We start from the raw sequence: 121,380 nt of genomic DNA, 5'->3' as shown, positions 1-121,380 counted from the left end.
TCAAAATTCTCCGTCATCTTGGTGACGTGGCAAGTACGTTAATCGTACCAATGTGATACCCAGACTCTAGTATTGCTATCATTGAAGTACTTCCGTCAATTTTTTTCAAAATTCTCCGTCATCTTGGTGACGTGGCAAGTACGTGAGGCCCACAAAGAGGGTTAAAAGACAAAATTAACCCCATCTGAGAGGAACAATGTTTTTCCCCCCCCTTTACCTTGAGAAAGACATCCAACAATTCTAATTTTGGCGCCAATTTTCCCTCCATACTCCTTAATTTGTGTCTCTTATCTAAACTAAAGAACTACCGCCAATCAGTCGACCACAATCTGATAAAACCTAGATCAATCTCATTTTCTATTTTTACCCTAGCACTTGTTAAACTAACAGAATAAATATAGAAAATTATATGGAACATCTCATTTCCACAATCTCATAAGAATATAGAAACACATAACTTAACGAAATTCAAATACATGTGTTAAGTACCATTAGTTGCCACCTTTTATGTTGATTTGCCATGATTTTTGCTTGTAAGAACTAATGGTACTTAAACATGTAGTTGAATTTAGTTAAGTTATGTGTTTCTATATTCTTATGAGATTGTGGAAATGAGATGTTCCATATAATTTTCTATATTTATTTGTTAGTTTAACAAGTGCTAGGGTAAAAATAGAAAATGAGATTGATCTAGGTTTTATCAGATTGTGGTTGACTGCTTGGCGGTAGTTCTCTAGTTTAGATAAGAGACACAAATTAAGGAGTAGGGAGGGAAAATTGGGGCCAAAATTGGAATTATTGGGTGTCTTTCTCAAGGTAAAGGGCCGGAAAAACGTTATTTCTCTCAGATGGGGTTAATTTTATCTTTTAACCCTCTTTGTGGGCCTCACGTACTTGCCACGTCACCAAGATGACGGAGAAGTTGAAAAAAAAACTGCGGAAGTACTTCAATGATAGCAATACTAGAGTCTGGGTATCACATTGGTACGATTAAGAGTTGGGGTATCACATTGGTAGGTACACCAGAATTGATGGACTGTTGGTGAAAAAAACTCTTTGCATTAATATTTTACAACTAATATCTATTTATGTAAGACTTTACCAAATACTAGGGCCGTGGTTTCAATCTCGCACAGAGCCTCTAAATATCTTAAGACGGCTCTTTGTAGATGTAGGGTGTTTCATCGAAAATTAAATGAAAAAATAACTGTAGGGTGAAACGAGCACTTACAGCAGTGCAGGCACAACTGGAGAGCGAGATCATCAAGTAGCTGCTCACATAGTGATCCACGATATAACGTATGAACAATGGCATTATTGCTGTTGCGCCACTGTAGACGTTGACGATGGCTGCAGCTTGTGTAATATCGTACTTCCATTCACTATTCAAGTATGTGATCATTATGCTCATGGCATAACCAGTGAATAAATCCGTCGACGACAGAACTACAATATATTGAAAATCCAGCAAAATTTAAATAAGAGAACCAAATGTACCATAGTAATGAAATTTTTAAAAAGGAGCCGTTCTTAATGCTCGAGTCTCAACAAAAAAAAAGTCGATCTGCACTAGATGTTCTAACTTTCAACCATTCATTAGTTTCATTTGATTTTGTACCCCCCCCCTGTACATGTCAAGTTTCATCAATATGAGTAAGTACTAGCAAATTTGCCTCCTGTTATTAAAAAAAAGTTGATATGCACTAGCTGTTTTAACTTTCAACCATTCATTAGTTCATTTGATTTTCTACCCCCTATACATGTTGAGTTTCGTCAACATGAGTACGTACTAGCAAATTTGTCGAACTTCTCTTATCTGTCCACATTCTAAATGAGTAACTACATATAGTAGTTTGTTTTACTAAAAATAGATACCAAATAACGTGGCATCTTGCCTGGCATGTACGGTATAATTTTCAGCATATTAAATATCTTCAATTTTTTTCCTCTAAAAAAATTAGCTTAAAATGTAATAATATTACTAATAAAAAACACCTTTCTTATCGAAGTAGAGTGGACTGATCATCAATTTTTTTAAACCGTGCATTTTGAATTTTAGATTGCTATTAACTCTGTTTACTTGCTCCTTCAAATTTTCTCGTATTAGAGACAATATATTATATGAATACAAAGATGGGCAAAGAAGAAAGTGATTTGTGTAAATTCCAATTGGAATGAATGTCTGAGCACTTGTGGCTTCATGTATTGCTATTTGAGTAGCCATATATCAATCTGAAATTTGGATGTCAACAATCCAGATTTCCCGTAAAATTAACATATAAGAAGATTACATCAACCGATGAGGGAGCAACCTCAAATTTACTAAGTGTAGATCAAAAACGCAGATTGGGAGCTCCAGCAAAATGCTCTTTAACTATCAAATAAAACTGTAGAAACACATTTGCATCCTAATTGATTATTAAAGTATTCAAGTAATTCAACAATAAATCGGGTATATCTAATTTATTCATGAGGATTACGATAGTAGTTTGGTTAATTCATTAGGCTTATCTGCATAAGTTTTCATGATAAGAGTTTGATTTATTCATCGATCGCGATACCCTAGTAATCTAAACAAAAGACTCTTAATTTTTTTTGTTGATATTTATTTTAGATAAGAAAAATTAATATGAAGGCATGCTGGAAAATATTTGAGATTAAGGTAATGATGTGCCACATCATTTGGTATGTGAATTTTGTTGGAAAAAATGGTTGGAAAAACCATTTAAAACCAAATTTTAATTGATTAATTAAATTAAGTTAAACTTATAATTAATCAAAGATGAACATAGATTTGAGTTCTCCATAATGAGGGCTACAAGAACATATGTTTGGTTGTGTAATTTGGTTTGTGGGTGAATAAGAAATTGTCACTCAAAGATGACTACTTAGAATGAGGGAAAAGTATTTGTCCCACATTGGAAAAGAGAAGTGTTGAAAAGACTTTATATAGAATCCATTGTGTATGGATTGTAAAGTGTGTAAACCCCCTTATACCCTCTCGTGTGCGCGCAGGGGGGGGGTGCAAATCCTAGGTCGCAAGGGAAACTCGTGTATGCCCGTGCGACCTGCGGACACGAATGCAACACTGAATTCGGTTTTGACTTTTCAAATTCTCTTGACTGTTCAAATTCTTCTTGTAACAACTGAGTTATTGTGTGTTATGGAGAATTATAACAGAATTGAAATCAATGTTTGTACCATATGTAACTCATATATGTTATGATCTTTTGATTTCTATAACCGCCATCTTATTTATTGCTGATTGCAAATCCTCACAGTATAAATAGTCACCATCCTTTCATTGTAAAACAATCCCATTCGAAACACATTTCTCTCCCACTCTCAAAGTTCTTAGTTCTTCTCTTGTGATTCTTCTCTTGTGATAGATAGAGGTGCCTTTCGAGTTCGTTGAGGGTTCTAGTTAGTAGTGCAACTTTCTAGAATTGTTTAGTCGTTATATCCTGGGAGACAAGCGCCAAGCATCCTTGCACAGGTAGAGGAGGCGTAAACGTCTTAAGGACAGTGTGGTATCACACACGTCTCGACTTGTTCTTCCATCACAAATCGTTCGGTATTTTTGTTAAATTTCTTTTCGTGTTCTTCATTTCTGATTTATATTTATTTATAATTCAGCTTATTAAATTATATATGCAATATATCACTGTTTTTTACAACAAATTTTGTATAATTTTTTTGTGTCTTAAGCATTTTCCCTTCTAAATTAATGAATTGTGTCTTTCTTTAACTAGGATCAAACCATGGTTATATATTTCTTCTAATTTTAATTTCAACTCATTTTTGAATTGGACATTGAATGTGTGTTGCATACATGAGCCTCAATTGTACTCATGATCATTGGAATAATTATATGGATGGATGAAATCTATATGAACGTTATCAACAGTACTTAACTGTGCGCGTTGGCACCTTGCAGCAAGACCACAGCTAAGTTTTCAGGATGAAAAATAATTTGTGACTTGTCATTAATCGTCTATTTACTTAGCAGTTCCTCTCGATGACAAATTGAAACCAATTAATTTTTGTATTAAAAAAAAGAAATTGAAACCAGAACTAGAGCCAAAGTGACATAGCAAGCACTACTTAAGTCAAACTCCTCCCAAAACAATTCTCAGTGAAAAACAGTTGGATTAGAACATGTATATATATAATTTTTTTGTTGAAAGAAGAAAAAAAAACGTTGTTCAATGGTGTGGGTACCCAATAAATAGAGAAAAATATACGTGATCAAGTTGAAATTAAAATTACAAGAGTATTATTGAAATTTATATAGATAACTATGGTTTAATCCTAGTTAAGAAAAAACACATAACATTAATATAAAAAATAAACAAATAAAAGGTGGTCGGTTAATTTACTTTCTAAATATATCTCATGCATGATTCTCATCCTAAGACAAACGAACTCTTGAAGTCAATGAGATGTTGAGAGTCGAGGGTAGAATTGATCTAAAAAGCATTAATTTGAAAATTCCAACTTTAAAGTAGTACAACATATTGAGCGCACACTGGGAAATTTAGGAGGGTGTATTCAATCTAGATTTTAATTGATTCTAGTTGATTTCTTATATTCTATGGATTCCTGTAGTTTTGGAAAATTCCACGGATTGTTATAATTCTATATAGATTTCAACAGATTTTGTCGCATTATATTGACTAGATTTGTTTGGATTTCAATCGATTTTCTCATGTACATTTGAAATATAAGTGTCCTCAAAATTCTTGGGAGACATATCCACGACCTAGCATGTAGTGGTGAAACTAGACCATGTATGCGGATTAAAGAAGATAGTGAATTTCTCAGCCTCTCTTATTTTGAGAGACCGTAACATAATTTAAGGCATTCTCTTGATTGAAACAGAATATGAGACATTATTTGACTTATCTTCTTTGACTGAAGCTAATATGAGTATATGACTATGACATATATCAATTGGCAAAAATAGAACATAATATGAGGCATTATTCGACTTCTCTTCTTTAACTGTAAGCTAATATGAGTATATGACTAAGACATATATCAATTGGCAAAACTGAAAACACCCAATGCTAAATCATCATAGTTATAAACCAACAACTAAATTATAATATATAACAAATTCAAAATTGATATTTCCATTAGACCTAGAAAGTTAAATCAATTCCATTTGAATCAATTTCACAAACAAAACAAAACCCGATTGGTAAATCAATAGTAAAGAACCCTATAGAAAGATAGTTAAAAGAAAATCGATATATGCATAACCCAATTGAACTAATAACAAAGACAAATAAATAACAAGCTTTTGACCATAAATTTTGTCTTTAAAAAGATAGTGGTCGAATGAAGTAGATTTGGATACCCTATGATTGATAAAGCTTAAAGATGATAAAGTTATTGTGGGGGAACAAGGTCAGTGTATACTGTATACAGACTGTACTTAACTTGTGTGAGAGCCAAATTACCTGCGATTTTTGCCAACACCATCGTCCGTTTCATCAAAGATGATGCCATTTCTCTGTTGGTGTTGAGAGAGACAGAGAGACCAAAGTCAGCTTAAGCTTAATAGAGAATGAAAACCCAACTGAAGACCTTATTTATAGTCTAACTTGTAGACTTCGGAGAAACAGAGACATGGAGTAGACCATATGGATGATGACTAGGAATCTTCCAACGGCTTTCCTAAGCCGTGTTCAAAGTAGAAACTCTTAGGCCATGTTTGATTTAAGGAAGCACAGCCTTGGGAAAGGAAAATAGTTATTTTCCAGTGTTTGGAAGCAATTGAAAAGAAGCTGGAAGGGAAAATGGTTCCCAAGGATCTGGAAAATAAGAGGGAAACTGCTTCCACCCCTATGGAAAGAGTTTTCTACCCAGTTATTGATGTGATAGCAGAGTTTTTTGACCAAATTGTCCTCACTCAACTTTTTTATTTCTCTTTTTTATTGATGAAAAGTTGAGGATATTATTGACAAATTTTTATAAACTTATAATGATGTTTCCTTTCTCATACTATATTCCTGACATTTCCAATGCTTATGGAAAATCTCAAGAATTATTTTTATTTCCATGTCATTCCGGTAACCAATCGTGGCCTTAACACCTGTACGCGGGGAACGTGTTTGATCGGGTCGAAAATAAAACTTTTGCATCTATTGTAATGAACTAATATGCTTGAAAAATGGAAGAGATCGGCATCGCACGACCTGCAACTGTCCCCAGCAATGTTATATCCAGCTTTCTCATTTATGAGTCTATGACTTTTTTATTTGGTCTGATCTCGATTTTGAGTCCGTGACCTGCAACTCTCTTTCTCATTTATGAGTCAATTATATATGACATTTTTGACTGTAAAGCTCGCCCGCCGGATGGTTGTGGCAAGAGGGGTCGCTCTTCGCAAGCGCTATCCCAGATCGCGATGTTGGGCCTGGGACTAATCTCAGTCTTGGACAAGTTGAATTCGGCCCGGGCCTGGGGAGCTGGACCTGGTTTGTTCCTTAGGGCTAGTGTGTAGTTTTAAAATGTCGGACCATAATATTCTGTCGTAGTTATATGATGATTTATAGAATAAATAGTCTTGTACTATGTATTTGTCATGACTCCGAAATTTCGAGTATGAAACTCAAATTTCGAAGCTATGAAAACGCTAAAATAATTCCAAATAAATCGAATCATTTTAATGTCACAGCGGATCATTACTGAGTTCATAGTACAATTCAGTCAAATTGATTATTACAAACCAAATTTATAATTCAAGCATTATATCAAATAGAAATGTAAAAATCTTCTCAATCCTCACCACAAGATAAATGAAAACAACTTCAAAGTCTTCGGAGTTGTACGTTGATTTCCGTTAATCCACATCTGCGAAATTATTCCATACACCATCGAATAGGTGCACCGGGATTGTAAACACAAACTCGGTAAGCTATGCAGCTCATATGAGTAAAACAACAATATCACTCGCATATAAATGCAAAACAAAATACATAAAACATCAATCATAAATGCACTCATGAGTCATTAGACGGCCTATCTGGTTGTCAAATAATATGAAAATATATGTACTCATGAGAAATTTGGGCAACCCCTCTGTTTACCCCAAATACATTTATAATATGGGTACTCATGAGCGCTGGTACACCTCTGTTACCCCTCATGTTAGTACGCCGCCGACATTGGGTAACCACTTGCTACCCAATATCCAAAATATGGGTACTCATAAGCCGATAACTCATCTGTTACCTCTCATGCAGTACACCGGCAGACAGACTAGAGCTCTAACTGAATCGTAATTGTCGCCCGACCAAGGCTAAGTTCCGACATGCCAACACATCCGAAGACAGATCCACAGACCACAAAAACGTTTTGACATAACTCAAGTTAAAACCACGTACAAACAATCATCACATGAATTTTATACAAATCAATCGACATGCTCAAAATAAATAGATATCAACACTAAAATGAACTCATCCGCGAATGAAAATTACGACAGTATATAATATAGTAAACTATATATATGCACTTATTTACCATTTTTACACATACACAATCCACTATATCATATACATATCCTAGTTCATTCTATTAAATTTAGTGTAATCATGAATCTCCGTAATGGTAGATTCGTCACAGTGAGATTTTACTCACCTTATACTCCTGAGCGTAATTTCCACGATTCCGAAAGTGAATCATTTATTTGTTGTCTTGATCACCTAAAATAGATAAGAAGTGAATTTAGAATCGTTACGTAAAACCTTAAATGCCAAAACAATAATATTTTACTGTTAAGCAATTGCTGTTTTTTTACAAAATTAATGTTCATGTAGTTACTATTCGTGTATTACCGCACAAATACATATTAATTACGTATTTCTGTACGAGTACATACTATTTACGTATTTCTGTATATCCATTTACTATTCAATCGTATATACTGACTCAGTAAATAATAATGACTGATTTACCCTTCAGAAATTACTTTTACAATTAATGTACGTAATTTACATTTACATTTATCGTACGTAAAATAAATTCACATTTAATGTACGTAAATTCTTTTTACATTCACCGTACGTAAAAATAATTTTTACAAAAATTACTATTTGAAATCACTGCTCACGCGCCTCTCCTAAAATCAGCGCGTAGCTCGCCACCGCTGCCCCCAAACCCCTCCATTTCCTTTCCTCTTCCCCTCCTCGGCCCAAGGCCGCCCAATGCACTCATCACCTCCCCTCACGCGCCGCCCTAGGCGGCGGTACCTCCCTCCTCTCCTCCTCCTCCTCCGATCTTCCCCAAAATCCAACTAAAACAACCACAAACAATCACAATAATCACACTAAGCTAACCCTCACCTCGATCGAACCTTGGGACCATCGGATTGTCGCCGAAAAAGCTCGAGATGCCGGTGGATTTGAAGTTGAGCAGCGGCGGTGCGAAACGCGAATTTGATTGCCGATCTTATCGCAGGTGGCACCGGGGGCGAGGAGAGGTGATGGTGGTGGTGTCTTCGTGCCCTGGTTTCCCCAGCAACATGCTTGGATGGCAGAAGAATCGCGCGAGCCTCGGGTTGTGGTCCAATGGTCAGGCATTTAATGGGGAGTGTGAGTTTAGGCCAAGACCCCTTTCTTTGTCCGGTGAGGAAATTCTTGCAAAAATCAACAGTCACGAGTACCTTACCCTTAGCTTGCAAGAAAAGTTCAAGGTCCCATATAATCCGAATAACAGAGTATGCTGGACTAATAAGTGCATGTTTTGGAGGCTGCCTTATTGGAAATTTATTAGAGTGAGATATGCTTTTGATGTCATGCACATTGAAAGGAACGTATTTGACAACATCATTGGAACCACTCTTAGTATTGCAAGAAAGTCTAAAGACGGTCCAAAAGCTCGTGCGGCTTTAAAAAAAAGGGGTGTGCGGCAAAGTCAGTGGGAAAGGAGCAATGGACAACTTCCTCATGTGCCATTTCTGGTGAGGCCGGAATTTTTAACAGAGGTATTTGAATGGTTCCGTGATGTGAAGTACCCTCATGGATATGCTGGGAGTTTGAGGAGTAAGGTCAACGTACGTGAGAAAAATTTTCACGGGTTAAAGACCCATGATTGCCATGTAATGCTTCAACGCCTTCTCTCAATAGTTATTCGTGAGTACTTACCATTGAACGTCGTTAAGCCTTTAGTTGCACTGTGTAGATGGTTTCAAAAATTGTGTGCCAGAAAGTTGAGAAAGGAAGACGTCAGGCTAATGGAAGCTGAAATAGTCATGATTCTATGTAATTTAGAGATGATTTTCCCTCCACATTTCTTTACAACTATGGTTCACCTCATGGTTCACCTTCCAGAACAAGTGTTGCTAACCGGTCCTGTGCATTTTACCCGGATGTTTCCCATGGAACGGTATGGTGATAATTTAATATTTAATATGGATGTAATATTCTAAATATCTCATGCATCGTAACTGTACTAAATATTTTATTTTGCAGGCAACTTGGGACTTATAAAAAATCGGTTAACAATAGACGTTACCCAGAGGGTTGTATTTCTAAGCGTTATATTACTTGGGAGTCAGTGACGTACTGCAATTTATACATGGAGGGTGCAGAACCCTGGGAACAAAAAACCAGCACTAATGCATCCCGGTATGATATTTCTGTCTTTTCTTAACTCGTCCGTCTGGATCAGTATATCTCTCGTTCTAGGTTAACTGAACAAGAGGTTTTAAAGGCTCACTGGCAAGTTTTGCTCGAATGTAAAGAAGTGAAATACTACATGGTTCAACATGAAGAGCTATATACGTCAGCGCATCCAAACTCTGATGAGAAGTCACGTAGGATTGATTTTCATCCTTATTTCCTTGATTGGGTATGAAGATTAGGGTTTTTCCTTGATTTTTGCAAAATTTCACCTTCCCATCTACCTTACACTAATATTGTCAATCTTGTAGGTTGCGGACCTTGAAAGAGCAGGCAATGATTACTTAAAAGCAGAGGTAGTCAAATTGGCTAGAAGACCACAAGGACACAATATTTATTCAACGTGTTATGTGAACGGGGTCAAGTTTATATCATACTATAAAGACCGATACTTGCAGACCCAGAATTGTGGAGTAATGATAGAGACAGAAACTACCAATTACTATGAGATCCTTGAATATGTGCTCGAACTACTGTACACAGACAGAATGTCGGTTGTGTTGTTCAAGTGTAAGTGGTACGATACTGACCCTTATAAGAGTGACAGCACTAAGCTAGATCATGACTTGTTATCGGTGGATACAAACAGTAGTTGGTATGAGGATTCCCCTTTTTGTCTTGCGTCCACGGCAAGACAAGTGTTCTACGTAGATGATCCGAAGGCGGGAGAGGCTTGGAAGGTAGTTAATGTGATGTCACATAGGAATGTGTACGATGCTAGAACACTTGCAACACACGACGATGAGAGGCCTCCTATTGGGAATCAGGTTAGAGAACCCTATCAAGAGCCCGTCTTGGTATATAGTGGAGTTTTTGATCTTACCGTTGATCTTGATTGGTTTCAATCAACTGACGCTATTATACCGTGGTCGGTAAATGAAGAAGAAGAAGATGGATAAGAAGAAGAAGAAGAGGATGATGATGATAATGATTATTATTATTGATAATGTCTAACATATTAATATGTTTAATTTGAAGGTATTATTTTTTTTTGCAAATTGGCACGAAGAACATGTAAAAGTCATAAACTGATGCGATGACATTTATTCAATTTAAGTCACCTGAATGTTTGCTAGAAAAAATATTTTTTGCGAGAAAAAATATTTTTTGCTAGAAAAATTACTCAATTTTGGACAATTTCACTTCAGGCAACGAGGGTCGACAAAAGTCGTCACTAACTGAAATTGGGCGGCGGGCTGATTAGTTGCGCCAAAATTTTCACCAAATTTTGAAACACTCCTTAATGTATAGGTATAAAAGCCTGGGGGTATGATTATACCCTAATCTCACTTCAACGCCGCTCGATCAAAACTCACTCGGCCCCCTTTCGCAAAAAAAAAATCCTCACCCCCTAATCTCATACACCCCGACGCCGATCTCACCGCCCCTCCCCCTTCTCTCTCACCGCCATGCCTCCGATGTCAGCAAAACAGCGCCAACAACAGCTCCGGCGAGAAGCAGCCGCCTTAGCATCTCAGATGGCAACACCACCAGCCGACGCCGATCTCTCTTCTCCTCCACCTTCCAGCTCAGTCTCGCCTTCTCCTCCGCCGGGTCCCCCACTCCGCAACAACACCACCGCCCGATCTCTCTTTCCTCCGCCGGCTCCCCCAGTCCGTAACACCAGCACTGCCCAATCTATCTCTCCTCCACCTGCTCCCCCACTCCGCAACACTAGCACCGCCCAATCTATCTCTACTCCGCCTGCTCCCCCAATCTGCAACACCATCACCGTCGGCAGCTCTGGCACGTCCGGCGACGACCCTCTCAACGGACCCCCAGTATTTTCAATTCGGTGCAAGAAAAAACCCGGTCATCCCAATCTCTCTCTTCTGTTTCATTTACAGCTTGTTTATTACAGCTCATGGGATTATAGTTTCATAGTTTTATCTAGGGATTTGTTTGTTGACTTTGGGTGTATATGGTTTCTCGTCGTGTATCAATATTCCTGTGTATAGTGTATCAATATTAGTTTATCTGGAAAATTTGATGACATTGTTCTTGGGTTCGAATCCCTCAAAGATTACACTGTCAGTTTACAACTCTTGTAACTGATTTTGTAATCTTTAATCCAATTGAAATTGTATTCTGTATCTAAGTAAAATTAGTGTATGGTACTAGGTTTGTGTTTAAATGTTAACTATTTTGGTTGATATATGTTTGGTTGCTGAGTTTGATTGGAGTGGCAAATTCTCGTTCAATTCTGTAATAAGGAAACTGCACATTTGAGTTTCATGTCATATATCGGTAAATAAAAGGAAGTAGAAGTATGCAATGATATTTTGAAACTCCATTGTTTGATGTGTTCATAAACAAAAGTGGTTACTGTTATTTAAGCTTACCCATGAATATAGTGGTTACTGTTATTGGTTACAGATTGTTATGTGATTAGTAGAAAGCTCATCTGTCACTGTTATGTGTGCATAGTATGCTCATTAACTGTTATGTGTAGGAGTTGCAGTTCAGAAACATCGTACTGTGATTAGCAACAAGACGTCACAAATTGTAAAGGCCATTGGAGGACTCATCAAGCTTGAGTGGTCGGATTTCCACATCGGACCTCACACGAATCATAATCATAGCATCCTAGTCCGTGACATTGGCGCCGCTATCAAGACGCATGTGCCAATGCTAGCCTCCACATTCTATGAGCTCCAATCTGACTATCACAAGGACGCTGTTAAGCATTATTTACAAGTTAATGTGTTTGATTTTTTGATTTTATAAATTTTTCTGGGTTAATGAAATTAATGTCATAATGTGCAATTTTTTGGTGTGTTTGGCAGAACTACTACGATATACCAGCAAGTGACGAACAGATGTGGAATTGGATTGACGAAAAATCCAATTCGAGGTACAGCGATTGGAAATACAAGTGCCACAAACATTGGCAAAAACATTTGGAGACACACGGGGATGCTGTTCAGCTTGAATTCCTACACCGTCTGGAGCAGTGGGATTACTTGGTCCACAAAGAATTCCGAGACAGAGACAAAATGGTAAGCTATCTATTGGTGATTGGTTGTACATACATTTTTTAATTCAATTTATAATTAGAGCTGTTCTAACTCATATATATCTATATTTTCTATTTTTTGTTTCTTTTTAGATTGTAAGCGTCCAGAACAAGGAGAACCGAACCAAAAACCCTGAGCCGATCAACCACTGTTGTGGGTCAAAACCGCTCAGTTTTAGGGCAGAGGAGTACCTAATGCAGGGACATCCGGCCCCGCGCGCTCGTGCTGCAGTGGACGCTTACCTACCAAGCAAGCACGGGAGGGAAAAAGCGGTGAGTGTTTTATTGGCAACACTTGTGTTATTGTTTGATGAATTTTTGGTTGCTTGCTGGTTAAGCTTTTATTCTTTGCTTGCTTAAGAGTCTGTTTTTAGGAGAAAAAAAACTTAGACCAATAGAATACTGTGTTGCTTGCTGGTTTGCTTGAACATGAGTCTATTAATAGCAAACTAATAAGATACATCTTCTGCATATTAACCTATGAGTCTATAAATATAAAATATCTTCATATTTTTAACCCGTTCTACATTTTTAGCTTTGTGTTGCAATTTCTGTTCGAAGGAAAATTTGAAGAGGAAGCTTGATGACATAATTGAAGAAGGAGAGTCATACCCGGGTACTGTACACCAATTCACATTTGAGGAAGAATGTGATCTACTCGAAGACACCTGGGGACAGCGAAAAGGAACAACAGTTAGAGGTAACTGCTCATCTTATCTCTGATGCTATTGGACACACACTAATATATAGAATAACAAGGAGTGTGTACATGTTACAAAACCTGCTGTTGGAATTTGTAATCTAAATTATCAGCTTTCTCTACAAAACAAATTTGTACATGTTACAAAAATCTACTCCAACTAAATTAGTGCATACAGAAACAATAGTTCACTGAAATGCATACAACTCTTTTGCGTCTTTAATGAGTCACCAACAACATTATTAGTTATATGATCAGCTCTACTTTGTTTGGTATGAGTCAAAGTGTTAATCCGCTGATAAAGCCTGACAACCTCATGCAAACTGTGAACACACGGCTAAATATAGCATAATCACTCTGAAGCAACTTGTAGCTAGGAACATATGTGCCAATACCAAACAAGCCTATCAATACTACATTCCTGACATGAAAAGCGTTTCTTGTTTGTCCCATCAAGACACTTTCTTCTTCATTTTCTTTTGAGTTGTGTAGTTAATTCCCTCATTCATATTCGCTAACAGCAACTAAAGAATCACGAAACTTGCAGCCTTGCTTTTTTGTTTTGGTTCGAATGGATGTAATTTAACTGATCACCTATCTCTAAGAAGGTGAAGGAAGCCTTGATATATGATTTCAATCCTCTTTGTCACTTCATATTGTTATATTGCAGGCATGGGAGGAGGGGTCAAACGGGCGGCAAAGAGACGAGGAGGAGCACAGACCATCCTCAGTCACGAAGCTGAGGAGAGAAGCCGGAAGTTAGAGGAGAGAGCCCGGCAGACCGAGGAGAGCGCGCAGCAGGCTAAGGAAGTAGCAGCCCGAGCTGAAGAGGAAGTCAAGCAGGCTAAGGAGGCAGCTGCCCGAGCTGAAGACGAAGTCAAAAAGTCCAGGGAAGAAAATGAAGTCACGCAAAAGCGTCTTGAAGCGATGGAGGCATTCCAGCGAGAATATATGGCTGCACGACCCGGTAGTACTTGAGGTAGTTCACTAGCACTAATATTAGGGGAATGATGATGATGTTGCTTGAAGGAAATTAAGTGCGGTATGGCACTCTTTTGTTATCAATTTTTTTGTGCTTCAAACAACAAATTTCTTCTATAAACAACATTTGAAAGTTGATGTGTTTTTGTGGAATGGATTTCAGTTGTGTTATGCAAGTTTAGCAAGTCAAATGGTGTTCAGTAGCTTTTTTTTTCTTTTAAATCATATTCAGGCGACGGAAGCAAAGAATCCGTCACTTCAATATTAACTAGAAACAACGGAAGCCAAATTACGGCAACCACTACTTCGTCGCTATAAAACTGAAGCGACAAAACTATTTAGTCAAGAACCCATCGCTTGAATTTGGGCCACCAACATACCTGTCCGTCACTTCAGAATATGCCGTCGCTTCAAAACATAAAGGTCCATCGCTTAATTCTTAGGGGACGCATCTTATCTTCGTCGCCTGAATATATTGAAGTGAGCACTATTGAATAACTTGTCGCCTCAATGTTCTAGCCACGGTAATGAGGCGACCGCATTAAAGCGACCACTTTCCCGTCGCCCGAGACGTCAGGCGACCAGCTCGTGATTCAGGCCACCATTTCCCTCCATCACCTGAGTGTGTCTCTGGCGTAGTGTCAATTTACTCTTTCACTGGACTCATACCGTGGATATTGGGGTTTTTTTTTTCTCTCTAGCACTCTCTCCCTCACATCTATACCTAGGGTTAGGGTTTTATCGAAAAAACTACCTTGTTGTGTGGTGTCTAACTTCCCGTGGCTGCTCAGCTTGCCTCCATGACCGCTCGTTTAGCGTCGAAGCTCTCTCTCAACAACCATGATGAACCAGTTGATTTGGGCGACCTTCATTGCCCAGACAAAGGTTTTGTTGCGCGCCCTGATTTTACCTTGTTGGTCGTTTGAACACTGCTCGGCCCGTTGCTTTTGATTCCTTTACAGGCGCGGTTCGATCTATGTGGAGGGTCTCCGTCCCCGTGAAGGTTTTAGCGCGGGGATACCACTTTATGTTCACATTCTCTTCTGAAGGTGATCTCCTTCGCGTGAAGAAGGGAGGTCCTTGGAGCTTTCAACGAGCCATGATCATCATCAATGATTATGATGGCTTCTCAGACATTCAAGCAGTATCTCTGGACTTCGTGTGGATCTGAGTTGAAATTTACCATCTACCGGCGGCTAGTGGGGGAAACTATCGATCATGTGTTGCAGGTGGAGGAAGTGGCTCATGCGCGGGGGGTAGCTAGGGTTCGGCTTACCCTTTCCTTCAATGAACCGGTGCGGCTAGATCGGCACCTTCAAGTGTCGCCGACAACGGTGGTTTGCGTGACTTACAAGTTTGAGTGGCTAGTAGGACGGTGCCGCCTCTGCATGATGGTCAACCATTGCGGAGAGCTGTGCCCTATGTGCCCTAAAGAGTCAGAAGGTCAAGAGGGTTCTGGTTCGGTGCCGCCGGCTTCTACTAGGCTTATGTACTATCTATTGTAACTGTCTCCACTTGCTAGATTTTGATCAACCCCTCAGCTACATTTTCGTCTTGACACTCCAGTCTATCTTTTGACCAGCAGTCCCTTTTTCTGGCTTGATCAAGTCTGAATCGAAGGCAGGTAGTTTTCTGCATAAAATTCAAGACACAATAGGCGAATATACATAGGTTACAATTTGAGTGACAATTGCACCGACCAAACTCGTCAAATCTGAGTGTTTCCTTCGATCAATTTCAACATGGTTTGGGATCTTAAGTGACTTCCCTGTAAAAAAAAACACGGGAGATACAATCACCAACTGTAGAAATCCATAAGTTGCCTACACTACCAAATTAAACTTAACCCATTAGTTAATATAAGAACAAAAAACACAAACAAAATCATAAGACTATGGAAAATACAAAACTCTTGAAGCCACTGGCATTAGAATTAAGATACCATGAAGCTCTACTTCTGAAAAAATAAAAACCTGGTATATATAAAATTCATAAGCAGAAACTGAAAAACATGACACAAACACTGTTGCAAATCTTACCATACATGATAAATCCAGTCGCTAGTGAGCAACCATATTATCACAGCACCTAAGAACCCCGTGATATAAATTTAAATTAATCATCAAACAAATATCAAATGAAAATCCACAATCAAAATTTGAATAACACAAAATATGATTAACACCCACCGATCAACAGAAGAGGATGGCGTATGAAACTCATCAGCCCTTTCGCATAGCTGACTCGTTGGAGAGGTAGAAGAGGAGAAAGGGAGAGAGAGAAGAAGAAGAAGAAGAAGAATAAGCCATTCCAATCTCAAACTCTTATCGTATCGATGAGGCAGCTTCACCGCTTCTTGTAGTCCCAACTCGCTGTCTTTTTACTTTCCTGGCAGACTTCGGTCGACACATGTGTCAATCAATAAAGGAAACATACTGAGCCCAAAAAGAAGACACCATACAGAAGCCCACAAAGCCCAAGGCATGAACAATACCTAGAAGATATATAGTCAAGTGGCACAAATGTGAAAAACTCCCAAGTAGGGGCAAAATCCGGAAAAAATGTAATATGAAAAATTAAATTTAAAATTACATGAATTGTATTTAATGGTTAAAAAATACTAGTACTCATGATTATTTTGTGTATCGACTGATATATTCGAATAATAGTCACTTTCATGTATTTTTATTTATACTTATTTCCGGAAGTAAAATTAGAAATTATTCGTTATGTTTTAAATGATTATTATTTGCGCTTTTATTTGTAATTTAGTTAGTTTTAATAAGTGATTTTTGTTGGTTTCTTAAAAAATTAGTAGTTTTATATCGGTAGTTGTTGTATATTTAAGGAGTTATTAGACTAAAAATAATACAAGTTTAATTCTAGATTAGTGTTGTAGTATATTATTTCAAAAAAGAAAAATACAATTTTTTTTCAAATAATATATATATATTCACTAAACAATGTTGTTATGTATTTATGAAATTATTCATCAAAACAATAATAAAAAATAATTTTTGAGTCAGGACCCACATGTGCTGATATGCCACAAAAGCTAGCAATTTCGGACTATTTCTGGCACACTTTTGTGGCACATTAGCACAGTAGCCCATAAGTTGGAGACGAAGTGTGCCACATTGTGGGAATTGTGGCACAATAATCTATGGGTTGGAGATGACCTAAATATATCTACTATAATCGACTAGTGCTGGATATTATAACAATTACAAATAGCAACGACGAATTGACTTGTGTCCCAATACTAAAACTTCAAGAAATGCATATCATGCCATGTAACTTAGCCATGCCATCCAAATAGAATAAAAATCCAAAATGTACTGTAATGTTTAAAATACTTTTTTTTAGAAAAAAAAATATATATATTTGATCAGAAAAATATTACAATAAGAGAAGACTCGGTGGTAGAACTAGATTTCCCACACTCTGTCTTACCCAAAGTACAAAATCTCCCCGATATTTCCGATATATCATCCAATATCTCCCTTAAAAAAGATATATCTTAGGGGTGAATATCTTATTTTTTCCCGTATCTGCGATATTTCTCCGATATTTACGATATATCTGATATATCTTCGATATTTTAGAGAAATATCTAAAAAAATTCATTAAAAAAATTTAACTCAACTTGAGGATGTCTCGGATTCTATTTGACCTAGATTTTTTTTACTAATTAATCACCTCGAGGAATATAAAAAATAAGACTAATTTTGGAATTGATGTAAACAAAGTATTATCTGATGAAGTTAGAGACCCGGGAAATGATTTTGATAATACTAGTGTGTGGAGCAGTGTAGCAACTCCAGATAGTTCAGATAGTGATGATGATGGTGGTGGTGGTGGTGGTAATGGTGATGGTGATGGTAGTGGTGGAAGTCGACAAGGTGGTGTAGATACAAGGTTTGAATATGGACAATCTTATGTAGGTAGATGATTTGAGCAGTTTACTTGTGAAAAGTAATTTTGATCATGCTACCCAAGATGAGAATCATGGATCTAGAGCAGATGGTCATGGTGCACAATAACAAAATATGTGAGGGAGGAGGACAAGTGGAGCCATTGATGATCAAGTATTTCATCTGATGTTAGTTCAGTTGCCTTAAGTTTTGATTCTATCAGTTTAGGCACAGAGCACAGTGGGATGTCAAACGAATCACATGAAATCAACTATCAATATGGTCATTCTATTTACAATTATGGTCAGTTTGGAGACGTTTATGATCAATTATCGAGTTGGGTTCATCCTTACTATTCCCTTCTCGGAGAAACTGTTGGTAGCTCAAAAGAGATATAGAAAGGTTTGAATTTATTTATTATTGAATTACATACAAACAAAGACAATTATTAATTTTATCTAGTACCCAAAAGAGGCTTTAGGTGCTTGAAAAGATACATGTTGGTCAACAAAACTACAATACTCTGCCCAAGACATACGAGCCATATAGTACAAATTGTAAATTCGGAAGAGGAACGATATTTTTTTTTCTAATATCCGATATATCTCCTGATATCGATATTTTGAACCTTCTGATCAAAACTACTAGTCATAAGACTATCTCAAGAAGCAATAGACATGAGGCGAGAAGGTCCAATTCTGAACCAAACAAATCTGATTCCAGAAGTAGTTGATACCTACTCGCTGTCAATCTCAAAAAGAGAACCGCTCTAATAGCATCACATGCCAAAACCTCCGGCATATTTGCAGAGACAATCTCCCCATTACATTGACACTTAGAAAGAAGCGACATTTAGATAGTCCCTAGAAATGACATGCACCATAACTATGGCACACCCAATGACACGACCAACGCTCTACCTACTGACAAAACCTAACCCTCACTCAAGGAGGAGGGAGAAAAAAACCAATTAAAGACCTAAAAAATAAACAAAAGAAAAACAGACCTAGGCCAAAAGACACAAGTCCACCTAAACAACAACTAGCTAGCCCAACCTAGGCCTAGAAGAGCCTAGGCCCACCTCCATGGCCCTCCAAAGACCAACTGACTCAGAAATTAGCCCACAGGCCGCCGTCGCATTCTGGCCGCAAAAATCTCCACCCCACGTCGCCTCCAACGCCACCATCAAGCCACCACCCAGTCCCACAACAGATCTGGCTCGCCGCATATCAAGAATCCATCCAGCAAAAAAGATTTCCAAAAAAACAACCTGGGTTTGAGGAGCAACACATGCAGATCGACCCCTCCGCTCCCCATAATAAACCACACCATCGCCAGCACTGCTCGCCGACGGGACCAACTGATGACTCAAGAGCGACATCAAAGCATCACCATCAGACGAAGACCCTGCAAAACCAGAATTCGAAACAACAAGCCGACCAACCCCGGAGCAGCCACCCTCCATCGGACCACCACCAAACAAAGCCTCCCTTGCTCGGCCACCTATGGACCCAAGCACAACAATCGTCTGACGGCAACGTTAATGTTTAAATGTTTAAATAAGATTTTTTCCTCTAACCCAAGAGCGATCCGTTTTCCACGGAGCACCTAAGGGACTCTTTCCCGTATTATGAACATAGTTGTTCTTAATGTTTAAATGTTGAAAATACTTGTCCACATCAAACATGACACTGTACGTGACTATAAAACAACAATGTTTTCGTACATGACATAGGAAAAATGATGGTTTAAAATATCCTTTTTGATATTTCCGATATATCTACCAATATCACTTTTTTTTTTCAAATTACCGATATATTTAGGGGTAAATATCTTATTTTCTCTCGTATTTGCGATATTTCTCTGACAACATAAAATAACTTTGATATTTACGATATTTTCGATATATCTTCGATATTTTAGAGAAATATATGGACAATTTCTTCACTATAATTTGTTTTTTCTCAACTCGATGAAGTCTTTCCAGCTAGTTTAGATGATCATGATGATGGTCCGAAGATAGAAACTCTAAGCATGGTGCTGCTACGCAAACATAAATCTAATAACGAAATAATTCACACGTACATTATCAAAAGGCTAGGAGGACAACAATTTTGATTTTTCATCAGAAATAAGTAATGTATTCCCCATGCATAGTGTAATAGAATGGGAATTGATATTGGACACCATGGAAAGTTGACACGAAATTAATAAGAAAAGTAATTAATTGTTGAAACTTAAAAACGTGAGGCACCTTGATTAATTAAAATAATGTCGCCCAACGTCACTGATGACTTAAACAAAAATGGTTTGTGATTTGCCCTCGTTCGATGGGATCAAGAACAAAGATTTTTGTGTACGTTACCCTGGAAAAGTAAAGCCTTTTATCGATTGTCTGCACAGGATGGAAACATAGGCATGCATGGTTTACCGTTAAGAGTTAGTTAGCTTGCTGGGTGATCGTTCAAGTTCGAATCACCATTCGCTAACCAAGTCAGAGTCTGCTTATAAATCCAGAAAATAAACATATGCTGCTAATATTTGTATAGCTACAAGTATATATGCTGCTGCAGACATATGCTATGATTCTTTAATTAGTTTCATTTGAAAAAAGAGACGAAAAAGATTAATTTGAAGAATAAATTATTTTATACGTGCATGCATTCCTTTGTAATGTCTTGACGCTGCTGTAATTTATCTTGTGATTCTTGTCACTTTCATCTTCCACTTCAGACTTTAATTAATAGCAGTTGTATATTAATTAGTCAGATATATATATTAGACCCTAATTAGCTGGGTTAGCAAACATGTCATTAGATAACTTGGGTCCCAAGTATCACATTTTAGCAGCCCTCGTTTCTTTTTCTTTGATTTCTTGTTGATCTTCCATATATACGTACAAGTACTTGTGGCCAGAAGTAGTCTAAAGCAGGAACCAAATAAACCAACAGTAAGGAACCTTCTTCCTCAAGAACGTCCATGCCCCAAGGAGAAAAAAAGCAAATTAATCCATAACACCTTCAAAAAAGGATAAGAGAGAAACTATCATACTCTTTTGAATTGGGTAGAAAACAGATCGAGTACGTGACATGAACAATAATTTCCATTATTAATTTTATGCATGGTAGTAGCACGACATACGCAAGAGCATTCGTACGTTGGGGAGTTTATGACAAAGGTGATGACTGATGAGTGTGGCAAATTGACAGAGACACGCACCAATTTTTTTTTTTTGAAAGGATACACGCACCAATTTTTATTCTGTAGGGAAGATAATTTTCACCACTGCAATATTGCTTAGGTGATAGAGTTATCCTATTTTTAATAGAAAACATATGAGTTCTGTAAGACTCACTACATATAAACCTTTTGATGACATTTTCGGAGTTAAGCACGTACCGGCCGTAAATCTTGAAACAGGTTAATGGGCAATGAGAATTCTCTATTTGCAATGAGGTATTTCTTCCTTATTGTTTAGTTCGTTATAGAATGTTTTTCCACGATTTGAGTAGCATGTATGACTTTTCTCAACTATTTCGTTTTATTTTTCTCTTATCCACACTGCATATATGACATGGAATTAATATGTACCTCATATTATGCTTCCTGTTGGCTAATTTGAAGTTGACCAAGAAATTTCGCGATTTCGTGTTCGAAGAAAGATGTATAGCTAGCATTGTGAACCTTCCTACAAGAAACTGCTAGCAAAGAAAAGCTTAGACCAGGATTCTCACGATCCGTTTATTTACCTATCAGCTATTATTGATTTGTCGCCCTCAGTCGTTCGTTTGTGATCATGACCACCATTTTCCTTGCTAACTTACATAAACTAATGCAGTTATGTTTTAATCTCATACTTTATAAGAATGAATTGAAAGATGTATATATAGTATCCTCTGTTGACCAAAAAATATATATAGTATCCACTTAATTAAGTGGCTGTTATTTCACTTATTTGTTATCTGTTTTGGTCTCTCTTCATTAACTTACAGCATTTAAAGTGTATTACTAAGTATTAAACATATGACAAATCAATGACGGGGCAACATCGGCATTTTAAAACTGGACAAAAATCACGAAATGAAAACCAAAGTTCTGGTCGTGGCTGGTATTCTAGAAGCCTTGCTTGCCTTGGTATTTCCATTACTTTGACCTTTAATTAAAGTCATAGGCCAGTCAACTATTGTTTGTCTCACTATTCAAGCCACCAAACACAAGTTCAAAATCTGTAACACCCTCTATAGCTTTCTTTACCTCTAGCCTCAAACAACTACTAATCTCATTCTCTTGATATTATGGGTACTTTGATAGGGCATGTAATACCAGGCTTTGGGTTTGTATTAATTGGATTATGGCACCTTTTCAACCACATAAAGCTCCATATTCAACGTCCCAACTCCTACACAACACCAATATGGTTTCCCGCCTCCAAGTTCAAGTACTTGGAGCTCTTGTTGATCATCATAGGTTCATCAGCCTCTGTTGCCATGGAACTCTTCGTCGCCCCCGAGAAACACCAACCGTTTGACAACGACAGAACCATCCCTTCAAAACATCTCCACAACTTCGAGGACGCAACGATATCCATGACCTTCTTGGTCTACGCTTCCTTCGCTATCGTTCTCGACAAGTTAGCTCCTCGAGCTCGCCATGGTCTTACCCAAATCCTCGGAGCCATAGCCTTTGGTCAGCAACTACTACTTTTTCATCTTCAGTCTACTAACCACAACAGACCTGAGGGCCAGTACCACTTGCTTCTTCAGCTTGTTATTCTTGTCTCCTTTGTCCCAACCCTAATGAGACTTGGTTTCCCGAGGAGCTTCTTGATTAGCTTTGTGAGGTCACTCAGCATATTCTTCCAAAGTATCTGGCTTATGGTCATGGGGTTTATGCTTTGGACACCTGAGTTGAATAGTGGGTTCCTATATCATTTGGCTAAATTTCATGGACTCTCAAGAGATGACCCTAATCAACATCTTACTATGTTCCAGTTCAACTGTGAGACCATGTGCCCCAGAAGAGCTGATATTCAGATAGTGAAGATGAGAGTGTTTCCATATTCATCAGAGGATCGAGTTCAAAAGTGGTTGTTTGAGGTACCTGCTGGTCGTGTTACTTCATGGACAAAAATGGTGAATGCGTTTTTGTCGAAGTATTTTCACTCATGAAGAGTTACACACATCAGGAAGCAGATAACAGAAATCAAGTAAGGACTAGATGAGTCATTCTACAATTACTATGAGAGGTTCAAATCTCTTATAGCATCATGTCCAGCCCATGGGATTAGAGAAGGTATGTTGCTTCAGTTTTTCTATGAAGCATTGCTACAAATGGAAAGAGAGTTCCTTGATTCAGTTGCTGGTGGATCGTTTTTGGACAAGAGCAATGTAGTAGCAAATGATCTCTTGGAGAATAGAGCTATGAACAACCAACAATTTGGAATATCTGCTAGTTCCACATGGCAGGTACATGAGACCAACTCGAATTCAAGCTCTACTCTAGAGGACAAGGTTGATAAGTTGTCCAAGATGATGAGTCACTTCATGAAGACTAGTGGAGCTCAAGTTTGTGGAATCTGTACGGAGGGGAACCCTACTGATCAGTGTCCTCAACTTTCTTCTAGTGTAGGGTATGAGGAAGTCAATGCCCTTGGTTATCAAGGAAGTCAGAGTTACAATCAATTTTCGAATACCTACAACCCTGGCCTACGTGATCATCCAAACCTTCGGTGGTCCAATAATGAGAATGTACTAAGGCCAAATCAGAATGCTATGGAATTTGTGCCTCATCCGGTTAGTTTGTTTAGACCACAAGCTCCACTACTCAATGTTCCACCTCCAAACGTGGCTAGTTCTCCTAATTATGATGAGATGTAGCTGCTGGACAAAGTCAATTGAATAACGTGACTCAAACTTTGGTGGTGGGTTAACAAGCGAATAACAAAGACATTGCAGAGCTAAAAACGCATGTGGGCTAGGTAGTAGACATCATGGGCCATTTTTCTGAGTAAGGGAAGTTGCCAAGTGGTGTCATACGTAACCCAAAGAATGAACAAGCCTAAGCTATCATGACAAGGAGTGGACTTGAGCTAAAGGAGCGGCCTAGTGTTGCTAGGAAGACCCAAACGGCCCATGTTCTTAAGGAGGGTGTCGAGATGACTATGATGAATGACTTGGAGAAAGATCTAGCTACCTACAAGAAGTAGAGTGTGCTGATCCATGAAGCACACAAAGGTACAAATGCTAACTCAAATGAATTAGTTAAAACTAATCTTATTTCGTGTGTACCTTTCCCTTCTAGGTTTGCAAAAGCAAGAAGGATAAATCTGATGAGGATGTGTTGGAGGTCTTTAAGAAGGTGCAAGTTAACCTTCTATTAGTGGAGTGTATCAAGCAGATCCCAAATTATGCGAAATTTCTTAAAGAGCTTTGCACTTCAAGAAGACAAATTTAGGGAAGAGAAGGTAGTGAAGATGAATGAGACAGTTTCAACTGTCCTCCAAATGAAGCTACCTCCTAAGATGAAGGATCCATGAAGTTTTTATGTCCCATGTAAAATTGGTAACACATTATTTGATAATGTTATGCTTGATCTAGGTGCTTCGATAAATATCATGCCATATAATGTTTATCAATCACTAGGATTATGACATTTGAAAGATGATAATGTGATTATCCAATTAGCAGATCGATCTAACAAGGACCCTAAGGGGTTGAGGATGTCCTTGTGCAGGTCAATCACTTGATTTTTCCTGCAGATTTTTATGTGCTAGACATGGAGGTATCACCCTTGGAGACAACACCAATGCTTTTGGGGAGACTATTCATGAGGACTGCAAGGACATGCATCGATGTTGCAAATGGGAGTTTGACGATGAAGTTTGATGGAGATGTTATCAACTTCAACATTTTTGAGGCAATGAAGTACCCAGTTTTTGACCTTAACTCGTGTGTTTCTGTGGATGATTCTATTGCACAGGTTATGTCAGAGATGTTGGAAGCATAGCAATTAGCTATGGAGTAAGGGGTCGGATTTGACAAGCATGAGGACCGTGTCCCAAGAGAGGAGTGGGCTGATTTTGAGCCCAAAATTTTCGAAATAGTGAATGAGCTTGAAGCTAAACCATACAAAAGGTATCTTTTTTTCTTGTCAATTCTCATTTCCACTAATAAATTGTTACCATGTGTGGTACATGCCCCAAAGTTAGATTTGAAGGAGCTTCTAGATCATTTGAAGTATGTGTACCTTGGAAATGATGATACTCTACCAGTTATTGTGTCATCAACATTGAGTAAGCAGCAAGAAGTTATATTGATTGATGTGCTTAAGAGGAACATGACCGCTATTTGATGGACTTTGGCGGATATTAAGGGGATCATCCCTACAACTTGTGTTCATAGGATACTTTTGGAGGATGGCGCCAAACCTACATGTGATGATCAGAAGAGATTGCACCCACCAATGATGAAAATTGTGAAAGATGAGGTGATCAAGCTGCTTGATTGTGGAGTGGTCTATCTTATCTCAGACAGTCGGTGGATTTCACCAGTACCAATTGTACCGAAGAAGAGTGAGGTGACTATTGTGAAAAATGAAACGAATGAGTTGGTACCCCAGAGGTTGGTGACCGGTCATAGGATGTGCATTGATTATAGGAAGTTGAATGCTACAACACGCAAGGATCACATGTCTTTGCCGTTCATAGACTAGATGTTGGAGAGATTAGCTGGACACAAGTTCTCTTGTTTTCTAGATGGGTACAATGGGTACAACCAGATATGCATTCATCCGGAGGATCAGGAGAAGACGACATTTACATTTCCATTTCCATTTCCATTTCTATTAGGATGTCACCATTTAAATTGGTGTATGGGAATGCATGTCACCTTCCAGTGGAGTTAGAGCACAGAGCATGGTGGGCAGTGAAAAAGTTCAACATGAGCTTGGATGAAGCAGGTCTACATCGAAAGTTGCAGCTCAATGAGCTTGAGGAGATTAGGAATAAGGCTTACGATGCTTCGTGGATTTATAAGGAGAAAACCCGTGCTTACCATGACAAAATGATTAGAGGAAAGAAGTTCTAAGTAGGCCAGAAAGTTCTGTTATTCCATTCGAGGCTTATGTTGTTTCCAAGGAAACTTCGTTCGCGTTGGGTTGATCCATTTGTTGTTACTAACGTGTTTGCTCATGGTGCAGTTGAGATTCAAAGTGATACAACAGAGAAGACATTCAAGGTAAATGGGCATCGACTTAAGCCCTACTATGAGCCATTTGAGGAACACACGTATGAGGAGACAATTGTGAGAAATGCGTCTAACGAAGAATGAATATGAGAGAGTATAGGTTGTGAGACTATAAAACTCAAGCGTTGCATGGGAGGCAACTCATTTCAACCTTATTTGTGGAGGAGTCATCTACGGGAGTTTGAATTTTCTAATCATTTCACTCTTATGGTTGAATTGTATATGTGTTGATATGTGATCGTATTCAATGCTTGTGAATTACATTCTTACTATTGAGCTTACATTGAGGACAATTTAATTTTCTAAGTATGGGGTAGGGTTGCAAGATCATTTATTGTTTGTTTTTACTTTTATTTATTGGTTGTGTCATGATATAAAAGAAAAATCTGAAAAATGAATGAAAAAAAAGTTGTATTGCTTTATTGAGTCTTGGAATGCCCCTAAAGTCTAGGATGATTATGTCTCTAAATACATAGATGATGGTTTTGCATTCCACAAGAATTGAATTGTAAGTTTTATTGATGATGTGGATTTGGTATGAACATGTGAGATTTGGATTGATTGATTATGACATACATGTTTTGGTCAGTTTAAAGTCCATAAGAACCTGTGAGTTTTTAAGCCTATATATACTTTCTTCATGAGATGTAATATAAAATTTCATGGTTGTTCATGAACCTCACTATTCTTTGCATATTCAATAACTATGTGTCATAGCTTTTAATGGAATCTAGAATTTACTAGAACTCATTTTTATGATTATTGAAACTTTTAAGTCATAAAATGCTCTGATTTTGAAAAGGATTTATGAATAATTTCTAGGAATACCACCACTTTAGCCAAACATATGTGTCATGTTTGAGACCCCTTAGTTGAACCCCATTTGAGTCTACAATGAGCCTTTTTCTTCATCACCTATGTTATTTCCATGCTTAGTATAGTTACCTCTACCTTGTCCTATAGACTTGGTAGAATTCTTGTTGAGATGATGTTGTGATGATACACGAAATAAGTGTGGGGTGGAAGACATTTGAGAAAAAAAAAGAATCAACAAGCAAGCATTGCCGAGAAAAAAACAAGAAAAAGAAAAAAAAATGAATGATGAACTCGGCAAGAAAAGAAAAAAAATGATATGTTGTCTTTCATTTGTAATTTGGAGTTGAGTTATAATTGAATGTCTAAAAATTTTTACTTAACATTTTTCCATATTCAATTTGTGGTTAGAATGATGATTGTGCCCAATTTGTTATATTCGGCTCCTGATGGTGTGTGGTGTCATAAGGATGATGTTTATTCTGCTAAGTCTATAGGATTACCTTTGTGATTCCTTGATTTTCCATATTTTTAGCTAAGCCTAAACATTTACTTTATCTAATGATCCTAATGATTCTTAAAATGAGCAAATCTTGGTTTGTAGAGATGATCACAAGAGTTGAGCATATGGTTTTGGTCTATTTGTGCACTTAGTTGTTAAATGAGGTTTTCCTCTGTTATTCACAAAGTGCTTTCATTTTTTTTTAAATATGCAAGTTATTTAATGTCTTGATATCATTTCTCTTGCATACACTTGTATGTGAATGATAACCATGAATCTGAGTCAAAAGAAGAGAGTATGCCTTGTGAGGAGGATTGGATTGACTAAACATGTCTCGTATCTGACTTATTCATACTATGAAGCATGTTTATGAAACTTGGAATTATGTGGTTACATTCAAATGCTTAAAATTGAAAGCTATGTGTTTTGAGATTCTGAGGCAATCATTTAGGGGCAATAGTGTCTTATATAGTTTTGTTTTGCTAAGGGACTAGCAAAAGCCAAGTGTGGGGTAGTTGATAGGAGCACTTTGTGTGACGTTCTTAACATGTTTTTATCTCAATTTGTACTTTGCTTAGCCCTTATTGTTGTACTATTGAGTCATTGAGTCGTAGTAAAAGTCTTAGGCAGTATTGGATGCATATTGTGCTTACATGAGTTAAAAACGCATAATTGGTCTAGAGTCTTAGTTTGACTAGGAATTCTTGTTAGGTTTTGAGACTAATTATCTCTTACTTATGATTTTATTTTCTTATTTTCAGATTGAATTGGAGAGATAATTAAAAAAAAAAGAGGTGGAGCCAAGTCATGCAACAATTAAATAGAAGATGATTATTAAAGACATAAAACATGGCATGATTTAGGGAATAAAACCTAACATGACATGATTTAGGAGTATAAAACAAGACATGCTTTAGGAAATAAAACATGACATGATTTAGGGAGATAAAGCATGACATTATTATAGAAAGAAAGAGGCAAGTTCAAACCTTCCCTCTTTCCTCTATATATACATGGCTTCACCTCTCAAATAACATCACTTCTTATTTGCATTCAAGAGCCAAAACTCTACCAAAATACTACCTCAAACATTCTTCACCAAAACAGCAAGCCGTTCTCCCCCATATACCAATTGCATCTCCACCGAAATCACCATTGAAGACATACTTCCAAGGTTCCTACAACGTGTGATTCTCCCAACTCTTCTTTATGAGTTTGTTCGTTTGTGATTTTTTACAATAATTTGTCTATAAAGATTGTAGTATGATGTTTGTGTGAGATTATTGTTTTGTATTAAGATTCAAAATTTTCAGATTGTTTTATTGAATTTTTACTGAATTGATGGTTTCCTATAATTATTGAATTTGTATTTCTATTGTTGTGTTCTAATCATCTTTCTCATACTTTTAGATAATTTTCAGATATGTGCATATGAATTTAGTGCTTGGATACAGTCCCTAAGATTGTGTTTGAGTGCTAGATTCATCAACCATATTGACACAAATCGAATCATGCTCAAAGTAGGTTTGGTTTGTGTTGATTAAAAGTGATAAAAATTCTGGAAATTTTCATGTGAAACCATGGTGTGTGACGTCATACATGAAACATGTCTCAACAAAGATTTGGTGCTTAAATGTAATCTTGTTTGATTTCTACTCTAAACGTTATTGAATTCGATTCCATGCAAATTTAGATTAGGCCCTAAGTCAATCTAAATGTTAATTGAAATCTTGCATGATTAGATAATCTCCTAAGGCTCTAATTGTATTGGTGTCTAAAAAGTATGCAATTGGTCGAATTAGAATGCATGATAGGTTCGAACTTGTAATTATGTGATGTAATGGAAAATTTGGTTTAACTTTGTCAAAGAGAAGTCAGTCATATAAATAGTAATTTAGGATTTATTTTCATTAGTAGTTAATAATCAATCTAAAACCCCTCATTATTTGTTAACAATAAAAGTTTAGAATTCCCTTCAATTCTCCGGACTGAACGATTCATGCTTATTCTATACTAACGATGATGTTTTATAGGGTTTATCATAGACGTTTTAATTAACACTATCAATTTTAACTGCTCTGAATGCTCAAAATAATTATCATGAAAGATTTCCATGACGAACGAATGCTTGGCAGCTGGAAAACCAACCGATGGAGAATATATGAACACGAACCATTAATAACAATCTCTAATAAGATGTGATCTATTTTGTTTTAATTTTATAGAAAACAATGGTTTTTAACCTGCACATAATCTCCTAACAATACGTCATAGAAAGACTTGAGTGTTTCAATTAAAAAAAGAGAGACATAAGTGAAAATTGAATATAATTGCTTGAGGTTTATATACAGAAGCAACCAAAATTATATAATCATCAGTTCATCACCATCCATAGATTCATTGATCTGGACACTCCACCCTCTTGGTCTTTGTAAAACATGACTAGAGGTAAACTTTTGTGAAACCGTCATTGAACATGTAAGATGAGTTACCTAGACAATCTATTCAAACTTTTCCCAAATTAATTGTTTTCCTGGATTGGGATTTGGGAGTATTGCAATTTAAATACAGCTGATTCACAATGACAAACCCAATATACACAAAACCCAGGCGCACTAATTGATTCCATCGTACTCATTTTGTAATAAATCATTAGAAACCCCAATTTTTATAATCTATATCTTATCAAACCCTAGAAACATTCGACAAAATTCAAATTTTCTTAGAAGACTTACTTTCAAGGGGGTGGTCCAGACTCCCTAAAATTCCTCATTCTCTTCGTCTCTTTCTCCGCACAGACTGTGATCTCGGGGTTTCAAGTTTAAGTTTGTAAAGAATGTTGAGGTATTAGAGTTAAGGTATTAAATAGATGAAAATTTATCGATAAGGAGGTCTGAGACATCGAGACAGTGAAGGGAAATAGAGGTGTAGATCGAGCAGGGTTTAATTTTGAACAAGATGTGTTTGCCCTTTTTTGGCCGATGTGCTAGGCACATGACCTTTTTCACAGCTCCGTTAAAAAAATTGGACAGATGTATCACTTTGATCTCAAATTATAAATTCAGGTACCACATTGTTACGATTAACAATTTGGATACTGTATTGTCCGGTGCATGAGAGTTATGGCCCCAATGGTGCATTTTACTCTATAATATATAGCTGACTAGACTTTTCCAAGTCATATATGTTCTAATCTTGGGCACCATCAGTGTTAACCCGGGCGGTCCAATGCCTTTGAGAATATTTGGGGAGGGGGGTGTTGTTTCTGAATCAAATGAAGAAATTATGGGAAGGGAGAAAGGCGAGAGAGAAAAGAGAGGGGGAGATAAGGGTAAAAAATGAAAGCTAATGAAATAATATAATTTAATCAAAGTGAGAAACCACGTGTCACATGCGCAATAGTTCAGTGTCCAAACACCGAAAAAGCTGCCGGTGCATACAATCTGTTTCCCTATATTTAGTTATTACTGTCCTTTATTTGGATCAAACTAACAACGCATACCGTGCACATTCCGTTAGTAGACTATTGGGTGAAGGTCCACGGGTGGACTGAAGAATCTCGGACTAACAATGGCCAAAACTAGATAAAGGAGATTGGCCTACAAGATGTTGTCTCAACACACGAGTGACATTAAGAACAACTGAAGATCAATTCCAGATTGATGCCGGTCAACTGGGAATTGAAGCGATCGATATCAAGCTAGAACGAAACCAATCCGAATCTTTGATTGAGATCGATTAGGGCCTGATCCAAGTCGCTGCGCCTGGAGCTCCGATCGAGACGAGAATCAAAGCCTGGCCCAGGTTTAGATTGCTGCCCCAAAATGCGTGCTATTTCAATACCGGCGTCATGCTCTTGGTGAACCACACTATAATTCACGTCAAGAAGTAAACAAATAAATGTTTGGTCGTCAAGAGATATATATGTCCTGGCAACTTCGTGAACGTTTGTTAAAATCTCTATACAGGTTTTCATATAGATGACTTTTTAATGTTTTATGTGTTCGACATTTTGGGAAGGGAATAAGGTGCAAAACTGCTCTTGCTAATCTTGAAGCAAGTATGGTGGGAATGTTGGATTAACTTGCTCATAATTTTAAAATTTGTTAATTAATTAACATGCATGGCCTTTTTTTCATCGCGAGATTTTGGTTAATTAGGTCCCCTCTTGTCATTCATATTTTCTTTTTCTCTCAGTAAATATGAGTGTTCGAGAAATATTTCCTCTACATTCATCAAAAAACAATTTTGACTTCTGTTGCAAAATTTACAATTCTTGCATATATACTATATAGTTGACTAAACTTTTCCAAGTAATATTTTGATCTATTTTTATATTTAAAAAATTCATGTTTTTTTTTGTGTGGAATGGTCTCAAAACTTTGCAGGGATTGCATCAGTGGCGCGGAATAGTCTTGGAAATGTCATTGAGGGATACCATATCCATGTGTTTGGCTCCTACTCTGATCTATATATGCTGAAGCCTTGGCTTTGTGTTTAGGGGTTTTCGTCTACAATCATCTCAAAGTACTTCTCCCTACATCTGAATCATTTCTGTTTGAAATGAATTCTCCCCATCTTGTTGAACTTGGTGATGCTAGTAATATCTCATCAGACTGGTTGTTGGAACCGCTACTGTCTCTTCTTCGAGTTCATACAATTGATATTCCCTCTTCAAACTGGTCAGTGATTAGTCGTTCGGCTAATCAAGTGGCTATCTTTGGCGCTAGATTAGGTTTACAAAGGGATTGGCAGGGAAACTGGTATCATCACCCCCCTCCCCTGCTTTCTTCTGTTCTGTTGTTGGATTCTAGTTCTCAGTTAGTCTGAACCTTGTTTTTCTTTGTTTTATTGAATTATAACTTGTCATGTTCCAACCACTCCCCGAAAAATAAAATTGCCACAAAACATTAACCGATTCGTACGAGAACTTATTTTTCTAAACGAAAATTCTTTCATCAAACCCGTGAAACTTCACATGGACGTAGCATTATGATAGCTACATATTTAAATCAATATTAATTTTGACTAAATTTAACGTCTTCCATGAACGTTTTCTTGAAATAAAATGAAAAAAAAAAAGAACAGTAACTTTTATAAGAGATAATATAGGGGTAACTATTCACATTTTTCTCTCTCCTTTTCTTGTGTTCTCTGTTAAACAGCGACAAACGTAGCCCGTGGACCAAGTGTACCGATATTGTCCCAAAATAACCACCTCACAGGTGTTGGGTTTTAATCACAAAATGCCTCGGTACAATTGGTTATTATCCACTTACTTATAAGTTTTATTTTCTTTATCACTTCTTAGATGTTGGATCTCTCCTCTTCAACACGCCCCTCACGTGCAATCTAATTTTTAGATCTGCACGTTACAGATTAACATCCCACATACTGGGATAAAATAAACCAAGGTCCAGTAACTAACGACACTTGGTGACCATCCAATCGGAAACTCTCCGATTGCATGATAATGACACCCATCTTGGGCTTATACAAAGTGGCACCGCACTCGGGCCCATGACAGATTGGAGGCGCAATTGGAGAGGGACCCGCTCTGATACCATGTTAAACAGCGACAAGCGTGGCCCGTGGACCAAGTGTATCGATATTGTCCCAACTTAACCACCTCACAGGTGTTGAGTTTTAATCACAAAAAGTCTCGGTACAATTGGTTATTATCCACCCACTTATAAGTTTTATTTTTTTTGTCACTTCTTAGATGTGGGATCTCTCCTCTCCAACATTCTCTACTTCCCTTCCTTCTGTAAGTTACTATTCTTTCAACCCCAAACACTGATTCTCATCATAGAATGATTAAAATCCAATACCACACGCAATCAATCAATATAGACTAACACCACACAACTTCTTAGCTAGTCTCTACAGTAGGGGCGGCGGCAAGGGCTTCGACAACGACGAAGTCGTTGCTACAAGAACTTGAGATTTGGATGATGTAATTGGGAATTGGAATTGAGGGATTGAATGAGGTGGGGTTTGCTGAGTAATTTGGGGAAGGAGATATGAAGTTGGCCTTGTTACAGGCAACTTGAAGGAAAGGAAAAGAAGATTGAGCAGAGGTTGGAGTTTGGTTGGGTTTACAGGATGGAGCACTATGGTAATCTGTATTTAGTTATTTACTGCGCTTTATTTGGATCAAACTATCAGTGCGTGCAGTGCACGTTCCGTTAGTGGAGTGATAGGTGAAGGTCCACGGGGTGGACTGAAGAATCTCTGATTGTTAGTCCCAAGTAGTTTTGAATATCGTAGTAGGTAATGACAGATGTAGCAGAGGTCTATATGACCCTTTATATTTGTAGTGTAGCCTTCTTGTTTTGTCATCTATCAATATCAACAAACAACTTTCTTTCTTCATTTTTTACCCTTATCTCCCCCTCTCTTTTCTCTCTCGCCTTTCTCCCTTCCCATAATTTCTTCATTTGATTCAGAAACAACACCCCCCTCCCCAAATATTCTCAAAGGCATTGGACCGCCCGGGTTAACACTGATGGTGCCCAAGATTAGAACATATATGACTTGGAAAAGTCTAGTCAGCTATATATTATAGAGTAAAATGCACCATTGGTACCATAACTCTCATGCACCGGACAATACAGTATCCAAATTGTTAATAGTAACAATGTGGTACCTGAATTTATAATTTGAGATCAAAGTGATACATCTGTCCAATTTTTTTAACGGAGCTGTGAAAAAGGTCATGTGCCTAGCACATCGGCCAAAAAAGGGCAAACACATCTTGTTCAAAATTAAACCCTGCTCGATCTACACCTCTATTTCCCTTCATTGTCTCAATGTCTCAGACCTCCTTATCGATCAATTTTCATCTATTTAATACCTTAACTCTAATACCTCAACATTCTTTACAAACTTAAACTTGAAACCCCCATATCACAGTCTGTGCGGAGAAAGAGACGAAGACAATGAGGAATTTTAGGGAGTCTGGACCACCCCCTTGAAAGTAAGTCTTCTAAGAAAATTTGAATTTTGTCGAATGTTTCTAGGGTTTGATAGTAGAATAAGCTACAATCTTATATATTGAACTGAGTAATTACAAGGTATTTATAGCATTCTAAACTATCAATTATCAAGTATGAAACCAAAGATTTGTTTGTCAATTTATACGGCTAGGGATTTGGTTGGTGAGATTTGGTTGTTGTATGTTGACTCATGCTAACACTCCCCCTCAAGTTGGTGCATACACATCGACCATGCCCAACTTGCTAAGTGAGTCATAAAAAGCCTTTTTAGACACTCCTTTTGTGAGTATATCTGCAAGTTGATCTTCTGAAGGAACAAAATGAAAGCTAATGGTCTCAGCATCTAGCTTCTCCTTTATAAAGTGACGATCAACCTCCACATGCTTTGTACGATCATGTTGTACAAGATTCTGTGAAATATCAATAGCTGCCTTGTTGTCACAGTACAGCTGCATAGCACACTTAGGCTTAACACCCAAATCTTGTAGCAAATTTCTAAGCCATAACAACTCGCACACTCCCTGAGCCATACCTCTGTATTCTGCTTCAGCACTTGATCGAGCTACCACCTTTTGTTTCTTACTCTTCCAAGTAATAAGATTACCCCCAACAAAGGTAAAATACCCTGATGTGGATCTCCGATCTGTAATATTTCCAGCCCAGTCTGCATCTGTGAAACCACAAACCTCAATGATATTGTTGTGTTTAGAAAACATCACTCCTTTCCCTGGAGCTGACTTCAAGTACCTCAAAATCCTCACAACAGCATCCATGTGATCCATACTGGGATTATGCATGAACTGACTCACTACACTTACTGCATATGCAAGATCTGGTCTGGTATGTGATAAATAAATCAGGCGTCCAACTATCCTCTGATAACGAGTCTTGTCAGTAGGCATCTGATCTGGGTACTCTGCTAACCGATGGTTCTGCTCAATAGGAGTATCAATTGGAGTGCAATCCAACATACCTGTCTCTATTAGTAGATCAAGGATGTACTTTCTCTGACATAGATAGATACCATCACTTCCCCGGGCTACCTCAATGCCCAAGAAGTACTTGAGTGTTCCTAAGTCTTTCATCTCAAACTCTGTAGCTAGCTGCTTCTGTAATCTATCCATCTCAATAGTATCATTACCAGTAACTACCATATCGTCAACATATATAATTAGGGCTGTTACCTTCCCTTGTTGGTGTCAGAGAAATAATGTGTGGTCTGAATTACTCTGCTTGTAGCCAATTTTCTTCATGAATTGTGAAAATCTTCCAAACCAAGCACGAGGAGACTGTTTAAGACCATACAAAGACTTTCTTAATCTGCATACAAAGTTATCTGGAGAAGCTGCCACATATCCAGGAGGAAGATCCATATATACTTCTTCTATAAGTTCTCCATGAAGGAATGCATTCTTAACATCAAATTGTCTAAGTGACCAGTTTAAAGTAGCAGCAAAAGAGAGCAATACCCGAATAATGTTCATCTTTGCAACAGGTGCAAATGTCTCATCATAGTCTATGCCATATGTTTGGGTGAACCCTTTTGCTACTAGGTATGCTTTATACCGGCTTACTGACCCATCTGGATTATGTTTCACTGTAAACACCCAACGACATCCCACTGCCTTCTTGCCATGTGGTGGAGATACAAGCTCCCAAGTGTTGTTCTTCTGTAATGCTTCCATCTCTTCTTCCATCGCTTTTCTCCATTTTGGATCTCCCAATGCATCCTGCACTTTGTTAGGTATTGATACAGCAGAAATTTGATTCACAAATGATTCATATGACTTAGACAATCTTTTGGTAGACATAAAATTTGCCACAGGATACTTAGCTTTAGCCTGAAGGGTAGGTTCATATGTTTTTGTTGGCTGACCTCAAGTAGACCTATTTGGCAAGACATATTGTCTACTATTAGCTTCACTAGTATTAGCCCCTATAGAATGACTAACCTCAGATGAGTGATCTTCTGTACCAGGGGAACGTTGGTCAAGGGTATAAACAACAGTAGGGGAGGCAGGAGGGGCAGTTGTACTCTCAGCTTCTGGTACCTGAATCTCTGGAGTGACTACCAGAATCATCAGTAATCTCAACCGAACTTGTCACCATATCTCCTGGCTGACTTGTCTCCCCCTTTCCATGATACAGCTCTTCAAAATATGAAATCTCCCCCTGAAGGGCAGTATCAGAAGACGTGAAATAGCTCATGTCCTCAAAGAAAGTAACATCCATAGTGACATAATACTTTCTGGTAGGTGGATGATAGCACCTGTACCCTTTCTGATGCCCTCCGTATCCAACAAACACACATTTAACCGCTCGGGCATCCAACTTAGACCTCTGATGTTTTGGAAGATGGACAAAAGCAACACAACCAAAAACACGGGCGGGAAGATTATGAAAAGAGGGTAAGGAAACATGGGATGCAAGCACCTCATATGGAACTTTGCCTTCAAGGACACGAGATGGAAGACGATTAATGAGGTGAGCAGAAGTTATGACAGCATCACCCCAAAGGTATTTAGGCATATGGGCACTAAAGAGAATACACCGAGCCATTTCAAGTAAATGACGATTTTTTCTTTCGGAAACTCCATTCTGCTCAGGTGTGTAAGGACACGTTGTTTGATGAACAATGCCATGTGCGTTAAAGAACTCCTGAAAGACACGATTCACATATTCCCCCCCATTATCAGAACGAAATTTTTTTATTGTGGCATTATATTGTGTTTGGACAATGGTATATAAGGCTTGAAAAGCCGAAAAAACCTCATTTTTGGTTTTCAGAAGGACAATCCATGAAAGACGTGTGCAATCATCAATAAATGACACATAATACTGCATTCCCGAAACAGTAGACTCTTTGGAGGGTCCCCAAACATCAGAATGAATTAATTCAAAAGGAATGATACTTTTATTAGAAGTACTAGGGGAATAGGTAGACCGATGACTCTTGCCTAAAACACATGTTTCACAACGAAAAACTGACTCATCCACACCAATAAACAAAGTAGGCATGGATTTTTTCATTACACTAAATGAAGGATGCCCCAAGCGACGATGCCATAACCAAACTTCACTTAGCTTATCAGAAGTGGAGAGTAAAGCGATCCGGGACTGTGCCCCTGGTTTCTCTCCCGCATATGTCTGATCCAGATGAAACAATATGCCCCGTAGATACCCCCGACCAATTAACTCCCCGGTGAGAATATCCTGAAATATCACATACATGGGAAAAAATGTCACAGAGCACTTAGCTTCAGTGTTTAATTGTGGGACCGATATCAAATGATGAGATAAAGCAGGTACATATAACACATTGTGAAGCTTTATTGTGGGAGTAATACGAACTGATCCTTTCCCTAATACGGTGAATGCCTCACCATTAGCATTAGTAACATATGGTACTGGTGGAGGAGATAATATATTAAAATAAGATTTGTCATAAGTCATATGATCGGATGCACCAGAATCAATAATCCATGTATCAAAACCACCAAAGTGAGAAATATGTAAAGCCATACCAATCTTACCACGACCAGCTATTGATGCTGTGGGTGTTACTCCTCCTGCTGTATGATGATCGTGTCCAACTACACAATAAATATCTGGTTCCTGGATCAGTTGAATAGCTGCTTTTGCCTTAGGACGATAATTAGGCCTTTGAGGCCTAAGGTGTGGATACAACTTCCAACAGGTTGCACGAGCATGGTTCGTATCTTGACAATAAGAGCAAGGAGGGCATGGCTGATTCCCGAAGCCTGGTGGTGGTCCTCGGTGATGAAGTGAAGATGAAGTGGCCTGCTGAAGGGGCGGTGCTCAAGATCGAGCATGAATAGTAAGGCTGGAAACTTCAACTTGTGTCTGATGAAGGCTGTTCTGCTGAGATTCATCCTTACGGATATATGTGAAAGCTGTAGTTAAGCTAGGTGGCTCGATCTGGCAGAGCAATTCCCCTTTCGCATTGTTATGTTTAGTATCAAGACCTTTCAGAAAATGGTGAACTCGCTCAAGTTCCTTCTCACGTTGGTACCAAATAATATCCTCCTGATGTTTGATCATGCAAGGACGTTTCACATCAATCTCAGCCCAAATATTTCTTAGTTTGGTGAAATATTGCGCCACCGGTTATCCATCTTGTTGCATCGCCAAAGCGGTGCACATTAACTCATGAACCTGTATGAAATCAGAGTCATTAGTATATAAGCCTTCAAGTGTCAGCCATATTGCCTGCGCAGTGTCACATGCCTCCACCAAATCAATTATCTCTTCATTCATAGCTTTCCACAAGACGGACATCACAAGGCAATCACAAGGCCATCATCGTCGTCTCATTTAGTGTAGGCAATAATATCATCTGCACTATGAGCTTTAGTTATTCCGGTTACATGCCCCATCTTGTGCATGCCTCAAAGGTGAGCCGTCATAAGTCGCTTCCATTTGCGGTAATTGGTCCCATTGAGTTTAGTTCCCCCAAATGACCCACTATCAGAACTCTTGACAGATACCTCAAATTTCGGAACATCAGCTTCGTCTCCAGAACCCATTGAAAAAGAATATGAAATCCGAGTCGGGTCGGGTCGCAATCCGGGTCGGGTTGGAATCCGGGTCGGGTCACAATTGAATGCGGGCTGAGTTCAAAAACTTAATGCGGGCCGGGCTGAAATTAATTGCGGGCCGGGCTGAAATTGATTGCGGGCCGGGTCGAGGCTGGGTCGGACTGGGCAGATATAAGGACGGAGCGGAAGAAAAACGATGGAAGCAGAAGGAAGGAGGCGCTTCGTGTTGCGGCGGGCTTGGCCTGAGGGAGCGGTGCCGGGGTACGACGGCGACGAGGTCACGGTGGCGGTGAAAGGGGCGAGGCAGCAAGCAGCTTGCAGCGCCGGTAGGTATGGATCTTGATACGCCGGTGCTTGGTGAGGAGCGCTAGACGATGGCGACGTCGGAGGCGCGCGGAGGGCCGGGAGTCCGGTCGGTTTTAGATGAGGAGCACGACAGCGGGAGTTCGGTCGGGTTTAGATGAGGAGTACGGCAGTGGAGCAGCGGAGGAGCACGGCAGCGGAGGAGCACGGCAGCGGAGCAGTGGTGGAGAAAGCGGTGCCGAGCTTTGCCAAAAAAAGGTAAACAACAAAAAAACCCAGGAAAAAACAGAGCAATGCTCTGATACCAAGTAGAATAAGCTACAATCTTATATATTGAACTGAGTAATTACAAGGTATTTATAGCATTCTAAACTATCAATTATCAAGTATGAAACCAAAGATTTGTTTGTCAATTTATACGATTAGGGATTTGGTTGGTGAGATTTGGTTGTTGTATGTTGACTCATGCTAACATTGATAAGATATAGATTATAAAAAGTGGGGTTTCTAATGATTTATTACAAAATGAGTACGATTAGCATGATAAGATATAGATTATAAAAAGTGGGGTTTCTAATGATTTATTACAAAATGAGTACGATGGAATCGATTAGTGCGCCTGGGTTTTGTGTATATTGGGTTTGTCATTGTGAATCAGCTGTATTTAAATTGCAATACTTTGGGAAAAGTTTGAATAGATTGTATGGGTAACTCATCTTACATTTTCAATGACGGTTTCACAATAGTTTATCTCTAGTCATGTTTTACAAAGACCAAGAGGGTGGAGTGTCCAAGATCAATGAATCTATGGATGGTGATGAACTGATGATTATATAATTTTGGTTGCTTCTGTATATGAACCTCAAGCAAGTATATTCAATTTTCACTTATGTCTTTCTTTTCTTTTTTAATTGAAACACTCAAGTCTTTCTTTGACGTATTGATTAGGAGATTATGTGCAGGTTAAAAACCATTGTTTTCTAGAAAATTAAAACAAAATAGATCACATCTTATTAGAGATTGTTATTAATGGTTCGTGTTCATATATTCTGCATCTGTTGGTTTTGCAGCTGCCAAGCATTCGTTCGTCATGGAAATCTTTCATGATGGTTATTTCGAGCATTCAGAGCAGTCAAAATCTCACAACAATGCAAGCAACTCTCAACCTAGCCAAATTTCCTCTGATCTGGCATCATTTTAAAAAGTGTTGGATTTGTTTTTCTTGGTTCTTTTTTTGCTTTTCTGTTGCAGCAATTCAACACAAAATTTAGTGATGTTGTTTTAGATGTTAAATGCTGCTAGAGAAATGATGCAAGTTGTGCATCACGGAACAATTTTTATTATGATCTGCCATGGTATTTTGTGTATAAGAAGAACTTATGTGCTAATAGAATGGGTGTTTGGTTAAATTTGACATTGATGATGCAGGCAAGAAGTTTATGTAATTTGTGCTTATCTTTTTATTAAACTCCGATGAAAATGGTACCTAACCCATTATGGAGGGAGATTTGTGTGGCATGCATATTGTATTTTGGAGGGAAATTGTAGTCCAAGAATTATTAGAAATGACTAATGAGAGTCATTTCTATTGCTGGTAGAAGATGAGGGGTAATTTCTGGTAAATGTTTTTGCCCATGTGCTAGGCACATGACCTTTCACGGCGCCGTTAGGGAATTTGGACGAAGGTATCACTTTGTTCTCAAATTATAAGTTCATGTACGACATTGTTACTATTAAGAGTCTCGACACCATTTTGTCCGGTGCACAAGAGTTTAGGTATTAATGTTGCATTTTACTTTATAATATAGTCTTTAATTAGAGTGAAGGTTCATTTTAAAGTTATAGAGTAAAATTCTTTATTTAAGTCATTTTTCTGTCACATTTTCACATCTCTACCGTATATATTTTGGAACTTAATGTATAGATCACTCATGCAAAGTTTCATCTAATTTGATGTTTGTTAAGGTGAAAGTTGAAACATTACTCAATCACTAAATGAACTGGATTTGTTCAATCTAAACCATTCATGTATATCATGATTATGGAAGATCAAACAACTATCAAATTATATGAAATTTTACATGAGTGATCTATACATTATATTCTAAAATTTATACGGTGAAGATATGTAAATGTGACCGAAAAATGATTTAAATAAAGAATTTCACTTTGTAACTTCAAATTGAACATTCGCTTCGCTTTATATAGAGAATGCATATATAGGCCGGATCGAGAATAAACGTCCGTGAAATAGCTAAAATGCTGACGGAACACGTGTTAGCCATACAATTAAACACATTTTCATTTGGATCCCACCCCTATCTCCTCTTCTCATTTTATTGTCTATCTACCCAGATCCTCTCTCCTCTGTGTCTCAAACTCTCAATCTTAAACAAAAGCTTTTGATTCAAGATTAAATTTCTTGGTACTTATAATATGTCAAACAGAGTTGAGAAATATCTATCAAAATTGAAAACAAAATGGTTCCACAATAGTGACTAAATATTCGCAGCAAAATTGTTGCAACCAATTCAAATCGTACGGCCCTAAACAAAATCCAAACTTGAGAGAGAAACTCATTCAAAATTGACCCCCTTGCTTAACTCAAGACTTTGTGATCTCAGACCAACACTGTTACATGTTCCTCTCTCTCTCTCTCCAAAAACCGAATTACACAGTAAAAATGGGAACGGAAAAGTTTATGTCCGGTTTTAATCCCGTTTAGATTTAGAAAAACACATGGCAATTAGGAACTCCATGACTCTTTTCAACATCAATCTCCCATCTTTAGATTTTATTTTTTTCTAGTTAAATTTGGGGATTCCAATCACAAATCAAAAAAGGGAAAATTTATAACATTTGTAATAAGAAATTGAATCCTAAGGGAGATGGGTAAGGATCAAAGTCAATTCTAATCCAGTAATCTAATATGAATGAATGAGATAGAAATAAGGTAGGGAAAAAAAGCAAAAACAGAGCTTCTAAAGATCACTAATGTGTTTGTTCAGGGAACTAATTAATGATATAGAGGGGGAGTGATGGACGCATGAGCATCACATAATTAATCATGTAAAATGTCATCGTTCGTATAGATTAAGCATGGATCGTTCAGTCTGGGAAATTGAATGAAACTCTAAACTTTTAGTGTTAACAAATAATGAGGAGTTTGAGATTGATTATTAATTACTAAAATAAAACATAAATTACTATTTACATAATCGACTTCTTTTTACCAAACTAACCAAATTCACCAATGCACCACATAATTACAAGTTTGGTTCTATCATGCATTCTAATTCATCTGATTACATACTTTTAGACACCAATACAATTATAGCTTTAGGGGAATATCTAATCATACAAGATTTCTATTGACTTTTAGGCTGATTTAAGACCTCACCTAAATTGCATGCAATCAAGTTTAACAAGACATATAGTATAAATCAAACAAAATTACATTTAAGCACAAAATCTATGTTGGAGACATGCTTCACGGTGGCGTCACTCACCATGGGGTACATGTAAGTTTCCAGAATTTCCCACTTTAATTAACATAAACTGAACCTATTTATGGGCATGATTCGATTTGTGTCAATATGGATGATGAAGATAGCACTCAAATATAATCTTAGGGATTGCATTAAAGCACTAAATTCGTATGCACATATCTGAAAATTATCTAAGACCAAATAAAAGAAGAGTAGAACACAACAATAGAAATACAAACTTCAATAATTATAAGAACATAGATTCGGCATAGTTTCAAAAACATATCAAATACAATCTGAAAATTCTAAAACAAATACAAAACCAATACTTTCACATAAACAACAACTTACAATCTTCATAGACAAAGAATCGTAGATTAACACAAATAAACGAACTCATGGAGTTGAGTTGCGAGAATCACACGTTGTAGGAACCTTAGAGGTACGATTGCAATAGGTGAAACTTGGTGGAGATGATGATGGTTTTGGGGTGGACGGCTTAGCTGATTTGTGAGGGAAGTTTATTGTGGTGTTTTGATAGAGATTTGGCTTTTGAATGCTAAGGAGAAGTGATCATTTTTTTTGTATATCATGTGCTATTTATAGAAGAGTTTTGGCTCCTTAAATATTATAGCTTGAACTTTCTCTCCTAAATTTATTTCACTTATTTTTTTCATTGGTGGGTGCAATCTATTTTGATAAATTTCATTTTTTTTTCTCCTTTTTAGGTGTTTCATTCTTTTATCTCTTGCATTATCTCTTTTTATTCTCTTCATTTTTCTTTCTCCTCAATTTCTTTCACTTATTTTTGTCATTGGTGAGTGCAATATTCTTTGATAAATTCTTTCTTTTTCTCCTTTTTAGGTGTCTATTTCTCTCTCTCTTGCATTATCTTTTTTTACTCTTTTTCTTTTTCTCTCTTTTTTTCTTTCACTTATTTTTGTCATTGGTGGGTGCAATCTCCTTTATCAATTCATTATTCTTCCCATTTTTAGGTGTCTCTTTATTTCTTTATTTTCCTCATTTACTTGACTTTTCCTCTATTTTTTCCCTTCATTACACAATCTCATCTTTAAAAATCTGAAAATAATAAAAAACAAGAATAAAGACAAGATAATTCATATCAAAAGACCAAGTAAGTTACTATAAAAAGAGAGTAAAATTAGGAAAGTTACGGAATAAGCGTTTTAGTTCAAGTAGGACTTTCCTAAATAGTACGTTTCCCAGTCTAAAAATGACACCTAATACAAATAGGATTCTCAAATTATCACAAATGTTATAGAAATGTCAATTAATGAAGACTCATAATTTAACTAGGTTTCCTAGTTACACAAGGAATCCTACTCTAAATATGACTCTCGACAATTTATGTGTTTTTCAACATGTTTTAGGACCAAAATGCAACCAATGCCACCATAGACTCCTAACTCGACGAAATGACTAAATACTACAACAATAATAGCTAAGCAAAGTACAACTGGAAGTAAAACATGTTAAAAACGTCGCACAAAGTGCTTATATCAGGGAGAGAGTAAAAGCTTCTTATAATCCAGTAGAATCGATTATCCTCTTTCAATCTCGGTTGCCATGTATGAGTTTAAGGATCGAGTGTTTTACTTGGTGCATGTTTATGAGTTTAGAAAGAGATATGAGTGGACATAGGAGCAAAAGAAAGTTGACCCACGAGAAAATAAAATTGATGCTCTGCAGACACGTGTCCCGTCTGCACTTTTGTTAAGTAACGGGCGTCCGCCTCAAATCCTCTATCTATATATATAGTCCTTATTCAAAGTGAAGTTTCAATTGTAGCACACTTTTGGGTCAATTTGTTTTCCACCATTAGCGATTCAATATTTATGCTATTTAAGATCATCTATACAAAATTTCATCCAATTCAGACATCGTTAAAGTATTAAAATTAGATAAAATTAATGGACGAATTAAAATTGTTCAACGTGAACTGTTCGTGTTAATCTCAATTTTGAAAGTTCAAACTATTGTTAAATTGGATAAAACTTTGTAGAGATAATCTTGAATAACATACCTAAATATTTAATTACTTATAGTGAAAAAATTTAACCGAAAAGTGCGCCAAAATTGGAATCTCACTGTGTAATTTCAGAGTGAACGTTTACTCTGGATATGGACTATATATATATATATATATATATATATATATATATACACACAACCCTTCTTGGCTGCGAAGGGTATGCACCACTGTTTTTGTGTGGATTTCCATTTTTATACCACTTTTCGATCAAATTTCCTCATTTTCACCGTCTAGTATCTAGATAATATTGTGTATATCATCTGTTTAAATTTTCAGCAAATTTGGTAATCGCTAAAGCCCTCAAAATTCGACCGAAAAATAATTTAAAAATGAAAATCCGCACCAAAATCATTGGTGGGGACCTCCTTATTTGAGAATATATATATATATATATATATATATATATATATATATATATATATGAAAACCGCACGTGCGTTTACGTAAATATTTTTGGTTCCAATGCAAGAAATAGTAAAAGTTGGGCAAGTAAACTTGTTTCTACTTAAGCCATTGGATAATAAGTTAATAACTATGCAAATGTGGGTACAAACCTCCAGCTGCACACATTGATCATTTGGGTAAAAGGCGCATGGCAACGGGCAACAGGCAGCAGGCAATGAGAAGTGCATGAAAATCTGATTAATTAGGGTCACAAAAGTCTACCATTTGAAATATGATCTATGGTCAATTAGACATGTCATGATCATGCGCGTATATATGATCGCTATGCTGATTTGGGACCAAGTAGGATATGCAATGGGACCATTTATAACTTTATTTAACCGGCCATATCAAGATTTGAGTAAAAAATGAAATGAGATTCCAAATGATTTTAGACGTTTTTGATTTTGTGGTTTGAATGCATTAAAAAAGTCTAGCCTAGTAGGCTCCCAATTTTCAGTGACCACAATATATATCACAATCCATAGTCTTTTTTTCATTTCGCTCATTATATTATAATATTACAAAATAAATATAAAATCACAAATTTTGCATAATAAAAGAGCATGTGGCGCACATGAGCGCCATGCTTTATTGTAACTGAGTTCATCGATCTAAACGGATTTTACGTATTGTAAATTTATTAAGACAATGCTTAAGAGCATGAACACAGAACCTAGCCTAAGTTCCATACTAAATAATAAGAGGTCTTGTTTGAGTTCAAACTCATCCATCATTTTTTAAGCTTTTCTTCTCTATTATTAATTTGTTTCAGTTAGTTATATGTTTAGACGTCCATCTTTGCGATCTAATTACTTCATTCCAAAGGGTTTTGAGTTTGGATTTCTTGACTTTTGGTTCTTATCACCATTCCATTTTACAATCTATTTGTTCTGTTTTCTCGCATGACAACATGTTAGGTTAGAGATTTTGTAGGTCATAACTTATAAGCAGCGCATAACAAGAAAAAATTACTCATGAGTTTACACATACATATAGGTTTTGCATCAAGATGCAGTGAATGAGTAAACCCATGAATATGCATTACATAGGATTTGTCCATGGTAAACCCATGAATAGAATTTTCCCATTATATATATATCTCTCTCATTTGCTTGAAAATAAAGCGATGCAAAGCTGAGTCGGACCACCATTTCAGGCGCAACTTTCCCGATAATATGTTCCCCTTTGCTGCTTTGCAAATCTGCCTGAGGTCGATCACTATAATAAATTTAAAACCCTACTGTTCCCTTTTTCTTTATTCTTCTCCTCTCCCCCATGTTATTGTCCATGGTCGGTCGTACGTGTTACTTCTCCATTTGTCCAGCCAATATCCCCAACGAATCTTAACCATGAAAATGAAACTAACCTCACCGTCTTTGGAATTATCCCGATGGATCTGCAACCCTACATATGTACGTAAGTAAAGAAATGAAGAAGAAGATGAAAGCTACCTGAACCCAGAAAAAGGAAAAGTCATATAAACCCTTTACACCCTTATATAAATCATCTCAAGACATTCATCATAACCCAACATTCAAATTTTCAACGAGCTAGCTTGATTCTTCAGTATGGCCAGATACTACAACGACGGCTACTATTCTTACTGGGATTACTTCTCCATCCCTCTCCATCTTTGCTTCTTCATCTCCATCCTCTTCTTCATCTTGGGCTTCACCTGGTACATAAACTACGAGTCCATGTTCGAGGACATGATGGCTCAGGTCAAGCTCTTCCTCATGATCGTCCCCCTTATTCTCCTACTCGTCGTCCACTTCTTGTCAGGTGGCATGTCGTTTCTAGTGCCGTTGCCGGAGCAGGACTCTCTGCACAGAGCCGGAGGATCTCCTTGGGGCGTTGGATTAGTGCTTGTGTTCCTTTTGTTCATGATTTCTTACCAGTCTTCTTTCCATGAACGTTGGTTTCCCTTATACAGTAAGTAGACTGAGGTGAATAGGATCGAATTGCGGTGTTTGTGTAATATTATTCTCACTTATAGCTCTTTATGAAACTATGAATAGGCCAAATGGGTAATCTTTATGTAACGGGAATTTCTGTAATAGTGATTAAGAGAGTAGGCTTTTCTCTGTTCTTTTAGGCATACAAGACTAGTTACTTAACTACAGAGCCGCTTCTGTTTCGGGATTCTTAATTTCTATATATATGATCGATATATGTACGTTTTAACAGCGTACTTCTGTTTATGCATGTGTATCAGTGTATGTTTCTGTAAATACAAATCGATGTATATATGGTTCTTTCTTGCAGTATGATCGATTTAGGAACTCTTTCCAAGTCCCGTCAAATCCATTATTGCTTCATAACTTTTGCTAATTAATCACACTACTAATTTACTTTGCTTTACCTCAACTGAGTGATTAATATCAATGAAGAAAGTGAAGAAGCGATCAATTAAGGTCCGGCTCCTCTATTTCACACGCCATTAAAATTGTTAGGGAAATGAAAGTAGAAAATTTGTTCCAGTCGATCTTTTCCATCAATACAGTCTTAGAGCTTTGGTCTTTTTCTTTTTGTGGGTCTTTCATTCTTTTGGTCCTTCTCTATGATGATCTCATAGTAGACAGGAGTTTATATATGTGGCATCTTTGTATGGTTCAGAAAGTGCGCTTAATCCATGGATAATACGATAATGTAACTTATGGTGCATGGTGTTCCTAATCCTTACGCAAGCAGAAGTAGGCTTGTGTATAATCAGATATGAGATCAAATGAGAGTATCATGTTTTGGATCCATTTCTCAAAACGTTTAGCTTTGTTTGGAAATAGCCATGTGGTTCCAACTAAAGATTGCCAACATAATAAGAGGCATACCGGCCAGAATCAAAAACTGTAGCGAAGGAATTGCAAGACAGCTAGAGCTCCCCAAACGAAGTGGAACTTTCGTTGTCTACTTGCATGTCCACTTCTGTTTTAGGAGTACTTGCTAGAGTGACATATTGTCAAGTAATGTAAATGCCGATTTAAATGCGGAGGTTGGGTAAGACATTTCTACAAATTAGAACCACTCATAAAATTGTACGCAATTCTCATTGAATTCAAACTAGAGGTGTGGAATTTCATCTCAAATCCGATAGCAATAGAACCCGACCGAGTGCATAATCATAATGAACTGAATTTTCAGCGAGGCTAGTCCATACTATTTCAATTCATTTAAACTCATAAAAAGTAAGTAAATATAGTTTGAGCATGACTAGATCGCCCCTCCTCTTCTCCTAAAGAAGAAAGTGCAAGAGTACTCGTACGCTAGCAAATCATACTTTTAAGCAGTAACCTCCATATGTCACTTGAAAAAAGAATAAGATGATTCATTAGGGACTAAGTAAAGCTATATAATATACTTGACTGACTTGAGCACAATATCAAGTGCTGCTCTCAACACGTGTCAGAGGTGTCAGCAGCACGTGACTTTTGGCCACCAAAAGCAGGCCCACGAGAGCAGTACTGATGGTCAGGCCCCAACCCAAAGGTCCCTAAAACTTGTTACCAAACTCTATTAGCTTGCTGACTGCATCAATGAAAAGAGAATGATTTTCTGTTTCCAGAAGTTCTATAGTTATCCGAATATTGAAATTCTGGAGTTTTCTACTACTGCCTAGTTTTCCTAGCAGAAGCATCAAGCTGACGTTGAAAATTGACGAAGTTAATATTTGAGAAAATTAACCATGCATGATAATTTCCTGCCAATTTGAGAAAATTAACCAGGCTGTAATGGCCACTGTGTCCGATCTGCTACAACAGCCTCTAGCTCTAGCTACTATGTGAAAGTTTAAATACTGACTATATAACACCATTACACCAAGTTGAAGTATAATGGTAATAGGAATTATATAATATCTCAACTTCTTAGATAGAAGCAAACATTATGATATTCATACTTGCACTCAGAACAGAAAGACATTAAACTAGAAAAGAAGGCCAAGGAAAGAAGGCTGATAAGATATGAGAAAGAGAAGCAGTACTAGAACAAAGGCCACACCCCAAGGTGATCCCCCGGCTTTGTGGATAGCTCCCGGCTCAGACCCTGGAATCCCAATGTTGACCTGGCTGCCTGTGGAGAGCCAATGAACCACGATCACTAAAAGCAAAGGTGAAATCACTAGTAAGCGTTGCAGCAGCTCGGACACAGTGGCCATTACAGCGTCGTAAACAACATAACCTGCAAATACACAAATGAGCGCTGTAGTAGCAAGTAGGAGCCAGTTCTCCGTGAGATTGGAAAGGATATAACTTGATCTGGGAGCTGAAGCCATAAGGAACTGGTCTTAGTGCTGGGAGAGGTGAAGTTTGTGTGGGTGTGTATGATTGAAAAAATGCACAAGTAAATGGCCATATAAATGTCCCTCAGTTTGTTTTTAAGTTTGTGGGCTTGGCATATGGTACTAGGCAGCAGATAAATAATTGAGACTGTAGTTTTGCAACTTTTGTCCCATTCGCCAGTTTATAACAGAGAATAATTGCCAACCTAGTTGGATTGTAACCCTTCTCTCAAATCGACTGAGATACCCTATTCATAAATTTAACCCTACTCACTTCATAACTTAATATGATAATGCATAGAGGTGTCAGCGTCAAGAAACTTTTGGTGGGGAGCCAGTGGGATGCTTCACATGCCAGAAAATTGAAATGACCACATGGTATTAATCTACATACAGCAAAGTATCAAAAATGCACTATCAGATTCACCTAAAGCTGGTTCATTAGCAGCAGTGAATGACACATGTTAGGCAACCTGACAATGTCAAATTTATCAGAATCCATCATGACAGAAATAAACTAACGAGCAACTTTGTGCTCAAGAGGTACTGTGAACTACAAAAATGTATTGATAGTTCTCTGGGGGTAGATGATAGTGTGAAACTGGGGGATAAAATAAGCAAGAAGCATATTCTAAGATTTGCAAATCTCATTAGGCCTCATATCCCAGTTCATCATGAAATATCTATAATGAATATATATTTATGTATTCCGCCTAAAGGGAAGTTATCCATAACTCATAAGCTAAGCAATGGCAGGACTATATGATACGGATGGAAAAGAGAGTCACTTCAAGAGTTCAACTTCCATACAACAATAGCCATCAATGGAAACGAAAACACTAAGGAGAAGTGATTATCGAATATAAGGACATCTGATAGGCTAGAGTGAAGGCAATGCAATAAAAATTTATAAGGTATGAGAAAGGACATACTAGCACAATGCCCATTGGATGGGAATCACTAGAAGCCAGAGGAAAATTACCAGCACATGTTGCAGAAGCTTAGATGCTGTCAGAGTATCATAGTAGTACAAAATAGCTAAGAATCAGATAGCCATTGGGACTGAAACACAAAGAAGACAAAGTCATCATTCAACTCAAGTCATCTGCTACAATCAATATAACTGAGGGAGGCATGACAAACATACTTGTCCATGATGCTGTACAGGAGAATACATGCAACTTGTTGATGAAGAACTAGTACATGATTTTTGTGCAATAAGATTACTGTGACCTTCCATTACTTCTACCTAGCTTTAATGGTAACTGAGAGTTTAGACTCTGGAGACTTAATCCGCTAGAAGCAAAATCTTTGGTTAGTTGGAAGACAGGAAACATACTTACGGATTTCCAAAGGTCATTTCTTCCACTTTGCAGGCCCTGCATCCATAATCATTTGCAAAATCAAGATCCATATAAATGTACTCCTAATTGAAGTTTACATGGCCATCTGGCTAAATATAAGTTTAGATGTCCAACCTGAAGCTCCCATTTTCCAGGCTCTTTCCATACATTGCTCGAAGGAGAAATGATACAGCACCAAATTCATACGTTACTCCATTGAGCTTCTGACATCCGAATGTCAAATTTAGATGCTCTCTTAGTTTTATTATTTGTTACTTTCTAGAACAGTAGGGGTTACTCAGCTTTTAAACTATCTCCATAAAGACTACTACCCACCTCCACCCAACTGCACACAGGATCCTTTACCACACCCTTCTGATTCATGGACACTCGCATATCAGCAGCTTCACTCCAACAATTAGAGACGGATAATACATTAGCTGCAAGTACATAGTTAGCTCCAAGGTTAGACTCTGATATAAGGACTTTCCTGAAGTTATCATCTAAAGTAAAAACTACGTTGTGGTTCCTACAGGCACCCAAGAAACTCCGTAGTATAACTGAATTAGGATCCAGTGGCATAATTTTGATAATCCCATAATCTTCTTCAATCAGACCAGCTCTTCCAAGAAAATCTACTAAGCATCCTTACTGTTCCATTGTTGGTTCAATTATATGTTCTCACTATCTGATTGAAAAACTGTCAACCCTCATTAAGGGGGCGCAAATGGCTACAGGCTGACAAGATGGCAGAAAATGCCATGCTGTCCGGTACCAGTCCAGCTTGTTCCTGCAAGCAAACAACAAGGTAGCATTGTTTCCGACTGTGATCAACCAGACCACAAATCATAATAGTCCAACACTGCAAATTCATCATCGAATTAAATACACGGAAGGCTTTATCAACATGCCCACGCTTACAATACATCTCGATCAAGGCAGTGCCTAAACCCTAAACCCATCCATCTCAAAGGGATGGACTACAATGTAGCAATGTATCAACTTCCCTATGCTAATATTGTTTGGACAGGTACGAGTAGAAAGCAAGCTTACCAAAGTAACCGAGTTTGGTTTCTCATCAGCTAGCTTCATCTCTCGAAACAACCTCAACGCTTCCAACGGGCAGTTGCTGCAAACACACACAAGAAAAACAACATTCATAACAATGTACTAGGCTTTAGCTTCATTTCTGTAAAAATTCCTAACTTACATGTAATGCAAACAAGAACAAAAGCTTGACACTTTCATACCAAGCAACATATCCAGCAATCAAAGAGCTCCAAGAAACCACATCCCTCACAGGCATTTCATCAAACACCTTCCTCGCAACCACAACAGGGTAAGTAAAGTTGTGACTTTTAAGCCCAACTCTGTTCAGCTCAACGAAAAATCTAACCTTTTTAATCGGAACCGAGCTCTTTGCATAAACCCTAATCATCAAATTCCAAGCAAGAAACCGGAGGAGAAATCGGTAAATAACCAAACACCAATTTAGCCAACTCAGTTGAAATCGAGGTTGGTAGGTTTATATAACAGTAACAAATTCGGGGTTTTATGATTTGGTTATCTTGAGGAGATGAGCGGCTGAATTTGATCGGTGAATTAGGGTTTGAATTTGGCGGGAAACCATTGGGAGAAAGCTTCAAATGTGAAAAGGGTTTATATCAATTCCCAGAGTATTTCTGATATTTTAATCTGCAGTATGGAGCAAGTAGCAAAACGGCGTCGTATTGAAGAAGGAGGAGAAGAGTCAAAGCCTTTGTTTATAAACGCTCAGCTTCACTGTTCTGAAGTATCAGAAACAATGAAAGCTTCAGAGTCTGGGGCTTCGATGGCGTCTAGCAACAAAGAGGAGAAGAAGAAGAAGGTTACAAAGCCTCAATTCGTTCCGGCTAAAGATGATAGCAAGCCTGTGCTTCAAGACCCAGTAAAGTTTATACTCTTTTTTATCTCTGTAAATGTTAAAGGTTTGATTTTTAGGGTTTTGGGTTTTGATTTGTGAATTGGGTTTTGTGATAGATTTTGAGGTCGGATCCGATTGAGACTGAGGAAGCTGTGCTGAGGTTGCCTCCATTTTCGCTACGCTCAGGTCATCAGGAAGCTTGACATCACAGTGGGGTGAAATGCTATTACTTTTACTGCAGTTATTGGTTTTACTAGTTGAACGTCCAATGCCTTCAATGGGATTATGTGGCTCAAGATTTGATATTTTTAATGCAATGTGATTTTCATTTGTGGGCAATCTTTAGAGGGCATTGAATTAGTTTATGTGTAAGTTGATGAAAGTTGCAATGAAGGTCTGAGTTTTATCTGGAATCATGTGAAAACACATAGTTTGCTCAAATCATATAACTACTTTTGAGGATTCTGTGTAATGGAGGCTGGTGAATATCCAGCTGAGCAAGACTCAATTGCTTTCTTTGTGCATTTCAAGCAATGATTTAATTATCCGTTAAAAGAGCTTAGGACTTGATATGCCATAATGCTGTGAATATCTCTTGCTGTCATCTAGTTTAAGGTGCTAGATTAGTGAGTGCAGTGAGTTTCCTCCTATTTAGATTTGGTCTTTTTTTCAAGGGATTCTTGCCGGTTATTGTTTAAACTTAGGTGTTTGTAGGTGTTGCTTGTTAGTATTGCTTTTGCAGCTACTTCCTAGTACTCTTGGGAACTACGATGTAGGCAAACACTTGATGAGAAATCGTGAATTCCCTAGTGTTGAAGCTTGTATTTTGAACTTCTTGGAAGCTCGTTAGGTGGAAATCAACAAGTCTATAATTAGCAACACCAGGCCAGGACCCTCGCTGAATGTGGATATAGCCAAACTCAGCAATGTTGGAGTTGCAGCTGGAGGTGTTAATAAAAGTAGCAAGCATAGTGTTGAATTATAGGTACCTATAGGAACTCTTTGAGTTGTTGGGGTTTGTTACCAGTTAACCAAAATGTTGGCTTCTAATTTAGTCTCAAGTTGTCTTTGAGCTTCAGTATGTATTCCACCTCTTGGTTGAAGTGCACTCATTTCTATGATCTGATCAACTGAAAGTGGGAAGACTTATATCCTAGAGTTGCAGGTGTGCTTGCTGACAGTTAATGATTTTGGCCGGCATGGTGACTGGTCTAGCTTGCAGCATACAACACAATGAACACATCTACTGAGTACTTCAGCTGGTGTTGATCAGGATTCTAGAGATTGTATTAGACCCGTGTTACTTACCTTCCTTGTTCGGATCTTGCAGATACCTGGCTCAAAATCTTCCTGGGCTTAACTAGCAGCTAAATTACATTTTTTAGCTTGTTTGGATGTAGCTCAATTCTTACCATGTTCCTGAATCTTGGTAAACTAACTAAGCATTTGGACGATTATTTTCAGTTTGATACGCAATCTCAGTAGATAGAAGTGGTACTTGACTCAGTAAAACACAGATAGCAAAATCTTGAGGGTTTGCCAAACCCAGTATTTGGAAACTTGATGGGATGAAGGAGAGATAGTAATAGTGCAAGTGACTTGTCTGAACATTGGGAATGCTTGGACGATCAGGGAAAGTGTATGTATACTCCCAATGCTGATATGCAATTCAGGATTCTGGTGTTGTTGTTATCAAGACGACCAACTCCTTTCGACAGCATTCAAGCAGAGAAGGTGGCCGATTGAGTCCAATTATCAGTGCCAATGCAGCGATGGCGTATGAATTTGGAAAATGCGACTTCACCTCTCAATTATAACACCAAACCTCACTTATGCATGAGATACAAGACTGGCCAACAGATCCACAATCACAACCACATCTCTGTTCATCTCTCTCACTTCTTGTGTGCAAAGAAATGAATGTGTCCCCTGAGGTTCATTTTGATTTTTCTTGTCTGCCACGCTTGCCGGTTTCTTCTTGTTGCAGAACATCTCATCGGAACATGACTCTGAAAACTGCATGCAGTCTACTTGTCTTCATGAACCTGATGTATCATCATCCTCCTCCTTTCAATCCAAGGTTACATCTACAGTGAAATCGGATTTTAAGTTGGAATATAGGAGTCATCGCAGCACCGCCTAGGCGAAACCAAAGCCAACTTGATATCCTCTTGCTTAATTACTCATCTGAATCAAGTAGGGGTGAGAATCACAAAACGGGGAATTAATCTCAAGACCCTAAAATTCACCTCTGGAAAAACATAAAAAACATAAGACACCAGATGCAGAGTCCTCCTCGGGAAGGAGCTCGATAGTAACTATAGCGAGTGGTTCCAATTTCCTACTGAAGAAAGGAAACAGCAAGTAATCCAATCTTAAACTACCACGGACGGTCGTGGAAGGATTAGCAAAACGATCAGCAAAAGATCCTCATATTATGGGATTTGGACGCAACTCTTCATTTTCAAATGACTAATGCACCCTCCCATAGACTATTATGTCTGTACCCAGTAACACAGTTCTCATGCTCTAATTACACCAACATACATAGATGATACCTGAGTTGAAACAAAACGTCGCTGATATGGACTTTTGATGTTTGAGTTTGTAGTTAGAGGGTCTAATATATTTGACAATTAGATCTCTGCATAATACACATTTTATGATTCTTCTCTCAAGTCTAACGTATGCAACCATTAATTTAACATAAACTAAAGCCATAATAATCATATCGTCTCACATAATACAAACATGTAATCGTAGAGAAGTACGGCCGTTCAATGTTATCCGAGAAGTGCGATCTTTTAACTTAAACCTAAAACTTTTTGTTAAAAGAAAAAGTTGAGCATGTCAATTTGTGATGTTTTGAATCCACAATTTGAGGATACGATACATTACATAATTAGATCGTCCTACAACATAAACCACGAAAATTTAGATTCATTAACGTAAACATGATTTTTTAAATAAAAAGTTAATTATGTTGACTTACGATTTCTAAATTTTCTATGACGAAAATTAAACGCATTAAAAATAATTACATCGTTACTAGTACTAACCAACGATTCACCCTAAGATATGACGAATCCACCAGTCAGATAACCGCCATGCATGTGAACCAACACAAAACTCATGCACAAAATCACACCAATCAAACTGAAGAACACTGAGAAGGAACATTGAAAATCACTATAGAGAAAAATCACATCATAAATTCATAATTACATAACACTTAGAAAAATATCTCTAGTAGAACTACTGTAGAAGAAAGTTCAAAATATCACTAAAAAGCAAAGAGAAGAGGGTAGATGAGCCCCCCTTCCTAAATAACCAAAAGAAAATGAGATTGAAGAATTGGCCACTTGTCACCCCCACCACAACACCACACGGTCCACACCTTCTCTCTCTGTCTCTCTCTCTATTTTCCCGCATCCTCTTAACCCTAACCCCCAAATTTCCCAAATCTCCCACCACACAAACCCTAATTTCTCCCCCAATCGAACCCCAATCCGGCTCAATTGACCTCCGATTCGACGGATTCCATGAGAATAGAATGATCAGCACCGTCGCAATTCTTTTTATGGGTTTGAGCAATGCCGGAGCTTCGCAAAGGTGTCCGCCGCGGTCGTGCTAGGGTAGCTCACAAGCCGTCGGACTCTCCGCCGCCGCCGCCGCCGTCGAGGAGGACGCGTGCCGCTGTCGCGAGGGAGGCAGCTGTGGTGAGGCCGAGGACGAGGTCGGCCGTTAAGAAGTTGAAGGAGGAGGAGGAGGAGGAGCTGCCGGAGCCGGAGAAGGAGGTTGAGAAGGCGCCTGTGATTGTGATTTCGGAGAAGGAGGACTCCGATTCGGAGCCTGAAAAGGAAGAAGAAGAAGAACAAGCAGAAGAGGAAGAAGAAGAAGAAGAAGAGGAGGAGGCAGAAAAGGCAGCGATGGCTGACGATAGTGGCGGCCTGAGTGCTAATAAGGCTGCCGGACAAGAAGAAGAGGGCAGTACAGCGCCGTTTCCCGAAAAGGTATCCGTAAATTTTCGCCTTTTATTTTGTGTTTTTATGATGCATGTAGAATTTGATTTGTTTAGGTTATGGATTGCTGTACATTTATCTATTGATGCTTTCGGTTACGGAAATTGGTGTTTGAATTTATCAAAATAAAGGGAAAGAGATCATCTTTCAGTTTGTAATGTTTATTTGACTAATTTAGGTTCAAGTGGGCGGATCGCCGCAATATAAGGTGGAAAGGAAGCTGGGGAAAGGTGGTTTCGGTCAGGTGTTTGTTGGTCGTCGCGTTACAGGGGGGGTTGATCGGACAAGTGGTCCTGGTGCTATAGAGGTAAGTTTGATTTTTGCAAATTAGTTGTGTGCTTATATCATTTCCTTTGGAGATGTGTTTTTGATTTGTTTTTGCATATATCAGGTAGCACTGAAATTCGAGCACAGAAATAGTAAAGGCTGCAGCTATGGTCCTCCATATGAGTGGCAAGTTTACAAGTGAGTGTTTTCTTTCTCTTGAATTTTTTTTTTGGCATTTTTTTACTGCCACTGTTACATCTACGTGCAAATATGCAGTTACATATATCTTCACCAACATTGATTGTTACCTTTTTGTTTCACAGCACTCTTGGTGGTAGTCATGGAGTTCCCAGAGTACATTATAAAGGAAAGCAAGGGGACTATTATGTTATGGTATGATCGACTCGCCTATCTTCTGATTTAAAAATTGTTCTATCTTCTGTATGGACTTTCACTTACTGTTTCTATTTCTTATGTTGAAGTTTCTAATTTCTGTGGTTGCAGGTTATGGACATGCTGGGACCCAGTTTATGGGATGTATGGAATACTTCAGGGCAAGCGTGAGAACATTTTCCTGGATGTTCTATTATCACGATTATTGTTCACCCGTTTGCTGTTATTATAATATCTTGACCCATATCCACTCAAATATGAAATTTAGGATTGAGCTGAAAAACTTGTTTTGAACTCTCTGAAGCTTGCATGGAGAGGCTTTGCTGCTGTAAAGCTCTAGAAACCTGCATTCAGGGCATGCTTTTTTGGATGATCTTCCATTTTTTCGTTAGCGGGAATGTGTAATGATGATGGTGGTTTTACTGCCTTTTGGAGGATAGGATGCACATGCACATTTGGCTAGTGTTTACTTCTTTGCCTAGTCATGTTCTTTTCCACTTTATGAAGTTATTCTAGGCACGTTCTTACTAGCTGCATGGTTTTGTTTTTCAATATACTGCAATTTAGGACCTGTTCAATTATGCACATTGTCGCCTTATCTTTGTGTTCGTGTTAGCATAGGAGTTTAGGGTAATTTTATATGCATGATTGGTTTCAACCATTGTACATGCGAATGTTTCATTATTGTGCTCAGGTGCTATGCTGCATGAAACCAGTTACAATATTTCTGATCATGTTTGAATGTAATCAGGATGTCTGCAGAAATGGTAGCTTGTATAGCGGTTGAGTCATTATCAATTCTGGAGAAGATGCACTGTAGAGGGTATGTCAATATAGTCTCAGTTCATTTCAGCCTTTCTAGTATTGGTCTAAATTTTTGTCTATTAACGGCTTACCTTTTAAATTCTCCCTATTCACGTTTGGTTTTATCAGGTATGTGCATGGAGATGTAAAGCCAGAGAATTTTTTGCTTGGTCAGCCATCTACCGCTCAAGAGAAGAAGTTGTATCTTGTTGATCTTGGACTAGGTGAGCAAAATTTTTTTCAGCCTCTTCTGTCTACTTATAAAATCTACTTGCACACCTCAATGGTTTCTATTTTCACTTGATCTTGCAGCAACGAAGTGGAAAGATAGCTCAAGTGGGCTTCATGTTGATTATGATCAACGTCCTGATATGTTTAGGTAAGCTTATACCTGCCATTCCTGGTTTGTGGATTGCAATTGTAACCTCTCATCCTGAGCCCTAAATCTTTATTTTCTCCGTCTCATTTCCAGAGGAACTGTTCGGTATGCTAGTGTTCATGCTCACCTGGGAAGAACTGCTAGCAGACGAGATGACCTCGAATCACTTGCCTATACACTTATCTTTCTCCATCGAGGAAGGTTGCCATGGCAGGGCTATCAGGTATACAATATTCTAGTATTTGAGTCTTAGAAGTAATCTTAATTGCGTTAGCTAAACTATTTTTGCTCCTGTTTCAGGGTGATAACAAATCTTTTCTAGTTTGTAAAAAGAAGATGGCAACATCACCGGAAATGCTATGTTGTTTCTGCCCCGCAGCCCTTAGGCAATTTCTTGAGATTGTAGTGAACATGAAGTTTGATGAAGAGCCTAACTATTCAAAATTAATATCTCTGTTTGAGGGATTGATAGGCACAAATCCTGCTGTTAGGCCATTAAAAATTGATGGTGCTCAGAAGGTCAGTATGATGGAATATATAATCATAAATCAAATTTTTATGGGCTTCTTATCTTGTTTACAAATGCTTGCAGATCATTAGCCAGGTTGGTCAGAAACGGGGCAGATTGAATATTGAGGAAGATGATGATGGGCAGCCAAGGAAGAAGGTTCGGCTAGGGGTACCCGCTACACAATGGATATCAATTTACAATGCTCGGATGCCTATGAAACAGAGGTAGAATTCATTTTACATTGTACAATGTTTTCATTTTCCTTAAACTGATGGATATGCATTTAAAGTTTTGTACAAGAGTACCTGATCAGCCGTTTCGTACCTTCTGCTAAATAATTAGGTATCACTACAACGTCGCTGATGCAAGGTTGGCGCAACATGTGGAGAGAGGAATTGCAGACGGTCTGCTTATAAGTTGTGTGTCTTCGTGTTCTAATCTTTGGGCACTTATTATGGATGCTGGAACTGGTTTCTCAAACCAAGTTTATGAGCTTTCTCCCTTTTTCTTGCACAAGGTTGATCTCTTTGCATGTATATACTTGTACAAGATACTTTGCTCTTTAAGAAACTCTAGTTCGTTTTTGCAAATATCTGAGTCAGATTTGTTGTTGGGATTACAGGAATGGATCATGGAACAGTGGGAGAAGAATTATTACATTAGTTCCATTGCTGGTGCTAACAATGGGAGTTCCCTTGTGGTGATGTCTAAAGGTATGCTCTCTATTAAACAGCCTAATGATGAAAGTGCATGAACTATGCGGACATGTTTTTTGTAATGTTAGATTTCCTTTCTGACGACCTGACAACTGACTAATTTGGCATTCACATCAGTTCAATTCATTTTCAGCCACTAGATAATGGGACTCTAATCTAATTGTGCAGGAACCCAGTATACTCAACAGTCCTACAAGGTGAGTGATTCTTTCCCGTTCAAGTGGATAAACAAAAAGTGGAGGGAAGGTTTTCACGTGACTTCAATGGCAACTGCTGGGAGCCGGTGGGGTGTTGTTATGTCCCGGAATGCGGGCTTCAGTGATCAGGTGCCTATACTAATCTTTTTACAAGTTCTCAATAGGAATGTTAAATTGATCACACTCTCGGGCGGGGCATAAGTAATAAACATTGGGTTATAGAACTTCTGATAAAAAAGAGAGATCTTCATAAGGTATCTAGAGGTCAGAAATTTATTGTGGTCTCTATTACTACAACTGAAATTAAATTTAGTGATAGGTTGAGTTTGAGCAGAAATAGTTAAATTTAGTCTTACGTCTTCCTGTTTGACCCTTTTTTCCTACAAGTGAAGTTGGACTATAGCAAAGAGATGTTCTACTTTTTAAGTAATTAACACACTAGTGTTGTGTCCTCTCTCATTTGTCAATTGTTGCTTATCTTAGGTGGTGGAGCTGGATTTTCTCTATCCTAGTGAAGGCATCCACAGACGTTGGGACAATGGTTTCCGGATCACATCCACAGCTGCAACCTGGGACCAAGCGGCTCTTATATTGAGTGTTCCCAAGCGCAAACCTGGTGACGAAACACAGGAGACCCTGCGTACATCACAATTTCCTAGCACACATGTCAAGGTATAAATTTTGCAACCTAGATAATGCAGTTTCTGAAAGTGTACGACTTCCATACTTGTTTAATTTTTGAACACCTGTACATCATTGATTTCTGACCGAGTTGATCTTTGTCTTATGCACAGGAAAAATGGGCAAAGAATCTGTATCTTGCATGTTTGTGTTATGGACGCACTGTGTCTTAAACTCCGCTCAATTGCATGGTGTTTGCAAGTCAGGAATGCTCAGATGATGTTCAATGTAATTTCTTTTGGTCATTTGAGTCAATATTGTCTGTTAAGGAAAATTTGTTGTAGGAGAGGAGTTAGCTGCAGCAGCGCAGCAGAACTGAGTCGGTGGCTGACTCTGTTGTACCATAAGTGTAAGCCTTATTACTGGCTCTTTTTATTTTGAGATCACTCGCCAGTAATTATTAGTAAACTACATTATGCAGTGTAGTGCCATTTCATCAGTTTGCTTTTCTCACAATCGTGCAAAGATGTAATATTGCTAATAATGGCCATAATGTCACAGATTTGTTGCAAGTCATTTGCTGTTTTCTCACAATAGCTTAGATCACGGCTGATTGGAAGTAGGGAACTACAAATGTGCAGATTACGCCATTCCCCCCCCCCCCCCCAGAATCAAACTTTACCAGCTTAGAATTTGCATGATTCGCATGTTAAAATGAAATGCCTCATCACGTAGTGCTCGACTTCAACTTTGATTAGAGGTTCTCTCTGTATGGGGACAGATGCAAGCAGCCGGAGTCTTTTGGATAATCTCGTATTTGACTTCACCGAGCCACTGCCAAAAAATTTCGTCCCTCAAATTCTCACATCGTTAAAATGCTATGCTAACTGGCTGAACCGGGTATAGTCCCAGCAAGTGAAGTTCATTTTAGTGTACACTGCACTATCGATCAATATGCCACTTCACAAATCAGTCAACTAGACTGGCATACCATTGTGATATGAAGCACCACCAGATCCGACGTAAATTTTGCCAATAACATATTAGAAAAGACCAGTCGAGGTCAAAAATCGTTACTTTTTGAAGGAAAATCATAGGATTTTATATATCGTTACTTAAAATCAAAAAATGAAGCTGGGAAGCAAATAAAAAGTAGTATATATCTGGGGTCTAAAATGAATTTTGAGAATATGCAGGGACCAATGGAAAAGATAGCGGTGTGGATTATTGAGAGATATGGTATCAGAAACCAGAAACTTTTCTCCCTCCAAATCAATGTCCACGTAGTTCGTTTCACTCTGTACATAACATACATCACTTGCAGGGAACACAACACAGATAGAAAAAGAGAGAAGATGGCTTCCTCTTCTTCTTCTCATCTCTCAGCCATACCCCAACGCCTGCCGAAGTCTTCACCAGGCCACTGTGAGTAGTTTTTTCTCTGAACTAAAATACACATCTCCTTTCGGTTTCAGATACTCTTATCTGGTTTTCTGTTTATCTCAGTGGCATGTATATATGAAAGCATGAATAGGGTACCGTATGAATTCAGCTTGGCACCAAAAAGATAGATGAGATTGAGAGGCAAATGATTGGATTCATATATGCTTTTTCCAATTTTAACGAGTGAACATTTGGCTCTTAACTTCAAGAGAATATGCAATACATGACTGTTGTGATATCAGATTCATTCCTTGGCTGATTAGTTGGTGAAAGGCAATGGTTAATGACTTTCATTTGTATGTCTTAAATTTGGCAGTCAACTCAAAGTCAGTTGGGTTTCATGTAAGATCCAATCTTGAAAACGAGAGTAGCAGTCCAGGGGAGTCAGACAATTCATCTAAACCATCAAAGGTATTGATCCTTTTCTGTTGAAGTATCTTCTTGGTTATAAGAGATATAAATAGTTTCCTAAAAAACATGGCATGAAAGAAGGAAGATGTGTTGGCGAGATGATTATTGCTTATTTGCTTTTATGTAACCTGATGCCGGTTGTTTGACAAGTCCTAAATCGCCTGCTAAAACGTAATTCATGTTCTTATTGACACATTGCTTTGATCGAATACCTTCTTTTTTATGGACTTTCTGAAAAGTTTACTCTATCTGTGTCTTGAATCAATGGGTTAAGTAATTTTCTTTCAATACAAGAGTCTCTTTCTCATGAGTCCAATGTTGTAAATGTGCATTAAATTTGGTTGAATATCTTTGATACTGTTCAGTTAAAAGGGCTTTTAGATGGACAACGACTTGCTCCTGGTTTGTTTATTGGTGGGATATCTCTTTGTAATGTTAGTTTGAGGTGTATAATTGGTGTTACTGGCTTTCAAATAAATTACTGTATATAGCTTGATTGACAGTTGGGATCCCAGGTCTTAATCTCTCGACGATTGTGTCTCACATGTATATGCTCAACTGCTGCTTTGATAAGCAATTCTCCAAAGGCAGTTGCACTGGATGGAAAAGACAGACCACCTGGATGCCGGAATTGTGGGGGAAGTGGAGCTGTTCTTTGTAAGTATAAATGTCTTTTTTTTTTGTTATCCATGATTGGAAATGGTCTAGATTTCGTTATTGAGATTTTTCTCTATAAATTCTTCTCAGAGATTATATTTATCTCCTAATATTCATGTGACCAGACTAACCGTGCATCCACTCCTGGGGTATTACGTTTTTAGCTGGATATGTGTGTGCAGATAGGTTGTGCATAGATTACATTGGTTCAAAGGGTTCAGCCTTTAAGCGAACTTTGAGTTTTTCTTTGGCCACAATCATCTCATATATGAGTTGCTCTTTATTTTATTTTATTTTATTTTTAATATAGGTTCCTGGTTTTCTTTAGCGATTATCTTTATGTAAGTGGTTATGGTTAACACTGAAATAATTCAGATGCTTTAGATTTAGGCTCATAGTTTGTACTTTGGCTTGTTTGGGAAGGAATAGTGCTTCTTCTTCTCCTTCTGTTAGTTATTATAACTTGAAGGTATCTAGACATAGATACGTTGACAGTTCATAGGTGATGCTACATGTAGTATTACTTCGTCAATGAGATGCTCATTTGATTTTCATTTAGGTGATATGTGCGGAGGTACTGGAAAATGGAAAGCTCTGAATCGAAAACGAGCTAAAGATGTTTATGAGTTTACAGAATGTCCAAATTGTTATGGTAAGCAGCTCTCATCCATGCTCATAGTTCTGTTCTTGCCCCATTTTTTCCTTGAAAGAAAACTTCCATACTCGATTATGGTCTGTGGCATTCCCAAAAGTTGAACCAAGCAAAGATAATGAAATTCAGCATAAAACATAGCGTATAGTTGTGACTTGGGTGCTTTTTTCTCCCACATCAACATTCTATTGTGTAGACTTTTGCTTCCTACTACGTACTATGGATAATCATTATATTTTGATGAGTGATTGGTTGTTTTTGTGGTCAGGTCGGGGAAAACTCGTATGTCCTGTATGCTTAGGGACTGGTGTACCAAACAACAAAGGTCTTCTCAGGCGGCCTGATGCTAAGCAGCTACTTGAGAAGATGTACAATGGTCGGCTGCTTCCAAACTCTTAACAGAGCCAATATAACACCGGCGAGTGGTCAGAAGAGTTCCTTTTTACGGCAATGTGATCATTAGTTTTTTAGTTCACACTTTAAGATACAATGTTAATCAATTAAATTAGATTGGTTAAGAAGGCAGATTATGTATAGCTAGCTGTAACTTTCACAATACAGTCATGAGTACAATGTCATAAAACCAGTAACAAAAAGTCAGAATGAACCCAGATTGCTTACAGCACATTCCAGCCTAAAATTGGAGGTGACACACTCATAAAATGTTTTAGATCAGCCCTAATAGGATTTTGCGGGGTGCTGGGATCACAAAACAATGACGGCCGCAGGATTTGAGATAAAAAAGAATTTTCCTCTTTCTGGATGAGCTATGTCTATGCAACTTTTAAGATTTATGACTTTGTTATTACAAAGCTTTGGGAATGTGGTCAGTGCTAAAACGGTTACTTGCAGCAAAGGTTATAGATAGGATCAGTAGGATGCCTTGGGTTGAGCCTCTTCAGAATAGCAAACAGACCCATGGAGTATAACTTCTTTTAGCAGTATGGATACTGCTTAGACGTATGAGAAACGGTAAAACACTAATTTTTGTTGATACTGAAGAAAGCGGATACCATTATGTTGTCTACGAACTCATCAAGGCCACAATAACTTCTGAAAGACTATAAAAAGCAGTCTGGTGCCAGTTTCTTTCCTTATTAATCCAAGGCATACATCTGCAACACAAGCTACTTAAAAACAAGCAGTTTGGGACTCGATCTAACTCACTTGGAAATCGAGATGTACTGCTGAATCAGGGCTGACTGTTTGGAAGCTTGACGAGTACATTGTGCTCTGGTTTGTGGTCGCATTCAAAGTCGAGATGAACAAATGCTCGCTCCACTTCTGGAAGCTTCTCGAGTTTTATCTGGAGGGTCTCTCCAATGGCATGTGCTTCTTTTAAGGGCAAATCTTCTGGGAGTTCAATGTCAACCTGTTTGAACAAAGTAATTATTTTCAAAATGATTGCATTTTTTAGGACAGAACACATATTAAAAAGTTTAATTCCATAACATCACACTATATCATGGTATACTAACTAAATCATTTGTAATCTGACTAACCTCCACAAAATAAAGAACACCAAATGTGTAAGCACGAACTGTGTCAATGCGCTTCACTTTAGGGTGCCTTATGACAACATATGTCAACATTTGTAGGAATTCAGGAGGGGCTGATTGTCCCACCAGCGAAACTGCGAGTTTGAAACCACTGTTAGTCTAGTTGAAGTAGAAATACAATCAACATCTTTAGAATTCATATAAATAAGATGTAACAATATCATTCTGCACGCTCTAAAACAAGAATCAAGATCCTATGAAGTTAACTGTGTGAAACTTGAAGTTATGTTTGTAGTATCAGCATTGCCATCTCTCAACTTACAATCTGCAAGTCTTACTAAAAACAAAATGCAGTAAAGAGAAGCTAGAAATTTTACCTGCATTTTCCATTACAGTTTTAGACCAATTTATGATCGTATACAGAGCAAGGATAATAGCACCAGAAGGATCAATCCACCAATAATACTTATCAGCAAGTACAGCAGCAGCTAATCCAACGACATTTGTCACCACATCAAAATAGTGATCCTGGTCATTGGCATTAAAAGATGTCATACAATTTGGAAAAAGATAGAACATAACCCCTTACAGAAAACAGAATGGAAGAAGAATTAACCTCTGCATAGGCACGGACAATCTTATTTCCTGAGGTTCTGCAATAGAGCCACAGTGCAAGTTTTACCGCAGTGGCAAACAACATGATTCCATACAACCATGCCAATTGATCTGAGGTCAGCTGTTCAGTGGGATCAGCTGTAACTAATTGTTCTAGGGCCTGGATCAATATCTGAAACCCTGTAAGGATGGGAAGCATAAAATTAAAGTCCGAGGTTTTTGATGTCTAAAACATAATCTGGCTTAATCATACTTTGAACTTTACCTTCCAATAAATGGTTGAAAATGAAATAGAAAAGGAAGGCAACAGAGTACATTTTCTGAAAGACTAAATTGCATACAGGTGTCTTTATTCCACAATTTGTTATTTTGAGATATACATCATGAACACTGGAAACAGATGGCTAGAATGTTCAATTAATTTTTTTTATATTCTTATGTGCATAGCATAGTATCATTGAGGAGAGAAAAAGGATCAAAATCTTTGTTTTCCTTGTTCTCTGGCACCAAGATATTTAACATGAGTGTTTTAAGTCTACTCTAGTCATCAGTATTATCATTAGAAATTATTTCATGAAAATCCTAAAATATGTCTGCACGAAGAAAATATTACAGCAGCTCTCTATAATTCTCTGGTTTGAGCCAGATTAGCCACTAACTTTTCTACCCATGGCACTGTTGCAATTGTTTGCTGACTATGGCGAAGAAATGTATAATAAGGCAGAAGTTGGGTTTCCTTAACCATACTTATCAATCAACAATAAAGGAGAACCTATTCATCACAAAATAAGAAATATAGGCCAAAACATGATATAAGATGAATATTAGTGACAATGAAGTTTACACTGCCAATTTGATATCATATCAAGGGCAGGAAAGACTGCAATGACATACCAAGTGTAGCCATGACAGCAGCAAAGATGATTATGCCAACAGGCTGAACCCTCAATTTTCCAATAGGATAGTGGTATATATTAACGTTCTTCATTGCCAGGTGAGTAAACCAGAGTATGCCACCCGCCATGAGATCTAATAACGAATCCAGTGTTGAAGCAGCAATGGCTATGGACCCACTTTTTACAGTAGCATAAATCTGTACATTCCAAAAATCATATAAGAATGTACGAACATATGTGAGTTAACTACTATATTAAATCATTCTAACTCGAAAAGCTTCCTAAATCATATCCGCTGTTGAAACAAAATTAAAGTGACAATACCTTAAGGACCAAGAGAATTATATTTGCAAAGTTGGAGATCTTCATTGCTCTTTCATGTTGTAATTGTTCTGCAAGATCTTCCTCATCAATGCAGTCAGAGGAGACTACAGCGTCAACTTCCTCAAAAGATTTGAGGGTTGCAAACTGTTTTTCATAGTATTCCTTCTCTCCTGCAATTAAACAGAAGCCAAATTAATACACAAAATAGCCCAAATGGAAATTTCAAGGCTACTTAATTGCACATCAGTTTAATTGCAGAGAAATCCACGAAAAAGTTTAACAAAAGACCGGGATAACGAATTTAACACCATACACCAAACCTTCTATATGGTTCCTCAGAAAATGAAAGAAGACACAAAAAAAATTGCTGTAATCATAAATGACGAAGGCAAAACAATTCACACTTTGGAAATAGCTTCTTTGCACAAATTTTTTATCCCCCAAAACCATTTTGTGTCCAAAAGTGCCCATGAACAGGGGCATAGCCATCCTTAAAGTGAATGTTCATTTTGTCAAAATCCTTCGCATATTCTGGGCCCTAATCAGATACAGCACCCAAGTTGAAGAGTGTTTGTTTGAAGAGAAATAAGATAATCATTGAATTCCATCAGAAACCAAACTACCTTCATAAGATGAAAAAGAATCCAAACTTTATTCACAGATCCAAAGTATTTCTCTTCCACAATCACCAAGCACTTAAATTTATTTTTGTCACTTGTCACTAAGCACTTAACATGTATACCTTTTCTTCATTCCTCAGAAAATGAAACAAAGGCAAACACTTTACCACAGCATCATAAACATTCTTCTTACACATTTCCCATGTTTTATCAAACAGCATAATCATCACCTAAGCACACCACACATAAAATCACAAACACCAAAAACTAAATCTTCCATTTGATCCAAAAATTTCATCAGAAAATCACAAGCACATATTTTCTATACCATGCAGTACAGCCCTTTTCTTTGGTTCCTCCATAAATCAAACAAAGACAAAATCTTCATCAACATAAAATCTCCATCTCATAATCACAAACAGTTCTACGAAACAAACCAACCTTCGTTTAATCCCGAGGTACGTGAGCAGTTGATCACGTCCGGTGACTCGGGGTCAAGACCAGCTCGGACTTTGTTCGGCAGCCTCGATACGAAGTCGTTTATGAGGGAGTTGTACGAGTTTCTCCGACGGAGCCGCCAACTACATCCCTCTCTTCCCAACAGCGACACCTTCTGACCGGAATCCGACTTGTCCTCCATTTCCGACCACCCAACAAGGAAATGTGTATGACGCACGAACGACGCACTCTAAAAATCTGTGTCTCTAAGAAGTAGCAAATCTTGAGGACAGAAGAGTTACAACTACAAACTGAATTAATTTGGCACCAAGTATATCCCACTATCTTCTCGGCTCTGTCCGAATGAGAAAACAAAGGCAAACGACACGTAAAGACCTTTCTATACTTTGTCGCCTACTCATTTATTATTGTGACTCCATTTTCTCATTTACTATAAATTTTGTAGAGAGAACATGGTATTAAGAGCTGATAATTGCGAGAAAAAAAATAAAATATAAAGGATTTGGAGTCGTGAGCTCATTATTGAGAAATTCTTACGAAAGTGAGAGGTAAGACGATTTTCTAAAAAAAAAAAAAAGTGAGAGGTAAGGCGAGGTAAGAAGAGGTAAGAGGTATGGAGCCATGAGCTAATTATTGAGAAATTATTATGAAAGTGAGAGATAAGAAATGGTAAGAGGTATGGAGCCATGAGCTAATTATTGAGAACTTATTATGAAAGTGAGAGGTAAGAAGAGGTAAGAGGTCAGAGGTATGGAGCCATGATCTATTATTTGAGAAATTATTATGAAAGTGAGAGGGTAAGAGATAAGCAGTGTAAGACAAGAGAGCTAATATGTGACATACAAGTGATGATACAACTAATTCTTTATTACTTTCAATTTGTTATTGTTATATATGTGTTTCAAGTCGTATTTACACTTTTTTTAACACAAACGTATTAAGTTTTTATAAATTTTTCTGTGACCTGAATAACTATTACATACTCCTTCACTGTGTGACAGTGCAACATACAAGAGGTAATGAGTAAAAATTCAAAGCTATCATGCAGTATAGAACTATTATTTAGTAATAAGTTCTGGTAGATCTAGAGTCCGAAAGTTAGGTGAGCGGAAAAAAAATCATCAAGACGTGTTTTTTTAACTAATTAATCAAGACTAATTAAACTCTTAATAAGTCAAAAAGTTCTCCAATAATAGAATACAAACTTTTGATAATAAGCCAACAATAGATTTGAACTAACTTTGGGACTACATTTTTATTATGGTACTGTGTTTTTCAATTTACAACAAGGTAGATTAAATAAGAGCACAAGAATACATCCAGTTTCATTAGAAATTTAGAGATACAATTAATTTCGAATGTAAACATCAAATGAAAATTAAAATAAAATTAGCCCATAATTATAGTAATCACAGACCATGCAAGAGGAGACTACTGAGCTAGAATAATAGAAAGGTTAATATTGATGGAGTCAAGACCGAAAATGCTAGCTGAATGAACCAAGGGTATATATATGATTAGTAATGATTAATACAATGAACTAAAAATCATGTTGGGTTTGGTGTCACTTAGATCCGCCTATGATATGCTCAATTATTTATGAACTTGTCTATTCTATAAGCATAATAGTAGGCAACAAACTATCTAAACCTTCTTTTTGCCCTTCAAACTAGGGCCTGGAACATGACCCGGAGTTTGGAGATGTGAACCATCTCCGATTTCAACTCCCACCTTCTTCTCTTTGGGTTTATTCTTGGAGCCATAAGGCTAGCCCCTCTTCTTTTTGGCTTCAGCATTGGACTCCCCAACATGTTGAGGCACTAACTTACCACTCCCATCCTCCACAAGACCAAAAAGGTTTAGCCGTGAGCTTTATCCCCGACACCTTCACTCTTTTAGGAGAATCATGTGCCTTATCCTTCAATAACTGAATCTTTGGTTTATAAGGTCGCATTTACATTTAGAGCATCTCCAATAGTTTTGGCAACATTTCTCTAAAATGAAGAAGCAAATGCAAAAATCTTCAAAAAAATTATGCTTAAACTCCAACAGTTTCTTCATTTTGCATATTTGGCATTTATTACAAGTGAATAAAATATTATATAATCATACTTATATAACCATATATTATTTTATATATTTAATTTTCTAGTTTGAAATAAATGATTCAATTTTTTTATTGTTTTGATTGGTTGATATTAAAGCTTGAGTTATTAGATAAAATGTAACATTTAATACTATTACTTATGCAATTTTTTACAGATTGCTACAAATTTGGAGAATTTCTCCCCTCTCATCATTTTCTCTATTTTGGATAATGGTATGTATAATCTGTTGGAGTGAAACAAACTCAACATTCTCCAAAATGTATCTTTTTCTCCAAAATGCAAAGTTGTTGGATATGCTCTTAGAGATAGGTTAGTTAAATAAATATATAAGGGTGGTGATAAACACACACTTTTTTGTTACTAACACATAATTTATGGCAAGAGTTAATGAGAATCTAAGTTAAAGTATTATTGTCTGCGATAAAAGGTAATAAGAAAAATAAATGAGAGCATTATCAACAGAAATGTGAAATTTAAAATACAAAGAGGAGTTCTATTTTTCACCTCAATTGCTTATTTCACCTAAAGATGACTGAGTGTACCTCTAATGCTTATTTGTATTTACACGTAGGTTGAAAAATAAAATAAAAAAATAAAAAAATGGAGGTACACTTTGTTATTTCAGAGGTGCAAATAAAACTTTAAAATTAAACTTGATTGTGAGCAAAAATGTAAAATCTCCTTATAGAGCATGACATATAACAAATTCTAACAAGAGAAAATGAAGTTGAGTACAATCTAAACAGTCACATTGCAAATCCCAACAATGAGGAGAAGTCAAATCGTACCAAAACTAAACGTGCTAAAGCACAATTATTTGCCAAGATGCATTATCAGCAGCTTTGGTTGTGAAAATAATCATCTTGCCAAAAAATAATAATAATCAATACTCATCAATGCAATGAGGACAAGGACAATTGGTTTAGTTGCATGCCTCTTGTTGGTATACCGACTCTGTCTGTATGTAACTCAAGTCCAAGAAGTAGCTAGTCGTAATTTAATTTTTACTTAATGATGACAATAATAGCTTGAATAATATAATGGCATGAGTTTAGTGATTTAGAGTATTTGATTTTATTGGTTACCCTCATGCCATTAAGAATAATAATGGCATGAGTTCTTTCTAAAACAAGCGGCGCAGGCCTAATGTAATTGTGGGCATGACATTGTTTAGTAATGACAACCATATTATATAATGAACTCTGCCTTCTTTCATATTGTAATCCAACCTCACTTTTCTGACTACCAAATTAAAATAAGAGGAAAGAGGCATAATTGACAACGAACTCGATATACATCCAAAATCGACTTTATTTAAAATAATAAGCTAATGCAAAAACGATACAGCTTGACTAATAGAGCAGGCACATCTATAGGGAAACCATGACACATATTAACACGCTTCAATTAGGAAAAAAGAATACGCCGGTCAGGTGAGACTGGTGCAATTACTAGTTCTTAATAACTATGCTCACGCGGTGCAGCGGGTTGCATGAGCGATGTCAGTCATATCACCAATATTAATCACAAGATAAGTTGATTGCTAATTTGCTATGCATCAATTGTAAAATTATAATTCGATACAAACTGAACTTCTTGACAATTTTTAATACAAATAAATATATATCTATGTATAACAAAAAACCTATACATGAAAAGTATAGGGGCCACATATTTAACTATTGTCAATGGGGACAATCTGACTATTATCAAACCAATCCCTTCTCTTCCCTGATTGTACAGTTGCTTTTCTACGCTGAAGACTCCTCGAAACGCCGACCATGCTTGTTCTACAGCAGATTGGATCATTGGCTCCCTAAAACTGGAACTCAACACAAAAAGATGTTCAGTGCAGAATCTAGGAAGGTTTATATTACTTATGTCATTCACATTCCAACATCAATATAAGGAGTGAAAAAGAAGTGGAAAAAAATGACTATGGAATCAAAATAGAGATCATTGGTTAACTATAACATGCTTTATTTTTACAGTAATATTGAAGTATAAATCAATCTCTCCGATTTTTCCATACTTCAAATGCATTTTCTAAATATTAATCTACTGTATTCCCCAACAGCCCAAAAGCGTTCAAATATATTGAACACATTCTGGTTTGTATGAGCTTGGATTGGGTTACCCATATTTTAAGTAGAGGTTTAGCTCACTGCATTCTAGATACTAATGGATTGATAACTCAGAAAAGCCTAGGATTATAAATTCAGGAAGCCTTGCACATGTTTTTATTTCCTGATGAAAGTTGACATTTCTTCCTGTTTTTTGGTGAATGATATAAGCATTTTAAACAGCACATAAAGCTCTCATATTGGTTTATGTATATATATGTATAGAAATTCTCAGATGCGGACAATCTGCACTGCAGATTCGGCGATTCCGGCCAACGGCGACGCGCAACGACGGCGCCGACCAGCACAGCCACACTCCCCTTCTCCCGGCGCTCCTGTCTATGTCGGCCGGAGCTGCAGCGCCGGCCTAAGGCGGCTGGAATCTCGAAATTTTAAGATTTCGGCCGACGCTGCAGCTCCGGCCGGCATAGACAGGAGCGCCAGGGGGAGGGGAGTGCGGCTGTGATGGTTGGTGCCGTCGTTGCGCGTCGCCGATGGCCGGAATCGCCGAATCTGCAGTGCCGAACGTCCGTAGCAGACGAACTATATATATATATATATATATATATATATATATATATATATGATTAAAAGAAAACTAAAAGAAAGATGATTGTTTTCAGTGAAAATAAGCTTTAGAGAGTGAGGTTTTATATTTGTTTACTTCCAAAGAGAGGCCTCTTGTTTCCATGTTTCATTCAGTCACTGACCACTTTTTAAAATCAAGCAACTAAACCCCAAAAAAGCCATGCAACAGACCGTATCTTTTCACAGGATCACCGTCAATACACAACCCACCTAATTTGACAACCATGTAAGCATATGGTACACTCAACTTTCATAAACCGAGGAAACGATATCATAAACATAAGCTTTCTATTTTTGTAAAATGACATTATTTTAAAGCAAATCCCAAGCAACGTAGAGGTTAATCAACTTCTACATTGAGAACTTACACACTATATATAAAGAATTGCAACATCAAAATGACAAACAGAAGTTACAAAGGTGTTCAACTAACCTTAAGCTCTTGACAGAGATCCAATATTAAAATCATGTTGTCTGGATCACTATTCTGGGCATCCACAAATCCCTGCAGTAGCAAAGAGGGCTTAATATGACAGAGGTGACCAGCCATGCCTCTAACCAAGAGGTAACTGATATCAATCACCAACTTTATAAGAACTCAAGTTCTCACAACTTTGTTTTGAAATGGAGTAGGTCTCATAATGTTTCTCAATTATCAAGGTTCTCATGTAAGTGCAAATATATAGTTCTGAGTAGTATACTTTTAACACAAAGTATCTGGCAATAGATAATAACAATAACTATAATCTAAAAGAGGGCCTGTCATCTAAAAAAATTGAATACTTAAGTTGATACTTTAGTTTCCACTTTCCACATATATTGATTCTATTAATATCAAATGGTTGTGCCTGAAGCTGTAGCCATAAAGGGCTGCTATAGTTCTGTATCCTATGAAGATTGAAGAACAATTTTCATTATAAAGTATCTTACAGAGGGCAATACGATCCTCGCAAATCAATACCTGGAAACTTTTACAAAAATCTGTAAATCAAAATTCAGTAAAAATGAAGAACACCAAAGACTCGACCGTGATTATTCAGTAAATTCATAATTCAAAATTTGATCAAACGCATATCACAAAGATCATTTCATCTATAATTGATAATTCAAAAAAAACTAAACTACAATGCACACCCCCTACAACCTGCCTTCAGATGTCTAATATTTGAAAAAAAAAACACAATTTCATCAACAAAGTCACAAACCTATCATACCTAAACTGACCACCAATAGTTTTCAGAACCTAAAAAAAGAGAAAAGAAATACATAAGACAAGTGATGTAGGTGGTTTTTCTTTCAAATGCATTATATTCAAGACCTAAAGATGAGAATAGGATACAAAAAATGTAAACACTAACAAAATTCCTAAAGATTTCCCTTAAAGTCTTTTGTAATAACAACAGCTAAAGTACAAAAAAGCAAGACAAAGCAATTACAAAAAATAGGAGTCAAATTAGTTGGTAGCAAAAAACATAGCCTTGTAATTCAGTGAGTGCTCACCAATGCCGATAAGCGAAGCTGACAACCACTTCACAGCATCCCACATCCACATGGGTTATGAGAAACAAAGTCGATAAATTCAGACCTCCTTACATTTGTAAAGTGCTGTAGAAGTTAGAAATCAATTGAAATACACTATATGAGGAATTAAAAATGCATTGAACTGATGAGTCAGAATTAAAAAGAAAACAATAGAAATTTCAGAAGTCAGCAAAACTGATCACTTCAAAGAAAAAGGTCATACCCTGACTAATAGAACTATACAAAGTCGCCTCGAGCATTTAAGAGAAACCTGCAATGAACTTTCAAATGTTCAAGATTAGCTTTATCTACATAATCTTCATTTAATCAAATTACATCAAACAGTCGCACTAAGATTACATTAGTTAGATATAGCAAAGAAACATTACAAAGAAAAGTGAGTGCATTTAATCAAATTACATCAAACAGTCACACTAAGATTACATTAGTTAGATATAGCAAAGAAACATTACAAAGAAAAGTGAGTGATCATTATCAAGATTCAAACTCTTAGGTTGAATTCAAACTCTCTGCTATGAACACAGAATGAACCACAAAGCAGAGCTCTTTCAAACAAAATAAAATTAAAGTTGAAAAGATTACCTCATTAATATTGGTCTTTCTCAACCTGAAACCAAGTCATATGGAACACCACCGCAATCAATCATAAGCAGCGATGTGAACAGAATACAGAGGCTCAAATAAAGAAGAATAAGAAGAACGTTCTTACCATAAGCTTTACACAGAGCTGGCAATGAAATTCAAGTTTTAACCTGAGAACAATCAGAAAGGGAAGAACCCAAACTTCAGACCATATGCAATGAAAAGAATCGATATTTTCAAATGTTCAATTCAAACCGAAACTTCAGAATCAATCATATACAGAGCAGAGTCCATAACTTCACGACCGATTGAGATGACCCAACCAAAATTTTCGTTGCTCCCACTCACTGTGCAAATCGAGCAAAGAATCAAAGCCAATCAATCTCTCTCTCTCTCTGAAAAGGATTATTGTTATCATTTTACTTACGTGGAGGTGGATGAAGGCAGCAGCTGCCAACCCGAATACGCTAAGCTCAGTTTGTTGACAATGAACCCAAGTTGGCAGGGTTGGTGATGATCAGAACAACTTACAAATTGGATATTTAATTTGAGAACACTGAGCGGAGAAAGTTAGAGAACAAGAGGATCGAATGAGGCAAACTAAATGATCACTCTCATAAGTCATAACCTGAAACAAACCCTTTAGGCCGATTAGGACGAATGAAGTATAGGAAATGATGTATGGAATGACATTATCGTACTCATTCTGGTGCATCAACAACCTGTCATAAACAGATAACAAAGAAAAACAATACTCTTGTATGCTAATTTGATCAAATTATAGCCTCCGCACTGGCCAAGTATCATAAGAATAAGACAGACAATTCTTTATGGCACTCCAGACACCTTGTGACTCTGTAAACATGGATCACTGATACTTGAACTATGCCAGAATCCAACTCAGAAGTTTGATCCCTGGTCTTAAAATTGGCTCTTTGCCATTCCAAAGAGCAGTAGTATGAAATGATCACACCTCAACTGATAATTGCTAGTCTTGAGACTAACAAGTTATAATTTACAAGGGAAGAAGTAATATACAGTAATGCAAGTAAAGTCACATGATGAGAAACCCATGAAAAATGGTATGAGAAACCAGGCTGATGCACTTATTGGTTGAGAAACCATAGGTAGAGATCATAGGTTTCATCCTTGTGTGAGCCACCTTTCACTAGCAATGCAATGAAGCTGTTCTGGATATTGTGCCTGGCAAAAATCATCTCGGCTTGAATAGGAAGCCAAAAGTATGCAGCTTGCTAGCATTCCTCACTCACGTGTAGTGTAATTGATGAACAACAGTTGGAACACTTTCACAAATCCTTTGCTCAGTAGACATCCAGTCCTATACGGAAGTTCAGCCACGACGGTTCCAATATGATATTAGCAGGTGACAGAGTCCTTTTCCTTTTGGTGGTCAGATTGTTTCTTCTTCTTCTTCTCATTCTGACGCTGTGACTTATTTGAAGCTTTGTCAGCCTTCGAGACAATTTCAGAGACTGTAAACCCGGAAACTTCAAAATTGTATGATCTATTAGGAAGTAATGAATTGCGAAGAACAACATTGATTCCATCATAAGTCCAAACACTCAAAACTGCCTCTCCTTTAAGTCCGACAGCAAACCAGCCAAGACCTGCAGCAGCAATGTCCACCGAACTTGAATCCCAGCTGTTTCCACTGATGTGGAACTCCTTTCTCACCCACTGTCCAAGCTCCTTAACTCTATTCTCACCAATTGGTGGCTGAAACACGAACCAGTTCATTTTAGTACAACATTATCATGCATTGGTCTGAGAATTTAAATGAACATATGATACTAATATCTCTCATTTGAGCCTCACACTTAAATGACAGAGCCACATGCATTATATTTAGGTATGCTACAAAAAAAAAAGGACACTCAGAGATTATGTACTAACAAGGCAAATGTACTCTCTAAATATTGAGCTTATTAAATGGCATCCCAAATTCAGTAATACTGAACCTTCTTAAAGCTATTATTGATCAGATGATTAATTTAACAGCTGGCATTACACCAATGCGGAGAGGGGAATCTAGAAGCCACAAATAAATAGTCGGTTGCTTATTGGTGCTTGTGAGTAGAAAAAAGCTCCAACAGTAACATCTTGAACATGAATAAGATTAATGATTATCAGACAGCTAATTTTTATTGACTAGTGTTAATCATACCTGTAACTGACGGCCAAAATGCTTCTCTACCATTTCAGATGCATTTTCTGTTTTTCCCATGTGTAATGGGAGATAAGGAGATGCCCATGCTGTCACATAAACAGAATCTACAGATGATTCTTCTATATCCAGCCTCATAAGCCCAGCAATATGAACTGAATAGCCATCCTGTAACAACCAAAGGGCAATTTATACAAGCCATGACTTATGATAAATGACACACACACTATTAGTCGAGCCGTCTAAGTTTACAACAAAGAGATCCTGGAAACCATGATAATCTATGCATTAGAACGTGATCGGTACGTGCAAACAACAGTTACTAAAAGAGTAAAATGAACTTCCAAGTCCATCAAGTAATCAGCTTTCAAATGAAAACAGGTAATAATATAGTTCAAGATAGAGAAATAGCTAACCTTGATCCTGTAGGTCCTCGGTTTCAACTCCTTGCTAATATTCACAAGCTTTTGCTCCTCTCTAGTCAACCTAGTTGTAATCTGCTGAGGATTCAAAAGCCCCGGCGTATCAAACAGCTTAGTCTTACCAGGAAGCACACCTTCCACTCTCACAATCCCCAATGTAGTCCCCGGCACCGGCGCCTCAGTCAAATGAGTAATCTTCCCTCCACCATGCTTCCCTATCGCGTTGATCAAAGTACTCTTCCCGGCATTCTGCGCCCCTATCGCCCACACATTACCCCTCGGCCCTGCTAAGCTGGCCACATCCTCCACCAAACTCCTCAACCCCCAATCTCTCACTGCACTCACCAAATGCACACTCGTAATCTTCTCCGCCCCTCCCTCCCTTGCTCTGCTCCTAACCCAATGCTCCAACCTAGTCGGCCCCAATGAGCTCGGCAACAGGTCAATTTTGGTCACAACTAGCACGATTCTCGGCACATTTCCAGCCTTCCCCTGCTTCCAAGCAGTGGAAAACTCGTCGATCGTATCAGACACCAACTTGGCCACTTTTTTCGGAAATGAGCCGTCGAAATCGGCAGCATCCACCACCATTAACACCACCTGCCTTGTCCCTGATGCCAATGCCAGCTTCCTCCCCACCGTGTGATGGAAATCGAACTCCGGCAGCAGATTCTCCACCGTTGGATCCTTCACTCTCCCATAATGCCTCAGAGAATGGCATCTGGCGCACACTACCGGCTTTTCCGGCTTCGATTCCGATCCCAAATCACTCAAATCCGAACCCGAATCCAAGTTTTGGGGCTCGATTATCAAACCCTTCTTCAGGGCTTCGTTGAATTCGGATTCTAGGGCGACCGGTTCGAGATGGGGCCCCAGTTTGTAGGTTCTGGGGTCCTTTTTCGAGGGTTTGAGGAAGAAGCCTGGGGTTTTGGGGTCCGAGTCCTGCATGTGGACCCCGCAACCGGGGCAGACGGCGGCGGCGGAGGCGGTTGGGGAGTCATCGTAGTTTCCGTCGCGGATGAGAGGGAGAGAGGAGAAGGGTTTGAAGAAGAGTAAAGGCGGAGGCTTTGATGGGGTTTGGGATTGGGGGTTAGGGTTAGGGTTTGGAGTGAGATGTGGAGATGGGGTTTGTTTAGGGGTGAGGGATTGGGAGATGAGGGAGATGGAGATGAGGGGCTTTAGTTTTGAGAGGGATTGAGTTCGAGCTATCATCATTGGGATTTTCAATTGGTTTGGTTTAGGGTTTTAGCCGAGGAAGATGACTCTTCCCACCTAACGACGCCGTTTTTGGCCATCAAAGTTGTAAAGAGTTTTGGTAATTAAATCGTTGACTAAAGTCTATACTTGAACTTAACTAACTAATGAGTAATGACTAACGAGCTAGTGAACCATTTTCAGACCAAGAAAATAGAAAAGTGAGAACCATTTACTTTTAATTTCCGGAATTTCTCTAAATCGGTCTTTATTTTTGTTCACCTACTTGATTAACTTTTTACTCACGTTTTATCAAATACGTAAGCGAGTATTAATCGAGTGGGTGAACAAGACTCTTCACGTCACTTGCTAAATATATTTTTAAGAACTAATTTCAATTTATTTCTATAAACTTTACATCCAAAATGAGTTTACATCTCTATATTTTCAAATGACATCAAAAAATGACAAAATTCATATTTTTATATGGATTATATCGATAATTATGCTACGAGACTTAATTTTAAAGTTTTAGTATTGTTGTAAATTTATTAGGAATTTTGTTTTGGTCTTTGTATATATAATTTAAAGTCTTATTTTAATAGTTTTTAATCGGATTTTAACCAAGAAAATATGAATTTTATCTTTCTTTGATGTTATTAGAAAGTATAGAGAGTGAACTGATTAAAATAAAAATTTAAGGGGTGAACTGATTTTAAGTGTATAGTTTAGTGGTATAAACTGAAATTAATTCTATTTTTAACTAGCTTATAAATTATTGAGTAGATTTACAAAACTCTGGGCTTAGTATTTTCATTTTCCAACGGTTGAGCAATAGTTATAGCAGATGAATTGCCGTTTCAAGTGACCAAATCAGGCCACATGAATCGGGTTTTTCAACCTGGAGAAGAGTTGACATACTTGCATTGCATGTTCTGGAGCATTTCTCATTCAATTTTATCAAGCAATAGATAGATCCTTTTACACAGATGCCTGAATTTCCTTCTGATATTTTTTATTTTTCACAGCCAAAAGGTTACAATATTGAACAAGTCTTTTAATTATACATCTCAGTGTTCTTTCCATATACGACCGGCCACTTTCAGCTTCAGCTCCTGCCTGCTACCACCTGAGAAGAAGAGTGCTAAGTTCCTCTGGATGATTAGTCCATCTTGACTGTCACGAACTTTTCGATGGCTATCACGAATACTCCTTGGAATTCCTTGCCATGTTAGCTTCCTGCCGCCGCCACCAACTTCGAGACTGTAAGTGAATTGCTTGGCCTCATCATCGTCACCCATGAATCTAAGGAAAGCCATGTATACAGGAGCTGTTCCAATGTGGAATGCTTCGAAATGCAAACAGAACTGACGGCCAAAGCAGTTAAAGATCTGCACTACAAGTAAAAATCACAAGGGTCAAAAATAGATTGATGCAGGTAGAACTGAACCAACTAAAAAATGACGATTTTATTTTGCAATTCACAGAATTTATTCATGTGTGGAAAACTTAAAAAAGACCAATATAGCAGTTGAATTTATTCATGTCAGCATTCTGATAGCTGCAAGAACATTTTCTGCGGGGAGCAATTGGGAAGAAGCTACAGACAAGAGATCCAAAAACAGATTTACAAGACTGTATTAATTTGCATCTCTTCTCAACGTCTTATCATCAATTAATGAAATCATATCGACTCCAATACGAACATCGATCAGCATAAATATGTCCTTTAATGGATCAAGAAAAGGTACATATATAAATAAAGATTTCAATCACTTCAGATAATGAAGATTTCTCAATCAAGGAACAGCCTTTGCTCAGAGAGAGAGAGAGAGAGAGAGAGAGAGAGACTTACGGTTAACATCCATGTAGCATTTTCAACCTCTTGGGGATTGGACTTAACATATCTATGGTTGAAAGTAGATCCATCATGCATGTCAACCTTGTGATCATTTTTAAGATGCATCATAAGGAATTGGATATCTCCAGTAACAGAACATTCAGCTCCAGCATAAGGGCAGTTGTAAGGACGATATTTACAGACTTTCTCATGCTTTAGCTTGCTGTAGTAGGGGAATATATCAGGGCAACCATAAATTTGATATCTACAAGGGAGATCCAGGGACTCTGCTACTTTCTCCAGTGCCAAGCATCTTATATTTCCAAGCTCATTGCGACAAGTGGGGCAACAGTTCTGAACTCTAGTCTTACAGCTCGAGCATAAAGTATGGCCATTTGGACACTACAATATAAGCTTCAATTAGATCTCTCTAGGGTCAAATTATCTACATTCACACTTCCAATGTGCATGTACTGCAATCTGATGATCAAATAATGTCAAAGCATGTAATGGGAAATTGGATTAGAGGCTCTCCCAGTTACAATGGAAAGTAACACAAAGATATATCATACAAGGAATTTATAACGAACAGAATTCAAAAGTTATGTCCTTAAATTCATAACCTATTACTCTTTAGCTAGCAATAAAACCAGGCAGAGCATCAATTTTGATAAGAGATTAAATTAGAAAATGAGCAACTTTTCCTGGAAGTAGATTAAATGAAACTAAAGGTGTATCCACGTATTAGGTCATGTGTGTGTTAAGCTACCAGATAGTTCAAAACCTATTACCTGTCAATTATAGATTAATGTTCATAAATGAAAGACCTTCCAGGCTTCCACCACAATGTAGCTTATTGATCAAAAGTACCTGGTGAATTGGAGGACACATTAGATTCATGCAGACGGGGCACTCAAGTAGGTCATGCACATTCTTGTTTGATGGCATTCCTGCATTTCCATTTAAACCAGGAAGAGCTTTTCTAAAGGGAGAAGTCCTTAGATCAGCAAATGAAGTCGCTGCATCCGAATCGGCCAATGTAATATGACTCTCAGCCACATCCTCGCAGAAGTGACCTCCAGGAAACATTGTTTCTTCCTGAATTATCAGTGTTCGGCTCTCCAGATTGGGATCAATATCATAATCGTATCTCCACTTGTTTTGCTTTCCTCAAATGCCAATGTCCCTGTCACACACCATCAGAGACTTAGTGCTATGAGCAACTCCTCCTTTAACAAAACTAATGTGCATTTTTTATTTTATGAAAAGCAAGGTATCTGATTATCTGTCAACACATGAATGCACTAGCTACAGGCCTACAAAGATAAAATTCATGCCCGCCACCAAAAGGCATATATAAAGATGCCAATCCACAGCTTCAAGTAAGCCACCAAAAGGCATCGAAGACCACTCTAACAAGTAGAAGTATTTATCTCATCGTGCATATATGTGAGGTGTGATCTTGAATTTGGGATTTGGGTGTAAAAGAGGAATCTTTGATCCTAAAATCCCATCTTGATTCAGCCCCAGGAAACAAGCATATCCCATAATCAGTGATTATCTTTGCTTCTTCTGTAACAATAAGTCTGAAAAATAAGACAAAAATACCTAATCTGCTTGTGAAGAAAAGTTGAAGAACATTCGCTCATGCTTATCGGCAAATAACAAAGTTCATAGAGAAAGTAAAAAAGTGGTTGCATTTATTTTTTCAGCTGTGAAGCCTACAAAAGCATCTAACTTGACAAAGTTATCCACATGAAGTAGGCGTTTCAAAGTTAAAGAACTTCTAAATAATCAAAAACACTATTAGCTGTATCAAACTTGAAATACATCAATAAGTGGAATTTGTCTCTGAGTTTCACATCTTAAAGCAAATTGCAAGAAACTGAAGCTGAACAGTGTAAACTACACACTCATATAAGAAAGATCAATGACAGAACCCAAAAGCTTTAAGCTTTTAAATCTCAATTCAACTACACATCCAACCCGAACCACACTCTCAATCAAACCATGAAACATAAACAAAAAAAACACAAAGACATAAGAACAGATAGAAGATCTTACCAAAAACTCATACACCCAGATGAGAAATTGAACGAAAACACCTCAACCCAACAACAAATGTCCGAAATGAGAAGAAACTGAACTGCCCAGATGAGATTTTGGGTCAGAAATGCTTGAGAAACCAGACTCTAATCCACCACAGCCTCCAATAGTTGCATCAAATTTTGTTCTTTCTTCCTCCAAAGAAACAAAGCGCCTCGAGGCGGAGAAGAGTCCGTGAAAGCTGGGCCGGATTGTGCGTGTCTTAGATTGATTCGGGCATGACAAAAGTCTCCAACTTCCCAAAGAGTCAAAGTCTCAGAAGAAAAATATATGAGATAATGAATGTCATCAAATCCCACGAACCCAAAAAAACTCACATAGCGATTATAAAACAATGAATCTCACAACTACAAGTGTCTCTGTTCCACTTCCTCCAAACACCTAAGCACATTTTTCGAATTGAAAATAATAAATGGGGTCTGCGTTGTCCTCTTCAACAGTGCTTGGCTTTTTTGGAGCTTTCTTTGTTTGGTCTTGTAGTAAGAGAGACTTCAGAGTCCATTGGGGAAAGGTAACATTTCCCGCACGCAACGTTTTGAATAATCACAGTAAAACCAAATGAAGGCCATCACGGTTTCCTGGTAATCTGGCCGTTAAAACTTGAAAGGTGCTTTTTTCTGGACGCCGAAGTTGAAAATCTGAGAAAGTGTTTTTCAAATACCGAGTGGGAGGGCGAGTGTGGGGGTCCGGTGGGTGGAGTCCATGGGACTTTGGCTATGATTGCTTCTTGTTTTGGAAACTCGGTACTGGATCCTATGCAACTTATTTGATCGTTCCCCTTTAGGAAGAGACAAATCTGTTCTTCTATGGAAATTCTTGTAATGTTGAGCTTATGTGATCATGGATCAGTTTTTGAAAATGACATTTGAGCATGCAATCCAAGGAAGATTTTTATTTCCACCTTGTTCACATAAGAGGCGAGATCGGCACATATTAAACATAGTTTATGTTTTTTTATTACATGTGTGTATTTAACAGTGTCTATATAATTTGTAAGTGTAAGTTTTTTTTTTCAAAATATCAAATCTTATAAAAGTAGAATAAATCGTTTGCCAGAATGCCGCATTATATGATATAAGTGGTAAGGTAAGGTAAAACTAACGTAGCCTAGAGTGTCGTCATACCCCAAGTTGCCTAGACAATTGCGACTAAACCATGCCACAAAAAACCTCATAACTGCGCGATCAACTTAATCCGTCCATAACAAACAAAGCCACTCCACCAAGGTGATCACTTTGACCACCAAGGCCTTGCCGCCATGTCGACAACCCAAAAATGTTACGGCCTTGGTGCAATCCTGGGAATCTTCAAAGATAATCAACACAGTCCTAAGGCTTTTATGGGGAAAAATTAAGCTTGAGATGTCCAACATATTTAAAATAATTCAACGCCGTCCCGATTATAATAAGAACGCCGTAGCGTCATATTCCTTTATATATATATATATATATATATATATATATATATATAAGCTTGAGTATCACATAAATGGGCCTTATTATTAAATGGGTTCACATGGGCCTGAACAAATGGGTTTTGATCAAAAACTAAAGCTTAACCTACGGCCCAAACGCCAAATCCACAAACCCCGGCTCTCTTCTTTTCTCTCGTCTCCAGTTTTCACTTACTCGCAGCCGTCGGTCTAGCTTCTTCGTTGCCAAAGCAATATAAGGAGTAAGTTTTCAGTAATAGTATTCAACTTTGTTTAATGATATTGCAATTGCTTTATAAATATTGATCGATTATGTGATACTCTTCTACTGTGCAAGACGCATTTGAATTCCCTTTTCAAATAGGAAACTAATATGCATGGCTTGCATTGATCAGTTTCTTTTGTTCGTGATTAATCAGAAGATGAAGACCCAAAAAACCAAGGGGCTAGATAGTGCAGCAATTAAAGACGAGGATGAAATTGGTAAGATCTATTTCGCTCGATGCAACTAGGGTTTTGAAGCATAGATATATAATGATTTAAGTGGTGTAACATGATATGTTGATTAGGTGTTTTGAGTCGGCGGGAGAAGAGATCACAATCGGCAAATGTTGTCAGCTACGATGATCTCCCTGACTTTCAGTTGGTTGAAATCCTATGTCGACTTCCTAGCAAGGAATTCGTTTTTCAATGCAAATGTGTTTCCAAGCGTTGGCTCAATCTCATCTCTGATCCTTTTTTTGTTGGACGCTTTCTACATCTTCAAAGATTTTATAAGAAAACACCAGTAGCACGTTCTCTGATAGACATAGAAGGAAAGGAATTCACCCCCAATCGGACAAATTCGTCATCATCCAATATTTTAGATCCACTGTTAAAAACACTCACGAGTTTCTACGGTTTGGAAAACAAGCCATGCCATATGCGGTAGCGACATCTAACGATTTAGTTCTGTGCTGTAGAACTCAATATAGGTGTGACCAACGTGATTTCTACATTTGCAATCCTTGCACAAGGCAATGGATTGCTCTTCCTCCCACCAGTCGTAGTTGCACGCATGTACCAATTGGATTCATTTGTGATCACTACTATGACGAGGAAGATGTTACTAACATTGATGGTACTAGTAATACTGTCAATGTTAAAAAGGATTACAGGTGCAAGGTTGTGAGAATTCTCCCTTACGAATCATTGACGACAATGTATTGGAAGTTTTTCCCCAAGTTCATTGTTCAGGTGTTCAGTTCCGAGACAGGTGAATGGAGAGAGTCAATTGTATCATCACCAAAAAGCATTAGAATTGCAAGCGGAGACCCTGGTGTTGCTTATAATGGAATGTTGTATTGGCCATATGCCCAATCCAAACCTCGTAATGAAACCAGGCTTATTAGGCTCCATCCGTTTATGATCGGCAATGCCAGTGCCAGTACTGGTAGCCCTAATGGTGATGATACTGTTGGCAATAATGATCACTACCAATTTCGTCTATTTGATGCAGTTGATGATGATATATACAGCCCATGTATATGCGTGCGCCGAGGGCGCCTACAATTGTGGGCGTGCTGTCGATGAGGTACATAATTTGTTGTTTGGGAGTCAACAGGTGGTGATGATGATGATGATGATCTTGGATCATCAGCTGACAAATTCAATTTGAAAAGAGTGAGTGTTAACGTTTATCCAGTTATCGGTGAAGCTTCTTATTGTCCTCAATATGGTGGAGCTAAATTTCTAGCTGTCTTGTCCAAAAAAAAAAATTATAGCTGTGGACCCGAATGATGAGGATATATGCTATGTGCTATGCCTATGCCAACCGTATAAAAACAACTCCATTTGACTATCTATTGTTGACACATCAGTCACAAGCTTGCTCCCTCATCTTCCTCTCCACCCAAATAATTATATATTAAAAACTCATTCAAATTAGACATTTCCATTGGATTAAGGATTAGTCAAAGTATGAATATGTTATAGTTGCCATGTCATAAGTCAAGTTTTGAATTTGAGAATGCAAAATAACTAATTGATTGAAGATGCTCTAAGTATTTCACGTACAGCAGCCGTAGAAGCAGCTGGTCAGGAATAGATACGAGCTCCGACCCGTCATGGTTCATTCAATTATTGGTTGAAGAATTACCCAAATGACTAGCTAGATATGAGCATACTTTCTTTCTCCACAAAAAAAAAATTATATGAGCATATGCTGGATATATACTTTAGGATTAAACTCAACTGCATGCTATATATAATTTCTGTTTAAGTTTTTGTTTTCCTGGTCGATCACTTGGTTTATACGTCATAGTACGTGCAGTGATACATGTATTTGATGAATGGTAATTTCATAGCTATATATGAGAGCTAGCTTTAGTACTACTGCATTTGCATGTCGTTCTCTTAATTCCTTGTTCTTGTTTCTTTAGCTCTCTGCTTCTCTTCATTGTACGGCCGGCTAGCTAGCTATAGTTTAGAAACTTGATTTCAGGGTTTGTTTATGTTATTGCCAAGTGCCAACAGCTCCAAACTAATAAGTGATAACTTACGTACATTTGTTTGGATTTTGCTTTCATAATCCTGTCATCAAGTTGTTAAAGATAGGTCACTTTTAGGTCATCAAGTTGTTGCAGTGCTGGTCAAGAAAATGAGGCGTGTTTCTTTTAATTGTAACATATAAATAATGGTTTAGCCGCACGAATAGCTAGCACTAATATTGATCTGCGTAGCTTCAGTATTCAAAACCAGACAAAAAATGGAAACATACGCTGACTATATATATATATATATATATATATATATACAACTCAAAGATTTAAACAATGAAAAATGAGGAACACGATTAGATGGATAATCTACAGTCGGATGAGGGAGATGATACATGCATACATGTGTGCGTTTGTACTCAAGATCATAATGGTGAGTACTGATCTGCATTAGTAGATCCAGTGGGTACGTCAGAGATGGCGGCGAGGATACGGTTGATAGTAGCAGAACGAGCAAGTTTGAAGCTGTTGTTAAAAGACCTGAGTTTGTTCTCAGAGAAGAGATTGGATGAACTGGAAAGGATTACATAAACTAAGGCTTGAACAACCACAAACATCCCCACCTTCAATAAGCTATCCATCAGCGAAATCGACTCTAGCGCCATTTTTTCTTCGAAGAGAATTGATTTGATGATCGAGAAGGTCTGGAAAGCAAGTATTTTTTTTTTGTAAGAAGAAGAATAAGATAACAGATGATGATGGAGTACTTGAGAGCTAGGTTGGCCTTATATACAGAGATGGAGAAAACAGTAAAGGCTGCTTCATGAAGCAGCTTCTAATTGATTTATTTAGAGTTTGCTACTAATTATTGACCAGACTACTATTTCATATGCCACAGAACTCGGAAAGGGTCTCTGCTTTTCTTTCTTAACAATATAATTGGATGACCCCAAATTATTGATTTTGCTAACGGTGACAAAGCCCTGACGATGCATGCCTACAAGTGCGTGCTTGTGTAACGCAGCCTATTCTTTTGGATAAAGATATGGAAAGGGAAGGAAGGAAGCAAGAAAAAGGGAGAAACAAGTTTCCTCCTGTTCAGGGTTTAAAGCTTACGTACATATTGTGAAGATACAAGAGATTCTTGTGGCCTATGTGAAAGAAACTAATACAGAGTCTTGTTCATTCACTTCATTGTGTACCTTATCTTATCTCCACAATTACTTGAACCTACAGGAAAAGCTACCTCATTGAGCAGGAAGAACAAAATACTTGGGGATAATGTATAGTTCTGTTTTTATTGATATCGTTCTTATCTCTAAATATAATCTTACACGTACAAATTTATCATACCTAATACATATCTTCAAGTCATGTAGTACTTTCAATCGTTTTTATGTGGGTTTTATTTTTGAGCTCATAACTTAAGAAATTTCAAGTATGCAAACAGTTGTTCTTGTTTGGGGGGGTGACACCGTTCGGTGCCTATTTACCTAATACGGCTTTCTTTCTTAATTACTCTATTTTTGATAATGAGTCTCAAGAAAAGCTACCTCATTGAGCAGGAAGCACAAAATACTTGGGGATAATGTATAGTTATGTTTTTATTGATATCGTTCTTATTTTTAAATACAATCTTACACGTACAAATTTATCATACTTAATACATATCTTCAAGTCGTGTAGAACTTTCAATCGTTTTTACGTGGGTTTTATTTGAGCTCATAACTTAAATGTATTTACCATTATTCCAATTTCACAATTTAAAATGCTAGGCGATTATTATTAAGGAGCTACTCATATGTGACATAAAAAATTAGCATAACTCGCGTCCCATTTGATGTAGAAGAGAATACTTACCTTGGTTGCATTTCGTGGAGTTATGTGTTTTCCTGTGGGTAAATAAAAATGAGAATCAAACACATGGAAACAGTTTGGAGGGTAGTGCTCCATACATTATCATATACACACAGTTCAATATTACTTGTTAATTAACTTTAGATGGGTGCTTAAATTCATTACTAGATAATCAATAAAGACTATATATCTTAATTAACAATTGCTTACCTAATGTTTAGAAAAGCAAAATAAACTTTTTAAAAGGGTAAAATAAACTCTTAGCGGGTTGTAATTGTTGTTAACCTAATATTACTTAATCAATTTAACGGTTGAGATGAAATCACATTATATATATACTAGTTATTTTAGTTTTATATTAATACGGAACGAGACGAGATTGAACAAGACTTATTAAGTTAATCCTATCACGTTCCGTTATTTTAAAATGAGACCAGGATGGGATGTACATTTTCAAACATGAATCTCGTCCTCGTCCTTGCAAGTTTAGAGACGAGACCGGGATTTCGGGACCAAATGCCCAGCCCTAGAAAAATGCAACCAAAACAACCTTTCAAACACAACAAGTATACTTCTAATGGATTACACGACAGTTCTTTCTCAAAAGAAAAGATTCGATTTTTATACTTCTAACACCCAACTGAGTCCAACTGAGAGAGAGAGAGAGAGAGAGAGAGAGAGAGAGAGAGAGAGAGAGAGAGAGAGAGAGTTGGAAAAGAACTTACCCTTCAGAACCTTGGAGTGAAGATCTTTGGCTGGCGGCAAAGCTTTGATGAGAGATAGGACTCACGAGAGAGTAGTCTTGGTCCTTGCAGACAAACACGGGGATTTTGGGCCGTTTATTGGGCTTTTTATTGGGCGTATAGACAGAGGCCAGTAACGTATAGTCGTACAAAGACCCAACTTGTGGAGTAGCATATATACAGTAGTTAGGGTTTTGTCTTCCTATATTCAGCTAGCTATTCCCACAAGAGAATTACGAAGATGTCGAACCTGGATTGGTATTTGTATCTGCGAACGCTAAAGGGTGATGAGTTCTGCCGTGTAAATGTTAGTAAACTAGTATGCGAGAACTCGAGACCTCAACTGGAACGACAGCACATTATATATGATGACGAAGATCTAGATTATGATGAGGATGATGTTTTAGATTTAGGGTACCTGTTCAAGGATTCTGTGACCAATACAGTTCACCGTTTGGAATGTTCAAGATACTGCTGCAAGTTTGCAACCACCATCGATACCAAACTCTATCTTCTGGTAAATTCTCCTACTGATGATTATTCCAATGGCAGAAGAATACAAACCTCCCTGGACGTGTTTAAGGTTTATGATCCTTTTCATGGCTTATGGACAATTCTCCCTAGTCCACCGATTTCTGATACCCACCCTCGTTATGTCTATGAACACTTTGAATGGGGACACATGCTCGGCGTCTTTGATCGGCATTGTGAAGGAGCCCCATACGTTTTTGACACGATTGAAGAAAAGTGGATGCCGGCGGTTGGCTTACCGCGTCTAGTTTGCGCAGTAGAGTTTTCTGGATTTCTAATCGGCATAGACTTCGATTCACGTTATAAGAGTAATGGCTTGTTGATTGTTGCCTACAAGTTGGATGATGAGAATGGTTTGCCGGATTCCAACTCCAAACACACACTAGATGGCGATCTTTGGGAGATATTTTATCCTCCTTTAGGACGGGAAGGTATGTACCATCTTACTCGCTTCGGTGATGACCATGTTATCTTCTGCTGTGGAGTTGATTACCATAGCAGCTGCTTCATACTTTTTGCGGTGTTTCGTGTGTCTGTCTCAACCGTTGGCGGCCTCCCAATAGTCCGTGCATCTTTTGAGCATAAGCAGCTATATAGAGTATCAGACGGTGGGTACTCACACATCTGCTCAACTTTCCTCATGCAAAATGCCCCCAACAATCGTACTCGTATGCATATTGGTTCCTTGCAACACATCATGCTAGATGACCAACCTGCGCAAGTAGAAGCAAGAAGAAGAACAAGAAGAAGAAGAAGAAGAAGAAAAAAAAATCAGCAGCAGCAGGAGAAGGAACTTGATGATGATGTAGCACAAACGTTTGATAATAATAAGCTCATGGCAGATGTGGACTGGGATGCTGGAGTTTTGGAGAAGTCCCTATACTTGTGTTTCGTGGAGAATCGAACAGATTGTTCAGTTTCCTACATTATCAAGGAAATAAAATTCAGTGATCTGATTTCAACATCATCTCATGATTCAAAATCAATATTAAGCCAAGTTGCTTCTACTTCCGGCTGCCATCTAGCTCTTCTGCCGTGTTGCGGTGTCTTCGGCTCCTTAATTCTTTTTGCTGGTGGCGGCGACCAGGACTTTCTCCGACTAGTACAACCCCCCGTGGAAGATGATTGTTATTCGGATCCAGGATGTGATGTGGTGGAAGAAGTAGCCCAGCATATACCTAACAGCAGGGATATACACTTCTATGATATGACGGCGTCAAATGATCCAAAGAGTTATAGTAACATCAAGCGCTTCACCAAATCTTTCAAAGGATTGAAACCTCAACCAGTACTAGCCGAGGTGGAAGGCAAACTCTATGCTCTAGCAGGTTCCCCAAGACCCAAGTATACGAATCCGAGTCCTTTTTTTGAGGTATATGACCCGAGAAAGAAAGAATGGTCGCCGCTGCCGGATCCCCCATCTTATACTAATTTCATATCCTCCAGGAGCTGTCTTGCAATTGCCGGCACCAACATCCTTGCTTGGGGTGATAATGAGTCTCCTGGAGTGTTTCGGTTTGACATGGCAGCTGACTCCATCGACAAAGATTGGAGACTGATGAAAAACTCTCGTGTACTCACAAATCCACCGCTTTCTAAATATGCAACCCGTACTCACCAAAGTTCTATAGTTGTGGACAACGACAGTAACGGCGGCGGCGATTTCGTGTTATTCACCTATGAGAAGGACTGGCTCCGGAGACACTCTGATTTACAAGTCCATCTCATTTCGCGTGAACTTGATAATGTTGTGCGTCTCCCAAGTTTGAATCTGCCAGAAAGTGTGTCGTCTTTTCTCAATCGCAACAATGGTCACTCTAGTTTTGTCCATCTAGGAGGTCGAAGGGTCTGCCTGGTTTTGTCCTCCACATTCGAGGGTCCATACAGTAGGACTGTGTTTCAGCTCGGTGAAGCTGACAAGATGAGTATTGGCATCTTAGTGTTTGAGTTTGAAGTTACCAGGAACCGGGAATCTGTGGCTGCTGAATTTGTGTTTCAACACACGCTTGAGTATGATACCAATAGCGATGCCAAAAGGAATTCTAAAACCTCTGACGCACACTTGGTGGGTGCATTTTTGTTGTAATTTGAGCTTTTGTATTTCTCTTTTTTATGTTTGTTTGTTCAAATCGGTGTGTTATTTATGAAAATTATAAAATCAGTAAAATCACCGCTCCAGTTTGGTTCAGGGCTGGTCAAAATTTGCAGACGTACTTGGAGTGTTGCATTTGGTTTCTTAGAAGTGGAGTTGTAATTGTCAGTCATGAAATGCAGTTCGACCCTTTTGTTTCATGTTATCCAAAACTCAAACAATATATATGGTGATACGAATTAACCAACAAAATGCATTTGAAAATTGAATCAACTAATCAAGTGGTTAGAAAGTTTTGGAAAATGAAAGTGGAAATGCGAGTTGTCATTATGGTATCTACTGTATAAAAGTCTTTTCTTCAAAGTTCAAACACGAAGATAAAGAATCCATTGGCTGAGTAAGCACAAAAACGGAGGGAAAAACTAAGTCTTCGGTTCCCTCTGAAATAGCTGAGAAGTTCTGCACCAAAACCGATTCACTCATGGTCTAGCTGATTCTGCACGAGTGGTCTAGCTGGATGGTCCTCAGACTCCTCTTTATATTTCATCCTTTTCTCATAAGTACCTAGATAATTTGTCATTCCCAGAGAAAATTGTTGCATGACACCTGAATGTTGCATTTGGTTAGTGAACTGTAGTAGGCAGTCGCTCAGTAGATTTGACATTCAAACAACCCCTTTGTTTCATGTCCCAGGATAGCAGGATAAACTAAAAAGATGATTATGTTCGTCTATATAAATGCCATGTGATTGGTAAAGCAGTTGGGTACAATTTGCTGAAAAGTTAATACAACAAAATTGCATCATAAAGGTTTAAATCAATCGCTCAAGTCATCAAGTCCTTCAATTCCTGCAAAGTCGCTGACACCACCAAGATTTGCATCCAAATCCTCACCGTCTTCATCATCTTCATCAGTTTCCATGGCGTCCTCAGATTCCTCTTCATCACTATCTTTGTCTTCATAAATAACTGGCCCCGTAGTGCCATTCTCATCATCCAAATCATCAACAACCTGCAAAGAAGAGTATCATGAAATAAATATCTTCCAGCATTTCACTTGCACAATCTTCACCACCAGAAGCAATCTTACCCCTGTATACAGCAAGTCTACGACACTTGATAGTTGAAGAGCAGATGAAAAAGTGGAGACTCTGGACTCAATGAGCTGCATGTACAATGAAACATTTTGTTAAAACAGTTCAATTTCAATCTGGTATGATACAAAACAGTTCACTATTCACTTTGTAGCCTTCTAGAGCACAAACGAGAAATGCAGACCAACAATCAACTTCTGATGGAAGACATATATGTTACTCCATAGTTTTCTTCGGTGACCATCAATTAAGAAAGTAATAAAGAGCTTATAATTCTTATTCATTCACAGGGTTGCTATTAATCAATTTCCGTTTCAGGGAAGGATATACATTCCATGTTAACAGTTCCTGACCTGATATAACGAATTCAAGGCACTTAATGAAGATTCTTGAGACACTATCCCACTTGCATGTTGAAGAAGTAGACTTCTCAACCATGGAAGCGCACATGCCAAAATTGCACCCCTGGAGTGAAAAATACATTGGACAAATTCATTAGGTAGTGTAACATAGAAGTTTGAGTATAAAGCCAACCAAAAAAAGTTTAATTGACTCATATTCATAACAAAGAAAGAAGACAGATTTTCCCAAATTTTCTTTCAAGCATGATTCGGCATCTAATCACCCACAGAGAGGAAATTATCACACAATGTACAAATCTGTGTTGTATTTTGTATTTAGCTCCACATAATAGAGAGGATACAGCACACTGTCAGATACCTTACCTTGACTCTACGAGAGATATGAGAGATTGTAAGAGCTTCAAAACACCAGCTGGATTTAATTGAGAGACAGACTTTTCAATGACCTGAACCAGCAGATAATTTGCTTGTTATAACACTTACCTTAAACATTAATGCACAGTAACTAAAATGCAATACGAGAGTGACTACCTTCTCATCTTGGGTGTATAAACACTCTAATAGAAGGGCACGGTCATCAGCATGTAGTGCTTGCTTAAGCAAAATATGTACAGAGTCTGCACTCGGAGGTTTTGCCTGGAGAGAAGAGCTTTCTCTATTTTGGGTCTCCACTCTATTATCAGAAACTATATTCAAACTAGCAAGTTCTCCCATGGTTGGTTCACTCAAATCCTGATCAATGAGGACTCCATCTGCAGCCTCTCCATGACCTACATGTATCAGAACATGCATAGTCAACAAACTAGATGTTCAAGATTCATATGACAGAATTTTCAGATTAGATTAACATAGAGTAAACAAGTACAAAAACACCTAACCAATGGTAATGTTACAGTACTTAAAACAGCATATAAACTTCAAAACCTCAATCAGCACTCCTAGTTGCATCAAGTAAAACAAACCTTACCAATTTCAATCTTCTCTTTAATTGCAGGACTATCGAGCTCCTTTGCTACCCGCTTCTTACTTGATTTTTTAATCTTCATCTGCTAATTCTAAATCAGAAACGAAAAACTGATCAATGACAACAGTATTGTAATCACTAAAATAGGAACTTCAAAACATAATATAAGAACTTTGATTTTATAATCAACAGACAACAACACATAGAAGTATGACCTTTGATTTTTATCATATTTATCAATACAAAACAAAATTAATAATGCTGCATATCAAGATTCTATGGGAACCACTACAACAACAAGAACTTTCGATTCATCAATTTCAATTTTCCATCTATACAAAACAAAAATTGATAAGAACTTTGATTTTATAATCAACAGACAACAACACATAGAAGTATGACCTTTGATTTTTATCATATTAATCAATACAAAACAAAATTAATAATGCTGCATATCAAGATCCTATGGGAACCACTACAACAACAAGAACTTTCGATTCATCAATTTCAATTTTCCGTCTATACAAAACAAAAATTGATAAGAACTTTGATTTTATAATCAACAGACAACAACACATAGAAGTATGACCTTTGATTTTTATCATATTTATCAATACAAAACAAAATTAATAATGCTGCATATCAAGATTCTATTGGAACCACTACAACAACATGAACTTTCGATTCATAAATTTAAATTTTCCATCTATACAAAACAAAAATTGGTAATGCAACATATCAAGAATCAATGGAGAGTACTACTAAACTATGTTGCACGGACACGGGTTCGGCACCATGGCAAATCTCAAAATCCAACACTTGACATGGCTTGGACGTGGCAAATCCAAATCTATTAATATTAAGTATACTAATGTATTTATGTATAAAAAAGAGGATGGAGAAACTGAATCATACAACCAAAGACTACAAAAGTTCCGTGCACACAATCACTAACCAAATCTTGTTCTCTGTGTTTGTGATGTGTTCTTCAATTAAGCCCTTAGATTGGTTAGCTTCAACCAACAAAGACTACAACAATATTTATATTAACAAACTGAATCATCAACAGTATAACCCAAAAAGAGAGAGAAAAGAATTAGAAACCATCAAATTGATTGCATGAGCGATCAAATCAGTTCTAATGCATCAACAAATAAACCATTGACAAAGTTCTAACAGAATCTACATCTTACCACTACCGAGATCATCAACAAAGGAAAAAAAATGATTGCAGTTGAGTTCATCCTATTCATTAAACATCTATATGAACATATGCTTACGCACCAAATATATGAATCTGTGTACCAAGAAGTATATGCCTGCACAAGTAGATACATCGACAGACTTTTAATTACAGAACAATCAGAAAAGCTACAGAGCAAAAGCTTAATAGCCTCATTAGCTAATTGACTTAGAAATTGATACAGAACAAAGAGTATTAAGCCTTAATATTAAGTTCAACCATCAGTTCATTCATCACATCCCAAAAGCTACAGTATAATTCTACAAATGAGTAGAGCGATAGTATAAAACTTGATGAAAATTAAAACCCAGATGAAAAATGCAACCAAAAAACGGTTTGAACACAACATGTAGACTCCTAATGGATTACAAAACAGTTATTTCTCACAGAAAAGATTCGATTTTTATACTTAGGAACATCCAACTGAGTCTAACATAAAGACTTGCTTCAGAGAGAGAGAGAGAGAGAGAGAGAGAGAGAGAGAGAGAGAGAGATGATACCTTTAGAACCTTGGAGTGAAGATGTTTGGCGGCAAAGCTCAGATGAGAGAAAGGAGAGAGTAGAGACGGCTGCGCGGTCAGGCGGGGTTTTATTGCTTCTTGAGTTCTTGTAGTGTGGGTTTTATGTCTCGGGCCGTTTGTCGGGCATTTCGGCCTGTTAATTGGGCCCGTTTATTTGCCTAGCGGAAAATATTGTCAGATTTCGAATTCAATCAGTTTGTTTTTTCTTAAGGGGCGTATTTAATTCTGATTTCAAATAATTCTGATTGATTTATTATAATTAATGGATTCTGAAAATTCATAGATTATTTCAATTCCACATAGATTCAGCCAGATTTCATTGTATTGTATTTACCAGATTTGTTTTGATTTGCTTGGATTTCACAAGTGCATGTATGATTTTTATATTATTATTAAATAATAAAATATAGAACATGGAGAATTAATAAGTTGGTTTTCTTTTTTAACAAATTATAAAATAATAATGTATTTTACAAAGTAATAAAAATATAAAAACAACCAAATATTATATAGTGAAAATTGCAAAGACAATTAGAAAAGTACATTAAGAGGCTGTATACTCATCCATTCCGACCTCATTGTCATCATAGTCTTCATGATCCCTCTCATTCGCATTGTCCTCATTATTTTCATTCGCATTGCCTTCAATATCATTGTTATCTTCTTGACTTTCATTATTACCATTATGTGGTCTATCTTCCCACATAGCTTCAGCAATATTAAGTCTCCAAGCATTAACCTCTGCTCTTTGTTGTAGTTGACTTTGAGAAAGTAGTTCAAGATTCTCGTCTTCCATATCAAGTTCTTCATCATTTTCTATTTAAGGAGAAAATTCATCGGAACGACATTCTTTATGCATACATGTTAAGCAATAACAAATATTCCTATGTATTATTAGGGATTAATATCTCATTTTTACATAATCCTAAAGTCACATGAGTTTGATTCAATTCTATAAACTTCTATAAGCATCTATAAAATAAAGGTACAAGGTCAATATCACAAATGTGCAACTATCTTGAATGAGGATCAAAGATATAATAACAATTTTATAAACTTTCACCCAATTAACATTCAATAGTATTCTAAAATCTGAAATTTGATTGTTATACAATTGATTTTTTTAGCAAAACAACTATTAGTACAATTATAAAAAAAACAACCATCATTTCTTTTTTGCCTACAATAATTATACCAAATCACAAGAAAAATCCATAAAATTGATTTGAGCAATTAAAATAAAACACATGATTAAGAACATAAAAATTTCCGATCTTATTGAGAGAGAGAGAAAATACATCAAAATCTCATGTCTAGATGCTTGATTTCTAACAAGCATGATATAGTGTAAAAATACTTCAAAATCCAACAAAATCAACTAATAAATGAAATCATTCAAAATCAATCGATTTTTGAATACCACCATAATTCATAGGAGTTTTTGAAATCTTAATTGAATACCTTGAGATTTCAATGGATTGTTTAAAATCTTAATTGAATACCACAAGATTTCAAAAGATTCTTCAAATACAAGATTTGACATAAATGCCGATTTGCACCCTAAACTTGGCTGAAATTGTCAATTTGCACCCCGAACTTGCATTTGAGTCAATTTACCTCCTAAACTTGGTAAAAATTGCCGATTTGCACCTTATCCGTCAAATTTAATGTTTTCAATCCAATTTTAAGTCACATGTCATGCATTTAAGGGGTAGTATTGTCATTATATATTTATTCATATTGAATAATGAAATAAATTAATAAAATTACTTAAGAGGAACACTTGCTACAATGTTTGTTTTTTCGAAACATGTTATTGATTTATATATTTATTATTTTATGTGATATGGTATGTTAAAAGATATTAGAAAAAATATAAATAAATAAATACATTGAAAATTAAAAATAAATGTGTGTTTCGAGAGAATTACTATTCTACCATTATGTGTGTTAGCCTTATTAGGTTTCCTGTTAGAGATAAATTCGCATCTCTGTAATAGATTAGGACTTCGAATCCTACTGATTGTGGTTGTGTAATGCCTATATATTGGCCTCATTATCAATCAATAAACGGTTACGTTCTGTTTTATTATGTCGTTATTATTCTCGTTTTGTTCATCCTCCAACAATGTGTACATATAAAAATATATTTATACACAACACACTATATTTGAATGGGTGGGTATATTGAATATATAATTCAAAGTAGGGTTAAGTAGGTAGAAAAAAGATGTAAATAAATAATTTGATTAACAAAATAATCCTCATTTTAAAGAATATTTTTATTTGTTTTTAAGAAAAATATAAATAGAAAATGACAACATTACCCCTCATGTGTATGACATGTGACGCAAAATTGGATAGAAATAGTTAAATTTAACAGATGGGGTGCAAATCGGTAATTTTTACCAAGTTTATGAGGTAAATTGACTCAAATACAAGTTCGGGCTGTAAATCGGCAATTTTGACCAAGTTTAGGAGGTAAATTGACTCAAATGTAAGTTCGGGGTGCAAATTGACAATTTCAGCCAAATTTGGGGTGCAAATCGGCATCTATGCCTACAAGATTTCAATGGATTGTTTAAAATCTTAATTGAATACCTTGAATTAAGGGCTTATGCGACTAGCCTCACGCCTTTATTAATGAAATTGCCGAATACAATTGGGGTAACGAGAGAACAATCTAACTAATAAGAGCTAATCTTATGTATTCAAACACGCACCAACTAGTAATAGTTGACATACCAAACATTTCAATTTGCTTTACAAAAGTGACATATTGAAAAACTCAGTGTTTGCACAAGCAACCAAACACATATAAAACATTAGAATAATTAAGATCACTTTCTCAATATGTTGCCAAACCCATAGAAAGCATTAGAACAACTAGAACAATTCAATCAATTTTGGTTTGAATAGTTTTTACAGGCAAAATATGTTTGATTTGAGAGCAAACACGACATGCTTCTGAAAAAAAAAACATAGGATACAAATGAAGCTCACTTATGAAAGAAATCTGATGGTAGCAATTGATGAGTTTACTTCCAAAATATATAATGCTCATAGCTAACTACCTATTTGGGTAGTTAACGAAGTGGTGTTTGGCCACCATGGGAGCACCAATCGGAAGAGACGATGAGTATCAGTACACTCGGAGCGATTCATTCATTTGTATGAAATATAACTCTATTTAGAAAGATCATAAAACATAATGACAAAATGTTGTGGTTTCAAAACATAGGGATGCATTTTCAGCTCACCCTTATCCTTATACACTTCCATTTTTGGTTTGTAAGCTCTCGTTTCGATTCTTTTGCGGGTAATGTAAAAAGTTTTTGGAATTTTGGATGGCACCAAATTTTTCACACCATATCATGACTCGGGCAGTGTTATACTATAATTCAATTGGCCTGGAAATAATAAAGGAAAAACCAAAAAAGACTACTATAATTGACATGCGACTCTATCAGTGTTCACCAACTGTCCCAGTTACCGCTTCAGCCTGCAATTCTGGAATCTCAATTGATAAGAAATCAGGGCACCCCATTCTATGTTCTTCAAGCCTCACTTTCCCATCATCAAAAGGTCAACCTAAACAAAAAACACAACCATTTCATCCAAACCCAGAAACCAACTTTCACAAATTCTGGGAGCCCAAAATGAGCCCATCAAAGACCACTAGGAAGCTTGATGTGGTTTCACCAGTTCCAGCTGATATAGACATTGCCAATTCAGTTGAGCCTGTTCACATCTCTGAGATTGCCAAGGACCTTAGTCTCAGTCCTGACCACTATGATCTCTATGGGAAATACAAAGCCAAGGTCATTGCTTTTGTTTCCTTCATTGGTTTTTTTGTTGTTGAAGAAAGTTTGATTTTTTTTCTGTATTGATTTGAATCTGGGTATTGGTAATAGGCTGTGTTTATGTTTCTGATGATAAAGTCTGAATCTTTGAACTGGGTTTTGAGTTTAAAGATGTGGGTATTTGGGTTTGTGTAGGTTTTGTTATCTGTGATTGATGAACTCAAAGGATCTAGTGATGGATATTATGTTGTGGTGGGAGGGATTACTCCTACACCTCTTGGAGAAGGCAAGTCTACCACCACTGTTGGACTGTGTCAAGCTTTGGGTGCTTTTCAAGATAAGAAGGTAAGCTTTTTATCTTAAAAGTTGTTTCTTTTGTGGTGTTTACCCTTACATGAGTCTTCTTTGGTTGTTGGTATCGAAAATTTTCAAATAATAATCAGCAAATTTGGAGTTATACCCGTTTGATGAGAAAAAAAAATCTCTTGAACTATAGTGTAGATGAGAATGTACCAAGATACTAGTGGAACTGGATAAGATACAAGATAAGCTGGTTTACTTCAGCATAGGCATATGAAACTGTGAAATCATATGACTTCTGTACATCTCTTTCTTGTTTACTTTTCTTTTGAAGCAGTCCGACGGTGTATGAGAGTTTTACGATACAAATGTATTTTCTTGCACCACACTTCTCAATAATCTCATAATTTTCAGAGATGTGTAACCACACAAATCACAGTTAACAGCATTATGCTAGTAGTCGTTGTTGTTGTGGTCCTGATCAGAATTTATCCCTTTTCATGATACTAGGTTGTCACTTGCCTTCGTCAACCATCACAAGGACCAACTTTTGGGATTAAAGGTGGTGCAGCTGGTGGTGGTTACAGTCAAGTGATCCCAATGGATGAGTTTAATCTGCACTTGACAGGAGATATTCATGCAATAACAGCTGCAAACAATCTTCTAGCTGCTGCCATTGATACTCGTATGTTTCATGAGGCAACCCAATCAGATAAAGCTCTAATGAACCGACTATGCCCACCAAACAAAGAAGGAAAAAAGAGCTTTAATGATATCATGTTTAGACGTCTGAAAAAGTTGGGTATCACCAAGACGCAGCCTGAGGACCTTACACCAGAAGAAGTTAAGAAATTTGCTAGGCTTGATATCGATCCGGATTCTATCACCTGGAGAAGAGTAATGGATATAAATGATAGGCTCTTGAGAAAAATAACTGTTGGCCAGGGGCCCGAAGAGAAAGGAATGGTGAGAGAAACAGGATTTGATATTTCAGTTGCCAGTGAAATAATGGCAGTTTTGGCCCTTACGACATCACTAGCAGATATGAGAGAGAGGCTTGGCAAAATGGTAATCGGAAACAGCAGGGCTGGTGACCCTGTTACTGCCGACGATCTGGGTGTCGGAGGTGCATTAACAGTTCTTATGAAGGATGCTATTAACCCTACATTGATGCAGACTCTTGAGGGAACCCCAGTTCTTGTTCACGCTGGTCCTTTTGCAAATATTGCTCATGGAAATTCCTCTATTGTGGCTGATAAGATTGCGCTAAAGTTGGTGGGACCAGGTGGCTTTGTAGTCACAGAAGCTGGTTTTGGTGCTGATATTGGCACTGAGAAATTCATGAATATAAAATGCCGGTATAGTGGTTTAACACCACAGTGTGCAATTATCGTTGCCACCATAAGGGCTTTGAAAATGCATGGTGGTGGCCCTGATGTTGTTGCTGGGAAGCCTCTTAATAGTGCCTACACAACTGAGAACGTGGCTCTGGTTGAGGCTGGCTGTGTAAATTTGGCTAGGCATATTACAAATACAAAAGCCTATGGTGTGAATGTTGTTGTTGCTGTGAACAAGTTTTCAACTGACTCTGATGCAGAATTAAATGCAGTTAGAAATGCAGCACTGGCTGCTGGAGCGTATGATGCTGTTATATGTACTCACCATGCTCATGGTGGAAAAGGAGCGGTTAGTCACTTTGAACTGGGTTTTACTTGACTAATGAATTCTGGATGTTCCTTTTGCTTAGAGCATATTTTAGTATTTTGAAGTGGTGCGCAAAATTAAAAATGCATTTTGTGAGCTCTAGAATTGCCTTATAGCTCAGGGATAGCTGCTTGTTCTGTATTGCAACATTTACAAACTCTACCAGTTTTACTCCCACAATAATCTTTAATTCCTTATCTCACGGAGTCTTGTCTAGGCTGTCAGTTTTCTCTTTTATATGCTGTTGGAGCCCAATTGTACTCTTGCCGATATATTTCATTATCTCCTAGAAAATTCATTTTACTCACCGAATTTGTTTCGCTTCTTTAGAATTTCTAACTAGAATGATAATTATCTGCCCACTATAGTTATATCTTCTTTAACAAAGAAGTAAATGCCAAGCAAGTTTGATATCTAGTGGTGTGTATTCCATCTGTTAAAGCAAGGAGTTGGCAATCCTCCCGACTCCTGGCAGTATAATGTTGGTTTAGCTTCTTTAAATTAATGTGTAGCTGGCTCCTTTTCTCTAAATTGCTGAAACTGTCTGAATTGCTAAAACTGGTTTCATAATGATAAAGTTAATTGTGGTCTGCAGGTAGACCTAGGGATTGCGGTTCAGAAAGCCTGTGAGAATGTTACACAACCATTAAAGTTTTTATATCCTTTGGACTTTAGTATCAAAGAGAAGATAGAGGCAATAGCCAGGTCATATGGTGCAAGCGGTGTTGAATACTCTGAGCAGGTAAGATCCTGTGTTATTGTTTTAACATTTCAAGTTTTCTTTAGTATATCTCATTCTATAAGATAGAGAACACATATATTACAAGTTAATGTAGCTACATGTCTTGTGTTTCTCATAAACAGAGCATCAATTTGATTCCTCTACAGCAGTAGAAATATATACAAAATTTTGTATTTCTCTTTTGTAATATATATATATATATATAGTAAAGCCAAATTCGTATAATTTTGAACAGAAATTTAGATGACATGCTTATTGATATGAGACCTTTTCTGTATATATAGGCTGAGAAGCAGATTACAATGTACACTAAGCAAGGATTTTCTGGTCTGCCAATATGCATGGCAAAGACCCAGTATTCATTTTCTGATAAAGCTACTGCGAAAGGAGCCCCATCCAATTTTTTGTTACCAATAAGGGATGTGAGGGCAAGCATTGGAGCTGGATTCATATATCCACTGGTAGGAACCATGAGCACAATGCCGGGACTTCCAACTAGGCCTTGCTTTTATGATATTGATCTTGACACCACCACTGGAAGGGTTATTGGTCTTTCTTGAAGGTTTCTGCATTTGGTTCTCCACACACTCGCTGAGTTGCCCCTTCCTGAAACTTACTAATACTTCAGTCTTCTGTTGTTGTGCTCTTTGCTTTATTAATTGTATCAGCTCTATGTATGATTATAATAATATCAGAAATGAAAACAAGAAATCTCTGAGGTTAATTGATAATTAGCTTGTTTCTGATGAATAGGCTGTATCAAAAGAGGTGTTGAGTACAATTTGGTGATTTAATTAAAGATTGGCGACAATTGGAGCCTATCATCTAATTAGCTCATGCATGTATTCATACTAGAATACAGGTTCAAGGTATATATGATGAAAAGTCATTAGAAATTTATTTTCCCACCATCTTAGATGATTATACGGACCATTTTTTTGTTTTGAGTTAATACAGGCCATATTTAAGAAAGTAAACAAATGTAATAATAGTCCCAGAATTATTATGAGTAAAAAGTGAGGTTCCCTGGATAAGAAAATATTCTGCATAAATTTATATTTGATGAAGCAATGAAAAAAAAATTGTATCATCATGAAGTAATAAAGGTCCAAAAATTTGGTGTGCATTTAACAACCGAGAAAAAAAATCGGTTCTGCAATGGTTAAGATGAGCCTTAGGTATTTACTGGTTTATTTCTGGAATTACTATATTTGCTCCTGTAAATTTGTATCTTACTTGCTCTGCAATCTAACGTTGAAAAGAACAAATGCATATTATCACCAAAAATAGTTACTATCTTGAAGTTGGTTAAACTAGATTACCTCTTAAACACAAAACTTTCTTTCCAGCTTCATGGAATTGAAATTAACATGTCTGTCTCTTCTCTTACCATCCTCTTCATCTCTATTTTCAGAATTTCAGGTCAGGGTTGTTATAGTACTCACATCATACCCCCTTCCACCTTGATCTGCTTACAAAGATATAGCAATGGTGGATTGGGGACATAAATCAACAACAGAATACCTCTTACCAACAACCCTAGGAGAGTCGAAAGCCTCTCCTCGGCCATCAGTACTTGCACATATCACAACAAGTACAGATTATTCTTCAATGTCGTCAAGCCCACATTCCACAAGAGCTGAGACCAGCAAGGCCTCAATGTTTTCAATCTTCTTCTCCAAGAGAAACTTTAAGGTTTGTACTTACGCATTCATAGTCTCCTTCATTGCATGTACCATCCTCTTGGTTTTCAACCCTTCTCTCCCTTCGGTTCCTTTTGGCTTCAAAAATCTTCTTCATACGTCTCCTCAGACCCAAGACTCTCATTGGAAAAGCAATTCTTTACCACGGTTTGATGAGAATGGAAGTTTGAAAGGAAATGTGGGAGTTGATCAGAAGGGATTTGAGATTGGTCTTGATCAATCTTCTGGGAAAAATGGAGGAAAAAAGGAAAATGGAGGGATTGAAAGGGATAATCACATTGGTACTGCTCAGCCATCAAACACTAACAAGGAAAATGCAGAGACTGGAAGGGATAGCCATATTGGTACTGCTCAATCATCAAATACTACCAAAGAAAACGCAGAGACTGAAAGGGATAGCCATACTGGTACTCCTCAACCATCAAATGCTACCAAGGAAAATTTAGAGACTGAAAGGGATCATCATATTGGTATCCCTCAACCATCAAACACTACCAAGGAAAATGTAGAGATTGCTAGGGATGATCATATTGGTACTATTTTACCATCAAATACTACCAAGGGAAATACAGAGACTGAAAGGGATATTGGTACCGCTCAATCATCAAACACTACCCAGGAAAATGTGGAGATTCCAAGGGATGATCATGTTGGTATTCATCAATCATCAAACACTACAAATGAGAATGCAGAGATTGAAAGGGATCATCGTATTGGTACTGCTCAACCATCAAGTACTACCAAGGAAAATGTAGAAGCTGAAAGGAATGATCATCATGGTACTGCTCAATCATCAACTACCAAGGAGAATGCAGATATCGAAAGGGATCATCATGTTGGTACTACTCAACCATCAAACACTATCGAGATTAATGTAGAGATACAAAAGGATAATCATAATGATACTTCTCAATTATCAAACGCTACCACCTTTTCCACATTCAAAGACTCCAGTCACACAGGAACTGAAGTTTCTGATAAAGTTGAGGGTTCTGAGAAAAGAAATGAGACGAAGAATGCTTTGAGCTTTGATTCTTCTTCTAATGGAGAAAATGATATGAACAAGAAAGGGAAACAAACTGGGATGAAGCTGAATAATGAATGTGACCTATATGATGGAAGGTGGATGAGGGATGATTCTTACCCACTTTATGCTGCAGGATCTTGTCCCTATATAGATGAGCCTTTCAATTGTTTCCTTAATGGTAGGCCTGATAATGGTTACGAGAAGTATAGATGGCAACCAAAACATTGCAATATTCCAAGGTTATTTACATCAGCATGTTCTTTCTACTATATTTCGTTTAAACGTTGATTAGAGCTTGTTGGTTCTGTTTAGTAATGTTAGATTTGAATGAACTTCTGTTGCAGGTTGAATGGTAAGAAGATGTTGAGATTATTGACAGGAAAGCGTCTAGTTTTTGTTGGCGATTCTCTCAATAGGAATATGTGGGAGTCTTTGCTTTGTGTTCTTAGAAATTCAGTGGAAGAAAAGAACAAAGTTTATGAAGTTTCGGGCAGGGAAGAGTTCCGTACAGAGGCCTCTTACTCTTTCATATTTCAGGTATCTTTCTCATTATTCATCATCTGTGATTTGTAGTTCATAGACTGATAACTTCTTCATTTCTTTTCATTTGGTTGGTCTTAACTACTAATCTTCATGTATCAATAGGATTATAATTGTTCAGTAGAATTTTTTCAATCACAATTTCTAGTTCAAGAATGGGAGGGGAAACACAAAAATGGATCCAAAAAGGAAACACTTCGCATTGATTTAATGGAGAGTGCTGCGGATAACTACAAAGATGCAGATGTTCTGATCTTCAACACAGCTCATTGGTGGACTCATGAAAAAACTTCCAATGGGTAAGACATGCACACTTTCACTCTTATGTCATTGGTATATTAGGATACTTGGAATTAATAACAGCTAATTTAACTGAGAAACTTGCAGGTTAGGTTACTATCAAGAGGGTGATCATGTCTATGATGAGTTGAATGGCGAAGAGGCATATCGGAGGGCTCTATCAACTTGGGGAACATGGGTGGATACCAATATAGATCCTAAGAAAACTGCAGTTTTCTTTCGCGGCTATTCACCTTCTCACTTTAGGTACATTACATTAGTACTTCTACCCTGCATGGTTGGTTTAAAACTACAAAGCAACTTCATGATCATTTCACTTCCACAGGGGTGGAGCATGGAACTCTGGAGGGCAATGCCACGGCGAGACAAAGCCAACTACAGAAACTGAATACGGAGGAGAATATCCATCAAACATGAAGATCTTGGACTCGGTGATGGAGAAGATGAAGATTCCAATCCACTATCTCAACATCACAGCAATGACTGATTTCAGGAAGGATGCTCATCCATCGGTTTACAGAATGCCCAACTTAACAGCAGAGGAAAGAAAAGCGAATTCAATCCAAGATTGCAGCCACTGGTGCTTACCTGGTGTGCCTGAAACATGGAATGAGCTTATATATGCTCAACTCCTTAGACGCAATAAGCAACAGAGGAAGAAGAAGCAACATAAACAGAAACGTCAACAATAGAATCAGAGTACTCCCTTATAGAAAAAAAAAAAAAAACTCTGCGCATGTATATATGTTGGAACTTTTGCTTATCAAAATGGAGAAGATCCAACAGAACTCTTGTTTTGATAGACAGATAGAATATATTGTACTGATGTACGTTCAAGGGTAGTTTAGATGTTTGTTCGTATATCAGGAGTATACTGATGAAGCACGATACAAATACAGTTTCTAATATTCTTCTATTGATTCATTTAGGTGAAGTTCTAACCATTCTAATGTTTCTTCTCTTATACATAGTTACTTAGATATAGCTGAAATACACTGGTCTTAATTTTATTTGTTTGAGAAAATTAGTGATAAACTCATTCTTCAAGTCTATTTTTCAGATAAACCCACACCCTTTTATTTATTTTCCATAATTATAGTTCTTACAATTTTTCAAATGCTATAAACATGCAATAGTTATAAACATAAATTAAATGCTTAATTTGGTAAATCAGCCTTATCTTAAGGAATAGTCAAAAGAAATAAAAAAATTTGTTATTTATATATCTGTCTTAATAGATCAAAGCAAGTCATGAATGTCAAAAACTACCAAGTTGTCATTTATTTTGTTTCCATTACATTTGATCATGTTTTTCAACATATACATTCTTTCCTATTCAAAAACACAATTTTCTTTCTTCTGGTTGTCTATTTTTTTTCCCACTCATACTTTCTACTTTAGAGGTATGGTCATATACAACAGAAGATTTACCTCTATGGAAAATGATAATTAACTTATATGCAAGGATCAATCTACACATCTCACAAAATTAATTAACCGAATAGAAGTTACGTACATATACTACTCACACTCTCTACCTATAAAACCTACACTTCCTACCTTAGAGGTAGGGTCCTATACAACATAAGATTTACCTATGTGGAAAGAATAATTAACCTATATGCAAGAAACAATATACACATCTCACAAAATTAATCAACCGAATAGAAGTTACGTACATATACTACCCACACTCTCTACCTATAAAACCCACACTTCCTACCTTAGATAGGGAAAAAAAAGGAACAATCCACACATCTCACAAAATTAACCCGCTGAATAGAAGTTACGTACTTATTCCATAAAAGAAAAAAAAACAATCAAGCACCATACCCTCAAAAACCACCTACCTTCCATGTTCAACCCTCACACACACAACTAATTTTCCAGGTAGAATACATATAACCAGTAGATTCAACTCAACAATGAATCAACAATCAAATTTGAGCCATACCCTATAGCACAGGAACACCGTAACAACAATCACCACAAACACGGATAATTCATACAATTGGAAAATTAATACCTTAAGTAGATCAAAGAAAAATAAACAAGAATAAGCTGATGCAGAGTTGTCGACAAAACAACACCACTAACCAATTGAGCGATCCATTTATATCACGGAAAATGATATGTTCATCTCCTATCCAACAAGTAGATGTGTTTGGACTCTTAGATATGAAGTAACTAGAAAAATTTTAAATCTGGTTGAAAAGGTAGTATATAATTTTTTCCACCTGGATATCATAATTGTGCTTGATCTTCGAGCTCACTGAGAACAAAAACAAAAACAAAGTTTCTTCTTCCACCATCAACCGAGCTAATCGCAGCCACAATGGTGCTCAAAAAGTTGAGGCGGAGCCACGGCGAGATGCGCCAGCGTCAACCCGGCCGAAAAAGGGAACTGGAATTAGTCTCAATTTTGTGAAATTGAGAGTATAATCGAATAGGAAGTGAGAGGTGGAGGTCAAACTTATCAAGAGGGGTTGGAATGGCTCGCCAGAGCTTAAGAATGAAGCTGAAATCCATGGAAGATCGAGATACTGCCTCTAACTCCGATTTGGGAATCTTGTGCCTAAATCTACATGTATGGACTGGTTTTTATGGACAGAAGATCAACAAATTTTTTGCGGGTGCTCTGCTTCGGTTTGGCCGGACGATGGCACAATGGGAGGAGGAAGCCAACGGCGCTCTGCGTCAAAGAGAACCAGAGGAAGAGTCGGGGAGAGAAAAAGATGTCTGAGTGAAGCTTTTAAAAAAAAAATCTTATCCAATTCTCAATCTGATTACCCAAACGTAAGATTGATTAGTAATCCAATCAAATCGAATCTAGTCAAATCCAATTTGAAATCCTAGTCTAATCTTATCAGCCTTACCAAACACGGCCCTTAGGTCCAAAATTTAATCCATCATGTAGCATGGGGCATTTGCAGTTTTTTACACAATCACGGTTAACAGTTGGTTCAGCAATCGGAGGTGTTAAAGACAAATTAATGGATCAAAGAAGAAAACACTGCGCCTAGATATGATATAGCTCTCTATCATTGGACAATTGCACGCTGAAAGTGCAGATGTTCTTGTCTTCAACACAGGTCAGTTATGGAATCATTAGAAAACTTCACAGCGAGCTGTGGCTTCAGGAATTGGCATATATTATCAGTAAGTTGTGGCTTCAGCAAACAATGTTATTTTGAAAGAATTAAAGACTCTCTCGTCGCTGTAACTAGAATCGTTCTCGTCGTCCCATGCAGGCATGCAGCATCGGGCCATGCGTATTAATATCACCAGTAGCTGATAATATATGCATACGACCAAGACTAATTAAGGGACCTTACAAGACAAATCTTGCCAAATTGGCTGACTACAACCATTTGCATAGGACCAAGACTAATTAAGGATCCTTCCACGCGATTCAACTACCTCAATTCTCCAATCCGGTGGTCCAATGCACAGCAAGGCTTGCAGCAGGTGGGGATGGAGAAAGAGATTTTTGGAGATGAGAGATTCTACGTCTAAGAAGTGACAAAGAAAATAAAGCTTATAAGTGGGTGGATAATACCCAATTGTACCGATGTCTTTTGTGATTAAAACCCAACACCTGTGAGGTGGCTAAGTTGGGACAATATCGGTATAGTTGGTCTATGAGCCACGCTTGTCGTTGTTTAACATGGTATCAGAGCGGGTCCCTCTTCAGTCGCGCCTCCAATCTGTCGTGAGCCCGAGTTGGGTGTCACTTTGTTATGAGCCCAAGATGGGTGTCATTATCATGCCATCAGAGAGTTTCTGATTGGATGGTCACCAAGTGTCGTTGGTTACTGGACCTTGGTTTATTTCGTCCCAGTATGTGAGATGTTAATATGTCACGTGCAGACCTAAAAATTAGGTTACACGTGAGGGGGCGTGTTGGAGATGAGAGATCCCACATCTAAGAAGTGACAAAGAAAATAAAGCTTATAAGTGGGCGTATAATACCCAATTGTACCGAGGCTTTTTGTGATTAAAATCCAATACCTATGAGGTGGCTAAGTTGAGACAATATCGGTACAGTTGATCCATGAGCCACGCTTGTCGCTGTTTAACAGAGATTATCCCCGTCTACATTGTCATCAAATTCCTTGCTGCATGTTACATGCATTACTGTATTTACGTATTGCACATAACTAAAATTTAGATTAAACAATTAATTATGGCACCCTATATATATAGTTTACCTCTAAATTTTGTCTCTCGATTTTTAGATTTAATTGATACATTAATTCTTATATTCTCATTTATAGACATTCTTGTTCATTTCGTCAGCAACCCCATTCCATCGGTAAACTAGAAATGGAGCTCAGGTAGCGTGAAATTGTTTCCGAATGAGAAAAGGGATGTGTATGGCGAAATTTGAGGCTTTGTGAAAATAGGATATGGCCAGCAGGGCAAGAAATAACCTATCAACACCAAGCTATTGAGCTCTTCTTCAATGATAAGAATGATAAGAACTCGTAAATAGTGCATGTGGATCTGTAGCATTCATTCACGACTCATGAGAAGTCGAGCTTATCTTCAACATTACTCCTACCTACAACAGGTTTACGTACCACATCAATGTATGAAATCAAAGTTTAGCTTCAAACACTAAGCAGGAGCCATTCACTACACTAAGCATCAGCACACCAACTGCACTAAGCTTTTGCTGCATCTTCTAAAGTGGTAATTAACTTGTTTTTGTTCTTCCTGATGACACTTGAGATGATATAAATTAGAAATGTGTAGTCTTTCAGACGCTGAACGATAATCATTAAGCTTGGGAATTTTTTATACAAGGAAGGATTTTTTTTTACCCCCAAGTCAACTTCTTGTAGCTGGATGTTAAATTCAAAGATTGTTTCTACCATGCATTTATCATTGTATCATCGATGGACACATATGTGTTTGAACCTGTTAAGCTGAAGTGCACACATAAACAATCAAGTCTCACCATCTTTGGAATTACTAATCAAGGGAACGAAGACTACAATCTTCTATCTCAACATAATCATGGATTCACTGGTTTCCGAATGGATCATCATCCTTCAATTTTTGAATGCCCCTAGACCTAGAGCAAACAAAGCACTTGAGGTGCCGCCTACGAGGACAATTCCCACTTTTTTCAATAGAAAACAGTAAAAGATATATATAAATCCACTGAAATAAACTAGCAAAAACATAGATATATATGGGCATGGATCAGACTAGAGCCGACAAAGTGATCCTAGCCCAAACCCTCATCAAATTAGTTTTACTTGTCTAAAAACAAAAAGAATCCAATCGACGGCACACACGTGTACATTTAAACGCATCTGACATAAACAGCCCCGAGTTCATGTAACACGGCAGCGAAGACTCAGAAGTCCAAGTCTTTCAGTTAAAGGTCGATGCTTTTCTCTCGTTTGTCGATAAATAATTCCATGACTTCCGGTCTGAAACATTAGCTGGAACCCATTAACTATCACTAATATAGAACAGACGATCTTTCACTCATATGAATCAAACTCCCATCATTTTGATATCCAGCTGATTTGCACTGATCAAACACATGGATTCAATCGCCTCTGAATTCGCAGCCTCTTCCTCTTCAACTACGACTCATCAGTCATGGTCTTACGATGTCTTTCTGAGTTTCCGAGGTGATGATACACGCAACAACTTCGTAGGCCATTTACACAGCAATCTCGTCCGAAAGGGATTCAAAACCTTCTTGGACGATGATGGACTCAGAAGAGGAGCGGATATATCATCCGAGCTGTACAAAGCAATTGAAGAGTCCAAAGTTTCAATCGTTGTATTCTCTGAAAACTATGCTTTCTCCAAGTGGTGCTTGGATGAACTCGTTGCCATTCTCCGGTGTAAAGAGTCAAAGCAGCAAACGGTGTACCCTATCTTTTATAAGGTGGATCCATCCGATGTACGGTACCAAACTGGTAGTTTTGGCAAGGCACTGGCTCGTCATCAATGCAAATTCAAAGATCGGATGGAGAAAGTTGTGAGATGGAGGGAAGCTCTTACAAAAGCTGCAAATCTTTCTGGGCTGCATTTCTCGGACGGGTGCATACTCTTAACTCTGTTATATATATACTTTGCATACTAGTTGTGTTCTTTTAGGCAATTGTTGCTTGTTAGAACCAGTCAGATATATCTTAAACTTAAGGGTATCAGAATTTATAAGACGCTAAAATATGTTAAAATCATCAATCTAAGCCCTCTATTTCTTCTTAACTATACATGTTAGTATGTGATTAATTTGTATTTTTTAATGGCAGTAATGAATCTAAATTCATTGATGCAATCCTGGAAGAAGTATCTGGAAAACTATTGAACCGTACATATTTAAATGTGGCAAAGTACCCGGTTGGAATAGAATCTCGTGTAGAAGATGTGCTTAAATTTGTAAGTGTTGGGGGAAATGGTGTTCGTATGGTAGGAATATGGGGAGTTGGAGGAATAGGCAAAACTACACTTGCTAAAGCAGTTTATAATTCAGTTTCTTATCAATTCGAAGGTAGTTGCTTCTTGGCGAATGTAAGAGAAGAGTCGATGAAATCTGGAGGCTTTGTCCATCTACAAAAGGTTATCTTTACTGAGATTCTTGGGTGGAATACTTATCATTCTAGTGTTGATCGAGGAATTGAAATGATAAAACAATACATGACCGATGAAAGAGTCCTGTTAATTCTTGATGACGTGAATCATTTGAGCCAATTAAACAATTTAGTTGGAAATCCTACTTGGTTTGGTTCAGGCAGTAGAATAATCATAACAACAAGAGATAAACATTGCTTAACTGGTTTTGATGTCAATGAAATATACAAGGTGGAGAAGTTAAGTCATCATGAAGCATTAGAACTATTCAACTTTAATGCCTTCCAAGATCATAGACACAGGGAAGATTATGTTGAACTTGTCAAGAATGTCCTACATTATGCTCAAGGACTTCCTCTAGCTTTAGAAGTTTTGGCTGCAAACCTACGTGGTAGGGATGCAAATCAATGGAAATATGCATTGGACAGTTATAGGAGTCTTCCCAAGCAAGAGATTCAAGAAGTTCTGAAAACAAGTTATCACGCACTAGAGCATTCGATGAAAGAAGTTTTTCTTCACATTGCTTGTTTCTTCAAAGGCAAAAGCAAGGACTATGTAACAGATGTACTAAAAGCCTGCGACCTCAACCCTGAGTATGCCATTGATTTACTTGAGGAAAAGGCTCTCATTGTCGTTACTGAAGCAGATGGAATTCAAATGCATGACCTGCTTGAAGAAATGGGTCGAGACATAGTTTTCCAAGAGTCACCAAATGAGCCTGGTCAACGTAGCAGATTGTGGCGGTTTGAAGACGTGTATGATGTTTTTGTGAATAACACAGTAAGTAATACATTTGTTCATAAATTCTGTTGCAAGACATCGTTATGTTAACAATTGTGTTTTGTGTATTAGGGATCAAATAAAGTTCAAAGCATTGTGGTTAATAGCTGGAATGAGAGTGAAGGAAAGATATGCTTGAGTAGTAAAAGCTTCTCAACATTGAAGAATCTTCAAGTCTTCATAATATGTGGCAATATATTCACCGGACATCATGTGAATGATCTGTCCAACGAATTGAGGGTCCTTGATTGGTCCTATTGTCCATTATGGGCTTTTCCATCTAATTTTAATCCCAAGAAACTAGTACTACTCAATATGCCTTCCAGCCAAACGTCACCTCTAGGAGAGGTTACTAAGGTATATTTGAAAGTATAATTCGTAATACTCAAAAAAGCTTACTCTTCCACTTCTTAAAATTATAAGTTCTTTGAACTTACCCTTTCTTCTGTTTTATTTTCTTTCAAAGATTCTATATCAACTGAAATTTCCATGGAGCAGCAAGTCCCTTCCTTCAAAGATTCCATTTCAACTGAAATTGCCTTGGAGCAGTAAATCACCATTGGGGATCGGAGTAGAGGTAATTTATGATGTATCTTTTTTTCCATATCAGTAGCATGGTTTCCAATATTGAAAGAAACTAATCTATGCTACTTTTAACTATCTCCTTTTTTTTTTTCTCAATGCAGATTATGCAAAGTTTGAAATCTATTGATTTATCATATTGTTATGGTCTAATAAGGCTGGCCGAGTTCTCTAGATTCCCAAATTTAGTGGATTTGAATCTAAGTGGCTGTAAAAAGTTGGTTAAAGTTGATCCTTCTATTGGATATTTAAAGAATATTGTTAATTTGAACCTTGGGTCCTGTGAGAAACTTCAGAAGTTCGAGGTTCTGGAAGAAATGAAATCCTTAATAAGTCTGGATTTACAGGGGACTGCCATTAGAGAAATATCTTCATCAATTCGATGTCTTGTTGGTCTTCAAAAGTTGACTTTGCGCGAATGCGCAAAACTCACAAACGTATCGAGCAGCATTTTTGAGTTGCAACATCTGCAGCATCTTGATCTGTTCTGGTGTGACAGCCTAGTTACATTTCCAACCAAATCAGGATCCTCACCTAGTTTACAGGGCAAGTACTATGTTCCTCTATCCATTTCTCTGGACAGTTGCACGTCTCTCGAAGAAATTTTGGACTTTCCACGAGAAATAGATTATGTGAATTTAAGGTGCTGTCGTGCATTGAAAATATTTCCAGATCTGTCCAAGTTTTTGGAAGGTAAAGAGTCAAAGAGGATCCGTCGTATGAACTTGTATGACTGCAAAGTACTGTGTAACAATCTTGCTCAGATGAAGAATGATAATTCACAGGATGATTCAGTGGAAACGGCTCTATTGTCTTTCTTTCTCTCATGTCATCAGCAATCTGAAATCGAGGTTTTATATCCTGCCAAAAGTGGAGTTCCAGACTGGTTCTCCTGGCGAGCCGAAAGTGGAGGGGTTCCCTGGGATGACGATTTCAATGTGGAAGAAGTACGGCCAGTATACAAGTTACACTTTAAATTTTGTGAAAATGTCAATTGGGAGAACAAAGGATTGGCTTTTTGTGCTCATAGTTATTGTGCATTTAAGGGGCCATATATCAAATTCTGCGCTATCTACATTAATGGCGTATGCATTGCGAAACCATCAGAGAAGGCAGAAGGGCATCCGTGGAGGTTGTCAGAAGATCATCTGTGGTTGTACTATATTCCATTCCATACAATTATAAGACGGCTCGGTGAGAGTGGTTTGCCTCCACCTTCCACCTGTCTGGTCAAGTTTGAGTTCGAAGTTACTGGGTACGGGAGAGGAACTTTCGGGGTTCACATAGTAATGCCTGCGGACGAGGATGGCGTAACTATCCATCAAGTTGATAATGCAGACTGCACCTCTGAAGGTGATGATGGACTGATGGCGTAATCTTGTTTTACTCTTCAGCATGCAGGAGCATCTTCCCGATCCACCAAATTGGTACGCAACTTGCTCAAGTTACTTGAGATGTATATCAGCATATAGTTTAGACTTTAGATATGTGCTGTCTACTTGAACAATAATCCTTAAGCTTGGAGTTCTTATAGCTTTCCATCTTGTTGTCACCCCTCATGTTGAATTCAATGAATGTTCCTACCATGCATTTATCATTGTAGCTTATTATTTTGTTTTCCATTCTTCATTTGGAAGATGGAAGAAATGCTCATGCTGAGATGGTCTTGTATACAAACTTACAAAGAGAGTTGAGAGAACTTAAGATTAAGATAGAGATTGCTTAGATGTTGCTGCTGCTTCTCGAGATTTGTTTTAGTTTGGGTTATTTGAAGAGGATTTGTATTGTCAATAGGCTTTGTTCAAGTATTCTCCGATCATGCTAATGTAGTAGTCTTCATGTTCTATGCAACATGTATACATGAAGTTGCAGAATAAGTAAAAATCATTTTTGAATATGTCAATTCAGTCAGCTATTAGTAGAATATTCAGTCTCTATATTGTTCTTGTATCCTGTATCACTCATGCTTTGGATGTAAACAGGGTGTCTACTCATTCTGGCTCATGAGTTCTTATGTTTTTTGACATTAAAAAGTTTTGCATCCTGTGGTGTGTTCATTTCTTACTAGCCACTACTTTTCTAACTTCCAACGTAAACACTTTTATGTTTTAAACAGGGTGTCTGCTCATTCTGTGTTACAGAACCCCTATTCTGGATGCATATGACAAGTTGTTGAATTAGTATACTCACTATACCGTCTATCTTTTTCTCTTTCCTATGTAACACTTATTTTCTTTTTTGTTTTTACTAGATACAATCCGATGTTCTGTTGGTCGTTTTAAAGAGATTTGGAAAACTTGAGGTTGAGGGCTAAAGATATTTCTGAAAACAGGTAATATATTGTTTCTTCTGAAGGTCTGTATTCATTTGGTTAGTTGAAATTGACAATGGACCCGTCTTTTGTATTCTCAGGCGGAATACGTATCTGCAAGCATGATTGAAGGTTGGAGAACATGTGCTTGAATTTGTGAAGCTGAAGTGCACACAGCAACAATCGAATCTCAGCATCGTAGCATTCACTAATAAGGGCAATGAAGACTCCAATCTTTTCAAACATCATTGGATTGACTTGATTGATTTCTGGGTGGGTGGTCATCCTTCAATTATGAATGCCAAATCTGGCCTCTGGAAGACCTTTGAGGTTTTGAGATATTGCAAATTTGCAATTGTAGACACTGCTACATCTCTGGCTTTCCACTTCTCAAAATCTTGCCATTGTCTTGTGCGGAAGCTTTGCTCATTGTAATACTCTCCTACAAAATGTTTAGGGGACAATACATTCGGTTTGTAATCTATTGTCGTGGTCATCAAAGGTTGTATTCTACGTAACCTCTTTATAACCAATGCTTGTAAATTGACAATTTGTGAGTAGTTGTGGAGTAGTGTTGAGTCCTAGTCCCACTTCTGACTTGGACTCGAGTTCATCAAAGGTCAAAGCTGAAGCTTACATGATTGGAGCTGGCTCTCTGGTTTTGAGAGAATTTTCAGTGCACGACGTGTAAATACACCACACAGCGTGCACTACTTTTATATAGAAACGTGCAAAAAATTATATGCAGATAACTAGAATTGCATGTACATACAAGTATCTAGGGCCTTCAATTGTAGACTTCCGAGTTCCGAGTTCAAGTCTTTCAGTTGAGACCTTAACTCGTCCATAGATTTGTCATATTGCTATGGTCTAACAAGACAAGCCGACTTCTCTAGATTCCCAAATTTAGTGGAGTTGAATCTGAGTGGCTGTAAAAATTTCTTTGAAGTTGATCCTTCCATTGGATTTCTTAAGTATCTTGTTAGTTTAAACCTTGGGTCTGTGAGAAACTTAGGAAGTTTGACTTTATGGAAGACATGAAATCCTTAAAATGTCTGGATTTACGGGGGACTGCCACCAAAGAAGTTTCTTCATCAGTTGCATATCTGATTAGTCTAGAAAAGTTAATTTTGCGTGAATGCGCAGAACTCACAGATGTATCGAGCAGCATTTTTGAGTTGCAACATCAGCGGTATCTTGATCTGTTCTGGTGCGAAAGTCTAGTTACATTTCCAACCAAATCAGGATCCTCAACAGGTTTACAGGACAAGCACTATGATCCTTTATACGTCTCTCTGGACAGTTGCACAAATCTAGAAGAAATTTTAGAATTTCCACGAGATATAGATACCTTGGTTGTAAGGTGCTGCAGCGCATTGAAAAAGATTTCAAAGTTGTCAAACATTGTGCAAGGTAAAGAGTCAAAGATGTCTCGTCGGACGATCTTGTTGTACTGCCATGCAAGCATGCAGTGTCAAAATCTGGCTCAGATGAAGGTTAGTGATGTACAGGATTTTGTAGAGGAAAAGGCTCTGTTCTCTATTTTCCTCTCATGTCAGCAATCTGAATTCGAGGTTTTCTATCCTGCCAAACGTGGAGTACCAGATTGGTTCTCCTTCTGTAGCGATGCCGATAAGGGAGGATTTCACGCATGGCTAGCATACAGCTTCAGAATTGAATTTTCTGGAGATTTCAATTGGGAGAACAAAGGACTGGCTTTTTGTGCTCAAAGTTACATATCCTTTAAGGGACCATATGTCACATCCTGCACTATCTCCATTAATGGGTTATGCATCATGGAACCATCCAAGAACCCAGAAGACCGTCAGTGGAGGTTGACCCTTGATCATGTGTGGCTGTACTATATTCCATTCCAGACAATAATAAGACTACTCAGTGAGAATGGTTCGGCGCTACCTTCCATATGTCTGGTCAAGTTTGAATTTGAATCTGAGGGGGATATAGCAGTGATGGGAAGGTGCGGGATTCACGTGGTAATGCCAGAGGACGAGGATGGCATAACTATCATTCAAGTTGATAATGCAGACTGCGACTCTGAAATCCATCACATCTTCGAAAGCGGAAGGTCGACTGCATCTAATACATTCATGAATAGTTTGGAGTTCTTCTAGCTTTCGTCTTATACAAGGATTATGAACTAAAATCGAACTTTTTTTTTTCCTCTTGCCAACTCTTGTAGCTGGATGTCAAATTCAAATTCAAATTCAAAGTCTGTTCCTCCTTCCTACCATGCATTTATCATTGCATCTTCTTTTATTTGTTTGTTCATGCTTTTCTCCTTTTAAAGCAGAAAGAAACTCTTATGCTGATGTGGTCTTACGAAGAGAGTTGAGAACTTCGGATTAAAATAGATATTGCTTATAGATAATATGCAGGATGATGCAGCTGATTATTTAAGCTCTGTTTTATTATTGTCAATAGGGTCTTTGTACAAGTATTCTCAGGGGCATGCTAATGTAGTAGTGTACATAATTTCTGCAACATGAGAAAAAAAAAAATCAATGTCAAGTGCTTTTCAGGAGGACTTCATTTCGTGGAGCTTATTTTGTTGCAATGACTATATCCAATGTCAATTCAGTCAGTTCTTAGTACAATATTCAGTCTCTATCTTCTTGTATCCTGGATTAATCTTGCTTTAATGTAAACATGGTGTCTGCTCATTCTGGCTCCTCAGTGCTGGTGTAGTTTGCATTAACAAGTTTTACACCCTATGTGTGTACATTTCTTACTAGTTTTCTAACTTTGGAACGAATTAAGGACCACATTGATCACAGAATGACTGTTCTGGATGCATATAACAAGTTGTTTGATAAGTATACTGTCTATCTTGTTCTCTTTCCTATGTAAACACACTGTTGGTCGTCTTAAAGAACATTCGATGATATTTAGGCTGAAGATCTGGAGGATTGCATTCCCTGTTAATCAGTGGACCTTCCTTTTGTTTTCTTAGGAGAAATTTGTATTTCAGAGCATGACTCGAGGTCAGAGAACATGTGTTTGAACTTGAGAAGCGGAAATGCATGTAATATCCCGAAAATTTGTAAATAATTTATAAGTATTTTTTTCAGATATTATTAATTGGTGGTGGTCTGTAACGACCCCAAAATTTCGAGCTTAAAAACTCAAAATTCTAAAGTCGTTAAACACAGAATAATCTCAATAAAATCGAAATCATTTAAGTGCACAGCGGATCATCACTGAGTTATCAATACAACTCAGAAAAACCAATTATTACAACCCAAATTTATAATTTACATTACGTAAGTTGGAATGTAATAATCCTCACAATCTCTCACAAAATAGTCACACAAAATCTTCACACAAGCTGGAGGTAAATCACTTCAAGTCCTCTGAGCGGTCCGTCAATTCCTGCTAATCTACACCTGCGGAGTCATCCACTACACCATCGAATTGGTGCACCGGGATTGTAAACACAAACCCGGTAAGCTTTACAGCTCGTATGAGTAAAATAAAAACATATAACTCGCATATCAAAATATACGAAAAATCACAAAACAACAAATATAAATGCCCTCATGAGCCAATGGTCAGCCCATCTGGTTGACCCAAAGAAATATGAAATGAAACGCTCATGAGGAAATTAAGTAACCATTCTGGTTACCCAATGCATTTATAATACGGGTACCAAGAACGCTGGTACACATCTGTTACCCCTCTCGTAATACACCGTTGATATTGGATAGCCACCCGCTACCCAACATCCAAAATACACCGAGTACCCATGAGCAGATAACCACCCGTTACCTCACATGCAGTACTAAGGCAGACAGACTAGAGCTCTAACTGTATCGTAACTTTCGCCCGGCCAAAGGCTAGGTTCCGACTTGCCAAACACGTACAATAATCTCACATCATATTGTACCAAAAATCAGGTCCGAAGACAATTCACATTTTAACAAACTCAATGTTAAAAATCACGTACAATAATCACACATCATATTGTACCACACATCTCGTCCGAAGACAAATCACCATTTTTAACATTCTCCGTAATAAAATCATATACAATAATCACTCATCATATTGTACGTTTTAAAACTTTCACGATATCACCACAATAAAAATCATAACAGTATATTATATAGCAAACTATATATATTCGTATTTATTACCATTCATACAATATATACATAGTTCACTATATCCTATACATGTCATATTTCATAAACACCTGAAGAATTACGTACGATATTCTCACATCATATTGTACCATTTAAATCACAT

The 121,380-nt window shown here is 37.5% G+C and overlaps 14 protein-coding genes, 1 long non-coding RNA gene and 1 pseudogene across 19 annotated transcripts; 9 read left to right on the top strand and 7 right to left on the bottom strand.

Annotated features, from left to right (window-relative positions):
• Positions 1–8,401: 8,401 nt before the first annotated feature.
• Positions 8,402–10,591, top strand: LOC126787579 (uncharacterized). The gene is made up of 4 exons (XM_050513433.1): positions 8,402–9,396; positions 9,483–9,638; positions 9,699–9,861; positions 9,944–10,591. Exons 1-4 carry the CDS (start codon positions 8,402–8,404, stop codon positions 10,589–10,591), a joined length of 1,962 nt encoding a protein of 653 aa, XP_050369390.1.
• A 12,007-nt stretch (positions 10,592–22,598) lies between these two features.
• On the top strand, positions 22,599–23,471 carry LOC126787578 (uncharacterized). Its single transcript, XM_050513432.1, has one exon. It carries the CDS (start codon positions 22,599–22,601, stop codon positions 23,469–23,471), a length of 873 nt encoding a protein of 290 aa, XP_050369389.1.
• Positions 23,472–47,220: 23,749 nt separating this feature from the next.
• On the top strand, positions 47,221–47,960 carry LOC126788488 (uncharacterized). Its single transcript, XM_050514482.1, has one exon. The coding sequence runs from the start codon at positions 47,278–47,280 to the stop codon at positions 47,647–47,649; it is 372 nt and encodes a 123-aa protein (XP_050370439.1). The 5' UTR covers positions 47,221–47,277; the 3' UTR covers positions 47,650–47,960.
• A 3,155-nt stretch (positions 47,961–51,115) lies between these two features.
• Positions 51,116–52,955, bottom strand: LOC126788317 (pentatricopeptide repeat-containing protein At3g16610-like; annotated as a pseudogene).
• On the top strand, positions 52,769–53,750 carry LOC126788318 (uncharacterized). The gene is made up of 2 exons (XM_050514294.1): positions 52,769–53,252; positions 53,345–53,750. Exons 1-2 carry the CDS (start codon positions 53,028–53,030, stop codon positions 53,429–53,431), a joined length of 312 nt encoding a protein of 103 aa, XP_050370251.1. The 5' UTR covers positions 52,769–53,027; the 3' UTR covers positions 53,432–53,750.
• A 2,833-nt stretch (positions 53,751–56,583) lies between these two features.
• LOC126786121 (casein kinase 1-like protein HD16) lies at positions 56,584–61,710 on the top strand. The gene is made up of 16 exons (XM_050511839.1): positions 56,584–57,241; positions 57,429–57,557; positions 57,642–57,715; positions 57,841–57,910; positions 58,022–58,077; positions 58,662–58,733; positions 58,844–58,938; positions 59,027–59,093; positions 59,187–59,316; positions 59,394–59,612; positions 59,686–59,828; positions 59,947–60,121; positions 60,227–60,317; positions 60,489–60,646; positions 61,001–61,189; positions 61,312–61,710. Exons 1-16 carry the CDS (start codon positions 56,822–56,824, stop codon positions 61,369–61,371), a joined length of 2,148 nt encoding a protein of 715 aa, XP_050367796.1. The 5' UTR covers positions 56,584–56,821; the 3' UTR covers positions 61,372–61,710.
• A 713-nt stretch (positions 61,711–62,423) lies between these two features.
• Positions 62,424–64,926, top strand: LOC126788574 (protein PHOTOSYSTEM I ASSEMBLY 2, chloroplastic). 2 transcript variants are annotated; one of them, XM_050514575.1, is made up of 5 exons: positions 62,424–62,563; positions 62,898–62,992; positions 63,508–63,649; positions 64,209–64,301; positions 64,570–64,926. In XM_050514575.1, the coding sequence occupies exons 1-5, from the start codon at positions 62,494–62,496 to the stop codon at positions 64,698–64,700; spliced, it is 531 nt and encodes a 176-aa protein (XP_050370532.1). In that variant the 5' UTR covers positions 62,424–62,493; the 3' UTR covers positions 64,701–64,926. The 2 variants fall into 2 exon arrangements, with proteins under 2 accessions (XP_050370532.1, XP_050370533.1); XM_050514576.1 differs by lacking the exon at positions 64,209–64,301.
• A 426-nt stretch (positions 64,927–65,352) lies between these two features.
• Positions 65,353–69,063, bottom strand: LOC126786164 (metal tolerance protein 4-like). The gene is made up of 7 exons (XM_050511905.1): positions 68,697–69,063; positions 67,636–67,805; positions 67,310–67,508; positions 66,417–66,595; positions 66,178–66,328; positions 65,804–65,934; positions 65,353–65,673 (listed from the first exon to the last, which is right to left on the bottom strand). The coding sequence occupies exons 1-7, from the start codon at positions 68,893–68,895 to the stop codon at positions 65,494–65,496; spliced, it is 1,209 nt and encodes a 402-aa protein (XP_050367862.1). The 5' UTR covers positions 68,896–69,063; the 3' UTR covers positions 65,353–65,493.
• Positions 69,064–72,437: 3,374 nt separating this feature from the next.
• LOC126789349 (uncharacterized) lies at positions 72,438–76,294 on the bottom strand. 3 transcript variants are annotated; one of them, XR_007671515.1, is made up of 7 exons: positions 76,085–76,294; positions 75,785–76,004; positions 75,658–75,682; positions 75,278–75,325; positions 75,034–75,121; positions 73,967–74,038; positions 72,438–72,644 (listed from the first exon to the last, which is right to left on the bottom strand). It is a non-coding gene; the product is annotated as an uncharacterized LOC126789349 (long non-coding RNA). The 3 variants fall into 3 exon arrangements; XR_007671516.1 differs by having other exon boundaries at positions 75,034–75,138; positions 75,658–76,004; XR_007671514.1 differs by having other exon boundaries at positions 75,658–76,004.
• Positions 76,295–76,614: 320 nt separating this feature from the next.
• On the bottom strand, positions 76,615–79,492 carry LOC126789337 (GTP-binding protein BRASSINAZOLE INSENSITIVE PALE GREEN 2, chloroplastic). The gene is made up of 3 exons (XM_050515477.1): positions 78,259–79,492; positions 77,843–78,010; positions 76,615–77,394 (listed from the first exon to the last, which is right to left on the bottom strand). The coding sequence occupies exons 1-3, from the start codon at positions 79,477–79,479 to the stop codon at positions 77,035–77,037; spliced, it is 1,749 nt and encodes a 582-aa protein (XP_050371434.1). The 5' UTR covers positions 79,480–79,492; the 3' UTR covers positions 76,615–77,034.
• An 876-nt stretch (positions 79,493–80,368) lies between these two features.
• Positions 80,369–83,703, bottom strand: LOC126789341 (E3 ubiquitin-protein ligase SINAT2-like). 2 transcript variants are annotated; one of them, XM_050515483.1, is made up of 4 exons: positions 83,363–83,699; positions 82,169–82,484; positions 81,314–81,700; positions 80,369–80,849 (listed from the first exon to the last, which is right to left on the bottom strand). In XM_050515483.1, the coding sequence occupies exons 2-4, from the start codon at positions 82,385–82,387 to the stop codon at positions 80,529–80,531; spliced, it is 927 nt and encodes a 308-aa protein (XP_050371440.1). In that variant the 5' UTR covers positions 82,388–82,484; positions 83,363–83,699; the 3' UTR covers positions 80,369–80,528. The 2 variants fall into 2 exon arrangements, with proteins under 2 accessions (XP_050371440.1, XP_050371441.1); XM_050515484.1 differs by having other exon boundaries at positions 80,447–80,854; positions 83,363–83,703.
• A 3,947-nt stretch (positions 83,704–87,650) lies between these two features.
• Positions 87,651–88,040, bottom strand: LOC126789347 (uncharacterized). Its single transcript, XM_050515488.1, has one exon. It carries the CDS (start codon positions 87,976–87,978, stop codon positions 87,739–87,741), a length of 240 nt encoding a protein of 79 aa, XP_050371445.1. The 5' UTR covers positions 87,979–88,040; the 3' UTR covers positions 87,651–87,738.
• Positions 88,041–93,239: 5,199 nt separating this feature from the next.
• On the bottom strand, positions 93,240–96,815 carry LOC126789342 (uncharacterized). The gene is made up of 7 exons (XM_050515485.1): positions 96,699–96,815; positions 94,959–95,037; positions 94,523–94,761; positions 94,355–94,437; positions 93,983–94,094; positions 93,626–93,700; positions 93,240–93,547 (listed from the first exon to the last, which is right to left on the bottom strand). Exons 2-7 carry the CDS (start codon positions 95,035–95,037, stop codon positions 93,353–93,355), a joined length of 783 nt encoding a protein of 260 aa, XP_050371442.1. The 5' UTR covers positions 96,699–96,815; the 3' UTR covers positions 93,240–93,352.
• Positions 96,816–100,174: 3,359 nt separating this feature from the next.
• On the top strand, positions 100,175–104,097 carry LOC126789335 (formate--tetrahydrofolate ligase). The gene is made up of 5 exons (XM_050515475.1): positions 100,175–100,540; positions 100,718–100,867; positions 101,333–102,508; positions 103,122–103,268; positions 103,553–104,097. The coding sequence occupies exons 1-5, from the start codon at positions 100,175–100,177 to the stop codon at positions 103,826–103,828; spliced, it is 2,115 nt and encodes a 704-aa protein (XP_050371432.1). The 3' UTR covers positions 103,829–104,097.
• Positions 104,098–104,715: 618 nt separating this feature from the next.
• LOC126789348 (protein trichome birefringence-like 4) lies at positions 104,716–107,937 on the top strand. Its single transcript, XM_050515489.1, has 7 exons — positions 104,716–105,211; positions 105,338–105,505; positions 105,875–106,237; positions 106,343–106,535; positions 106,644–106,837; positions 106,926–107,084; positions 107,164–107,937. Exons 1-7 carry the CDS (start codon positions 104,757–104,759, stop codon positions 107,528–107,530), a joined length of 1,899 nt encoding a protein of 632 aa, XP_050371446.1. The 5' UTR covers positions 104,716–104,756; the 3' UTR covers positions 107,531–107,937.
• A 4,309-nt stretch (positions 107,938–112,246) lies between these two features.
• On the top strand, positions 112,247–117,755 carry LOC126789333 (disease resistance protein RPV1-like). The gene is made up of 7 exons (XM_050515474.1): positions 112,247–112,907; positions 113,123–114,221; positions 114,294–114,578; positions 114,688–114,798; positions 114,908–116,230; positions 117,055–117,135; positions 117,216–117,755. Exons 1-5 carry the CDS (start codon positions 112,399–112,401, stop codon positions 116,177–116,179), a joined length of 3,276 nt encoding a protein of 1,091 aa, XP_050371431.1. The 5' UTR covers positions 112,247–112,398; the 3' UTR covers positions 116,180–116,230; positions 117,055–117,135; positions 117,216–117,755.
• Positions 117,756–121,380: the final 3,625 nt, after the last annotated feature.

The sequence above is a fragment of the Argentina anserina genome, chromosome 3, assembly GCF_933775445.1.
Source record: "Argentina anserina chromosome 3, drPotAnse1.1, whole genome shotgun sequence".
NCBI classification, from domain to species: Eukaryota; Viridiplantae; Streptophyta; class Magnoliopsida; order Rosales; family Rosaceae; genus Argentina; species Argentina anserina.
The sequence above is the reverse complement of the archived record's forward strand: the minus strand, read 5'-3'. Positions and strand labels throughout refer to the sequence as shown.

Coding starts and splice junctions, on each gene's coding strand:
- LOC126789337 (XM_050515477.1), bottom strand. CDS start 79,479: ATGATGATAGCTCGAACTCAATCCCTCTCAAAACTAAAGCCCCTCATC. Junction 78,011..78,258: donor CGAGGACCTACAGGATCAAG/GTTAGCTATTTC, acceptor TGGTTGTTACAG/GATGGCTATTCAGTTCATAT. Junction 77,395..77,842: donor ATTTTGGCCGTCAGTTACAG/GTATGATTAACA, acceptor TTCGTGTTTCAG/CCACCAATTGGTGAGAATAG.
- LOC126788318 (XM_050514294.1), top strand. CDS start 53,028: ATGGAGCAAGTAGCAAAACGGCGTCGTATTGAAGAAGGAGGAGAAGAG. Junction 53,253..53,344: donor AGCCTGTGCTTCAAGACCCA/GTAAAGTTTATA, acceptor GTTTTGTGATAG/ATTTTGAGGTCGGATCCGAT.
- LOC126786164 (XM_050511905.1), bottom strand. CDS start 68,895: ATGGAGGACAAGTCGGATTCCGGTCAGAAGGTGTCGCTGTTGGGAAGA. Junction 65,935..66,177: donor AACTGTAATGGAAAATGCAG/GTAAAATTTCTA, acceptor TCAAACTCGCAG/TTTCGCTGGTGGGACAATCA. Junction 65,674..65,803: donor GTGTTCTTTATTTTGTGGAG/GTTAGTCAGATT, acceptor TTGTTCAAACAG/GTTGACATTGAACTCCCAGA.
- LOC126788488 (XM_050514482.1), top strand. CDS start 47,278: ATGGCCAGATACTACAACGACGGCTACTATTCTTACTGGGATTACTTC.
- LOC126787578 (XM_050513432.1), top strand. CDS start 22,599: ATGGGTACTTTGATAGGGCATGTAATACCAGGCTTTGGGTTTGTATTA.
- LOC126789333 (XM_050515474.1), top strand. CDS start 112,399: ATGGATTCAATCGCCTCTGAATTCGCAGCCTCTTCCTCTTCAACTACG. Junction 112,908..113,122: donor GGGCTGCATTTCTCGGACGG/GTGCATACTCTT, acceptor TTTTAATGGCAG/TAATGAATCTAAATTCATTG. Junction 114,799..114,907: donor CATTGGGGATCGGAGTAGAG/GTAATTTATGAT, acceptor TTCTCAATGCAG/ATTATGCAAAGTTTGAAATC.
- LOC126789341 (XM_050515483.1), bottom strand. CDS start 82,387: ATGTTTCCTGGAGGTCACTTCTGCGAGGATGTGGCTGAGAGTCATATT. Junction 81,701..82,168: donor TGTGTCCTCCAATTCACCAG/GTACTTTTGATC, acceptor CTTATATTGTAG/TGTCCAAATGGCCATACTTT. Junction 80,850..81,313: donor ATGCTACATGGATGTTAACC/GTAAGTCTCTCT, acceptor CTTGTAGTGCAG/ATCTTTAACTGCTTTGGCCG.
- LOC126786121 (XM_050511839.1), top strand. CDS start 56,822: ATGCCGGAGCTTCGCAAAGGTGTCCGCCGCGGTCGTGCTAGGGTAGCT. Junction 58,078..58,661: donor TGGAATACTTCAGGGCAAGC/GTGAGAACATTT, acceptor GAATGTAATCAG/GATGTCTGCAGAAATGGTAG. Junction 59,829..59,946: donor CGGATGCCTATGAAACAGAG/GTAGAATTCATT, acceptor CTAAATAATTAG/GTATCACTACAACGTCGCTG.
- LOC126789335 (XM_050515475.1), top strand. CDS start 100,175: ATGCGACTCTATCAGTGTTCACCAACTGTCCCAGTTACCGCTTCAGCC. Junction 100,868..101,332: donor GTGCTTTTCAAGATAAGAAG/GTAAGCTTTTTA, acceptor TCATGATACTAG/GTTGTCACTTGCCTTCGTCA. Junction 103,269..103,552: donor GTGTTGAATACTCTGAGCAG/GTAAGATCCTGT, acceptor CTGTATATATAG/GCTGAGAAGCAGATTACAAT.
- LOC126787579 (XM_050513433.1), top strand. CDS start 8,402: ATGCCGGTGGATTTGAAGTTGAGCAGCGGCGGTGCGAAACGCGAATTT. Junction 9,397..9,482: donor CGGATGTTTCCCATGGAACG/GTATGGTGATAA, acceptor TTTATTTTGCAG/GCAACTTGGGACTTATAAAA. Junction 9,639..9,698: donor ACCAGCACTAATGCATCCCG/GTATGATATTTC, acceptor CTCTCGTTCTAG/GTTAACTGAACAAGAGGTTT.
- LOC126788574 (XM_050514575.1), top strand. CDS start 62,494: ATGGCTTCCTCTTCTTCTTCTCATCTCTCAGCCATACCCCAACGCCTG. Junction 62,564..62,897: donor GAAGTCTTCACCAGGCCACT/GTGAGTAGTTTT, acceptor TAAATTTGGCAG/TCAACTCAAAGTCAGTTGGG. Junction 64,302..64,569: donor AGAATGTCCAAATTGTTATG/GTAAGCAGCTCT, acceptor TTTTGTGGTCAG/GTCGGGGAAAACTCGTATGT.
- LOC126789342 (XM_050515485.1), bottom strand. CDS start 95,037: ATGAAGATTAAAAAATCAAGTAAGAAGCGGGTAGCAAAGGAGCTCGAT. Junction 94,762..94,958: donor TAAAGAGAAGATTGAAATTG/GTAAGGTTTGTT, acceptor TGATACATGTAG/GTCATGGAGAGGCTGCAGAT. Junction 93,548..93,625: donor TAGACTTGCTGTATACAGGG/GTAAGATTGCTT, acceptor TCTTCTTTGCAG/GTTGTTGATGATTTGGATGA.
- LOC126789347 (XM_050515488.1), bottom strand. CDS start 87,978: ATGGCGCTAGAGTCGATTTCGCTGATGGATAGCTTATTGAAGGTGGGG.
- LOC126789348 (XM_050515489.1), top strand. CDS start 104,757: ATGGTGGATTGGGGACATAAATCAACAACAGAATACCTCTTACCAACA. Junction 106,238..106,342: donor AAACATTGCAATATTCCAAG/GTTATTTACATC, acceptor CTTCTGTTGCAG/GTTGAATGGTAAGAAGATGT. Junction 107,085..107,163: donor TATTCACCTTCTCACTTTAG/GTACATTACATT, acceptor TCACTTCCACAG/GGGTGGAGCATGGAACTCTG.